Genomic DNA, 112,490 nt, shown 5'->3' with positions numbered 1-112,490 from the left:
TAGCGAGAGACGGTTGAGTGAGAGTGATGGAGGTGGAATTTATGTCCATGTGGGAGTAGGTGGAATGGATCTCAATGCTTTAATTGATACGATGACAGATAAAACATTTATCTCTTCTGAAGTAGCTAACCGTCTTGGAGTAGAGGGGGAGCCCATATTACCGGTTATCGTTTGTGGGAAAAATTATAATTGGAAGGTAACTATCACATCTAATATAAACTCGCGAATGGTTTTAGGATTGAAAAATCTCCGTGATATGAGAGCTGTAATAGAGTTACAGCCTCATGGTATTCGCTTAAGGAGTAGGGATGATGAGGAAAATTATCAGTTGTCTCCGGGATGGAGAAGGTAGATAAAACCCCTGTAAGAAAACTTGAAAAGTTTTCACCTATCTCTGAAGAAGCTCCTGTAAGCGGGAAAAAAGTAAAACTCCATAAAAGAGTTGAATCTATTAAACTTTATACCTGTCCTAGAATATAGAGAAACAGGGGAATGCTTTAAATATTAAGAGTAGCAGGATAAAGTTGTGGTACGGGATGTACTGTCACGGTTTCCTCATATGGAGGGGGGCGAGTTGAATAGAGTTAACTCAGGTTGTAGTGTAGCTCATTCAATTGAAAATCGCCGTAGCGGTAGCGAATTTAGTGGGAAAGGAGAATTGAAAACCCGATCCGAGATGAGGAGATCAGGGGTGGATGATTTTGATAACAATTCATTGTATTCCAGCTGTCAACAGTACAGGAGCCGATGTAGAAGAGCGAAAGAAATAGGTAGGATTGCTCATGTGTGGAGCGGGTTGCCGAATGTGCGTTTCAAGGTACACGAGTGTAGAAACAGTACTGTATTGATTAGGTAGATCTGTAATGTGTTCCATATGAGGGGTGAATGGTTCTCTTTTCTTCTTTTATCTTTTTCTCCTTTTTCTTTTCATTCTTCACAGGTGCTGCGCCGTTTTACTTTTCCTTTTCTTTCAGATTATTATACTGTTGCTGTCGGCTAGGGGCTGTCGTTATCGTGTTATCGGGAGATAACGAGCGACGAAGTCTATTGCTAATTGCTGTTATAATAGTTGGAGCAACAGGTTATTTCTTTTTCAGCGCTGGGTCATGCTTATCATGTGGATTCGAGAAGCCTGACCTACTGCACTAATTATTCTTTTTCTTTTCAGCTTGACACTCTTCTTTCATCACTCTCTTTATTCGTCCTGTTATCTTCTCTCTTTCACTTCCTTCTTGTTTTCTTGAGTGCTGTACTTCAGGTGTGTGATCATGGGTTCAACACGGAGTCAATCGGTACCTCGGATGCTGTATTTTCTTCTCATCGCCAACCCCCCCCCCTCCTTAGTAGGCGTGGGGTGTCACAAAGTGAATTTTTGTGACGGACGTAGAGCCGTCGACTAATGTATAATTGGGGGCGCGACAGTCCAGACCGACGACATTCGAGACCTACGACCGTAGAGGACTGTTTTACAGTACTCTACGGTCGTAGGCCTCGACTGTCGGGAGTGTACGAAAATTAGAGTGGCCTCAACTGTCGCCTAACGCAGGCGACATTTGAGGCTTCTTTTTCAGGAGTCCTCTATCGTCGCAGGTCTCGACTGTCGGGGCTGTACAAAAATTAGAGACTCGTACTCCATCGCAGCTGTCGCTATCACTCGTTCCTCAAAACATCGACCACAATAATTTAGCGAATTTATTCTATTTTAGAATTAGAATAGGGTCGACTGCCGGATATATTTTGTTAGATTTGCGGTTGTGTACATGCACATCATCACCATCGTCGCCAATCCCTATGAATCAGCAGCAGCCGTATCATCAAAACGATAAGCGGCTACCGAGTCGGGTTGGTATCGTCCTTCATGAAATTTCTGGAATAGAAATATTGTTTACCGGCCTGATTTAGTGTAGCAATTAGTATCATTGTCATCATTTGCTGCACCCTTAGCATCAGGAGCAGCTGAGTCAAACCCCGTCACATGACCAGTGGCGTGATCGTCTTTTCAGACTCTCATTGGTCAGGAAGCTCTTTTCCCCCGGCCTCCTAATTTTCAGCGACCCGGTGCAGCTTCAAGAAGACCTGGGAGAGAGCAGTTGTTCGGTGAACGGGTTTGTGTACGACCGCGTTCCGTGCGGCGCTCCTAATAGTGGTGTACTATAGGGTTAATATTCTATTCTGTATTTTAGTGAATGGAATATTGTATGTCGAATTGCCGACTGTATTTGAAGATAGAACTTCCTGGGGGATTTTCTTTCTTGTCGGTTATTTTTCCTAAATTCGTATCACTGGGGGTGAACGAGTTATCCTTGGTTTTGAAACCTGTAAGGGATCTCAAGTTTGTGCTACAAATAGTTGAGTGGGGAATTTAGCTAGACTCTTATAGCAGGTTATTTTTGAGGGCTTAATTCTTAAGTCTCGACTCTGTCGCTTCACGACGTTTCTAATTATAATACAGGAAGTGGGAATCGGTTCGCTATTCTCCGTATCAGTATCCACGTCATTTCAGGTAATTGTATGTCAGGACTGGTAGTCCGTATATTTTTCCTTCTCTGTAGTAAGGTGGCCTTTAGTTTAAAGAGTAATTTTTCTCCATTGAGTTTTTATTCTTGTAGGGAAATCCCTGTCCTTTTTAAGAATAGTTTTTCTCAATTAATTTTTATTCTTGTGGGAAAATCCCTGTTCCTTTTGAGAAGAGTTTTCTCGATTCATTTTCATCCTTGTAGAGAGATTATTATCATTTATGGTAAATTTTCCTTGCTTAGTTTTCATACTATAGAGTGGCCCTGTATTTTAAATTCGCTTAGCAGTTTCTGACTTGCTGTAATTCCAAGTAGGAAAAGTCCAATCCTTTTCCTAGAGAACTCAGGTGCAGCTTGAGTTCGTCCTTGTCGAAGTTGGTAGACTGCGACGTCCTTTCTCTTTCTTTCTCTTCACTTTCCCTATTCTAAAATCCTTCTAGCTCTCAGGTACAGCTTGAGGACTTCCTCGCCGAAGTTTTTAGACTGCGGCATCCTTTCTCTTTCTTTCTCTTAATTCTTCCCGTGTTAAAATCCTTCCTGATCTCAGTTTCAGATTCGAGATCATCCTAGTCGCGGGTTTTCAGAACCGCGAATCCTTTCTAAAATTCTTAGTAACCTGTCTTCTTTAATAGCAAATATTATTTGCTGGCTTTACCTGTGGAAAATTCACGAATTTTTCCGTGATCTCAGTTGCAAATTAGAGATCGATCTTGTGGTAGTCCTTAGACTGGCAATTACTTGGAAAAGTCTATTGAAATCTTTTCCTGCATTAGGAGTCTCTGACTCGATATTTTCCTTGTGGAAAATCCTGGAAAAATCCTTTCCTACCCTGACAACGACAGACTGTTGTCTTCCCGATATTATTCTACAGACTGTGTCTGTGAAAAATCTTTTCTATCCTCTCATAATAGTCGACACACTGACTATTAATTTAAAAGCGTTTCGGACGATTGAGAGTGATTCCCATACCCTTAAGGGCAGTCACAGACTGGCCCTTAATAACCGGCGCGCAGTCATCAGATTAGCGCGGAAATCCTGTTTAGCAGTTTCAGAATTGCTGAAAATCCTTTCGCTGCTGCAGGCTCGCGACTCAGAAATCCCACACCTCAAACCTTATTCTCTAAATTTTAATTACCACATAATTGAAATTGATATACTGTATTTAGCTAGCAGGTCCAGCTTGCTGAGAGCTGGAGCGCAATTCTCAGATTGCGGATTATTGAGCAGATATTTATTTGCTGTAGAGAATAATAATCTTATTATTGATTCTCTGTTCCCTATACCCTATACCGTATACCTCATACCCCTGCACCCTATTCTCTATAGCTTACACCCTATACCGTGCCCTATTTAATTATACCTTGAATACTACTAATAACTCCATAGTTCCGTCATACCTTTACCCCATAGCTCTCACCTTAAACCTCATAGAAAAACTACATCCCGGGCTTGCAGGTACAGCTTGCTCGCCGTCAATTCGCAGTTGGTTCAGATTGCGTACTACCTTTATAAATAGAATTATTGGTAGGGGGTCTGATAGTCAGATCCGTCTCCTTGTATAGGGTTATCTTAATCTCCCTTAACACCCACCCTGTATTTCAAAGGCCGAGGGCCGAATCGGCCAGCAACGGCACGGGCAAACACTCTTCCCCTGAAAGTAAAAATCTCGCGAAAGAAGCAGAGGGTAAAGAATCAGGATAGAGGGAGAAGTGTAGGTCCGGTAACTCCACCTGTCAGTACGGCTACTGACCCCGACCCATATCCGACTGTAGCTAGTCCGCGTTGTAGCAATACTTCGCAATTATTAGGAAACCTAGAGGGTGGAATAGGTCATACTAATAATTTCTATCTCTCACTCTTTTTTAGATTTTCTCGTTGGTACCAATGAGAGGAATATACTTGGAAATCTTTCTCCATGAGTGCTGAGTGGATGTTCACATTTCACATCAACTGTTTAAACTTCACTACATTATTGAAAGAATAAGACTTTGATATTGTAAATACCACTTTTATTTATTCGAAAATTAATTCATAATTCAGTACCAGGTTTCATGGTAAAACCTATCACATCTCTAGCTGAACTGTTCACCTGAAGATGTGGTAGGTTTTACATTGAAACCTGGTACTGAATTATGAATTAATTTTCGAATAAATGAAAGTGGTATTGACAATATGAAAGTCTTATTCTTTCAATTATTATGGAAAAATACCACAACATCTCATACAATCAAATTATTTCACTACAATACATTGTGATACATTATTGTAAATAAATAAATAAATAAATAAATGTTCATTTCCCACAAAAAACTAGAACTACTACATCAATAATTGATGTAGTAGTAAACTATCCAATATTTTAATTTTTACTAGCTTACCCGGCGAACTTCGTACGCCAAAAAGTCTATGTATCTCATGTCACACTTGACTTTATTTGGTGAATCATGAAATTTATCTGACAATTAATATTTTTATTTACATCTCAATACGGACTTCCTATGTGCTTAAAACTACCGTTTTAATACCAGTAAACAATTCTATCACAGAGTGACGTGTTTATTACAGCTGGTAAGTTCATATGCTTAATCATACTAGTAGTTCTGTGAACAGTAGACCTCCACGCAGTATTCTCATCCACAAGTACCTGATTGAAACTATAGACCTTATGGAAATACAGCAATAGACTGGCTTCTTCACACATTTGTGTAATCACTTGTCAGCTGATTTATGATGAATATTTCTATAGTCTGATTTGTACTCTTATATTGGCGTATGAAGGAGGCTCCTTTTTCCTTTTATATTATCTTTGAAATGCAAAATTTCCAAAACCTTGTATATACGTTGACGTGCAATTGAAAAAGGAACATACCTGTCAAATTTCTTGAAAATCTATTACCGCGTTTCGCCGTAAATGCGCAACATATAAACATTTAGATATTTAAACATTAAGAGAAATGCCAAACCGTCGACTTGAATCTTAGACCTCACTTCGCTGGGTGAATTAGGCGAGCAATTTCTGTATTTTTGTTCATATTTGTATATCTGGTTACATGGTTATTTATGTTCAACGGATCTCTAAAACAGGTCTAACGATTTTCACGAAATTTGGAATATAGTAAGTTTATGATATGAAAATTCGATTGCACTAGGTCTCATCCCTGGGGAAACTTGCTGAAGGACATGAAAAAGATAATTCATCCTTGGAGAACAGATGATGATTTTGTCGGCTTTCGATAACAGAAGATGTGTGGGATATCAGCTGTGTAATCAATCAGCTTACCGTATCTCGCGAGAAATCTAGAAATTTTAATTGACTCGATAAAATACAGTAATCTTATTTGTTGACATGAGATGGTATATATCATAATATTAGTTGATCATTATTTTACAGTTGTAAGCTATTAGTGAGTGTTATTTTGTTATTCAATTTGGTATGTAACAATTAGTCCAGGCAATGCATGCTCAAAAAAGGGTAGCCTATAGAGGGAAAAGTTTGGAAGACAATTTTTGACCCCGCGGTTCTGACAATGGTAGTGAGGAGGTAAACATATCAAAAGTCCCCACCTCTACCCCCTGTGCTAAGGGGGTGGGGGTGGTTCAAAGGTACCATTTTTTGGTTTCTCGCATATAACTCGAAAACATTCATTTTGCAGACATGACTATACTATAAGAAATAAAAGCTTACACAATTTCTTATAATATTGATCTAACAACTTTTTCTATATCTCCTTCACTTTTCGAGATATCCACTCTAAAAGATGTGACATTTTTGAAAAAACACATTTTCCCTCAATTTTTTGCTATTGTTGCTCTTATAACTTTTTGAATATCGATGAAATGATATGAATGAAATGATGAGAGAAATCCATGAGGTCAGAGGCACGAGTAAGAAAAACTTCAAAATTGTACACATTGTCCTCATTTAGCTGGTGATAACAGCTTTTTCGCCTTAAGCTTCGGGTGACCTCAACTTCTCTAGCTAATAAATCAAACTCCTGTTTTATTGGCTTCGGGTAAAGCAAGGAAGGTTCAAGGGAGAAGCGGGTTTGTGGGATGACAAGGGGAGAAGGAAGAAAAATAATGGGGAAAGAACATCTTACATCGTTTGTACGAGTTGAAAGCGTCTTGGGAAAGTGCTGGACATTAAGGGAGAATACTCTTGTAATTGCGCGCTTGTGGCTTCCATAAAGAAAGAGTAGAACAAGTGTGTCACGACACACTAAGTAGGTAGAGAAAAGTAGGGCCATGCCGTTTTGTGGCGATGGAAGGCCTACGTGCATTCTCCTACGATTAATTTAGCTTTAAATTCGTGTAGCGTCCACTCTACATCGTATCAGACTGCAGCTAGCTGTATAACTTTATTCATTCATTAATTCATTGTACAACTAAAATGTCCTTTCTAGCTGTACTAAACTTGTATCTACAGATAGGAATAAATTAGAAATTGCATTTGTTCAAATGCTTATCGAACGAGCTTTAGCGAGTTCTCACTTTTGACTTGACTCGTCAGAACTGGCTTTTCAACTTACTCCTGTAAACTTGAGTTGATTTGTTCACTATATTATAGTCCAGTCACTATATACATTGGTGCATGCAATTTATATTGTAGTTCTGATTTTCTAATATATTATTTGGGTACATAAGAGAAGTCCAAAACCAATTTCTTTATGCAGAATTTCCTTGTGCTAGATACAGAGTGGCTCAAAAACCTCTCATTTTCGGCTCATTTTCCAGTTTTCACCTATTTCTGCCAAATCTCGTAATCGGACAGAAAAATTTGCTCTCGCATTTTTTTTTTTTTTTTTTTTTGGACTATAATATTCTGAATAGAATGAGATCATCCGTAATTCTCTATCTTTAATGAGTACTGAGTTATGATTTTTCAAAAATGAGTTAAATTTGAAGAAAAAATCAATTTTGATGAATTTTAGTTTTTGATTAACAATATCTTCCGATTGTTACCATTCAGATGTATAATTCAGAATCCCTCTGGGCGTATTTTTGTGCTCTTCAATCTGAGATCAGGTAGAGCGCTCTATCTCTCATATAGATTTCCAGGTAGGCCTTCACCTGACAACAATGCTCCTTGTATTGTGAAAAACACCTAATTTTCAGCTTCAACCATCATCACCAACTACATTGTCCTCTAATTAATATATCGCACAATGTCATAAGTTCATGAGATTATGTTCTATGAGAATCACCCGTTGGGTGCACTTCATTTCAGTATTTCCTAGTGGAGAGGCGCGCATAAGGACACCTCAAGGATCAAAATTTCAAACACTTATAACTTTTGACACGATGCACACATTTCATCATACTGCATTCTTCTCGGCTCGTCAAGGCGGTTCAAAATCATGCATCATAAGGCAGAAATAGCTGAAAACTGGAAAATGAGCCGAAAATGCGAGGTCTTTGGGCCACTCTGGATCTAGCACAAGGAAATTTTGCATACAATATAAATTGCAAGCAAACCCCCTTTCATTATTTCTATTTGAGTTATGTGTCGAATGAGCATTTATTGTATGGGTTAGTTTGTTGTCCATATAATATATGAGTCAATTATGATTTCAACAATATTGTGTCCATAATTCTATTATTGTTGAGTGATTTTCAAATACTGCGTGAGTGAATTTCATTCTGTTTTTTTCTATAGTAGAATAGTTTCTACTGAAAAAATTTTCTTCAAAAGTATAGGGTAAATCAGCCCACGTTGGGACACCAAAATTCAAACAGTTATAACTTGAACAAAAATAGAAAGATCTTCATTTTTGTATTTCATATTTATTGTATTTGCTTACACTTTCATCCTTGAGGATGGTAACTGCATCGATTGTCAATTGATTTTTTTATTGCAAAAACAATTTTTCTGGGGAGTGTCCCAACCTGGGCTTAAGATCGGCCCACGATGAACATCCAATCCCTTGCCCAGGTTGGAACATTGAATTAAAAATAAGCAATACATTATTTTTGTCAATTTATTGAAAAAATATTTGATTTTACATTCTATTTCAACTTTACTAGTATAAATACAATAAATATAAAGAAAATAAAAATCTCAGTACCCTTTTTTTGAAATATTTTATCACAACATGTTTCGGACATTTATGCCAGTAAATAAATAAATACTACTGGAAGATTCTTATTTTGATCATATGTTTTTATGAACTAGGACTGTAAATTTTAGGTTTAAATTCGCATGATTCTATCAAAAATGGGGTTATTGGTGTCTAATTGGATTAAGTTTATTATTTCATCTCTGTTTAATTTTGCTGCTCTATAAATATGGAATTCTTTGACATTAAGTTTTTGACTTTTATTACCATAATTAAGTATTTTCATATTGGAATTTATATCTGTAAAATTATGGCCTGAATCTATCAAGTATTCAGCAAATGCCAACTTTTGTGTATAATTTTTAGATTTCAGTGCTTGGATATGTTCTCGAAACCTGATATGGAAATTTCTACCCGTTCGTCCAATATAGAATTTGTCGCAATCACTACATTCAAGTTCATAGATTCCAGATTTTTTAAACTTATCTTGCTGTACATTTAAATTCGATTTCTTTTTTAAGTTTGAATGCATTATTTGTTGTCCTATAACTTTATCAAATATTGTGTTATATGAAACACAAATATATTCTTTATTTCCTACATTTATTTGATTATTTTGAGTTCTATTCTGTATAATTTTCCTTTTTGTTTGTAAATCATTCTATCAATAGTTTTGGTATCATATCCATTTGTTATTGCCATATATTTTATTATTTTCTTTTCTTTCCTGTAATTATCTTTTGACATAGGAATATTTATTAGCCTGTATATCATTGAATTGAAAGTTGAAATTTTTTGTTGCCAAGGATGATTTGAATCTCTAGGAATTATACAATCTGTATGTGTGGGTTTTCTATAAATGCTAAAATCATGTTTGTTATCTTTCATACTAATTATTAAATCAAGAAAATTTATTCCATGTTTTTGAGCTCCAATCGTAAATTTTATAGAAGGTGATATTGCATTTAAATATAATTCAAAATCTTCATATGTTTTATCTTCATTATTATACAGACATATTATTATCATCAACATATATCTGTGCCAATGAATAATATTTTTCTTTAGAGGATTATTATCATTCATTATTTTAAATTTTTTCAAATTGTTCATGTATTATGTTAGCCAGATAGCCTTATAAAGGAGAGCCCATTGCCAAACCTTCCTTTTGTTTGTAATTTTTCTCATTGAATTTGAAATAATTTTGATCTACACATACTGTTGTCAATGCTATTAGATCTTCTATTTCATCATTATTTATATTATTATCTATCAAATTTTGTTTCAGAATTCTAATTGTTTCATCTGTTGGAATACTAGTGTACATGTTGGTTACATCAAATGATAGGAAAATAGCATCAGTTGGAATTGTTATATCTTTAATTTTTTGAATTAAATGATATGTGTTTTTTATGCTATGGTTTTCTCTCATTATTGTCTTTTGAGGTAGAATTTCATTCAAATATTTGCAAACTTTATATGCAGGAGCATTACGATAATTTACTACTGGCCTTATTGGTATTCAACCTTATGTACTTTTTTTTGGTTGGCCTCTAAACATTGGAGATAAAGGATTTATCATCTTCATTTTGAATTGTTCTGCTCTGGAGATTGATTCACATTTAGATATGATATTATTTATATTTTTACTATATTCAAGAGTTGGATATTTTGTTAAATTTTCAAATTTTTTATCTCTAATGAATTTCTCTACTTTATCATTATAATATATATTTGTTTTATGATAACTGTAGTAATTCCTTTGTCTGCCTTTGTGATAATGGCATCCTCATTCTTCAATTTGTTAAAAATGGATTCCACCAGTTCCATATCTTCTTTGGATCTTTCAAAAATTCTACTTTTACTCATATTATTATATGATAATCCAAAGAAGATATGGAACTGGTGGAATCCATTTTAAACAAATTATCAAAATTATTATCAAAATACTATTATTAAATTATTATTAAAATCTTTATTATATTATCATATAATAAGATCAGTAAAAAGAAAGTGAATTGCTCATGTTCGCGGCGCGTATATCTGTACCCACCTTAACGTTTAATGCGAACCCACACAATTTACGCCCAACAGTGAACAACTTATATAATAGATCATTTTTCAGATTGACAGTCAATAAACATCAGCTTCAGTGTTTTACGTAATTCTTTGCAAATAGAATTCTAAACCATTTCATTACCAGTCCTTTTTCAAAAAAACTAAAAAATAAAATTGATAAATATGGGTGAAAGCAAACATATATTTCAATATTACTTGATTCCTGTTTTGTTGTCAATGTTCTTTCTATTCTTTTATTATTTTTATTTTATTCATGTTAATTTTGTTCAATAGCAACTCAACTTTTTCAACTTGTACTCTTTTGTTCTTGTACATTTACATAATATTTTATAATTAATTTTTAATTGAACTCACTTCTGGCGCTCAAGTGTTACTTTTGCCAGTAAAGCCAAAATTTTATTATTATTATTTATATTTTTAATTATATTGAACCCACAATTAAATTTCATACAGCAGCTGAACTTCTAACTTTTATACACTCTTATAGGCCTAATATATTTCTTATTTTTTTATAAAATAATACGAATATTATTTAATATATGCTATGATATCATATATAGGGTTGCCACCCGTACTATATAATAAAGTATTGTACTTTATTTGGAGGTCTTGTACTTTATACTTTGTAAGCAAGATACAGTAATCAAAAATACTTCATTTTGCTCAATAAAGTTCTGTATTGAAGTACTAGGAAATCAAAACATTTTAGGTTAGTAGAGTGGCGGAGACTGTCAGATTTTAACCAAATATTGTCTACATTTTTTCAGTGCATGTGATGCTGATGAGTTCAAGAATTTGTATAAAATGGTTTCATATTTACTCTCTATCCCTGCCACTTCAGCATTTTTTAAAATGAGTTTTTCGGTGATGAATAATTAGTGGATGAAAGGAGCAAAGCATCTCTGAATCTCATAAGAAATAATGAATTAATGATTTATTTCAATTTGAATGTTGATTGCAAAGATGTTTTGCAACTCTTCACCAGTAACATTCATTTATTGATGAAGGCCAAAAGCAATTAGAAATTTATTTTCAAGAATAACACTAATTGTTTTTTATTAAATTTAAAATTCATTTTTAAACTCATTTTGTATTCCATTATATTCATATATTGTATTTTGAATATTCATTCAAAATTACTCTACTTGCATGGGCTACTTATAAAAGTTATTAAGAACATGAAGAACCCTTTATTTATTTTTTCCAGGAGCACATACAAGCTCTAAAATCCAAAAAAAAAAATAATAATCAATAATCAGCCTTGTGGAGCACTTGATAAAATAAAACCATAAATATATTGATATGAATGCTAATATGAAGATTTTAAACGTTGGAAGCAAAAGCAGTATATTAAATTAATGTAAAAGAAGATTTCATATCTACACTACAGCAAAATTAAATAGTAATAAACTAATAAATATCATTTAATTCGATTTATATAATCCCATTTTTGATAAAATTATGCAAACCAAGAGATAGAACATAATATGGAAGATAGTCTTATATATACACTAGCCGTCAGGCTCGCTTCGCTCGCCATATCCGTCTAGCCAGGGGGCTCCGCCCCCTGGACCCCCGGCTGGGTCGTCCAAGAATGAGATCAGCAGGCTCGCTTCGCTCGCCTGCATTTTTCATTTGGGCATTTTTATCATATGTTAGGACAATCCAGTCGGGGGTCCAGACTAAACGGCTGGCTAAACGGATATGGCGAGCGAAGCGAGCCTGACTGCTTGTAATATAATATCCCCAGGATTGAAGTAGCAGTGCCCAATCAATTTCTCCGCGATAAATGCATTTAAATCTTCAACTTGGTGCCAACCTAACAAAGTCAACTCAACTTAATGCCAACTTGACAAAATTATTAATTTAGTTGCCAGTTAACAACTGTTTCGAAGAGGTACTCTATCTAGATTATAGTTCTATAGTAACATATGATACTATAAATTCCAATTATAATTAAGAGATTGGGAGAAGAAGAATATACATGCTAAAAGACGAACTTTAAACCCTTAAAAACAACCCTTAGAGTTAAAATATTGCCAAAAGATTTCTTAGTGCGCCTCTAAAGGGCCAACTGAACATACCTACCAAATTTGAACGTTTTTGGTCCGGTAGATTTTTAGTTATGCGAGTGAGTGAGTGAGTGAGTGAGTGAGTGAGTGAGTGAGTGAGTCAGTCAGTGAGTGAGTGCCATTTCGCTTTTATATATATATAGATAAATTAGTCAATACTTTTTTATTTATTTATTAATTTTTCTTTCGAACTTGAAATTGCTAAAATAAGCTGAAACCGGTCGTTCTTTTAAATATTTCATATAAATAAAGGGTGCTTTATGTTTTTAATCAATCATTTAAAATTGTATTTTGAGAAGTACACATATCTCTGGCCAGAGTGCAATTTTTTGCATTAAATTTCTTAATCTTGTGTACCTCAAATTATTTTGCAATACAGATGAAATTAAATAGAGAATGCATTTATTCAAATGCTAATTAATATATGATTATTATTTAACGAAAATCCCAAATAAATGCTGTAAATCACCCCGGAGACTTCTGCTACTGCAGACATTGACAACAGAGTTAACAGCTAGATGGAAATTCGATGAGAACTACTATCCAAAAATAGTAGTCCATCTAGCTGTTAACTCTGTTGTCAATGTCTGCAGTAGCAGAAGTCTTCGGGGTGATTTACAGCATTTATTTGGGATTTTCGTTGAATGATAATTATATTTTGCAATAGCCTAGAGTTGATTAAATTGTTGAAGAGTAACAATATTATGCATTTTTTTCAAGGAGTATAACTTACATTTTGAATTTAGAAGACCAACTCTAAAACTTTTTGGATTAAATAAAATAAATTATGTTTTTTTCATGATACTATATTGAAAAATTCTTCTGTATGAGCGTGTGCTTTGTAACAAATGAAATTGATTCATCTTTTTAATGATTTATGATTATTTTCGTCATACCAGTATGTAATCAATAACTTTACAAGCTATTATGTTCTTATTTGGATAAATCGAATTATTCTATCAATAATTATAATGGATTGTAATAGTAATCAGTGATATTCATGTCAATAGTGTGTATTCTTGTGAGTATATCAGAATGCCACACACAGAATGCTGACTTTTTGAATATACAGGTAAAAATGACATGTACTTTTTTAAACCTAATGTACTATATTTTTTAGGCCTGTGATTACCAATGTACTTTATTTTTCTTAAAAAAAGGTGGCAACCCTAATCATATATGATAATTGATTTTATGAAAATTATAATTTTATTTACATTTTTTCCATTTCTCAAGATGAAGTATAATGTAAAGCTTGACTCCTCCAGTCAAACCTTAGAACGTTAGAGAGGCGTACTTATAGAACGTTTTGGAGAAGCAAATTCGTCTGGTGTTAACCTTTATCACTGAAATAGAGGATTGATAATTTGCTATTTATTTCGAAATGATTTGGTTCATTCTTATCATTATTCATGTTCTATTTTTGTGCTATATAAACTCCCTTTTTTTGGGGGTACCAGGACGAAGGAAAAAGGAAAGGAGAGGATTATTATTATTAATAGTTCCCTGATTTTTATGTATGTATTTTAGTCAAGTTCAGTGACATATATTTATTTTTCAAGCGTTCTTGTATTTTGTTTTTCTGGCAAATAAATAAATTCATTCATACATTCATTATTTCCATTTATAATAAGGATATTTATTTACATGCGTATTTGTCTTTATTAATATTGTATTATCAATGACATGTCATTCCTGAAACGTCTCAAATGTTATGTAATTATGTATATATCTATGATGTTAGATGGAATTATGTTAGGCTGATTCGCCATCAAATTGTCTTTTTCTTCAGTGCTACTCTTGAATATAACTTAAATAAAAATAGAAATCTAAGAATCCTTGATTTTGTTCACAACATGTCCCGTCTATATGATGAACTAGCTTACCCGGCGAACTTCGTATCACCAAAAAGTCAATTCACCTATCTCATGTCACACTTGACATTTTTATTCTCATTACTTTATTGACATTTTAACGCACGACGTCTGTAGCATCCTGCAAACTTTAATAACTATTACTAATAAGCCAAGATAATCAGCAAGAAGTAAAAAATCAAATATAACAACACAACATACATGAGTAGATTTCTGTACAGCACAATGATATACAAACATACAATAATAAATAATAAAAAAAACACAAACTGAAAAAAAACTGGTAATATTTTACCTGCATCATTATCAGAATCAAATTTTTTTTATCTATTATTCATTATATTACAAAGGCGACTTTCTAGAAGTATTTTAAGCCTAGGTTAAGGATGTTGGGATGAATGATAATACAAAGAAGGTAGAGTTATGAATGAATAGAAATTATAGGTTATGCTATCCACTTGAATTGATTTGAGTCCACTTTTCAGTCCAGAAAGAAATAAACTAGAAATTTCGAATTTTGATTTAATTAAAAACCGAATATAATAATAGGATGATCACATTCAATAAACTCTGAGAACTTGAAAATATTGACTTTTCAAGAAAAATTTTGAACCGGAAATAAAACACCAACTAATTCACATAATTAAGCTGGGTTTACACCAAAGTTATTAACAGAATGTTAATAAATTAATCCTTATAGATTGAACATATCATACACATGATGAACATATGTGTTTGTCAAGTTCCATTCAATCTTATAGAATCTATAAGGATTAAGCTATTAACATTTTGTTAATAGCTTTGGTGTAAACCCAGCTTAAAAATGAGTCCATGCTTCTGAAAAAAACAATAACATCCGGTCTTCTTCTACAGCAATTCAGGTAGGTAGAATGAATCAAAGTGACAGTTTATACAAGGAATATTTTGGTGTTTGATTATTTAGTTATTCTACGAAAAATACATATCAATTAATAATTATATTGATTATTTTCATCGATATGATTTAGGGAATGAGATATGTATGTTGTACCATTTACTTCGATTAATTTAGCTGGAAACCTTAATCTATATATTGTTCCAAAAACTTCCAATGATTTACCCAATAATTGTGCTGGGTTTATTAATATGCGCCTACTGGGAAGAAATTTTAAAATTTAGTTGGATAATTACACTTTAGATGTAGCATAATAAGATAAGATATCAATTTATTCAACACATTTAATCATACATGTAATACAATAAACAGTTGAGCATCGTCATAGAGATTGATTTGAAATAAGCTACAGAAAGAAACCATACAACAATGAAATATGAAAATTGGAGAAAACTACACTGATACAATCAATACAATGCGCTTATACTTGTATATATACAATAATTTGTAAGTGCTAATAATATACAACTTGTAAGTGCCAATATCTACTAGCTATTACATAAATCTATAACTCTGTATAGTAGGCCTTCGCAGCAAGAAAGCTGTATAAACTACTTTTGAAAATGCTTATTGACTTAGATTTCAGCTCTGCAGGCGATTTCTTGTATAATTTAGAAACAATATATAAGAAGGTTCTTTCTCATACATCAGTTTCAACCTATGCTGTCTTAAAGCTATAACATTGTTTCTACTTCTGGTGTTATGATCGTGTACTTCTGCATTCGTGACCAGTTTCGAGATATGTTTATGGGTGAAAATTAATAATATGAGAAGAATAGTGAGTAGAAGGTAAGGTGAGAACATTCAAAGAGACAAATGCCTCTCTACAAGACTCATTATACTTAAGACCAACCATGTATCGTACAGCTCTTTTTGCAGTTTGAAAATCCTTTGGAAATGAAAATCAGCAGTGCCTCCCCACAACTCTATACCACAAAGCAACATGATAGTAGAAAAGAGCATAATATACCATTTTTGACACCGATAATGGCACACGTTTCACGATATTTCTCATAACAAATAGATCCCTACTCATCCTAGTAACTGGTGCATCCACATTTTAATGAAAATCATCACTAATTTACTGTATTGTTGTAAGCCATTTCGTTATATTTTTTGTATGTATAGGTAAGTTCAGGTTGACTACACATCATAACACTTTTTAGATGTTTGAGAGATTAGCCAGCAATTGATATCATGATAATATCAAATGGTGAGTAAATTCTTGTAAAAATAACGTTCACTGATATATTTATATTTATAATTGAATTTACATGTTTTGTATATGGTGTACCTACCTTGTCAAGAAGCCTCTTTAAGGTTCGCTTGATGTAGGTACAGTAGCTTATTTATTCAATAAACTTTCTACTTTCCTTGCCTTATTACCATAGGTAAGGAAAGTATTGCTTTCCAAAAAAAAATTAAGGTACCCCAATTTCTAAATTTCTATACGTTTCAGGGTCCCCCGAGTCCAAAAAAGTGGTTTTTGGGTATTGGTCTGTATGTGTGTGTGTGTGTGTGTGTGTATGAGTGTATGTGCGTCTGTGTACACGATATCTCATCTCCCAATTAACGGAAAGACATGGAATTTGAAACTTAAGGTCCTTACAATATAAGGATCCGACACGAACAATTCCGATCAAATACAATTCAAGATGGCGGCTGAAATGGAAAAAATGTTGTCAAAAACAAGGTTTTACGTGATTTTCTCTAACGATTTTGATCAAATTTATACCTATAGAATAGTTATTCAACTGCCATATAATTATGTAAAAATTTCAGGAGCTCCGCCCCATCTATGCAAAGTTTGATTTTAGTTTCCAAATTATATATCAGGCTTCAGATTTAATTTAAACAAAAAACTTCAAGTGAAAAAGACTGAGCATAAAAGTCTGTACAATTAATTTTCAGTAACATTTTCACCTAGAATTGAAAATAAGCTTAAAATTCGAGAAAATGTGATTATTCAATTGCAATCTGTTGATTCTATTAAATGATTCACTATGAAGAGATAGCAGACATCGTGTGTCTCCAGCGTTATTGTCCTATCACCATCTGGCTCAGATCTTTGAATAGTAGACTTGGGATGTGCATGAACACTAGCGTCAGGTGATCAGTTTTCATAACGACAAGGAAAGTTGTGTGAGTGCGCCACATCAGATTTTTTCTATTCTATTCTATTCCTGTAGGAAAACAGTTGTCAACATCATCTATACTTCCAAAAAACAGCACTTCAGCACCCGCATACATGAATAATACGATTATAATACAGCGCAATGAAAAGAGTCGTGATAGCAAACAAAAGATGTTGAATTCCAACATGCAACATTCACACTAAATTCCCACAATCGAATTCATGAGATTTCAGACAATATATTAAAAGATATGATACATGTCTACTCCTTACATTTCCAAAACAAATTAGACACCCCAGAAAGCTAAAAAAGAAACAACATGAAACGTGTAGGCCTACTTTAATTTCAGCGTAATCTTGATTTATAGCTCATGAATTTCGGGGATGCGATATTTCGATTTTCCACAGAATCACTCACTCACTTTTTACCATCCACACACGACGAAAGTCTCAGCTGTTTCAGCCAAGAATGAATTATTCTTTAAATGTCGTTCAGCGAGTTTTCCCAGGGATGAGACCTAGGGAGTGCAATCAAATTTTTATATCATGAACCTACTATGTTCCAAATTTCGAGAAAATCGTCGGAGCCGTTTTCGAGATCCGTTGAACAGAAATATATACCCATATAACCATATAACCACATAACCAGATAACCAGCTAGCCACATAACCATATAAATATATAAATATTTACAGGAATTGCTCGCTTAATATAATAGGATTTAGTAATTACAATTGAATACATTATACTAACAATGACCACACAACTTGTCAAAGTGGTCATATAATTTCCAAAACTTGGAATGAATGTCAAATGTAATTTATGATGGAAAAAAGTTATTTATTTATTTAATTGAAATTAAAATTTCCTTAGACAAAGCATTACAGTGGAAAACAAATATTGAAGATAGATGTCATCCTGTCATGCTGGTGCTGATTTCACTATAGAGCTTCTGATATTATTATAGTATTTAATTCAAATCAAGCGGGCATAGATTGCTCTGAAACCACATCAAGTGGTGCTGGGTGCCGATTCTGGATTGATCGAGTGTAAAGTCTCCAATTATTTTTGTTTGGATTCGTATTTCGAAATTAATATTAATCTGATGAATTCAAAATGATTGTAGTACATAAATTTTTTGGACTCAAAATAGTGTGTGAATTAATAGTTATCATTTACATAGCCCCTAAACTGTGTATTCCAAATTAAGGTTTTAAGCAGTTTTGGGCGAATGCCTGTTGTTTTTACCTGCATTGTATTTATTGTCTATTATGAATAAATGAAATAAAATGAAATGAAATGATTGTTTTAGAATTCTTTGTATTATTGATAGCATAGTATCCAAATAGAAAATGTACTTGATAGTCTTGGTGAATTCTTAGAGTGTACTTAGGCTGCAAATTGTTTTATAATGTGTGATATTAGTATAAATATTAACAATTCAGATGACATCAAAACTTTGGAATATCTGTCAATGATGTATAGCGATGGGTATGCGTGTCTTATAGACATGATTACTCGCATGCTGAATGATGTTTCATATTTTTTGGACCATATATTTTTTTAGTCAGTCTTAAATAAGAGAGCGGTTTCATCAGGTGCAGTAATAGAATCTCAGATACTGATCACCGAGCTGTGGCTGTTTCATGAAACTTCATGAATCGGCGGTTTTTCAACAAATAATTGTCGATTCTCTAAGAAGGAGATAAAATAATATCCTTCCCATAGACACACGACCGGGTAGGAGAGAGGAGGGAGTAATTCCAAGTCAACAAACTATATAATATTATAGGAAAATCACGATAAATTGAAGAACTTGCTTATACATTATGACTGGAGCTCAGTTTAAAGTTAGTGAATGAATAATTTTATTTTCCAAAAAACAAAATACAAAAAATAAATTAGAATATGCTATTGCACTCAACTGAAACACATACATAAAAATTAAGGGAATGTTGATTTATTTAATTGGGAATAATAATGAAATGATATCCTCCTTAATTATATTATAAATAATACCGTAATTATCAAAAGCGAAGATTAAATTTATGCTCACATGCATAAGTTCAGTAGGTGAGGCAGAATCACCGGCAGAAGGAAGATTCCTTGTGCGCCAGTGTGAGTCCTAAAACAGCCTAATCAGAGTGATATATAAATTTTAATTCAGCGTATTTAGTGTTCAAACATGTTATTTATAATACGGAATCGATTATTATATAAAAGTCAACGATTGGAAATAATTCAAGCTCAGCCATGCCTCTATGGCTCTCTCTCTCTGTGTTTATTACTTTGTAAATTAAATGTGGAAATTCAGTTTCTAGTATATATTTATGAATTTATTGCTATAATGAAGTAGAGTTGCCCTCCAGGAAGAGTGGAGTTGGTATTATATATTTCATATATCTTTATTGTATTAGGTCTAGGATTATAATTTATGTCATCGGTTGGAGGGAAATTATGCTCGTATTTAAAACTGTAATTTGTTATGCAACTAAGATATAACTGTCGTATAGTTTTAACATCAAATTCACTGAACAAAATCTTATTATCATACGTTCCAGGTTTCTTCAAAATTGTCTTTATGATAAATTTTTGTATTAGAGAAAGGTCCCACCCCAAACTACTAAACCATATTGCTTTAGGGACTCCACTAGTGTCGTATATACCTGTTTGCATTTTGAGAAAGATAGCACATTTTTCAATTTATAAAATTCATATGATAGGTATTTCAGTCTCTTACATAGGAAGTTTACATGGGTTTCTCATTTGAGACACTTATCGACCATAAACCAAGATATTTGAGATTTGATTTCTTATTAATAACAGGACAGGAGCATCTATCAATAATGTTTGGTTGGTTGATTAAAGAACAATTTGAATGGATTTTTAACTTATATTGGTTTTCAGGTTTACCCACTCTATTTGCTGAAAAATCTATGTACGGTAATTGGTTTTTTCTACATTTAAAATCAAAGCATTAGAGTCCATCCAATTCTTTACAATATTCAAGCTCTGCAACAATGGAAATACCATTCCAATTATTTTCTGAAAATATAAAAACTGAATCATCAAAAAAAGATGAAATTCTCCCATATTTTAGCTTGATATTTAACAAATCATTTACATCAAGTATGTAAAAAATATTGGTGAAAGTGAACTGTACTTTGCCTGCCTGGGACAGGCTGTAAAATGACAGTTTCTCCATACTTTTATTATTGTTATTTATTTTAAAAATTTGGGATCTACCTTCGAAGTAACTTCTTATGAATTTTGATGAATAACCTCTAAAACCATATAGGAACTTTATCTTTTTTCTGTATAGGGCTACTTGTAATATAAATATAAAGAGAAATAAAAATCTCAGTACCGTTTTTGAATTATTTCATAACAACATGTTTCAACATTGATGCCATTTTCAAATAAATTTGAAATTTTTTAAAAATGAATTTAATTTTCATTCAGTTTTGTGTAAAATTATTGTAAAGTTAGGGATGAGAATTTACTTCACATTATATTGTGGTTATTCAAGAGTTTTATAAGATTTACGGGTTTTTAATGTAAAAATGGAGAATTGAAAAGGCTATCTATTCAGAATTATAGAGGTAATCCTTCTCCATCTTTTCATAATAAAATATTGTAAAAATTTATTCAAAAAAACGTTATTTTCATGTGAATTTATGGAAATCTTCATGATAAAGAAATGACAAAATGTGGGACAAGAAATGTAGAAAAAAACGTTTTATTCATGTTATAATTTTTCAAAATTCAAATTTATTTGAAAATGGCATCAGGGTTGAAACATCTTATAAAATAATTCAAAAGGGTACACTGAGATTTTTATTTCTCTTTATATTTATAATCATATACTTCTCAAGTTTGTTGCAAATTTTATCATGTGATATGTTATCGAATGCCTTGGATGAATCCATGCAGGCTGCAAGTAATTTTTTCTTGGAATTCAGCATATCTGTTACATTGTTCACAAAATATACTATAGCGCATCCTCAGTATATTTGTTAGGTTGGAAACCATATTGATTTCTATTAATAATGTAATTATTTTGTATAAACTTCATTACTCGTTTCTCAAATATTTTTTCCAATATTTTGACAAGGTTGCTAATTAAGCTTATTGGTCTACAGGCCTAGTTATCTGGATTATTTTTATCACCTTTATCAAGAATCGGCTCAATTTTTGCTATTTTAGTTTAATCAGGGAATACAGTGGTCTCAAAACATTTATTTACAATGTAAGAGAGGGGTTCATCTATTAGATGTGCTATCTGCTTTAGAGTTCTATTATTAAAATTATCGGGACCCGGACAAGGGTTATTTTTCAGCGCTTTTATAGCTTCTATCACCTCCGTTGGATGACGGTGATAGACTAAAGCTGCGTTTACATCAAAGTTAATAACTTGATCCTTATAGATTCTATCAGATTGAACATATCTTATAATACACATGATGAACATATGTGTTTGTCAAGTTTCGATCAATCTAATAGAATCTATAAGGATCAAGTTATCAACATTTTGTTTATAACTTAGGTGTAAACCCAGCTTAAGTGTTCTTTCACTCTCATATTATGCTGTAGCTCAAACTCATATAAGACATGAAAGCTCAGGTATTATTTGACAACTTACTCTAAAGCTGCGTTTACACCAACGTTATTAACATAATGCCAATAACTTAATCCTCATAGATTCTATTAGATTGAACATAACTTATCATACACATGATGAACATATGTTTTTGACAAGTTCTTGTCAAAAACTTGTTTTTGTTCAGTTCCATTCAATCCAATAGTATCTATAAGGATTAAGTTATTAACAATTTTGTTAATAGCTTTGGTTTAAACGCAGCTTTATAATATTATAAGAGGCACTGAATGCAGGTCATGGAGATGATAATATAGATTTATCAATTCTCATTTGTCACATTTAAAAAAATGATGATGAACATAATATGTTTTTGTCAAGTTCCATTCAATCTAATAGAATCTATAAGGATTAAGTTATTTACAATTTTGTTAATAGCTTTGGTTTAAACGCAGCTTTATAATCTTATGAGAGGCACTGAATGCAGGTCATGGAGATGATAATATAGAATTATCAATTCTCATTTGTCACATTTTTAAAAAATGATGAAACTCCCAACATACGGTACTAAAAAAATTCAGTTTAGTAAAAAATAAATATTGATATCCATGTTTTTTTATCTGTTGATCCCATAAAGGTGAGCAATGTTGTCACTTCTCATTTTCCACCATCTTCTAAAATAGATTGTTTAATTGTGATTCAAATCTGGTTATATATGAGTGAAGTATTATGCAAGTATGATATTGATTTTTGATTCTTGTCGATGATCAGTTCCATATAGGATTTATTATAACCAGGGATTAATATGTAGGATATTATTCTTTAAATCAATAACCTGATACGAATCAATAAAACTTTTATTAATTCCATACATCCACATTTTACATTTTCTTAATATATTCGTTGAGCTTTTCTCCTTAAACTAACTTGTTTATTTATTTAATCCTTTGACTACCAAGCGGGGTAATTGGACTACCCCAACCCACATTTTGTCCATTTTTTTGTAGATAATGTTGATGTATTTCATTGAGACGTTGAGTACTTGTTAAAAACATATCACTCTAGTTATTTCATCTCATAAAATCATTTCATCCCTTTTATTTTTAAAATTATTAGCAGATTTATCATGGGGGTAACTCTATACCCCACTCGGTATTCCATGTCATGAAAATTTTTGGTATATTTCATGCATCATCGGAATACATCAGATATCAATTTAATGTTCATTTTTTTTTTTGCCAAACCTGATTCATTGTCCAGATGATTACTTGGAATCTAAATTAAAAAAATTTGCTTCTCTATAATCATAATTTAATTATTTGACAATATTTCCCCTACAACAATATGATAGAATGCTCTATTTTCTTGTCCTGTCAGTTTTTGATTGAAAACATATTTTTCAACAAAAGAAATTATTTTTAATTATATTAATAGATTTGGTAATGCATTTGATCGATGAATTAACAGAAAAAAAATAATCATATAAAATAATTGAAATCTTGTTGAGGTAACCCAGCTACCCCAATTGGTATTTCGTGTATGCGAAAAACGTTGGTAGTAGAAGGGTTAATTTACTATGTTGCTTTTTGAATTAATCACATGACTACTTTTATAATTATGATGATATTATATCTTACGTCAAAACAGAATTACCATCGCTGGAATCTCATATCCTACAAATATATATATATGAGGAAAATATATATTTTTATTATTTGATATTACATTTTCATAGCTGAGAATGAATATTCTGGTGTATCTTTGCCAACACTATGAAGCCTTTCGAACGAGAAATTTTCAGACACTACAGTTTGATACACGTTATGAAGGCAGTGGAATTTATAGAAGCACATTGTTGCCACTTCTCCTTTTCAACCACATTTTGTAGTAGCCTACATAGCTACTACTCACTAGGTTCTAAGTATATCATCTACTCATAGGCTATGTAGGCTACATGATCCAGTATGTATTATTATTCATCCTTGTCAATATAATGTTCAAATATTGGGGCACCGAGCTCCGCTCTTTATTTATTCATTGATAACAGAATACAATTCTTTAAAATGATTGGTGAAGGACAAACAGGCACAGCCCAAAACTATTTCTTTTTCGAATTTTGATTTATACACTATAAATGGTCCAAAAAGTAGGTTATGTTTCATACACTTGAATTCAGGTCAAATTTTCAGTCAAAATATTCATAAACAGAAAAGTTCTAATTTAGATTGTTTACAAACCAAATTGAATAACAAAATAATACTCACTAATCACTTAAAACTGTGAAATAATGATTAACTTTGAATATTATGATATAGGTACTCTAATTTAGAGTGATAAACCATGTCATGTCAACAAATCAGATCATTTTGATGAAATTTCTAAATAATTCATTTCTCGTGAGATCGGTAAGCTGATTGAATGATTACACAGCTTATATCTCCCACACAGGCGCACGCATCTTCTGTTATCGAGAGACGACGAAATTATCATCTGTTTTCCAAGGATGAATTATCCTTTCAATGTCGTTCAGCAAGTTTTCCAAAGAATGAGATCTAGTGCGATCGAATCTTCATATCATAAACCTACTTACTATAGCCTATTCCAAATTTTGTGAAAATCGTTAGAGCCGTTTTCGAGATCCGTAAAACATAAATAACACCAGATATATAAATACAGAAATTGCTTGCTTAATATAATAGGATATATAAAAAGGATTCATCTTGATTTAACAGATTAATAAAATACATTTGAGAGATATAAATTTATTGACAAATCTTAAAATATATACAGCAATGACTTAGAACTAACCTAAATTTGTTTAAATGTAAAATATGTGTTTTATTTGGTTCAGTTAACAAAGTGAAACAAATTGAGTTTGATATCCGTTTTCCTTCTCTCTCTAGTCTTGTCTCTTGAAATATGCTGGGTAAGAATGTCATTTGATGAATTTAATTCAAAGTTTAATTTCTGTCCACTTCATGGAACTTGTATTAATTTTTAGTAAATGCAAACTCAGTGAAAGCAAAGTACGCTATGAGTTCTTGTTTCTGTTGGTAATTTTTCTGTAATTCGTAATTTATTGTATTAATGCCTCTCAGCATGGACTCCAGAGCACATTTTAAGATTTTTCATTCATTAAAAAATTTCAAGTCTGGATTTTTGGTATATACCAATGGTATACACCATATGGTGTTTCTTTATTATTATTATTATTGTTGAATTTTATGGAAAATACCGTTGGCTTGTCATGTTCGAACTATGTATAAGATACATGGAACGTTGCCTATTACATAGTTCACTCCATCAAATTCTTTCAATTCGTTATAAAATTATCCCCTCTTTTATATTAGAATTAACTACATTATGATAAATTGGTATACCCATCGTTTATGTAAAAGGAAACCGATGTCTTATCCAATGCAAGTTTTGGCTCGACTGTTCCCGTACAGTTTAACCATCGAAACACCCCAGTGTCAAGTAATTAATCAGGCAAATAACATATACATGGAGGCTATGTCGTATTATATGGCCTAATATTGATTTTACAATGTTTGTCAATATACACTGTGTGCAAACACTGCATCGTTTGCTAGTATCTTTCAGGGTCTACCCAGATTTGGTATAAAGAATAGTTGATACATTCATTTGTTAATAGATATCAAAAATTCAATTATTTAAAACTCAACTATAATATCCTTTGCTGATTATACAGCAGCTATTTTCTCAGGAAGAACGTGAACTGAGGTTCATGAAATTGCAAAGCAAAACTGCTTGAGAATAAAAAACTGGCTAGATAAAAATACTTTGAGCTTAAATATACAAAAAACCAGCTATATTATCTTTTCTTTCAATAAATTAGGACAGCCAGACATATAATTAAACTTGAAACACCATTCAAATTGCTACCTTGACCCCAACTCCTGCACTTGTCCTATCATTAGTAAAGTTCCTAACATATATCTTTGACCAAATAATAGATATTTTCAAGCATTATAAAAGTTATGCAATGTATTTCTTATGATTTTTTGAAACACGACATTCATAAAGTTAAAGGTTTCCATGACAGCAATATTTCTAACAAGCAAAAGTGAATGCTAAGGGTCCACCCTTGAAAAATTGTAAATATCTAGGTATATATGTAGATGAGAACCTGAAATGGGATATCCATATTAAATCAATTTGCAGAAGGATGAGATACTTCTCTTACAAATTTTATGCAGCTAGAAAAATTCTGTATCCAATTCATCTTAAAATGCTTTATTTTGCTATAGTACAGTCGATACTGCAATAAGGAATAGCAGTATGGGGACAGTGTTATAATTCCCATTCAGAAGAACTGTTCATGATGCAGAAATTAATAATTAAATCTATTTCAAAAAACCCAGATTTTCCCCCGACTGACCTTATATCCAAGGAATTCAAGGTTTTGACAGTTAGACAGTTATATGTTGAAAATGTAATTAAATATTTAATAAAAAATAGAACCAATTATCCATGCACCAACAACTCATTAAATAGACATCAACTCTTGAGACCTACTTCAAATAAGTATTTGATATATAATACTAATATTGAAACAATTAGACGGCAACTCATTTATCTAAGTACTATAAATTCAATAAATCTAATCAATAAAATTCCGGATCATCATCTCAACAATGCTAAAATTACAAAGAAAATGAAGCAAGAGATCATTAATTGGATAAAACGGATTTTTTTCTCAATCTTTAAATTATTGTAACCGTTTCCTGGATCGTTAATTCACATCCTATCTTCCCTTCCCTCAGCCATGCCTATCTACCTATACCTTCTTCCACTTCCCTATCACACACCCTTCCCTTTCAGTTATACCTTACCTGTAGGGTTGCCACCTTTTTATGAAGAATAAAGTACATTGATAATCACAGGCCTAAAAAATAAAGTACAATAGGTTTAAATAAAGTACATGTTATTTTTACCTGTATATTCAAAAAGGCCGCATAATTCAATGTGGCATTCTTATTCACTCACAAGAATACACATTATTGACTTGAATATCACTTAGGCCTGCGGTTGCACAACAGCCGGTTAAATTTTAACCGTGATTAATTCCACGAGAACCAATTAGAGAAGGCATTTTTGGAAAGACGGCTTCTCTGATTGGCTCTCGTGGAATTAATCACGATTGAAATTTAACCGGCTATAGTGCAACCGGCACTGACTACTATTAAAATCTATTATAATGTATTATTATAGTATGTAAATATCTATTATTATTCGATTTATCCAAATAAGAACATGATAGCTTGGAAAGTTATTGATTACATACTGGTATAACGAAAATGATAATAAATCATTAAATACGTAGATAAATTATTTTTTTTTGCTACAAAGCACACGCTCATACATAAGAATTGAATAGTATAGGCTAGTATTATAAAACAACATATAATTTATTTTATTCAATCCAAAAAAGTTTTAGAGTTGGTCTTCTAAATTCAAAATGTAAGTTATACGGCTTGAAAAACATGCATAATATTGTTACTCTTCAAAAATTTGATCAATTCTAGGCTATTGCAAAATAATTCGAGTACACGAGATTATGAAAATTAATACAAAAAAATTGCACCCCTTTGCCCAAAGCCTGATAATTATACTTCTCAAAATACAATTTTGAATAATTTATAAAAACATAAAGCACCCTTTATTTAGAATATTTTAAAAGAACGATCGACCGACTGGTTTCAGCTTATTTTAGCCATTTTCAAGTTGTAATAAATAATGAAATATAACAAAAGTATTGACTAATTTATATACATATTAATCCTCCATATATGCTCTATTTCTTGGTTGTATAATTTTATCAAAAATGGGATTGTCTGAATCGAATTCAATGATATTTATCAGTTTTTTACTATTCAATTTATTTGCTGTAGTTTAGATATTAAAATCTTCTTTCACATTTAATTTACTGCTTTTGCTTCCAACGTTTAAAATCTTCATATTAGCATTCATTTCAATATATTTTATTTTATGGTTTTCTTCTATCAAGTGCTCCACATGCCTGATTATTGAGTACCGTAGTATTTTTTTGATTTTGGAGCTTGAATGTGCTCCTGGATAAAATAAATAAAGCGCACTCTATGTTTTTATAATGTGTTTTTAATATCTTTCATAAGTAGCCCATGCAAATAAAGTAATTTTGTATGAATATTAAAAATACAATACATGAATAATGATAAATATGCGCCTGATTTCTATCAAAATAACTTTTCTGGTAGCAAAATCAATAGAGGACCAGGTAGGCTGAGTCCTGAATACAACTCGTCCTACCAAAACAATAGGTAATGCGAATAATTGCAAAATCAAGTAGTGAATAATTGTTATTTTTATTGTTGAATTAATTGTGATGTAAGTTTCAAAATACATAAGTTGAATGTGATGCCAATTGTAAAGACTTTCAAATTGTAAGAAACAAATTGTAAAGAAACAAGATTCAAAAAATAAAATGATTTTGTATTCAAAATTTTGAATATTATTCAATGTCCTGAAATGACAAAGTCTTTGATTGCCTTTGTAGGCACAGCTCATAAGTAAGATAAATCTATATAAGTAAATGAACAATAGCAGTATGAATGATAATGAATGAATGAAAATAGATAAATGAATGAATAAGAATGGATGATATTACAAATTTATGATGAATATACAATTACTCAACCTGAGTATCTTGAGGATGTCGAAAGCTGTCGAAGATTGTAGGCATTTGTAAGAAATGCTCCGGCAATGGAAATCATCATCACCATACCGGCCAGAGAGTGGGAGGGTATACGTAACCCCAAAGTGGAATGCTAAATTGCACAGTCGACCAAGTGAGTGGGAGGGTATATGGAACCCCAAAGTGGATGCAATTTCGACTGTCAATAGAGACTGCAGACCTTTATCGGTAGATTCGATCGTAGGCAGAATTGTAGAACAGATTCGGTAGCAGATTGATTCGAGAGATGTAGAGAGATTGATTGAGTTTCCCAAAATCCGAGCTGTGGACAAAGGAAAAGAAAATACCCTACGGTAAGAAAATATGTTGACTGTAGCAACAGCGCTCTGAACTACACAGAGTTCAGAGTACAAAGAGTTTGAAAACAAGAATATGAAATAAAGATTTGTAGAAACATCAAGCAATCTTGATGATCTTGGATTTTTGGAGAAATGCAATGGAATCAAAATGCTAAATTGACATTCTTTGAAAAAGATTGAAATAGATGAACAATGTAAAATTGGAAAGAGCTTTAAACTAAATTCTAAAAATTGAGTTCAGAAAAGCGTGTTCAAATGGAAAGTGAGGTTACACCTACCAGAAGTTTGAGATTCAAACACAATCCGTGAAGACATACAAGTTGTTTGAATGAATTAGGCCAATATTTATCGCAAATATGCCAATGAAACATGAAAGTACTGAATATTCAGCTGGAATAAATTCAAATTCGAAAATTGAAAACAAGAGTTGGCCAATTTTTACATTTTGGAATCGAGTTGAAACAAAGAAGCAGCACACCAGCGCCACGGCAAGCCGAGTGGAGCAAAACCTACCTACAACGATTTCCACAAGTGAGAAATGCAAGAATAAAGATACAAAACACAAATATTATTCAAAGGCAAGTGGAAAAGGACAAATTTGAAATTAATCAAATAGTACTAGACAACAAATTGAAATTATTACAAAGATACAAATATTGAAAACAATGCAGACTAAATCTGCCAAACGTTGGCTATACTGGCAACGCACTAAGTTCAAAAATCAAGGATGATGCAAATTGAGTTTTAACATAGACTGGGCCCCGTTTTGCAATTAGAAGAATTGTAAAACAAAGAAGAAAGAAAAAATATGTTAAAGAGATTTGCATCATTCGCTATCATCTAATGGCAAAGGTGCAACACTAGCAATAGAACGTTTGAAAACACCAGAATCAGTTAGAACCTGGATGACTCTAACCTTGTCATCGGAGCCAGGGAAAACCTCTGTAATACGTCCAAGCTTCCAGAGTGTTGGTGGTGTCCCAGGATCCTTCAATAGCACAAGAGTGCCAACTTGAAGATTGGGTGATGAAGAAGACCATTTATGTCTTTTCTGAAGAGTAACTAGATATTCTTCAGACCATTGTTGCCAAAATTCCTTTGTGACTTCAGCAAGTCTATTCCAACGTGCAAGAAAATTCACATGTTTGAATTTCTGCTTATGAGAAGGCAAAGCATTGAGTGGGCGCGCAATGAGAAAATGCCCAGGTGACAAAAATTGAAGATCAAGAGGGTCCTCAGACAATGGAACAATAGGTGAAGAATTCAAAATAGCTTCAACTTGTGCAGAAAGAGTACACATTTCTTTAAAATTCCAAATATGTTTGAAAGCAATAATTTTATATATACTCTTGAAATTTCTTATTCCTCTCTCCCACAGACCACCATGATGAGGAGCTCTTGGGGGAATGAAATTCCACTGAATTTGCAAAGATGCAGCTGAATCTGAAGTATTTGTTGATTGCTAGGCAAGTTGAGGAAGTCACCTAACTCTTTGAGATCATTATTTGCACCCACAAAAGTGGTAGCATTGTCTGAATATATATTCCTTGGAATACCTCGTCTTGAGATGAAACGGGTGAGAGCAGCCAGAAAGACTGAAGTGGACAGCTCTGATACTACTTCTATATGTACAGCACGAGTTATCATGCAAATGAAAAATGCAAAATAGGCTTTACCAAATGTCTGTGACTTTGGACCACCAATACAGAGACTTAAAGGTCCAGCATAGTCTAGACCAACATTCATGAATGGAAAATTAATATTCACACGCACAGAGGGCAATTGACCCATCAATTGTGCAGCTTGAGTATGAGTGAAACGAAAACACTTGATACACTTTCGCAGAACATTCTTAACAGTATGCCTTGTTGATGGTATCCAGAACAGTTGTCTGATTGCAGCCATGGTTGCTTGCACACCAGCATGACACAATTTGTTGTGATGATAAAAAATCAGTGCCTTGGTGGATTTGTGATTGGCAGGAAGCAATATCTGATGCTTGAAATCAAACCAATATTAGCAGTAGCTAAACGTCCTCCTACTCTTATGAGGCCATCAGAGTGAACGAACAAAGACAAAGAATGAAACTTACTGGAGGCATTCAACTCATCATTTGCACGTAAAATTTCCAACTCCTTGTGGAATGCTTCAGCTTGAATGGCCTTCAATAGATGAATTTCAGCATCTTCAATTTCATCAACTGAAAGGGAGTCAGTATGGCGATCAGCAACTTTCTGACGAATGTTATGTAAAAAACGCAGAACATAAGCAGTGACACGAATAATTTTAAAACTATTGGAAACACGTTCAGAAATAATGGATAAAGGTGAAACAACTGCAGTATTTACAAGAACTGTATTGGGAGCTAGAATAGCTACATGAGAAGAGAATGACCTCCAACTATCAGTTGGATCAGCCAACCATTGGGGAACCATGCCACCAGAGTTTGTTGTTTGCTAATTCACTAGGAATCATGCCACGAGAAATTAAATCAGCTGGATTGTGAGATGATTTCACATAGTTCCAGGCATACTGTGAGGTGGATTCTTGGATTTCACCTACTCTCAATGAAACAAAAATTGACTTTCTGTCAGGAGGAGACTGCAACCACTTGCAGACAATTTGAGAATCTGACCAGAGAAACACACCTGAAATAGTCAAATCAAGAGAATTCAAAGCACTTACAACTTTGTTAATGAGTCGTGATAATACTAAGGCACCACAAAGTTCCAAATTTGGAATGGAGACAGGCTTGAGAGGTGCAACACGTGATTCTCCACAAAGAAGATGAGTTTGAACAACATTATTTTGGATGGTGCGTACATGCACACAACCTCCATAAGCAGTAGCGCTAGAATCAGAAAAACCATGAAGTTCAACAATGGAACATTGATCTTTTGATACTACACAACGTGGTATTGAAATGCTTGAAATTTTGGATAGTTCTTGTATGATCTGCAACCACTTCAGTAGCATGTCATTGGGCAGACTATCATCCCAATCAATTTTTGCAAGCCATAAATTTTGAAATAAGATTTCTGGAAGGATTATGATGGGACTAATGATTCCAAGTGGATCAAAAGTTGAAGCAATAACTGACAGAAACTCACGCTTTGTGAATGAAGTCTTTTCAGAAATTTTATCAATGTTAGAACAGATGGATAGACTATCAGAATTGGAATTCCACAGTAAACCTAGAGCTTTGGTTATTCCATTATAAGGATCTGAAATTGGTTTAACAATGGAAGTTTCTAGCAAATTGGATGGTAGTGAATTCAGTAACTCAGGGGAATTGGACATCCACTTCCTTAATTCAAAACATCCTTCATTCAAAGTAGTGAGCAATTGATGTGACAATTCCATGGCTTGTTCCAATGTAGATGCACCAGAGATTAGGTCATCAACATAAAATTCTTGGTGAATTGAATGATACAATGGAGAATCAGGTGTTGATTCAAGTTCAGCAAGTAAATTCAAGGTTCTAGTGCTAAGATAAGATGCACAAGCTGTCCCATAAGTAACTGTGGCCAATTGGTATTCTTGAAGAGGTTTTGAAGTATCATCTCTCCAAAAAATACGATGCAAATTACGATCAGAAGGATCTAAAAGAATTTGGCGGTACATTTTAGTTATGTCCGCGATGAAAGCAAATGGTCGCATACGAAATCGTAGGACAATGTCAAAACGGTCTGACTAAACAACAGGACCCTTGAAGATAACATTATTGAGAGAAATTCCGGTTGATGTTTTGGCGCTAGCATCAAACACAACTCTTGTTTTGGTTGTAGTGGAGTCCGGCTTGAAGACAGCGTGATGTGGAATATAATAGACTTGTTCCTCAGGGGCTGGTGGCGGTACAGGGTGCATGTGACCTAAATCTTCATATTCCTGCATAAATTCAACATATTGAGGTTTGAGCTCAGGTTCTTTAAGAAATATTTTTTCCAATGAATGGCTTCAATGAATGGTTTCATAGCTTGAGTCCTTGAATGACCAAGGGTGGCAAATGAATCCTTGCGAGGTAAGGACACTTGGAAACGACCATCTTCATGCCTCATGGTATTTTCTTTGTAGTGTGCCTCAACCCCAGCACACTCAGGAGAGACAGGAATAACTGAAGAGACCTCTTCCAGCTTCCAGAAGGTTTCCAACTGATTGGAGACTTCAGCTGTGGAGACAAAATTGGTAACAAATTGATTAGATGATTTTTTGAGTGACACTGATTTAGGTAATTGACAAGAGCCAAAAACAATCCAGCCAAGTTTTGTATTTTGTAGGATTGGAACATCAGGTGACACAATAATTTGATTGCCAGTCATGATTGCGGCATAAACGTCAATACCCAATAGGATATCAATTTTCTTAGATTTATGAAAATTTGGATCTGCAAGTCAAATATTGCTTGGAATCTTGTAATAGTTAAGATCAATTGTGACACGAGGAATACATGAGGCAAATTTCTCAACAACAATACATTCTTGTTGCGTTGACCAAGTATGATCAGATGATTTTATTAATACTGAGTGAACAACTGTAGATTTGGCTTGCATACTGGACACTCCATTAATCAGATTAGTTACATGACGAGAAGGAAGAGCTAATCTATCAGCCAACTCTTGAGTGATGAGTGAACAATCACTTCCTGTGTCCATTAAAGCATTACATGCAATTAATTCACCATTTGAACTAACGACCAGAACCTCTGCGGTAGGTAATACTTGAACTGATGACTTATTATTAGAAATGATGGATGAAGCAGCATGTGAAACAACTGTTGTTTCTGAATTATCAGATTGTGAACTAACTGAATTTGATGCTGAAGATGAATGGGCACTAGAAACGGTGCACTCATTCTGAGACTGAATCACATTAGAAACAACATTCTTACCTCTTGAATTGCTAGTAAAGGAATCATGTAGAACAGTGTGATGTCGCTTATCACATTTTTGGCATCTCTTTGAAGAGCAGTTGTGATTGTCAGTGTAAGGATCAAGGCAATTGAAACACAACCCTTTCCTTTTGATTGCATCATAACATTGATTGATGGGAATCTTTGAAAAATTGACACATTTGAAAATCCCATGAGATCGATCATTGCAAAATTGACAGGATACTGATGGCTGAAAATTATTCAGAGTATTATTTTGAGCAAAAGGACGAGTATTTTGCCTAACATTGGGTGCATTTGAAGTAGCTTGAGTAAAAACCTTTTGATTAGTTGGTGGATTTGAGGGGCTATGAGATGAAATAGCATCCATTACCTTACATTGATTTTCAAGAAATTCCCACAGTTTATCCATAGTAGGGATTTCATTTATTTCAATGCGTTTTTCCCATTCGCGCAAGATATTAGAGTCAAGTTGAGAAGTGATTTTTTGCATGTAAAGTAAATCTTTAATTTGAACATCCAATTTGAGCGCTTCTAAAGCATTAATGTGACATTTACAGTGATCAATGAAAGCTCTAAGAGATTTGGAACAATTTTTCTTGAGTGCTGGGGTGATTCAATACCTTGAATGTGGGTACTTGCAATTAATCTGGGGTTATTGTACCTCTGTGTAAGCAGATTCCATGCAAGCTCAAAGTTTCCATTCCCTGGAGGAATATTCTGAATGCGTGCAAGGGCTTCACCACTGAGAGCTTTGCGCAAATAATACAGCTTTGTAGCTGAAGCCAAAGTTTGGTTTTCAATAACCATATTGGAAAAGGTATCAAGGAACTCAAGCCATGAATCAAAGGAACCTGAAAATTCTGGTAACGGTACCATTGGTAATTGTAGACCTTGATAAATAGGCATAGTGGGTTGCAAAGGCAGAGAATTGACATTATTAGCAGTCACTGAAGCAGATGGCGATTGATTTGTGTTGATTACACTATTATGATCTACAGACCCCGGTGATTTGGGAACTGGAGAGGAGTTTGGTGACTGATGTTCCATTGCCGGTGCTTGAAATGTAGCAACTTGCTGCTGTGAATCATAATTTTTCAAAATTGTATTTACATTAGCAATTAACATTAAAAATTTTTCTGTGACAATTTGATGTTCATTGTCATCAATGTCATCTGAATCAAATTCCAGGCTTATCTCTTCATAACGCTGCTCAAAGTTGAGCAATTTAGTTTTGACTGCTAGTAGTTTTTGAAAATCATTTTCATCATTGATTTTAAAATTGAAATATTCAGTATAAAGCCAAGATAGATTTTTAATGATGCCACTTCTCACAGTGAGAAGGCTGTTTCGTTTGCCTTTAGGAGGCATATTGAAAATTGGAACGATACCTCAATTGAAAATGTTCGACCTCCTCTTACACTGGATGGCTACTGGTGTTGTATCCAATTGTTGGGAACAATGACATAAGTGCTTGGTTGAATGTATCAGTATGAGCAACTCCATACAAATATTACCCTTGAACATACAGAAATAAACACTATGAATAAAAGTATAAGACAAAAGACAATAATCATTACACAATTGATGTAAAATAATGAATAAGAATAAATGTATTTTCTAAGCATATGTCAATATGAAGTATCCGGACCGGAGACGGCCGAACTTATAATGATAAATATGTACCTGATATCTATCAAAATAACTTTTCTGGTAGCAAAATTAATAGAGGACCAGGTAGGCTGAGTCCTGAATACAACTCGTCCTACCAAAACAATAGGTAATGCGAATAATTGCAAAATCAAGTAGTGAATAATTGTTATTTTTATTGTTGAATTAATTGTGATGTAAGTTTCAAAATACATAAGTTGAATGTGATGCCAATTGTAAAGACTTTCAAATTGTAAGAAACAAATTGTAAAGAAACAAGATTCAAAAAATAAAATGATTTTGTATTCAAAATTTTGAATATTATTCAATGTCCTGAAATGACAAACTCTTTGATTGCCTTTGTAGGCACAGCTCATAAGTAAGATAAATCTATATAAGTAAATGAACAATAGCAGTATGAATGATAATGAATGAATGAAAATAGATAAATGAATGAATAAGAATGGATGATATTACAAATTTATGATGAATATACAATTACTCAACCTGAGTATCTTGAGGATGTCGAAAGCTGTCGAAGATTGTAGGCATTTGTAAGAAATGCTCCGGCAATGGAAATCATCATCACCATACTGGCCAGAGAGTGGGAGGGTATACGTAACCCCAAAGTGGAATGCTAAATTGCACAGTCGACCAAGTGAGTGGGAGGGTATATGGAACCCCAAAGTGGATGCAATTTCGACTGTCAATAGAGACTGCAGACCTTTATCGGTAGATTCGATCGTAGGCAGAATTGTAGAACAGATTCGGTAGCAGATTGATTCGAGAGATGTAGAGAGATTGATTGAGTTTCCCAAAATCCGAACTGTGGACAGAGGAAAAGAAAATACCCTACGGTAAGAAAATATGTTGACTGTAGCAACAGCGCTCTGAACTACACAGAGTTCAGAGTACAAAGAGTTTGAAAACAAGAATATGAAATAAAGATTTGTAGAAACATCAAGCAATCTTGATGATCTTGGATTTTTGCAGAAATGCAATGGAATCAAAATGCTAAATTGACATTTTTTAAAAAAGATTGAAATAGATGAACAATGTAAAATTGGAAAGGGCTTTAAACTAAATTCTAAAAATTGAGTTCAGAAAAGCGTGTTCAAATGGAAAGTGAGGTTACACCTACCAGAAGTTTGAGATTCAAACACAATCCGTGAAGACATACAAGTTGTTTGAATGAATTAGGCCAATATTTATTGCAAATATGCCAATGAAACATGAAAGTACTGAATATTCAGCTGGAATAAATTCAAATTCGAAAATTGAAAACAAGAGTTGGCCAATTTTTACATTTTGGAATCGAGTTGAAACAAAGAAGCAGCACACCAGCGCCACGGCAAGCCGAGTGGAGCAAAACCTACCTACAACGATTTCCGCAAGTGAGAAATGCAAGAATAAAGATACAAAACACAAATATTATTCAAAGGCAAGTGGAAAAGGACAAATTTGAAATTAATCAAATAGTACTTGACAACAAATTGAAATTATTACAAAGATACAAATATTGAAAACAATGCAGACTAAATCTGCCAAACGTTGGCTATACTGGCAACGCACTAAGTTCAAAAATCAAGGATGATGCAAATTGAGTTTTAACAAATATAATGAAATACAAAATTAGTTTAATAATGTAATGAATCAATAATGAATACTTAATTTTCAATGAAAAATCAATTAATTATTCTTGAAAACATATTTCTTATTGCTTTTGGCCATCATCAATAAATCATTGTTACTGGTGAAGAGTTGCAAAGCATCTTTGCAATCAACATTCAAATTGAAATAATCATTAGGTAGTTCATTTCATATGAGATTGCTCCTCTCATCTCTCCACTCATCACCGAAAAATCCCTTTCCACAAATGCTGAAGTGGCAGGAATAGAGAGTAAATATGAAACCACTTTATACAAATTCTTGAACTCATCAGCAGTTCCGTTCCATTTGTCACCTGCTACCTGTTACTTTCTATCAGTAAAAATGTATATTTATTTGAAATCTGACAGTCTCCGCCACTCTAATAACCTAAAATGTTTTCATTTCCTCGTACTTTATTATATAGTACTTTATTGAGCATAATAAAGTATTTTTGCGTACTTTATCTTGCTTACAAAGTATAAAGTACAAGACCTCCAAATAAAGTACAATACTTTATTATATGATACGGGTGGCAACCCTACTTACCTGCCTATCACATGGGAAACCATAGTTGACTAGGTATTTTCCCCCTCTTTCTTCCAGCACACATCATTTTAGCAATATTGTCTTCCAATGTATTAATATCATTGTGACTCATTGTTATTGTTTTGTTGTATATTGCTCTTACTCATTGTATTTTTGTGTGTTGTGAATAAATTGAAATTGAGATTAAATTCAAAATTTCTTTATAGGAAACAAGATGCCTTCTCCGCTAGATATTATCATCAGTGTTATTAAGGCTGTGTAAAGGCTAAAAATAAACTTACTACTCGTGATATTTTCCAAAGGTTTCCGATTTCTATATCATTAAGCTAACATTATCAAGAAAACATTTTTTTCCCGTTCATTACTTTTTGAGATATAAGCGCCTAAAGTTAACATTTTTGGGACAGAACACTCCAAGTTCGAGGTTTAGATTTAGAGGATAGATTTTTCATGGTATTGTTCATCCAGTAAAACAAAAATTTTCCAAAAAAAAACAACTTTTAAAATAGTTATCCAATTTACAAAAAATAACCAAAAATAACTTTTAGTTGAGTAATTTTTGATAAATTGAATAACTTTTTCAAAAATTGATATTTTTAGGAAATTTTTATTTTACTAGAACAGCAATACCATGAATCCATCCTGTAAATCTCATGGATCTATATCTCACCGAATTTGAAATATTCTGTCCCGAAAATTGATATTTTCAGAAAAATTTTATTTTATTGGATCAGCAATAAGTACCTACCATGAAGAATCTATCCTCCAAATCTCATGGATTTATATCTCACCGAATTCGAAATGTTCTGTCCCAAAAATTGATACTTCAGACGCTCATATCTCAAAAAGTAATTATTGAAAAAAAAAGGTTTATCTGAGAAAACTTTTTCATTTTGATAGCTTGATGATTCAGTTTATACAAACTGAAAAACTTTGAGAAATATCACGAGTAGAAAGTTTATTTTTAGCCTTTGCACAGCCTTAATAGAAAGAAGAGGACATCCATCTGCAGGTATCTTGGACTGGGACAACAACTGACAACAATATTATTCACAAATTGAACTGATAGAAAAGTACAGCTTGATTCCTTTCAAGAAACTCACTCAATAATATGAAGACAATTTGCGAATGAGCAATTAATTGGGAGACATGAACCGAATAATTAATGAAGTTAACTTGGGAGCAACTTATAATGGCAGTAACATTGGTGTTGCTATCCTTGTCCATCATTCGACAAAGAAGATAACGCTATCCTCTGCCTGCAACGTTGCCAAAACGTGTTTTAACAATGTGGAGATATAATCAACAGAAAATTCAATTCCAATTATGTTTATTTATCATTTAATCATTGAAAAATATATTTTCTTATCGAATAAAAAATAATTAATCATTTCTCAATAAGAATAAACATACAAATATTACATCAGATATACCGGTATCCTATTATATTGAGTGAGCGATTTCTGTATATCTGTTTATATTTGGTTATTTGGTTATAATATTATAATTATTTATGTTCAACGGATCTCGAAAACGGCTTTAACGATTTTCAAGAAATTTGTAATATAGTAGGTTTATGATATAAAAATTCGATTGCACTAGGTCTCATCCCTGGGAAAACTCGCTGAAGGACATGAAAAGGATAGTTCATCCTTGGAAAAACAAATGATAATTTCCGTCGTCTCTCGATAACAGAAGATGCGTGTGCCTGTGTGGGAGGGAGACAGAATTATTTCCAGCTGTGTAATCATAATCAATCAGCGAGAAATTTTATCTAGCTTGACAATTTAATCGATTTGATCAACATAATCTGATTTGTTGACATGACACGATAATCCTCCTAAACTAGAGTATATCATAATATTTTCAAAGTTGATCATTATTTGGCAATTTTAAGTGATTAGTGAGTGTTATTTTGTTATTCAATTAGGTTTGTAAATAATCTAAATTAGAACTTTTTTGTTTTCAAATGTTTGAACAGAAAATTGAACCTGAATTCAAGTGTATGGAACATAACCTACTTTCTGGGCTATTTATTTATAGTGTATAAATCAAAATTCGGGAAGAAACAATTTTGGGCTGTGCCTGTTAGTACTTCCCCAATCATTTCAAAGAATTGTGTTCAGTTTATCAAAAGTCGATGAATAAATAACGAGCGAAGCTCTGTGCCCCGATATCCAGCTATAAACGAGGCAATGATAAGGCAGAGAATCGGCAACGCTCTCCTCCTATCTTTCTCCACTGCCATTATAATGTGAACCTCACTATAGATGGGAAGCTTCTAGACCTCAATACGTGTCTATAGTGAGATTTACAGAACGCAGGCGAGCGAAGCGAGTATGCTGTTCTCATCTCTTGATAATCCAGCCGGCATTTCAAAAGAAGAAGAAAAAGAAAACGAGTAAGAGGAGGACAATGAAGAGGTGGAGGAGGAGGAGGAGGAGGAGGAGGAGGAGGAGGAGGAGGAGGTGGTGGTGATGGTGGAGGAGGAGGAGGAGGACCAGGAGGTGGAGGATGAGGAGGAGGAGGAGGAAGAGGAAGAGGAAGAGGAGGTGGAGGAGGAAGAAGAAGAAGTAGAAGTAGAAGGAGGGAAAAGAGTTTTTGACTCTGTGATTTTGGTGGCATATCTGAATAGAAATTTTGAATAAATTATCCAATTAAAATAAATGTCGTATGCTCCCCACCTGGAAAGCACATCAAAATCAACGTTAGTAGACAAAAGGTCTTATAAATTTGCATCAAAATAATGTTATAGAATCGAAAATTAATTCAATGTTGTCACTGGTAACGTTAGTCTGACTACTAACTTTGGTCACTGGTTCGTGATATCCATGTTTATGATGGTTATGTATTCTAGAAACATTTATTCATTCATCATTTTTCTAGAGATGACTGACCGGGAGAGAAAAACTTAGGATATTTCTATGTTAGACATTGGCTATGTTTTTGTTTTTGATAGCACACATAATCGATGTGCCTGCTGGGGCTTTACAATAAAAAATTATATATTGAATTTTTTCAAAATAATTCAAGATTTAATCTCAGAGGCCCGGTTGCACAAAAACCGGTTAAACTTTAACCGTGATCAATTCGACGAGAACCAATTGTAGGAGGATTTTTTGAAAAGACGGCTTTTCTGATTGGTTCTCGAACCAACTAATCACGATTGAGATTTAATTGGCTTTTTTGTAACCGGCACTCAAAGTTGGAAACATATGAAAGTCATGAATTTGTTAACTTAAACTGAAACTCGTTCATGAATTCTAGCCTATCTTGAACACAAAATTAACTTCAACTTACAACAGTAGTTGATAATGATGAGGAATTTATTACAGAACTATATTAATTCATATTTATATTATTTATTTACCCACCAGAAATATTCACAATACAATATATTGGAGAACTATATTCATATTTATATTATTTATTTATTCACCAGATTTACAATACAATGTATATACAAAATTAAGTTTGGGATACACCCAAAACAGCTTACAATAAAATGCATATTTATTAATGAAATTTAGTTCATGGATCATTTTCGATCATTTATTAATAGAAATTTAGTTCAATGCACGGATTAATGAAAATTAGTTCAAGCTTTATTGTATGAAAATCAAATTACATTAACACAATTTTAGGATACTTTTCTTTTTAAATTCCGTTGAAGTATCTTTATTCATGTCACAATTTGCAAACATTTGTTCGTTAAATAGTTGAAGCATGATAAAAAATGATGAATTTTGAAAGCAAGTGGTATTGGGTTTTATAATATCGAATGTTCTATTAAATCTGAATGCTGTACACATTGATACCACAAGGAATATCTTATCAAGCAAATCCCGTAAATCCAATAGATTATTTGGCAACTCATGCAGAAAATACATAAATACTACGCAAGTATTTATAAATATCTTATCAAGCAAATCCGTTAAATCCAATAGATTATTTCCCAATTTAATAGAAAATATATTAGAATTCAAACACCAGAAATACTTACAATACAATATATTCGAGGACTTTATTCATATTTATATCATTCATTTATTCACCAGATTTACAATACAATGTATATTTGCAAATTTGATAGAAAATACATAAATACTACAAGTATTTATAAATAATAGATATAACGCATGATTAAACCCGTGAGTTCTTTTTCACTAAGCAAAGCAACCTTTCTTTTTAGCTTTAAACTAACAAATCTGCAAATTTCTCTCCATAACATTGTTGGATAATCTCTAGCACAACTCACACCATTTACTTTATAATAAACATATCTTAAAAAATAGCTTTGAATAGTTTAACATGAATAATATTGGCCTTCCCCTTCCCCCCCGTAGAATCTCAAAAATTCAGGAACCAAAATAAACCATCTCTATATATAAAAATGAATGTCTGTTTGTGTGTTTGTTAGTTTGTTTGTTCCCTATAGACTCGAAAACTACTTGACAGAACGGCATAAAACTTTGGGAATATGTTGTGTGAATATTGGGGATGATTTCTGACCAGAAATTTTGATAGGGGGACTAATAATAATTATTCATTGATCCATTTTACTCTTTTCAATTTCCATAAAATGCAATTCAAGATGGCAGCTGAAATCACCAACAGACGACGAAATAATTATTATCAGCTGTTTTTCCAAGGATGAATCATAATTATCTTTTTAATGTCCTTCAGCTAGTTTTCCGAGGGATAAGACCTAGTGCAATCGAATCTTCATATTATAAATCTACTATGTACTGAATTTCGTGAGAATCGTCAGAGCCGTTTTTGACATCCGGTGAAATACAAACATATAAACATCTCAACATCCAAACATCTAAACATAAAATCTGGAGTGGCGCACTCACACAACTTTCCTTGCCGTTATAAAAATTGATCACCTGACGCTAGTGCTCCCGCGCATCTCAAGTCTACTATTCCAAGATCTGAGCCAGCTGGTGACAGGATCAATAACGCTCGAGACACACGAGGTCTGCCATTTCTCCACAGTGAATGAGTTACTAGAATCAACAGTTGCCAACAGTTTGCAATTGGATAATCACATTATCTGGAATTCCGAGCATATTTTCAATTTTAGGTGAAAATGTTACAAAACATTAATTGTAGAGATTTTTAAGCTCAATCTTTTACACCTGAATTTTTTTGTTTAAATTGTATCTGAAGCCTGATAATTGAGAATCTAAAATCGAACTTTGCATAGATGGGGCGGAGCTCCTGAAATTTTTACAGATATGAGACTTGTGGCGGTTGATAGAGCTTATAAATGACTATATTGGGTATAAATTTGATCCAAATCGTTGGAGCCGTTTTTGAGAAAATCGCGAAAACCCCTGTTTTTGACAACATTTTCTCCCCAGTAACGGAATATTTCTCCTCCATGTAACGGAAATGTGTATACACTTTCACTGCACAAACCGGGGAGAAATGGTGTGTACACTTCCAACCCACAATCCGGGGAAAAAAGTGTGTTTAGTTCAACTTACAAAGCAGGGGAAAAACCGGTTCTTAACACAAGTTATGGCTGCAACACTCATTTTGCGAGGCTTAGATTTAAATTTGCAGGGCCGCTTATAGCGTCTTATTCAAATGATAGTGAATATATTTTTCACAAGTCGACAAATTCAATTGGTTGATTAAGAATAATATTAAATAAGAGCGTATAATTGATTGATTATGAAGTTTTAAATAATTGAATTGAATAAAATTGCAGGAATGATCTTTCTAGACTCCATTTATTTTATTGAGGACTTGAAGAGTCTCCTTCATTTATGCAAGATATGGAAGGACCATCTTGAAATATGAAATACAGAGTGGCGCAAAAATATGAGAACTTTTTGATGTGATGTTGGCAGAATTAAGAGGGTCGAAGAAACGCGATTAGCATGGCAAGTTGTACACTGGAGACACTGGAGTGCACATTGGAAATTCACTATCCATGTAACAGTAGACCGTTCAAGAACGTGTACTGTTTATTGACTCATCATAATATCTCTATAGACTGATTTTTGGAGGTCAAGTTTTTAAAAAACAGGTTTTTGGTAAGGACTTCAATGTCAAAAATATTAAAAAATTATATATACATGATCTTGCAAAATAATAATCATGATAATATTATGTTGATCAAATATGAATAACTGCGAAAATTTGTAGAAAATGTCTCATACTTTTGCAAATAGAATAACACTCGAAACATACAATGCTTAGAACATTCAAAAAATAATATGTTGGGCTGTTGTTGAGCCTAGAATGCCAATCTCATGCCAATTCATTGATGAAAACAATCAATGGATTATCGAATGAATGTATCCATTCATCAGAAGACTAGAAGTGAGGAAAATAGTATGAAATAGAGTGAAGAGTTTAAAATATGATATAAAAATTATTATTCATTACAATAACTAAGTTATTATGATGTAAAACTTTTGTGGGTAGCCTGCTGTAAGGATATGTTGAGATATTTTCTAGCCTCGAATCCTCGAATGCCAAGCTCAAGATTTTATTACCTCAGATTAAATCAAACACTCAATGGAATTATCGAATGTACATCCATTCATCAAGAGATTGAAAGTGAGTAAAACGACTAAGTAGATAGAAAATACCAAAGGATAACACAATAAAAGAGGATCATGACTAATTACAATTAAATATAGTGATGCAGAACTGTTGTAAATATTATTCACATGAAAATTAAAAAAAATCAAGCCTATTCAGAAGAATGGATGTATGCAAGAAATACATGGAATGGTATTATACATAGGCCTACTGATTAATTTCATGTTGATCAAGTATAAATATTTATTAAAACATCATTCATTTTAATCTTATTCATCTATTTTTGTATTGGAAATTTCTATTGATACTCGCTGTCAGCACTCAAACTCCGGTTTTGTAGGCAGCGCCTATGTGTTATTTAGATTATCGAAGTTACTTTTCGTGTGTAATTGCAACGTCACGTCTGAAACTGAGCTGTCACCTGTGAGCTGAGAAAACCGTAAATTATGATGAAAATGTACTAACTGCTGCATCATCAGTTCACTGAGGGTTCAAGGTCAGAGCAATAGCAGTTACTTCGAGCAGTGGAGGCAAAATAATCACACATTAAACACATTATTAAACACATTATTAAACACATTATTATAACACATTAAACATTAATATTAAAACGGCTCGGGCGGAATGGCTTCTTGAGTGCAGCAGAGGAACTTTGCGCACGTATTCCACATTAAATTTTTCCTACAGTTAATATTGAATATGAAAAGTGAATAATTATGGATAAAATGATGGCTGAAATCCATCAAATGTTTGTGTGTGTGATGCTGTTATTAATAACCTTAATTCATTTAAAAATTGATAATCCAATTGAAGTTGAAAATTCTCAGCCAAAGTTCTCATTTTTATTCATTCAAGGATCAGAAAAAATACAGATAGAACAAAAAATTTGCATTCAAAATACACGCCTAGCGTTTACCTTGCGGGAAGAATCGTACCTAAGTTTGTTTCATCCAGCTAAAAACTACTGAAACAGGATTCAGAAATTTAGACTTTTGCTCAAATTACCGAGAAAATGCTCAAAGTAAACTGAAAAATATTAATAAAATAACATAGACAACAGAGAATATTTATTGTAGTATTCTTATGTTCTTCATTATTTTTATTTGAATGGATATCGAACGGTAATAATTTAACCTCAAAATTCGAATTTTATAATGTTTATTTGCTACTTTTCTCATTGCTTGCAGTTGAAATAATAATTATCAATGGAAAAGAACTATTATTTATTATTAAATGATGGGAATTCGTAAATGATGATTATTTAATTATGATTTAGATGAACATTATTCTTGTTTTGGATTTCTAGATTGGGATTTTATCATAGATGTAGGGTAGCCATTGAAATGATTCTTATCTAAATCTAATCACAGTCATTGTTACCAACTATTTTTGTTTTCGTGCACTAATCCTCCATATAACCCACCAACTATTTTGTGTTGCCATGTTGCAAATCTGGAGTACGCAAAGTGATACTTTGTGCACTAGAGCGGAGAAGTGATTCTTTGCGTTCTGTAATCAGTGCAGAAATGGCCACTTTTCAAGGTATCTGTAGGAAAATATATTTTTTTGAACTTGATCAATTCATAGTTCCATGATTACCTTGCTAATGAGAGGCTAACACCAATGACCATGATACTATTTTTTATTATTAAGATTTATTGAAAATCAAGGAGAGGATTCTTCTATAGAATTAAGGACTAGATAAGTTCTACTTTCAATAACCAAAAAACAAAGCATGCGGAAACACTTGAAGATAAAATATTAGAATGAGTTATTATACTTTTTGAAAGATCATAATTGGGCAGTTGTTGAATCTAAGTGTTTGGTAAGGCATCTAATTCTCGAGAAATTCATTAATCAATCACAAAAAAATATACTTCTTTTTATATACTTCTTTTTGTTTATATACTTCTTTGTTTTTATACTTCGTTTATATACTTCTTTTTGGGCGCTCTGTATTTCACTGTACTCAGAAACCGTTTTAAACCTATATCACATTAGACTCATCAAGGATGCCTCAATTGAATTAAGATCATTTCCAGCCCTCTCCCAATTTTTTATTCATGAAGATCGCCTCGCGACAGCAAAGACCACAAACCGCTACTCTAACCACAACCATAGTCGAGGGAATCGACTGAAAAATGCATATTTAAAATATGAGCTGTGACCTAGATAACAACAATGAAGTTGTTCAGATTGTTAGCACTGAAAGTCTCTTAAGGCCCCCATTCACGACTGAGCCAACGGAGCCAAATCCACAGAACATATCCTCAATTGGCTGATTCTCACCAACAGCTGATTCTCAGTCAATTTGGAGGATATGTTCTGTGGATTTGGCTCTGTTGGCTCTATCGTGAATGTGGATCTTTAGAGAAGTTTTATTTTGTTATAACTTTTCATCAAGGTCACAAATCTCAATAGGCTTTTTCCTCAATATATATAATATATTTGAATAGAGAACTTGGGTGGCTCGTTGGAGTAAGTGATTACGCACGGGTCTGACAATCAAGAGAACCAGAGCTCGAATCTCGACCGGGGCAAAAGTCTTCGACCACAGCACAATCTTTCGGAGGAGACAATAATTCGTCGGTCCCGACTACCAAAAAAGTAGCCTAGTCGTCATCTCTCATCATCATCCCTTTCATCATTACCCACGCACAAGCCTAAGAGCTTATGTGGGCATCACCCTCGATATTATTATTATTATTACATAGACTATTTCAAATTTCGAGATTGTACGTCCTTCCTTTCGCTACATATCTTCCGTACACAATTAGAGATAATACTGTTCAGTTGAGTACTAAATAATATTAAATAATACTTCTTTCTTGAAAAGATAGAAATGTGACAGTGATTATCAAGGAGGCCCATCAATTGATGACTTTGAGATGTAAAACTTCGCATTGTAGAATCATATATACCTATAAATATAAAACGATCAAAAATTGGTTCTTTTATTAGCCTACTTTTGTCCGTGGTTGATTTTTCAACATTTTAGACTTGACATCTCATTCAAACATCTATAGAACAAAATAGGTTGAGAACTCACAAAAAAGCTATGCATACAAGAATCTCACATTTATTTCAGTTTTATGTAAACAAAAAAATTGAAGTACAAAATAGCAAAACCGATTAATTAAGTAATCTCAATCACACATTAAGGTGAATCAAAATTCAAAATAATTTTATTGTTGAACATTGGCAAAATATTACAACAACGTCAGTTCACATATCGATATCAACAATATAATAACACATAATCAAATCAAATAGATCTTTATTCACATGATGCACAAATGAAACAATTATAATAAGAAAATGAGAAGAAAATTCCTTGATAATTAGTTTTCAATAGTATAATTATGAAATTATCACAATAATAAACGACTCATTTGAATAATTGTCCATTCATAATTATAATTAATATAATAATCCATTCAAAATGCTCCTCAAGAAGTGGAATCCTCTATAGAGTAGCTAAGGATTCAGTCATCCCAGAAAAACCATCATCATGCCCTGAACTAAGTCAACACAAAACTGACTGATCTCATCTGCAGTTGCAAAACTCTGGTCCAAATCACCTGATTTGCGTCCACGGGAATCGATGAAACTCCAAGCAGCCCTACATGGATTTGCAGCCTCTGTTATAATATGAATAGCGCATTTGCATTTTTCTTAATAATTATCTCAATCTGTGTCGTCGGTATTCTCTTTTCAGCCTATTCGCAAGTTGCACTAGATTATACCTGGTTCCAGACAAATAATGCATTATCAATGATTCTCAAATGAGATATTTGGAAATGATAGTTTATCATATCCAATATCCAATCTCTCATTGGTTAAGCTCCGAACTAATCCTTTACTTGTGAACAGACTCTATTCTGGCCAAGATCGATTGAATTGAGGTTTTGAAATGCCAGAGTAATAAACCAGAACTGCCTGACAGGTGCTTGTTTTCTAATTCAATGTATGATACAACCCCACTTACAGTTTTCGGACCAATTCTACAACTGACCATTTCTACAGTATTTGAATAAAGCCGGGATACATGCACCAACTTATTTTATTCATCTTGACAAGGACAGGATTCATAGCATTTTATTTTCCTTGATTTCTATTCAAGATTAATATTGAAGCTGGGATAAATAAACTGGGAATCTATAACGCTCTCCTGATTGATAAATAAGTTCTTTTTCTGAATAAAAAATGAGTAGTAAATATCTATTTGGTGTGTATAAATTTCTTTTGTGAATTTAACATGCGATTGATGAAATCGCTATCCTTCCCCACGTTTATAAACTATTTCTATTCTAATTCATTGTCGGTTATGATTGTGACTAGTATAGGTGAAACAATCCACAAACTGAAAATCCTAAATGAATAATTTGGCTTATTATAATTACACATTCATAACATTTGAATAAACATTCCACGTATCGATATAAGCTACTCAGTAGACTACTGGGATTCAAGAAATTGCACGATTCACAGTGCATCCCAACTCTAAATTCCGGGGTGGTCCTCGACATTGCTGGTAGGTGAGGGAGTACATAGAAACATTTTTTTGGGAACCCCTGGTCTACATTGCTATATTGCGTTTTGGCTATTTGTGCTTATTAAAAAAAAAATAGAGATTCCGGAACTGCTATACAATGAGCTTCCTGATAGTGATAGAGTACCGTACTTCATTTTATGTTTCATTGTTGAGAAACTTTCAGCTACCCAAATCAGATTATTTAATAATATGAACTAGAAGGACTCACTGCTCACACAACCCTGATTCCTCATTCTTTATTTTCTCCAAGAGGATTTCTGGAATGCCTTGACTCTTTGAGTAATAGCCTGCGCGGTCACCCTCCCTATATGAGAACTAGTGACTACGATTCTTTTTGAGCGGGGTATGATTACTAAATTTTTTCTCCGGAACAAGGTCTTTTCACACGAAGTGATCATGCCATACACGAGTAAAATATTCAAACTAAGGTTCACAAGACAGTTTTTGCAAGGATATTGACAGACACAGAAGGAAATGGCAATATGGAGAGAAACAAAGAGACAAATTTCATTTTTTCTTAGCCTATCCTGATCTTTAGATACAATGTTAGGTTACCAACTTTTTAGTTTTCTGTAAATCAGATAGTGAATTCTCAGAGAAGCCTGTTCGAGAATATCAATTTACTGACGTGCTATTCTTGAATCTTAACAAACCTCTCATTCCCATCATTCTAGCAATAGACCAACTTCAAAGCGGGAAATTCTCGGGAAATTGTGTTTTCAAGAGTCCATGTCTCAGTCACCATTCATTGTGATGAACCTTATTCGGCGTTGAATTCTAGAGAATTTTGTGCTCTTGGAAACGTTTCTGGATTTTTTCACTGTGAATGGTTTTTGAGTTATATGGAAAAATAACAGTTATTTTTCAAGACTGTGAGGTTAGCGAAAAGTATTTTTCCGTGAGGAATCATTTACAGACTACTTGTACCAAATAAGTAAAAAATCAGTACTACAATACATTCTGCAAGCATGTATCCTCGCTCCCTTCTCATGTCTCAAGTGGATGAACAGAAAAATGAACTATGAATTCGCTAAGCTGTGAATCGATGAGACTGAACTAAACAGGAACTAAGCTTCTGATTCATAAATTAACGGCAAATGCCATAGCAAAACAAGTTACTTCGAACAGTTGAGGAGACGATGGGGATTTGCAGGGATATGCAAGTAGCCCGCATTGTATGCTCAATCCGTAAATGAGTTTTGTGTGAGTGTGTATTAGCGATCGTAGCACAACGTGGTGGCAATTTTGGGAACTGGAGTGTATCCCAATTAGGTAGATTACTAACAAAATGGGGAGATTTTTTTTATTACGTTTTTACATGGTTTTAAGCATGTAGAAGTGATTTTTACTAAAATTAAGCAGTGACAATACGGGGTCTCCCCTTAGTGTACACACCTCCCCTTAATGTGCTGTGTATACTTGATTGTCTCCCCGTAATATACCTTGTTCCAACACACACACACACACACACACACACACACACACACACACACACACACACACACACACACACACACACACACACACACACACACACACACACACACACCACACACACCACACACACACACACACACACACACATACAGACCAATACCCAAAAACCACTTTTTTGGACTCACGGGACCTTGAAACGTATAGAAATTTGGGAATTGGGGTACCTTAATTTTTTTCGGAAAGCAATACTTTCCTTACCTATGGTAATAGGGCAAGGAAAGTAATAAACAGAAGTTGCTCGTTCAATAATATAGGATTTGAAATATGTTAATATTTTCCGACGAGAATCCCTATCTTGAGGTCCCTATTTCATGATGGCAGTATTTGATGAACATGTTGATATCCTTGCTTACCATTCGACAAGAATGAATGGGATGGCCATTCAGATGGCGCCATCCTTCTTAGCTCTGCACAAGGTCTATAAATACAGGTCATGACACTCGTGTTCCTTATGGAGCGGCCATTTTATGGGGTTTTTATGGCGGTACATTCGAAAATTCCATACCAAAAGCATGCATTATGCTTTTTAAAAACAATATTCTGGTTCAGATAATATTTAAATTCAGGTATTCGATTCTTTAATAATTAGATTTCAATAATAAATGGTTCAATAATTCATTTTTTTATTATTAGAAATCGTTCTTATTCTTGTAACTTGTTATGATTCATGAGGCATTGGGACAAAACTTCAAAAACAGTTTGAAGTTCCCAATCAATTGAATCTAAAAATCAACAATTCAGTTATTCAGTTAGTAGTTGGAATCTAAATATTATTATTCTGTCGGAAGAATTTATTCTACAATTCAAAGACAAGCAATACTCCTTGAACAATATAACAAAATAGCACATCATGTTGTTTTATAACAGCTGATAAATTTGAAAATTGATGAACTAGAACCCCATAAAATGGCAATTTTGCAATGCATCACGGGACTGTGTCATGACCTGTATTTATAGACCTTGGCTCTGCAACGTTGTCAAATCGTTTTTAAAAATGTAGAAATTTGATTAATATCATAGAGAAACAATAGCATAAGTAGATATCCCATGGTATAGGGCGTTTATGTCACAACTTTTACTGTAATCTCAAGCCGATAGTTCATGTAATTCTTTCCCGTGAAGCTGTGTGACACTGGTAGTTTCTCATATTGTGCCGCTCAAACACTCTCACCCCAACAAAACAGTAAAATCTACAATATTCAACAGTAATTGGCTTGGGATAACAGTAAAAGTTGCGACATAAACGCCCTATACCATGGGATATCTACTTATGCTATTGTTTCTCTATGTTAATATACAGTATATTATGAATTATTATGAAATTGTATTATCAAATCATTGGGAAATATATTTTTGTGGCAATAACATGTAATTTATTATCATTTCCAAGAGGACGGAACAGTAAATATTGTAACGAATATACCGGCGTCAGTTGTCCTCTACAGCAAGGCGGAGTCGGCAACTTGGTTCTCCTATATTTCTTCACTGCCATTATAACGTGGACCACACAGTTGACAGCGGATAATTAGATTGTTCAGACCAGTAACTCACCTGCTTTCGACTAAGCATTAAGCACTCTCGTGAACAAGTTAACAAAAAATAATTGGAAACGATAAGCAGGTACAACACTACAACGTTTTTTCTCCTTTTCCTTCTTCTTCTTCTTCTTCTTCTTCTTCATCATCTTCTTCATCTTCTTCTCCTCCTCTTTCTTCTTCTTCTTCTCCTTCTTCTTCTTTTTCTTTTTCGTCTCCTTCTTCGTCTCCTTTTTCTCCTCCTCCTCCTCGTTCTTCCTCATTTTCTTCTTCTCTATCTCCTCCTTCTCCTTTTCCATTTCTTCTCACTTACTCCCCCTCCTCCTCCTTCTTCAACTTCTCCACAAAGTTAAAAACTCTTTTTCCTCTTTCTACTTCTCCTTCATCATCATCTTCTTCTCCTCCTCCGTCTTCTTCTTCCTATACCTGCTTATTCTACTATTAACCCAATTAATATCCTTATCCTCAATTTCTCATCAATTCCATTGTCTTCTATTACTCCATCTTTTATTCTCCATCTTCTTTTTCTTCTTCTAATTCTTCTTTTTCTCCTTCTTCTCCTCCTCCTACTTCTCCTCCTCATTCTTTTCCTTCCTCTTCTTCTTCCTCTTCTTCTTCTGCATCCTCTTCTTTTCTTCATTTTCTTCTCTTCCTCCTCCTACTTATTCTTCTCCTCTTTCTTCTTCCACTTCCTATTCTCCTCTTTCTTCTTCCACTTCCTATTCTTCTTTTTCTTCTTCTTCATCTTCTTCATCTTCTTCTTCTTCTTCTTCTTCTTCTTCCTCTTCTTCTTCTTCTTTTCTTCATCTTCTTCATCTTCTTCTCCTCCTCTTTCTTCTTCTTCTTCTCCTTCTTCTTCTTTTTCTTTTTCGTCTCCTTCTTCGTCTCCTTTTTCTCCTCCTCCTCCTCGTTCTTCCTCATTTTCTTCTTCTCTATCTCCTCCTTCTCCTTTTCCATTTCTTCTCACTTACTCCCCCTCCTCCTCCTTCTTCAACTTCTCCACAAAGTTAAAAACTCTTTTTCCTCTTTCTACTTCTCCTTCATCATCATCTTCTTCTCCTCCTCCGTCTTCTTCTTCCTATACCTGCTTATTCTACTATTAACCCAATTAATATCCTTATCCTCAATTTCTCATCAATTCCATTGTCTTCTATTACTCCATCTTTTATTCTCCATCTTCTTTTTCTTCTTCTAATTCTTCTTTTTCTCCTTCTTCTCCTCCTCCTACTTCTCCTCCTCATTCTTTTCCTTCCTCTTCTTCTTCCTCTTCTTCTTCTGCATCCTCTTCTTTTCTTCATTTTCTTCTCTTCCTCCTCCTACTTATTCTTCTCCTCTTTCTTCTTCCACTTCCTATTCTCCTCTTTCTTCTTCCACTTCCTATTCTTCTTTTTCTTCTTCTTCATCTTCTTCATCTTCTTCTTCTTCTTCTTCTTCTTCTTCCTCTTCTTCTTCTTCTTTTCTTCATCTTCTTCATCTTCTTCTCCTCCTCTTTCTTCTTCTTCTTCTCCTTCTTCTTCTTTTTCTTTTTCGTCTCCTTCTTCGTCTCCTTTTTCTCCTCCTCCTCCTCGTTCTTCCTCATTTTCTTCTTCTCTATCTCCTCCTTCTCCTTTTCCATTTCTTCTCACTTACTCCCCCTCCTCCTCCTTCTTCAACTTCTCCACAAAGTTAAAAACTCTTTTTCCTCTTTCTACTTCTCCTTCATCATCATCTTCTTCTCCTCCTCCGTCTTCTTCTTCCTATACCTGCTTATTCTACTATTAACCCAATTAATATCCTTATCCTCAATTTCTCATCAATTCCATTGTCTTCTATTACTCCATCTTTTATTCTCCATCTTCTTTTTCTTCTTCTAATTCTTCTTTTTCTCCTTCTTCTCCTCCTCCTACTTCTCCTCCTCATTCTTTTCCTTCCTCTTCTTCTTCCTCTTCTTCTTCTGCATCCTCTTCTTTTCTTCATTTTCTTCTCTTCCTCCTCCTACTTATTCTTCTCCTCTTTCTTCTTCCACTTCCTATTCTCCTCTTTCTTCTTCCACTTCCTATTCTTCTTTTTCTTCTTCTTCATCTTCTTCATCTTCTTCTTCTTCTTTCTTCTTCTTCTTCCTCTTCTTCTTCTTCTTCTTCTTCTCTTCTTCTTCTTCTTCTTCTTCTTCTTCTACATCTTCTTCCTCATCCTTCTTATTCTCCTCTTTCTTCATCTTCTCCTACTTCATCTTCTTCTAGCTCTTCTTTTTCATTTTTTTCTTTTTTTTTCTTCTTCTTCTTCTTCTTCTTCTTCCACTTATTCTTCTTCTTCCTCTTATTCTTCTTCTTTTTCTTAATTTTCTTCATTTCCTCCTCCTCCCCCTTCTTATTCCTCTTTTTCTCCTCCACCTCCTCATCCTCCTCTTCCTTCCTCTTATTCTTCTACTTCTCGATCTTCTCCTTCTTCTCCTCTTCCTTCTTCTTTTTCTTCATCTTCTTCTTCTTCGCTCACCTCCACCCGTCTCTCTCACACAACTCAAGAAGAACGATAATAGTCGGAAACGATAAGCAATAAGCAGGTCCAACACTACAACGAAACTAAATACTAAAAACACTCCACCAGCGCGGACGGCCAAGAGCCATTTTCGAGTTCTTTTTATAGCAACGCAAATCAGCTGATCCACTCAGTTTTGGTCTCACTCTGTTACGAACGAACGACGCGAGTTCTCCGATAAGAAGAAATAATTCTTTCCCATACCACAAACTGTAGTATTCTACTTCGTCTTCTACAGAACGCTAATATGTGATTGATATTCGGCGATCAGTTATTATTCAGTTTATAAATTCAGTTATACTTCCAAGTTATTCATTCAAGATTATAATCGTGTTATCTAAATGTGTGAAAGTGTTTTCCAATTGTGATTACAAGCTACAAGGTTTGTTTAGGTAATAACAGTAGAGTATTTCATTTATTTATTTATTTATATCTTTTACAGAGAAAAAAATATTTTCCCATTATATCCCATTTGATTGGGAGAGAAAAGTAGAGTATTTCATTTATTTATATTTTTTACAGAGAAGCACTGATTGGGAGAGAAAAGCTAAGGATACTCCTTGTACTATTTCTTTTCCAAATTTAGATAACACTTTAAAAGTCCAAAATAGGGTTATTATGGTTTCACTTTACTGAAATTTAGTCAATTTTCACTCAAAAAGAACGAAAACTAAGATTTTAAATTTTGACGGTTGATAACAGAATAAAAAAACAAAAATATCACACTTAAATCACCATTAATTGGAAAATTTTCGAGTGAAAATATGAATGAGGCTTCTTGATTGTTCAGTTATCTATACTATAATAAAGGAAAGTATTGGCTTACACACGTACGGGATAGGAAACTCACGAATGACGCATCATCACGTCTCAACTACTCAACTGATTAACTTGAAATTTTGCATATAGCTTCTTAATTCACCAAGGATGGTTATAGGCTTATTCTAAATTCTTCCATATCCCAGTTGGTCAAGTTTTTAATTAGACCCTTGTGGAACACGGGCTGGTCTATAGTCTATATCGGGTCACCGAGCTTCGCTAGTTATTTATTCATTGACTTTTGATAAACCGAACACAATTCTTTAAAATGATTGGCGAAGTACTCACTAAACAGGCACAGCCCAAAACTTTTTTTTCCCAAATTTCGATTTACAGTATACACTATAAATAGTCCAGAAAGTAGGCTATGTTCCATACACTTGGATTCAGGTTCAATTTTCTGTTCAAACATTTGAAAACAAAAAATGTAGACAATAATTTAGATTATATACAAACCAAATTGAATAACAAAATAACACTCACTAATCACTTGAAATTGTCAAATAATTATCAACTTTGAGAATTATGATACACTCTAGTTTAGGAGGATTATCATGTCATGTCAACAAATCAGATTATGTTGATCAAATTGTCTAGCTAGATAAAATTTCTCGCTGATTTATTATGATTACACAGCTGGAAATGATTCTGTCTCTCTCCCACACAGGCACACGCATCTTCTGTTATCGACAGACGACGAAATTATCATCTGCTTTCCAAGGATGAGTTATCCTTTTAATGTCGTTCAGCGAGTTTTACAAAGAATGAGACCTAGTGCAATCGAATTTTCATATCATAAACCTACATTGTTCCAAATTTTGTGAGAATTGTTAGAGCCGTTCTCGAGATCCGTAAAACATAAATAACCAGATATAAAAATAACCAGATATATACAGAGATTGCTCGCTCAATATTATAGGATGAAGGGAAGAGTTGGTTGATAAACCTACAGGATAGGATGTTCACAAAATAATGACGCATCATCACGTCTGAACCACTTAACTGATAAACTTAAAATTTTGCATATACAGTAGCTCCTTTATTTACCGAGGATGGTTATAGGCCTATTTTGAATTCTTCCATATCCCAGTTGGTCAAGTTTTCAGTTTGTCAAGTTTTAAATTAGACCCTTGTGTAGCACGGGTTACCTACTAGTCTATAATATAATAAAGGAGAGTATTGGCTTATACCACAGCCACCTCTAATACTTTATTAGAGGTGGCTATGCTTATACACGTACGGGACGGGAGATTCGCGAATGACGCATCATCACGTCTGAACTACTCAACTGATTACCTTGAAACTTTGCATATTATAGATTATTTATCTCTTTTCTGTATAGGGCTACTTGTAATATAAAAAGAAAGAAAAATAAAAAAATGTCAGTATCCTTTTTGAATTATTTAATCAAATAAATAAAAGGATTAGATAATTCAAAAAGGATACTGAGATTTTTTATTTTTCTTTCTATAAATTCTTTATTTACCGAGGATGGTTATGGGCCTATTAAAAAATCTTCGAGAGTTTAGTAGGTCAAGTTTTCAATTAGACCCTTACCTGGGTTAACTGCTAGTATAAAAAAAAAATCAACCTTTCAGTACTTTTGAAATATTTCCTTGGAACTACTGTATACCCATTTAGTTTCGACAAGAGTGTTATTCTCAAGTGTTCTCTAAATATTCATGGATTTTTCTCCATCTCAATCAAATTTTAACCTTCAAGAAAATGTATTTTCTCTTGAATTTCCATAATTGGAATGAAATATTCTTGTAGTTCGTTATGTTTCATAATAGTGAGCGAATTTGGCAACGTTACGAAGGTGGAAAAGGAAAGAGCTATCTGCTTTGTTGAATGACAGACAGAGACAGATGGCAAACTAATGTTAATCAGGTGCTGACTTTGAAACGTGAATATCAACACCAATATTAGCAAGGGTTACAAAAATCGGTTGTAAAGTTGAAGGCTAATTATAAGGAACGAAACCATGAACCAATTAGTTATCAACCAAGAATTTTAATTATTTATGAATCAATGATAACGCTTTATATAAATAAAATGAATGTATATTTCACGTTGTGTTCGAATCCAATGTAATGTAATGTACTGTTTTACTTTCCTTGCCCTATTACCATAGGTAAGGAAAGTATTGCTTTCCGTAAAAAATTAAGGTACCCCAATTTCTAAATTTCTATACGTTTCAAGGTCCCCTGAGTCCAAAAAACTGTTGGCAAGTGTTGATTTTATTAAATCATTCACTATGAAGAGATAGCAGACCTCGTATGTCTCCAGCGTTATTGTCCTGTCACCAGCTGGCTCAGATCTTTGTTTACAAGTAGACCTGAGATGCGCATGAACACTAGCGTCAGGTGATCAATTTTCATAACGGCAAGGAAAGTTGTGTGAGTGCGCAACACCAGATTTATTATTTGAAAAAAGTGGATTTTTGACAACATTTCAAGTCTCTTCAATTAGGCCTATTATGCTGCGTATACACCAAAGTAATTAACAAAATGTTTATTTTTCCGTCCTTATAGATTTTATTGGATTGAACATAACTTATCATACACATGATGTGCATATGTGTTTGTCAAGCTCAGTTTGATCTAATAGAATCTATAAGGACGGAAAAATAAACATTTTGTTAATAACGTTGGTGTCATGCAGCTTAACCATCCTCAGTAAATTAAGAATCCATATGCAAAATTTCAAGTTCAGTCCAGTAGTTCAGACGTGATGATGTTTGAAACATAATTTTCCTATTCCGTTCGTGTATAAGCCAGTTCTTACATTAATTTTAGTATAAATAACTGAAGAAGACATATCACTTGAAAACCTTACAGAAACATATTGAATCATATTGAACCATCCTCGGTAAATTAAGAATCTATATGCAAAATCACAAGTTCAGACGTGATGATGCGTCAATCATAATATTCCTATCCCGTACGTGTATAAGCCAGTTCTTTCTTCTATTATACGTATAGTATAGATAAATCTGAAGGCTTTTGAGGTTTTTTTTTAATTTTATTGAAAAATTCTATCAAAGATTGGAGAAGCTATGTCTTATCTGATTTGGCTACTTTTAATTGATGCAACGTTTTACTCTTCTTCTTCTTCTTCTTCTTCTTCTTCTTCTTCTTCTTCTTCTCCTCTTCTTCTTCTTCTTCTTCTTCTTCTTCTTCTTCTTCTTCTTCTTCTTCTTCTTCTTCTTCTCTTCTTCTTCTTCTTCTTCTTCTTCTTCTTCCTTCTTCTCTTCTTCTTCTTCTTCTTCTCCTCCTGTCTTTTCTTCTTCTTCTTCTTCTTCTTCTTCTTCTTCTTCTCTTCTTATTCTTCTTCTTCCTCCTCTTTTCTCTTCTTCTTCTCTTCTTCCTCCTCTTCTTCTTCTTCTTCTTCTTCCTCACAATCTTCTCCTTCTTCTTTTCCCTCACAATTTTCTTCTCCTTCTTCATATCTCATTTCGGCATCTTCTTCCTCTCCTTCGTCTCCTTATTCTTCTCATTCTTCATTTTCTTCTTCTCCTTCCCCTTCTTCTTCATGAAAAATATGGTTCATTTCAAGTACCAAATAGCCAATTCGATTGAGAGTAGATCAGCACTTTGGAATCAGAGAGTGTTGAATGTAATATATTATACATTATTTACTCTGTTTGGATCACAACACTTTTCACCATCAATATCTCTCTCTCTCTCTCTCTCTCTGTCACTAACCCTCTCTCACTCTCACTATTGGTAGCTCAAACCCTCCATGACTCTTCACTCTGTTTCAGTTTATTTATAGTGTTTCTCTTCTCCAACACCTGCCAAATCAACAATGAAAATAAACAACGTGGAGAAGGCTTCAGAGAAAATAGATTCTATTCTCTCTCTGTTCACTATAAACGGCATGTTCACACTTCCATCCAATTCACATTGTGACTTGCTGACTCTCTCACTCTTACTCACTTTCTTTCATCCACACACACTCTCCCAAAAAATAAGTATCAAACTCTCTCTCTCTCTCTCTCTCTCTCTATCTCTCTCTCACTGATCCTCCCATACTCACTTTCTTCAGGGTTGTGTGGCAGAGAGGACCAAGAGTCCTAACTCCGCCCTAATAAAGGCATATAATCGATCAATCTCTCTCATCCTCTCTCCCTAAAAACTAAGAACTCAACCTCTGGTAATTCTTTCTCATTCGAACTACAAAAGTATCGAGAAAATGGAAAGAAAATAGATGAAAATGGAAAATAAAAGGAAATAGAAATTGCATTTGTTCAAATGCTGATTAATGAATAATAATTATTTAACGCTGTAAATCACCCCGAAGACTTCTGCTACTGAAAATATTGACAACAGGGTAAACAGCTAGAACGAAATTCGATGGGCGCTACTATTCGAAAATTATTTCTCCGGGCTGACGAATAATTTTAAAATAGTAGCTCCTATCTTATTTCCATCTGAGAGTAATTTTTCATTTCAAATAGGAACCCCAATGAGACCTACTGTTAATATTATTCCTAATTGGAAGAGATATTCAACTGTTTCCATAATTTTCGCCTACTCTATGATAAAAAGTTGCGGGTTTCAAAGATTGAAATACAACAGCTCTTGAGCGAATTCTACAACCCAGGGGGTCACTTTTAGTATTATTTTGATTATTTGTAATGATAAAAACCCTTTCTTACTCTCACACTCACACATGGATTACAAAATATAGAATATCTTACACTCAGGAGTCATAAGCTAGTGCAGGGCTCTCCAACCTACGGCCCGAGGGCCAGATCCGGCCCGCGGGTAGATTTTGTCCGGCCCGCCGAGAGTTATTGCTGCAGATTTTTAAAAACATATATCTATACACATTTTTGACAACAACTGTGAGTTAAGTACTCTTCTCTTACTAGCCACTCCATTTCTTAATAAGTGTAAAATTAGCTGTAAACAAGCAGCGATCAACCATTGTGAGATATTAGCAAATGGTCTGCACGGACTGTACATGTCTCTCCCAGTAAAAGACTCTAAAAACATAAAAAACCATGCTCGAGCTATGTTTTCTCTTTTTGGATCTACCTACAAGTAGTGTGAGCAGACATTTTCAAAAATGAAGTTTGTTAAATCCAAAATACAGATCTTCCTTGTCAGATGAACAGTTGAAAACAATTTTAATGATCGGAACCATAAAGTTTGATCCTGAATGGGCGGACATTCTAAGTGGAAAAGAAATGCAATCTTCTCACTAAAAATAAGTATTCTCTTTTAGCTTGGGAACTTTCTGTAAATTCGTGTATTGTCAACTTGTCTTATCACTATTTAAAAAATTTTTATCATTTTTTTTAACTTGATAAATGTATGCATTGTCAAGTTTCCTTATGACCTTTCTACACTCAAAAAATTGGACTTTGCATTGAAATGAAATGAATTGGTTTGTTTTTTTCCTGTGTTTTATTGAACCTACTTGGAACTCCTCATATTATTTAAATGGAAATATAAAAATTCTACACCCCACAAATCCCCCGTCGTGTGTGTCCCCACAAGTCAAAATCCACGTACTTGTTATTGGCCCTCTAAGCCACCCAAGAGTTAACAATGTGGCCCTTGGATGAAGAAGGTTGGAGACCCCTGACCTAGTATATAGCCAAACATAATTCTAATCCTAAGCTTGGGTTTATCATCAAAAATCAAGCAGAAACCTAACTCTCCAACCAGCTCTCTCAACTATAAAATATTACCAAACATAACCTTTCAGGTCATCGTACGTTACAATATTCCCAGATTATCAGGAAAAAGATATTCTGATTTCCCAAGCAAAACGCTTATTGTGCATCATCTGCAAAAATGACTTGATATGTTGATATGTCTCAGTTCAGAGACGTAATATCGGGACACCGAGCTTTGCTCGTTATTTATTTATTGATAAACAGAGCTCGATTCTTCAAAATGATTGGGGAAGGACTAACAGGCACAGCCCAAAACTGTTTCTCCCCTGAATTCTGATTTATACACTATAAATATTCCAAAAGGTAGGTTATGTTCCATACTCTTGAATTCAGGTGAAATTTTCAGTCCAAATATTTGAAAACATAAAAGTTCAAATTTAGATTGTTTACATACCAAATTGAATAACAAAATAACACTCACTAATCACTTAGAAACTGTGAATAATGATTAACTTTGTATATTATGATATATCATCTCATGTTCAACAAGTCAGATTACTGTATTTGATCGAGTCAATTAAAATTTCTAGATTTCTCGCGAGATACGGTAAGCTAATTGATTACACAGCTGATCTCCCACCCAGACACACACATCTTCTGTTATCGACAGACGACGAAATCATCATCTGTTTTCCAAGGATGAATTATTATCCTTTTCACGTCCTTTCGTAGAAATCGTTAGAGTCGTTTTCGAGATCCGTTGACTATAAATAAACAGATAACAAAATAGAAACAGAAATACAGAAATTACTCACTCAATTGACCGAGCGAAGTGAGGTCTAAGATTCAAGTCGACGGTTTGGCATTTCTCTCAATGTTTATATGTTGCGCATTTACGGCGAAACGCGGTAATAGATTTTCATGAAATTTGACAGGTATTTTCCTTTTAAATTGCACGTCGACGTATATACAAGGTTTTTGGAAATTTTGCATTTCAAGGATATCAAGGATAATATAAAGGAAAAAGGAGCCTCCTTCATACGCCAATATTAGAGTATAAATCAGACTATAGAATTATTCATCATAAATCAGCTGACAAGTGATTACACACATGTGTGGAGAAGCCAGTCTATTGTTGTATTTCAATCAGGTACTTTTTGATCAGAGTACTGCGTGAGGTCTACTGTTCACAGAACTACTAGTATAATAGGATATCATTCCCCCCATGTCTCGAATCTACAAAGAAAACTAATAATTGTTATTTTCCATGTGTCTCCAATTATTGTTGTTTTCTCTTCATCTTCACCTTATATTTATTCTATTTTCTTCTCCTCTCATTTCCTTTCTTGTCGTCGTACACTCCTTGCCAAAGGCAACAGAATCTCGTTCTATCACAATGTTTGCACCACAAGCAAGATGAGAACAAAGCTTTCATTTGTCGTCAATGATTCCTCTACTTATCTAGTGGATATGCCTTTGATGATATCTACAGTATCTGACAGTATCAATTTGTTTAAGAGGCCCGGTCCATTTGATGTGTACCGTTTATTATTGAATCAGACATTTTGGCATCTCACTACCCGCAAGTTCAATGGAATCAGTCCATCACCTCATTTTCATTGCCAACTTTTTAAAATAGTCTGACTGATTCTTATTCTTCTTCTTCTTCTTCTTCTTCTTCTTCTTCTTCTTCTTCTTCTTCTTATTCTCAATCTCCTTCTTTTTCTCCTAAATTGAAGAGAATACAATGCTCTCTAACTCTTCCCTTAGTCAAAGTCCATTGTATCACTATTGAGGAAATTCCTTTATCTTTAAAATTATCTTTGAAATAATGCAAAATTTCAAAGAACCTCAGGTATAAGTCGATGCGCAATACAAATTTTATGAGAATCTATTGCCGCGTTCCGCCGTGAATGTGGAACTTACATGAATACTTAAAGAGAAATGGAAAATCGTCGACTTGAATCTTAGACTTCACTTCTCTTAGTCAATTATACCGTTGATCAAGGAAACTATATTTTTTCGAAATGACTATTTCGTTCATCTCTGATAATATTGTGAGTTATGTGAATGACAAATTTTAATTCACGTTTTGCACATACCGTAATGATCAACTTACAGTAGAATGTAGAACAAACTCCATTATAAAAATCAAGGAAAATGTAGAGGAACTGTATCCTGAATACATTGAAACATAGTAAAATAAAGATAAAGAAAGCTTAGTATTAAAATATACTATGAAAACAGTGTTTCAACTTGTGAATACGTCGTATCCTCTGTGGATTGATTACAAACACATCTAGAATTTTTCTTCAAACGATCCGTTTGATACAAAGTGATTACTAATGTGATACGAAGTCTCTTACTCAGTGCAACGTGTATCAAATGTGATACAAAGTCTCCGATCCCTAGCAACGCGTATCAAAAATGTGATATGAAGTCTCTCATCTGTGCAACGCGTATCAAATGTGATACGAAGTCTCTGATCCGGTGCAACGCGTTTCAAATTTAATACGTGGTCTCTTATCCGGTGCAACGCGTATCAAATTTGATACGAAGTCTCTGATCCGGTGCAACGCTTATCAAATGTGATAAGAACACACGAACAAACGGATAAGTGATACGAAGTCTCTTATCTGGTGCATCGCGTATCAAATGCCGAGTAATGTCAAGACTAATCATGATGAGTGTGAACGTCTGGGAATGAAACCATGTTGATAATTCCATCAATATCCATCACTCTGATTTTGGCATCCATACTAGCCTCATCTACAGCTTTATCAGCGGGTGAGTAATTTATTCATTAATTTATCTTGAAATATATAACTTAGATAGAATGATGCAGGATGCTATTGCTCTGGTTCAGGCACAATAGAATACAGCTTAATCTGACAAAAACAAAATATATATTGTTCACTTTTTGTGTAGTTGAGAAGTTGATATTGTGGTAATTACCGTATTCATATTGAATGAAAAAGGCTATCTCTGATAAACGCAGAGATTGACAATGGTGTAATAACCGAAACCGGTCTTTCTAATTATCAATAAATCAGTGGTTTTTTGACAATTTCTTAGCCTTTTTCATTCAATATATTGTTCACATTAACAACACCATGGACACTGCCTTCTGCACTGAAGTTTCATGGTGCCTGTGATCGGAATGACTGTGACTGTGAGGTCGTTGGTCAGACCGATGCAATAAAATATTTAGGTGTGATTGTTGATGAGAAGCTTAACTGGTCTCAGCATATCATAAAAATCTGGTGTGGTACACTCACACAACTTTCCTTGCTCATATTTGAAACTACGATCAGACTTCTGTATAATATGTGTGCATATAATAATTGTTTTCAGAGTACTTTTTCCTTTGTGTAAATTGTGAAATTCGATGATTTTTTTCAGTCGTCATTTTTTTAAAGTCGTTCAAGATGAATAATATCTTGACTATGTGTTCTTTTTATAAACTGCTCTACCTACCTACCTCATGCACGAGAAGGAGTTTACAAAGTCCATTTCTCAAGGATGGGGTGGACCCCATTAGTTTCCAAGGGAAAAGATTCATGTCAGTTGATAGAGCTGATAAATAACTATACAGGGTATGAATTTGAAATAGATCAGTCGAGTCATTTTTAAGAAAATCGTGAAGAACATGATTTTTTAGTAACTATCCGCCATTTTTCTCAAGAATATTACGGAACTCCTGCAGTTTTCCCAAGAATGAGACTCATGTCAGTTTATAGGGCTTATAAATAGCTATCCTTGTTATAAATTTGAAGAAAATCATTAGAGCCGTTTTCGAGGAAACCGTGAAAAACATGGTTTTTTAGTAATTATCCGCCATCTTGGATTGAATTCCATTGAATTTCTTATTGTCGGCTTCTCATGGTATAAGGACCTTAAGTTTGAAATTTCAAGTCAATCGGTTAATTAGGAATGGAGTTATCGTGTTCACAGACAAACACACATACACACACACACACACACACACACACACACACACACACACACACACACACACACACACACACACACACACACACACACATACACACACACAGACCAACACCCAAAAATCATGTTTTTGGACTCAGGGGACCTTGAAACGTAAAGAAAACTTAAAATTGGGGTACCTTAATTTTTTTTGGAAAGCAATACTTTCCTTTCCAATGGTAGTAGGGCAAGGGAAGTAAAAAACTATCTGTTACTTGTCCTGCGGAAATTCTACTTCTTGAAAGAATTTATTCCTCTAAATGTTCTTAGGCAGTTATATTTTGCATTTGTTGATCCAAAAATAAGTTATGGTATTAACTGTTGGGGCTCCACTTATTTTTGTCACTTGAAGCCATTGATAACGGTGCAGAAATCGATAGTGCGTGCTATAAAAAGAAAGGATAGATTTGAACAGTCTTGTTCTCTATTTCAGTATCTTGGATGTTTGCCTCTTAGATATATGTATGTATTTAAGGTCATGTATATGTTCTATGTGATGTGTGGAAACGGTGGCATGCGTTGCTTAGGGATATCCCCAGCTATCAAACTAGGAAGGAGAGTGACAGCTGATTTACTGAGACTTCCCAAATCGTATACCACTTGTTTCCAGAAATCGTTTGTATTTCTTGACCTCAAGTTTTTTGATAACATCCCAATTGAAATCAAGAGGATTCACAATCAACTTGTTTTCAAAAAAAAAGAATTTTTAGATGACTCAGATGTCTTATGCCTGACTATTTACAGAACCCTTATTCAATGTTATTTCTTAGTTTGAATGTAATTTTGGTGGCTTGCAATAAGCATTAGTAAGATGAGCTGTTATTGGAAAGTGTGCAAGGTGAGTGAATGTGAGAGTGAATGATTGCTAGTCATTTCTTTCTCTCTTCTTTTTCTTTCTCCATTTATTCATAAATTTAAAATTTATTAGAGTGATATTCATTCCTACTTGCAAACGTGAAGTATTGTATACTGCCGGCGAATAGTATTTTTTATTCCAATACACGAATTTCTTTCTAATAAAACATACCAGTATTTATTAATTATTTTCCCTCTCTTCTTTTTCTTTCTCCATTTATTCATAAATTTTAAATTTATTAGAGTGATATTCATTCCCACTTGCAAACTTGAAGTATTGTATACTGCCGGCGAATAGTATTTTTTATTCCAATACACGAATTTCTTTCTAATAAAACATACCAGTATTTATTAATTATTTTTCATCTTACTGAGCTGTGTGTTTTTGTTTCTCTTATTGATTCTGATTGTGAATATTGTGTGTTTGAATGAATAAAATTTGAATTATACAGAGTGAGTCATAATTATGTATGGGAACCTTTCAATAAATTGGAGACTGTTGTGAATATAATACTGTAAGTTTCAGGATAAGTTATTGGTCAAACTCTCCCTTTTGACTTACAACTGAATTTTAACCCTCATAGGGGGGTGACTTAGGGGTTGTAACTTGAATATTTTAAATGTAAACACCCATTGTGTGGTACATCAATATAAAGGCCTTTTTGAAACAAGAAAGATGGCATCGACATAAATGTTCTATGATTCTTGTATCCAAAATTACGACTGATTTTTGTTTTAGTTTTTAAAGAAATGGGGGGTTGCAACTCAAATATCTTGATCTTAAAATGATGTATCACACAATGAGTGTTTACGTTCAAGGTATTTGAGTTACAACCCCTCATTTCTTCAAAAACTGAAACTTCAATCTCCATTTTGGATACAAGAATCATAGAACATTTTTGTCAATGCCATCTTTCTTGTTTCAAAAAAGGCCTTTATAATGATGTACCACACAATAGGTGTTTACCCATAAGTCAACCCCTTATGAGGGTCGAAATTCAATTGTACGTCTCATTTTTATCAATGCTATCTTTCTTGTTTCAAAAGGCCTTCAAATGATGTACCAGACAATGGATGTTCACATTTAAAATATTCGAGTTACAACCCCTAAGTCACCCCCTTATGTGGGGTTGAAATTTAGTTGTACGTCGAAAGATAGATTATTTGACTAATAACTTATCCTGAAAGTTACAGTATCATATCTACAACAGTCTTCAACTTATTGAAGGGTTCCCATACATATGACTCACTCTGTATATGAGAGAACAAGGATAACATCTCATACTTATCGCTCCAATGGCCAATCATCAATTTAACATTATACTATCAATAATAACCTGTGCTTCGCAGCTATTTAAAATTTAATGTGGTAGAATGCAATCTCTGCATAACAAGGAAACATATAAAAATAGACTACTTTTTCATTATTTTCACAAAACAGAAAAATACGTTGCTTTTGTTCATCAGAGTTGGAAATTCTTTGTAAGAAAAAAAAAATTGATTGTTCTTGAACCTGCATTCATGACTCACGTGTGCTACCAAAAAATCAAATCTAATCAAAATTTTTATCCACAATTCAAACAATTGAGCGTCCTGCCAAAACCGAAGGTTTTCAGGTGCTACAAAAAAACAAGTAATTTTTTTTAATTAATAAAATAATCAATCTACGAAATTATTTGGAAGGAACTGTTTATTTGGGATTTCATAGTTGCGTAAACTTTGAATCACGAATTGGAAAAAAAATGGGTTCAATTATTTGATTGGAACTAGTTGATTTGACTACATCCACCCTCGGTAGATTGAGAATCAGTCAACTCCATTTGAAATTTGCAAAATAAATCAATTTTACCATCCGGGTCCTGTAGCTTTGCCTATCGGAGGAGGGCCACTAGACTACAATACTAACCATTCAAATAAACGAAAATTTTTGAAAATGTATCTTTCCATCAGCAACATATGGTCTTTTGTATCTTCTAAAAAGCAACGTGTGCATCCAAGAAGATACACAATGAGCTTTAATATATCTTCCCATAAGCAACAAATTCTCTTTTGTATCTTCTCGAAAGCAACGTGTTGCATCCGAAAAGATACACAAGGAGCTTCAATGTATCTATCCTTAAGTAAGAAACTGTCTTCTATCCTCTCAAAAGCAATTTGTTGCATCCGAGAAGTTACACAATGAGCTTTGATGTATCTTTCCATAATCAACAGATTCCAAATACTCTTTTGTATCTTATAAAAAGCAACGTGTTGCATCTGAAAAGATACACAAGGAGCTGTTTGGAGTTACGTCCTGATAGCACAACACAGCTTATCAGCTGACATCCGTTCAACATGCTCTTTCCATGGTACGTGGGCGGTACGAGGGAGGAGCGTGCTCGGTGCGGGTTGGAAGCACGAGTATGTGTACACAGCTTAACATAAACGTCCCTTATGGAAGGTCAGTAGAGGGAAACTGAGATCACTGGGAAGCTTTTTTGCTCGAAATCCCCTCCCCCCTCTCGCCCCTCGTCCATCCCGCCACCCCTTCCCCCCGCCTGTAGGGTGGGGGGTGTTCTAAAAATAGATTTCCCCCTCCCCCTGCCCAGTGGTGGTGAGGGGGTTGAAAAGAGAGAGATATATCCTTCTCTCTCTCTTTCTAAAAATAGATTTCCCCTACCCCTGCCCAGTGGCAGTGAGGGGGATGAGAAGAGAGAGATATATCTTTCTCTCTCTCTCTCTTTCTAAAAATAGATTTCCCCTTCCCCTTGCCCAGTGGAGGTGAGGGGGATGAAAAGAGAGAGATATATCTTTCTCTCTCTCTCTTTCTAAAAATAGATTTCCCCTTCCCCTTGCCCAGTGGTGGTGAGGGGGATGAAAAGAGAGAGATATATCTTTCTCTCTCTCTCTCTCTCTCCCCTTCCCCTTGCCCAGTGGAGGTGAGGGGGTTGAAAAGAGATATCTCTCTCTCTCTCTCTCTCTCCCCTTCCCCTTGCCCAGGTGAGGGAAAAAAAAATTTCCATTTTAGGAGGAAAAATTCCCTCTCTATACTGACAGATTAAAGTGAATCCATATTTCTACATCTATTGCTATACTGACAAATTTAAGTGAATGCTAGATGAGGGAAAAAATCTCTTTGAGAGGGAAAAATTCTCTACTGTCAAATTAAAGTGAATCCATATTTCTAATGCTATACTGACAAATTAAAGTGAATCCATATTTCTAATGCTATACTGACAAATTAAAGTGAATCCATATTACTACATCTATACTGACAGATTAAAGTCGCTTCTCACAAGCAGCAGACGGCTCTAGTCAGATGTAGCATCTGCTTTCTCCTTCTTTTACTCAGTCCATCTCTTACCCTCACCCTTCTAAATTCCTTCTCTATTATGAAAGGTGAGTGAAGGAGACAAGCGTTAACTAACTTGCATTTAGCGCTCCTATACTAGTGAAACGCTTCTCTCTGTCGAGAGTTACGAAAGGCTAGAGAATTCAAACCGTAGGCAAGTGCGCTCGGTCGTCACCCTCTCCCTTGTCTAGACAAATGACACGTGCGCTCTGCAAGGTTCCTCTAGAATAACTCCTGCATCGAAAACCGTTACATTCTGTTACATGAAAAAATGTCTAAATCGATTTATCATCTGTGACATGTGTTTAACAGTTAAAGTTACTTCACTCTCTCTCATAATATCTCATCCTTTTACAAGATTTATGCAAAAACTGATATAGTCAAAAATGTCTAGACTGAAATTTGAAGCTGGAGGTGTTTAAATACTTCACTCTCACTCACCCAAGTGTTTATGCAATCAATCATAGTCAAAAATGTCTAGACTGAAATTTGAAGCAGGAGGTGTTTAAATACTTCACTCTCTCTCACGCAAGTGTTTATGCAATCAATCATAGTCAAAAATGTCTAGGCTGAAATTTGAAGCAGCAGGTGTTTAAATACTTCACTCTCTCTCACGCAAGTGTTTATGCAATCAATCATAGTGAAAAATGTCTAGACTGAAATTTGAAGCAACATGTGTTAAAGTTCACTCTCTCTCACGCAACTGTTTACAAGATTTTATGTTTTCGGCGCCAATATAAAGTCTTTATATTGGGCTAGATCCATTTTTTCTGTAATAATTTGCACTACCTGATCTTCGGAAAGGTTGTGTTCTTTGGCCTCTATCCAGTTCATGTGAAAACTTACCCGGGCGTAGTTGGATACGATGTCCAGGGCCACTCTGTGTATGAATAAATTTAGATAGTCAATTAATGGAGCTGAACATTTCAGTCTCATGACAGTACCCTCTTCCGAATTTTTAATTGTCTCAGCTATTTCATCACGAACGCTTTTCACAGCTACTCCCATCTTGTTTTTCTTAATAAAATCTCCTATATCATTTTTAGTTGCGTACTTTTCTGCAATTTGCTTAATTAGAATAGCAATAGCATCTTTTGTAATGAATTGTTCAATACCCTCCATAATATTAGCTTTTATTGCACTCGCCATTTCAGATAATCGTTTTTCAAACTCTTCCTTTGTTAATGAAGAACTAGTCAATTTCTGCAAAGCAGATTCTAAATATTGCTTATCAATTGATGATGGATGTGTTTCATTTACTTTAGTAAAAATTTCTGTACTAAGCTGTTTTAATTTAGTATTGAGATAGTTTCTGTCCAACACCTCCAAATTCTTAATTTTATCCGATATGGCTTTTAATTTCTCATCTAAATAAGCTTTATCGACTTTATCATTGTTAATACTGAGCAACTGAGATGAAAAGCTGTCTGTTAAAGTTTTCACTTCTCCTAGAGCAGATTCTAAAGTTAGAGTTCTCTCTGCAATAGCTTTATCGATATTAGCACTGAAATTTTGTAATGAACTTAGAATATGTTCTCTTTCAATTATGCTCACTCCAATATTCTTTGTATTTTCCGAAACGAGTTTGGTTATTTGCGAATCTAAATAAAATTTCACAGCTTCACTGATTCCTTGTTGATTTATCGATTCGATTATTTTCTGTGTTATCAAGTCAATATCACACGTAAGATTAGCAACAGTAGGCCCAGAACTACCCGTATCAATTCGACCGAATCGATGTAGAGTCATCGTAACACTAAACAATTAGTTTTGCTTCTTTTAGCTCTTCAATTATAGACGCGTACTCAATATCATGCCCGGTGTTGCCAGTAGCTTTTGAGGAATAGAGTAAATTTAATCTTTCCACTAATTCGTCAAAATTATCAAAGTATTGATAAATTCTATCATGAGAATTATTTTTGCAAATTTCAATAAACCCCACCCCTTCTTTTTACTAATTTTTTTACTGGGAAATAACTTTTGAATCATTTGCGATTTAATTCCCTGATTTCGTTTAACATAGCCTCTTTGATCTAAATGTATGCCTGTAAGTGTTAAGATTTTTTTATACTTATCCAGATCTCTCTGATTATAAAGATTCGAGTTTGGTCTCGCACTGAATAATAACTCAAGTAGACCATGTGTTAAACGAAATCTTTCATTATTAATATCTATATAACCGTTATCGAATATTACTTGCTGATTTCCAATATAATACACGTCATCTTTAGAATTGTATGAAATTCCATAACTGATTGAATTATTCAATTTTTCCGCATGAAACGTTTTTAGATATTGTGACAGCACATCATCGTTTCTGCTAGAACCAAGTAAACTGCTTTCAAATTTAGTCGAGCTTGAAAAATTGTCTGTTGAACTCTCATAACTCTGCTCATCCTCCTCCTCATTATCATCAATTCTATCATGAGAATTATTTTTTGCAAATTTCAATAAACCCCACCCCTTCTTTTTACTAATTTTTTTACTGGGAAATAACTTTTGAATCATTTGCGATTTAATTCCCTGATTTCGTTTAACATAGCCTCTTTGATCTAAATGTATGCCTGTAAGTGTTAAGATTTTTTTATACTCATCCAGATCTCTCTGATTATAAAGATTCGAGTTTGGTCTCGCACTGAATAATAACTCAAGTAGACCATGTGTTAAACGAAATCTTTCATTATTAATATCTATATAACCGTTATCGAATATTACTTGCTGATTCCCAATATAATACACGTCATCTTTAGAATTGTATGAAATTCCATAACTGATTGAATTATTCAATTTTTCCGCATGAAACGTTTTTAGATATTGTGACAGCACATCATCGTTTCTGCTAGAACCAAGTAAACTGTTTTCAAATTTAGTCGAGCTTAAAAAATTGTCTGTTGAACTCTCATAACTCTGCTCATCCTCCTCCTCATTATCATCAATTTCCATACTCTGTTCCTCTTTTACTTCTTCCTTTTTTGGTTTAACACTAGAGTGTGAGAATTTGTTTTCTCCCAATTCAATTATAGGTTCTATCAATGGTGATAGAGTTTTCCTCTTGTATTCCTCCGATCGCCTTTCAAAATTGACTAAGCTTTTATGCTTGTCTCTAATTACTTTTCTCAATTTCTTAATCTTTTCGAATAAACCAACGTTCTTTCTATTCAGTTTTCTGCTGCTGTATGACAACATGACTGCACAAAGAATAAATCTCTACTGAACGGTAAGAAACGTATCGAGCGAATCTCGGTACTTACTGCTATTAATTCCGCACTCGCTCATAATAGTTACAAAATTATGAGGTTTACGATTCCAAACTGTATGACAAAGTTTAACAAAATCTTTATAAGAAATATCTCCTCCAACATGATCTCTGTGAATTAATTTCAGACTCAATAAATCTATCTTGAAGATTATAATCATATTTGCATTGTCCCTAGTGAAATGTTTCTGTGTAGCTCCATAACTCTGAATTAAATATGCAGTGTCAATATTTCGATGTCGTCCCATAGTAAAATATTCTCTTATCTGTGGGACATTGCTCAGTTGCAAGTCATCAAAAATTACTAAGCTATATTCAGGGATACGATTTGGATGGGGAATTTGGCTCACATCCTCTTTCATGTGAAATCCGATATTTTTCAAACCTCCAAATACCTTCCTGAGAAAAACATATTTTGGTTGATATAAGCTCTTGCTAAATAAGTAAATGTGCTTAAATCTTAAGCCATTTTCAGCAAATACTAGATTAAATAAGAGATTTGTTTTTCCTCCAGCACTGGGAGAAATAATTAACATTCTTGCATTATGAGGAAGTAAGTCTCCATTTTTACAAAATGCAGGCTTTTCTTTATCTGTAATTAATTTATCAAAGTTAACAATTGGTATTTGACTCATGATTACAAACGTACAGAGCGTGATCTGATAAGGAACTGATAAGTTATCAGGGAGGAGGGTGAGCAACCACATGGCTAGACGCTCGCTCGCTCCCTCCCACTGATAGAAGTTTCTCACTTCAACTGACCCTCTCTTTCCCACACCCTCTTCACGAGAATGCATCTGTTGCTTGAGCCTTAGCAAATTACGAAACTTCAGATTGAAATGAAAAGCAATGTTTGATAATAATACTTCTATTATATTTTCAACGAATGTACATCATGATATTTACACTGAATGGAATGTATTCACAATAGATTATTTACAATAACTGTACATGATATTTACAATAGATTACAAAAGATTATTTTTCATCTAATAGTTGATCTTTACTAATATAACTAGGCGTTGAAAACCCAATCCATTTCACTAGCAATCTTTTTATCACGTTTTAATATTTTTTCAATCAAATACACTTGTCTCTCCGATTCGTTTAATTGTGTTTTTTCAATTTCTTCTGCATAAAACCTACCACTAATTACTTCTCCGTTTAGATCTCTCAGTGAGTAGGTTATAGGTTTAGAAGGAAATATAGAATGAATTACAAAATACTCTGCGCTCCAGTTTATGTTATAAGACTTATCGAAAAGAACCCTTTTCTTTGAGATTCGTACAACATCTCCTAGCTTAAATTTCGGTTTTGAATTTTTCAATATATATCGTCTATTGAATGCAGAATTCAAAGACATTAAAACATGATTACAATTTTTTTTCCCCACATCTTCAGGTTTCATTCTAATGGATGAATGCGTTGTTGCATTATAATCACGAACTAAACTGTCTAGTTGCGATATCCAGTTTTTGCTTCCATGTTCAGTTAAATATCTATAAATTTTTGCTTTAAGTGTTCTATTAAACCTTTCAACTATGGAGGCTTTCTTATCGGTAAAAACATGATAATGTTTAATACTATATCTATCTAATAACACTTTAACTTTTGAATTAAAGAATTTTGTTCCCTGATCTGTTTGGAACAGCTTAACTCCCTTATTTTTGGAAATAATTGGCTCGAGAGCGTTAAATACAGATTGGCTTGCCTTGTCTTTTAATGGTACACAATATGCAAATTTTGAAAAACAATTAATAACAGCTAAGATATATTTATAACCCTTATTAAAACGCGATAAACTCGTCATCTCAATGAGATCGGCTTGAAGCAGTCTTTTTCACTTTTCAACTCATATTTGCGAGTGGGATAGTTCACACGCGGCACGCTATGAAGCTCTAAGCTAGCTTAGATCTAATAATATTCATGATATAACACACCAGTCATATCAGTGGTGTTGGATGATTGTCACGGAACATACTGAGCAATCAGTTCACAGTTGGCACTCTATAATGTCCAAATGGGAGAGTGTCAACACCATTCTCAGCAATGTACCTCTTATCATCATAAGGGCTCAAACAGATTTTTGCACATTCAACCTGATACATGGTGTGGTGGAACAAGAACTAATAACCAATTCATCAAAGTCGACAATAGCTAATCCATTTTTATTTATTTTTTATTTTTTTATTTTTTGAAATATCTTTCTCTTCTACCATAATATTCTATGTTGTTAGTATGAAGACTTCCTTACTACTGTTCAATCAATTTTATATGTGTACATACTTAATCAGACTAAACCGGCTTCATATATTATTCTAACTTACACATAGCTTTACAACTAGAGTAGCTTGGTTTAATTCAATAAATCAACATAGAATGAGAAACATTATACAGCATTTATTTTTGATAATTCTTTACATAATTCAAGTATATAGTTTACATTCATTAAATATGGTATGCCAATAATCAAAAATTTGTACAATATCGTCTTTATTTTTCAAACGTTTGTCAATAGTTATAATAATTTTGCATTTATTTATTCGTAACTTACAACTAATACATTTATTCCTTAAACCTCTACAAGTATTACAATTAATTTTCACATTCAAAGCTTTTAGTATTTAATAGTTTTATTCTCTCCTCAATTAACGAGTTCATCATAATTTCTGTAAAGAAGTTAAAGTTATAGTTTGTACAACATTGCTGATTCGCCACACATTTTCATAATTTCAAATGTAAATCTTACACTATCAATGTTTTTATCTGTTAACCTATCATCAATGAAATAATACATTTGAATATTCAACCAACCTAATGAATAACAATAGCAAAATTCAGGAATTTCCTTTAATTCACATCTTCCATGTCTATCAACTATATTCTTATTTATAATATAACATACACTTATATGTTCTGACTTCTGTTCTTCACTTCTACCAGGTTTTATAAATGTTAAATATTCCTCAAACGTTAGTCCTTCTTTTCCGAAATTATTCAATTCTAATATTGTTTAGTCAATAAGTTCGAAATAACAACATCTATATTTTTCATCGATTTTATTCGAAAAATAGTTCTTATCAAATGAAATTGAATCCATCTCCAATCTGAAATTAAACATAATATGCTATCAATCTTGTTCTAGTCCACTCTCATCTGAACAAATAAATAAAAAATTCCAGATAAGTTCATTTAATTGTTCTTTTGTTAAATGTTTATTTTTTTCTGTTATACATTTTTTAATTTTATCGATAGACTCTTTAAGATGTGCACACTCACATCTCCATGAATCGGGGCAATCTTTTTCCCTGTAAGCATCATATGATGTACTGTATAAATCACAAACTGAAATATGATTATAGTTATCACTATGCCAAACTCCTAATTTTTCATAGTCTCTCACAAATGTTAGATATTTCATATTCGTCCATCCTTTTTCTGCTAACTGGTCCAATAATTGCTGATGCGTCTCCAATAGTTCAGTTAGTTCACAACGATAACTTTGTATTCTCGCCATTTTTCTAAAGAAACAGAATCATATTTATGTAATTCATTAAAATGCCTATTTATAATATATACTGAGCTTATATATTCATCAAATGATTTCCGTTCGAGAGCTCATATCTGAAAACATATTAAACTATAAGTTGGGATGATCAGCGTATATAATCAATTGTAAAATATTTACTTAGTTAGTAATTGACTCTTATCTATCCAAGACAGTTCACTAAAACCGAGACACTTTACGAGATAACGCTTTCCAACTTTCTTTAATATTCTCTCTACAAGATAAACTTGCATTTCATCTAAAGTTAACTCTAATTTCTTTAATTCTTGTTCATAAAATTTACACAGAACCTTTTTGTGACAATATAATGCTTGTGAAAATCTGTGCTTTGGATGATTGTGAGCCAATGGATAAGAGACGCTTCGTTCTAATATATATGGATATATTTGGAGCATTCAACTTATATTTAAGAGGCTAATTCTCTAATATGGTGAGGCCTAAACATGGAGTCAAAGCAAAGCTGCCTTACCTATTGCACAGTGGAAGTGATATGTCTCAAAAGATTCTACAAGTGCTTGGTTTCCAAGGAGAATATAAAGAAGACTATAATGTTATAGTAGATAACAATAAAACTGTTGGCATCAATTGCTTGGCTTGGCTTAATAATAATGTGAGAGTAAAAATTTATAATAAGTTTGTATGTCAAATCACAAGCCCTGCTGTAAATAACCAGTTAGCTAACCATATTGTAGACTTTATTCCCTGTGCAGATGCAAGATTACAGGAAACCTTTACCTCTGATGCAGCTAAAATGCATGGTATTACACGTTTGGAAGCTACAATCTATAACTATAGTTTAACAAATAGAGACAATAGCAAAATCTTTCACCCTATTCAAGATAGCTTGTCACTCTTGAATGATAGTAGAAATTATTTCCAAAATGTGCCAATTTATTCTCTGTCCTCGGCTAAAATGTGGAGAAAACTGACAGATAATTTAAAAAATAGTTGTTGTTTGGTCTATAATGATCTTCTACAGTATGTTTACTGGGGAAATAGCAATACCAAGAAATTGACTGGAGTACAACATAGAAATAGAATAATTTCTGCATTCAGTTTCAATTTACTAGCTATAAATTATGTAGAGATTTTGAGGATCCATCAAACAAAAATAATATCAGTTTCTCACAAAAGTGCTATATTAAGAGTGGTGAGACATATTTCTTCATGTCAACCACAGTTTTCTCTAGCATATCCAAAGTTGTTGACCTAGATGAGTTGGGGCTTGTAGCAACAGCTAACTTGATACCACAAGTCTTAAGAAAACGAGCAAACATAACTTGTAAGCTTCTCCCATACCCTGTTAAAGCGATACAGCCCTTGTCTCCTATCAGCCAAGAAGCACAAGCTGGAACCGGATGAAATTGATCTAAAATGGAGGAAAATTGAGTTTTTTGAAGCCACACAGTCATTTAGGGAACAGCATAAGCAGCTAGAAGAATTTGAGGAAGAAATAGAAAATTTGAGAGAGGAACTTGAGCCATATTTCCATTCACATTGGCGAAATTTTGATCTAAGTTGAGTGTACAATGTGACTGCATTTACTGTAAATAATAAAGGAAAATTTGTACATGTAGGTTTTTTAGGAGAAAAGGAAGGTTCGAAAAATGTTTACTTTGTAAAGGGGTGCCATAAAAATGTTTCTATTAATGCATACAATGCAAGAGAAGAGCTTAAGAAAAAGGGTTATTTTGTAATCCCTTACACTGACAAAAAAGAAATTATTTGTCTACCAAGGGGAGAGAAAATTTGTGTAATTACAGTCAATGCTATGACAAGCTATAATGGTCATACATTTCCTAGAATAGAATCACTTAAGTTTCTGTCGGATGTATGGAAAAACTTGGAAGACACTCCCTTCGCACAAAAAGAAGTGGAGCAGTATAATAACATCACAATGCTGGAATTTAAAGGGAAAGTAAAAGTAGGACGGTGTAAAAGATTAGGAGAGTTACCAGAAGGTATAGAGTTAGTCATTACTGCTAAACGAGTGGAGGACAGAGGAGGAGAACAAAGGACAATTTTTGTCCTCGGAGAAGAGGAAAATTGTCCTCGGAGGACAGTTTTTGTCCTCGGAGGGGAGGATTTTTGTCCTCAAAGGATAAAATTAAAGTAAAAATGAACTTACATGTGTTGATTTCACGAAATGACAGCTATCTCCTCGGCTATGCTTCTCTCAGTTCAGCTAGCTCCTCGACTGTGCTTGTCTCAGCTCAGGTATCGTCTCAGCTTAGCTATCTCCTCGGGTATGCTTGTCTCAGGTATGTTTCCCTCACGAGAGCTCAAGTGGATATGAGGTTCGGAACTTGAGTTGAGAGGTGAGAAAATGCTGTGAAAACAATGAAATATTTAATAACTGAACTGAAATCATTCGAGAATGCTATTCCTCTATCTTGAAATGGTGTGAAATATTTAATAATATTGGAAATCAATCAAGAATGCTATTCCTCTATGTTGAAATGCTGTGAAATATTTAATAATATTAGAAATCATTCGAGAATGTTTAAGTGAGTTGGCATGGGGGATTTCAGCTTCTAGCAGGTGTTTTCACCCTCTCATGCTGAGTTCTAGACGAGATTTTTTTTTTCGTCTTCTAACACATGGATGCCATTTGAAAAATGATCAAGTGTCAGTTTTTGTAATAGGAGAGAGAATATTTACAAACCAATAATGATGTGGGAGCACGTGTTGTTGAGGAGGAATTTGAATTTTTTTCACCTTGTAGCACACTTCGCTCTTGCTCGCACGAGCCTGGAACAGAGAGAGAAACGTATGCTATATAAACAGAAGTGATGAGAGGAAAATTATCATTTAAATCTGAGCCAGCTTCACGATGACTTCTCCATCAACATCTTCTCCATCATACATCCTGCCGGATAGTCCGCCGCAGCGCGTGCTCAACTATTGGCAGCAGCAGAAAGCTCGCAGCTCGGCTGCCACCTCTGCTGCCACGGCTGCCGCCTCCGCTGTCTCCCCAGCCTCCTCCTCCGCCTCACCCCTGAAGAGACAGGGAATCTACGTTCAACGAGAGAGGGGTGAGGAGATCATGATTCCGAACAGTCCTCTGCCACAATCTACACCGGCTACCTGGGCACCGCGGCGTGTGGTGCTGACAATGCTGAGCAACAACATCAAGCAGAAGCAGGGGAAGAGGAGGTTGGTGTTTGACGAGCCTGAGGTTAGCGGGGATGAGGAGGAGCAGTCAATCTGCTCACAAACAAAGGTTAGTTCCAACAAATATTATTAACTTGTGTATGCACAGATTTTTTCTGAGATTGATTGTTAAAAAAATCTGTGCACATACGAGTCTTTGATTATTTGATATGAATATTATTTGATATGAATATTATTTGAACTGATTAGAATGCAAGCAAATATTATTTGAACCACTTAGAAATGGAATTATTGTTTAAAGTAATCAATCATGCAACAATGTTAGCAATATTTCCTTGAACTGATTAGAAATGGTATTATGAGATATTATTGTTTAAAGTAATCGATCATGCATAAATGTTACCAATATTATTTGAACTGCTTGGAATGCAAAGGAAATATTATTTGAACCGAATAGAAATTGATGCTAAGGAAATATTATTTGAAATGATTAGAATGCAAAGGAAATATTATTTGAACTGCTTAGAAATTATTGTTTAAACTAATCGATCATGCAACAATGTTAGCAATATTTCCTTGAACTGATTAGAAATGGTAATATGAGATATTATTGTTTAAAGTAATCGATCATGCATAAATGTTACCAATATTATTTGAACTGCTTGGAATGCAAAGGAAATATTATTTGAACCGAATATAAATTGATGCTAAGGAAATATTATTTGAACTGATTAGAAATTATTGTTCAAACTAATCGATCATGCAACAATGTTAGCAATATTATTTGAACTGCTTAGAAATTATTGTTTAAAGTAATCGATCATGCAACAATGCTATTTCAATAACTGATATTACTCACTTTATGCAGAGAATGTCAATTCGATGATGTCGAGTTGAGATTATGACAATAATCTGATGTAGAGATCAATAATCTATTGATCAAGTTCTCTAGTATGATGATAATCTGAAACAAATAAGACACTAATCAAATATTTTTCAACAGAAACGAGCTGGAATGGACAAGAACTCATCCATGGTGCCGCTGATGAAGGAGGTGCAACGAAGGGAGGAGGAGGAGGAGGAGGAGGAAGTGGAGATAGAGAACGAGATGGAATCAGAGAACTTCCTGAGATTATTAAATAGTCATACCGAGAAGCCATGGACGCCTCTGCGTGAGCTGGAAGAGGGGTTACCTTATCCAATATGCGACGTGAGAGAGGCGTCTAACCAGCACGGGCGGCGAATTGTGCTCAAAATCCGGGTACCCGGGCTAAGAACAACGGATGTGTATCTTCCAGAAAGATTTAGCCGGATTTTGAGCACAAAAGACATTGAAAATTTCAAAATAAAGTGTAAAACATTATCTCTGTTTGTAAAGCATGTTAATGCTTTTATCACCGACATAAAAATTGTTAAATTCTAATGTCGGTAAGCATCTAGCATTAACATGCTTTACATGTTATTATTATGTATGTGTGAATAGATAAATAAAATGTAATATTGTTTCTATAAAAATTGTTTTCAATTCTTACCTGTTGTTGTTGTTGTTGTTGATAAGTTCGTAATGAATAGTAGAAACACCCAGAAGAAGAAATGGTTCACCTGCTCTGTTGTGAATGATATTTAAATAAGGTGACTGAGTCTTTCATAGTTTGTTGTGAGCATGCTCAGTAGTCTTTACCGCTACACACACACACACACACACACACACACACACACACACACACACAGCCATACAGCCAAGAGGCAGCGGCTTCTCACTCGCTCCCTCCTACATCTGTTTTGGCACATGTTCCTGCAGATGTGGGTGGGCGCACAATGCCAGCATCATTTCCCCCCCTTTTCAAATCGCATTCACCTTTCAGATTATTTGCTATTTGAAATAATATTCTTATCATTCAAGCAATGTTATAAGCACATAGTGTATGAATTCATTTCCAACTCAATTGAAAATTAAACCAATTCAATTCAATTCAAGTTGGTGTATTGATTAATTAACCTCAGTTAATGTTCAACCATTGAGTTGAAAGGTAATGAAAAATGGTATGTAGGAGAAAAAAGCAGAGTTCGAGGAAACGGGGTAAAGGAATCTTGAGTTCAGCGGCAAGAGTTTTTAAAGGTGTGTCAGGTTTGGCAGGTAATGTGACATCAACTATTTTAAATAAGGTAATTGATAACCTAGGGGAGGAATATCAAATTCCGGGATACGAGTATTGTGGCCCAGGAACAAAGGTTAATAAAAGGTTAAAGAGAGGTGATCAAGGCATAAATTCATTAGATAGAGCTTGCAAGATACATGATATAGCGTATACTCAAAATAGCGATAATAAAACTCGAGCGGTAGCTGACAGAGCTCTAGCAAACGCTGCATGGGACATTTTCAAAAATCCTCAAACACCCCTTGCTGAGAAAGCACTTAGCTATCTTGTTACAAACGTCATGAAAGCTAAAGCGGCGTTTGGTGGGTCTTTGAGAAAAAAGAAGAAGAAGAAGAATGAGAGGAGAAGTTATAGTAACGATATTAGACGCAAAGCTATAGCTCAGTTGAAAAAGCATATTGCAGGAAAAGGGTATTTTTTGAAGCCTTTTCCTAGTATTAGTGGAGGGAGAGTTCCACCCCTACCCCCATCATCATATGGAGTGAGTTTATTCCCTCAAGTTAAGAAATGTAGAACAACAAAGAAGAGTAGGAAGAAGACAAAGAAGAAGAAGGTATGAATATTGAAGGAGAATTGAGTAATTATGATTTGATTGATTGGTCGAAATTATTACAGATTCAGCTAAGAGGCATATATATGCTAGATACATTACCCAAAAAAATTCTAAAAAACGAGAATGCCATTGTGAATTTAGCAAGGAAAAGCGAGGATGGCAAACATTGGGTATCATATAAGAAAGTTGGCTCTAATGTTTGGTATTTTGATCCAATTGGAAATTTATAACCTCCATACGAATTGGACAAATATTGGAAAAAAGAAAATGGAGTAAATATATTTTATAATGTAGAGCATATGCAACCATTAAATAGCGATTTTTGTGGTCATCTTACATTATTGTTTCTTGCAAATCAGTTGTAATTAAGTGTTTGTGCTGAACACACAAGATGGTTGTTATCACATTACAATCTAACACGAGTAACCTCTATGAACATTTACAAGAAATTATAGAATTGGATAAAAATCGCGAATGGGAAATTGGATTGATTAATTTTTCTAGTTACAATAGTATTGCAAACATTAACAAAGGAACAAATTCCAGCTTCAAATATGGCGATAGATTAATTGAGTTGGATACTGGTGCATATGAAGTTGAGGATATTATAAAATCTTTAAAGAATAAATTGAATATTGATGGGAAGAAGAATAAACTTATTATATATGCAAACGCAAATACTATGAAGATTGAAATTCATTCTGATAAACCCATTGATTTAACACGTTCTGATTCAATTGCTAAGATACTTGGTTTTGATAATGTTGTTTTGCAGGCAAATAAATGGCATCATTCCAAACATTTGGTTAACATAACAAGTGTTGACAGTATTGTAGTTGAGTGTAATTTAGCATGTGGCAGTTACTCTGACGGAAAACAAAAACATATAATCTACGAATTTTTACCAAAGGTTCCTAGCGGTTATTTAATAAACGAAGTACCATCACCGATTATTTATGTACCTTTGAATATGCATCAAATTCAAACTATTAATGTAAAGGTAACGGACCAGAACGGATCGTTTATTGATTTCCGTGGAGATACAATTACAATTAGGTTGCACATACGTGAAAAGTAATGGGTTATCTTATTTTCAACCCACGTTCGAATACGTGCATGCACAATCAAGTCATTAGAGAAAGGAATGCGATAGCGTCAACACCTAAAAACAAACGTTCTTTGTCGGCAAAAAGCGCGTGAATATTAGAAAAGTTGGGTTTTATAGTTAATTGACGAAATGTCAGGAGGTCCCGCAGCAATTAGTGAAATTCTGGATGTGGAGACAGACCTTCAGTTTTATAATGATATTACTAAATTCCAATTTCACACTCATACAGTTTATTTGGGTCAGGAAATAAAAAACTCTGACGAGGCACGTATTGGCAAAAATTCTTTAGATGTCTATTCTTTACCTTGTAAATCATTCATATTGATTGAGGGAACAGTTAACTGTACAAAACCGGGAACAGACCCAGCCGATGCACCAGTTGCAGCAGACTATGAATTAAGCAGTAACGTAATCGGCAACCTTTTTGACGAGATACGATATGAATTAGCAGGTCAGCAAATTTCTAAATCAAGATTGATTGGATTAACATCCACAATTAAAGCTATTCTAGTGAAGAATACTCTCGATAAAAACACATATCACTTGGCTGGTTTTGACAGAGCAGGATATGAGCTAACGGATAATAAATTCACTTTCTGTGTACCGCTGAAATTAATCCTCCCGTTTTTTAAAGATTTTCAAAGAATAATTTTAAATTTGAAACAGGAACTCGTCTTATTGAGGTCACCGACAGATCTAAATTGTGTTGAGTCTACAAGTGGAACAAGCATTGGTGTGAAAATTACAAAACTACAATGGAGAATGCCCTACATAACTTTAGAAGATCATGTAAGACTGAAATTTTTGAGACTGCTCGATGCTGACACTCCACTGAAATTAGGTTTCTGGCATTGGGAAATTTGTGAATTACCAAATTTGCAAAATTCACTTAACCATTCTTGGGCAGTTTGCACCACATCGAGTTTTGATAGTCCAAAATACATTATAATTGCATTTCAAACTGATCGTAAGAATAAAATTAAAAAATCAATATCTAATTTCGATAGCTGTGGTATTTACAATGTTAAAGTATATTTGAACAGCGAGTATTATCCATATGAAAATCTGCTAGGTAAGAGGGAGGTATTATACCGCATGTTCCTGGATTTCGCGCCCTCGTATTATAGTCATTCAATCAATAGCGAACTTGGAACAGAAATTGACTTTAAAACGTTTTGTGAATCAACACCGCTGATTGTTGTAGATTGTTCACACCAACCAAGTCATTTGAAATCATCGACAGATGTTTGTATTGAAATGGAATTTAATAGTGCAGTACCTGCAAATACTTCCGGGTATTGCGTTTTAATTAGCGATCGTGTGATGGAGTACACACCTCTCACGAGCATGGTGAAAGAAGTTCAGTAATTTTTTTGATAGAGCGCACCGCCTATATAAGGTGTGCATTCTGCTCAATTTAGTTCATTATCAGTTTCACCTTTGAACAGACAACATGTCCTATTCTTTGTGTTCTGATATTTTGGACAAGCCACAAACTTGCTCTATTGGTATTCAGTGCGATCTTGATAGTTTCTATTATGAACCAAGCTGCTATACACCGATCCAGAAGCCGCTGCAGGTGGAGGAGGAGAGGGAGAAAGACGAAGGATTCGAGGAGCCCGCCGCCGCCGAAGATAAAGAAGTGGACAAGCAGACGCCTACGAAAATTGCTACGGTTGATCTTCACTGGTTTAAACAAGATTGTGATCAAATTATTGTGAAAGAACTTGCCATAATTGATCAGTTTAATAATTATATTGTGTTCCATTTCAAATCACCATTTGCAAAGACAGAATTGAGTGCAAAATTGTATAACAATGTAACATGGTTAGAACGTCACTATCATAAAATAAAATGGGAAGATGGAGATTTAGAATACAGTGACTCATTAATACGTGATTACCTTGCAGGTTATGAGAAAATTTTCACAAAAGGAACTGAGAAAGCAAAGTTTTTAAGAAGATTGCATAGCAACGTTCAATGTATACCAGAGGATTTTCCAAAACCTGATTTCAGCTTTTTCACTAGTTCATGGTGTTATGCTGCGTGTAACATTCATAAAAATAGACCACATTCTCGCTGTGCTTTATTCTCTGCGCAACATTATAATTCTTTGCTGTTCTAAAATATGTATCAAACAAACAATTTCTTGTGCGAAAACAATCGAATGCAAAGTATGAAAATGGCTCCGATGTACACGAATTAACAGAAAAGAAACTTTGCTCATTATGTCTTCTTCTCTAACGGAAAGGATCTACAATGTGTTTATTGCCTGCATGCATTGAGACTGCATAAAGCATGTACATGTTGTCTCTCGTCAATTATTGAAGAAAGACCACTTAATTACTCTATAATAGTTCCTGCCTACACTTAGTTTTCTTCATTCGCTCAACAACATGGATCCGAGAGAGTGGTTGGCTGCCGACAACGAATTGGAAGTGAGGTTAAAAAACTGTATTGATTGGTACGATGAGTGTGAAAGTGCAATTAGGAAATCAACTCCTGAAAATTATAGTTTGGCGAAACAATTGAAAGACATTTTTCTAAGCACGGTTAATTTAAATGACATAAGAGACTATCTATGTTATTATCGTCCTCATAATTTGTGTATAGATAAGCTAATTAAAATTGAAGATGAAATTATGAATAGTTGTGCTGCTGAAAGGTGTAAATAAACGTTTTCTGCCTTCAAATGATTTTTCATTCCAATATCCCATTCACGATTTTTAGTTTAGTTGCTGCTTAGAGCTAGACCTGACAACACGTGTGGGGTGATCTTTTTTATACAGACACGAGCCTCTATAACACGTGCATCTCATCAATTTAGAAAGAGAGATATATCTGTCTCTTACCCCCTTCATCTGACACATGTCAAACATTAGGGACATGCAGTGTTATGGTTTTTCAAAATTCAAAAAATTAACTCGTCTCTTGATGTCAATTTCATTTAACAAATTTGATTCAATTGCGAAGAATATTAAATTTTCAACAGGATGTCAAGATGTTGATTTACTGTTAACAAAAACAGAAAATGTACACTTTTCGATTTTATCTGAGATTTTCGAACTGCTCAATATTCTAGACAGCGGTCATCTACATTATGATTGTACAAATGATTCAGCATTATCTGTTGTTAAAAATTCCGATGAACTTTGGAAATGCTTGTACGAAATTGCAGATAAAAAATGTAAAAGAACTTAGATCATTGTAGAGATTCACTAGTATAGCATTGGATGTGAGAGAGAGAGAGAGAGAATTTCTCAATTCAATTAGATGTAGAGAGAGTCATTGACCTTACTCTGGATTCACTAGTATAGCATTAGATGTAGAAATATGGATTCACTTTAATTTGACAGTAGAGAATTTTCCCCCCTCAAAGAGATTTTTTCCCTCATCTAGCATTCACTTTAATTTGTCAGTATAGCATTAGTTGTAGAAATATGGATTCACTTTAATCTGTCACCAAGGGAATTTTTCCCTCTCAAAGAGATTTTTTTCCCTCATCTAGCATTCACTTTAATTTGTCAGTATAGCATTAGATGCAGAAATATGGATTCACTTTAATCTGTCACCAAGGGAATTTTTCCCTCTCAAAGAGATTTTTTTCCCTCATCCGGCATTCACTTCAATTTGTCAGTATAGCATTAGATGTAGAAATATGGATTCACTTTAATCAGTCACCAAGGGAATTTTTCCCTCTCAAAGAGATTTTTTTCCCTTATCCGGCATTCACCTCAATTTGTCAGTATAGCATTAGATGTAGAAATATGGATTCACTTTAATCTGTCAGTATAGAGAGGGAATTTTTCCTCCTAAAAGGGAAATTTTTTTTTCCCTCACCTGGGCAAGGGGAAGGGGTGAGAGAGAGAGATCTCTCTTTTCATCCCCCTCACCACCACTGGGCAAGGGGAAGGGGAGAGAAAGAGAGAGAGAGAGAAAGATATATCTCTCTCTTTTCATCCCCCTCACCACCACTGGGCAAGGGGAAGGGGAAATCTATTTTTAGAAAGAGAGAGAGAGAGAAAGATATATCTCTCTCTTTTCATCCCCTTCACCTCCACTGGGCAAGGGGAAGGGGAGAGAAAGAGAGAGAGAGAGAGAAAGATATATCTCTCTCTTTTCAACCCCCTCACCACCACTGGGCAAGGGGAGGGGGAAATCTATTTTTAGAATACCCCCAACCCTACAGGCGGGGGGAAGGGGAGGCGGGATGGACGAGGGGTGAGAGGGGGGAGGGGACTTCGAGCAAAAAAGCTTCCCAGTGATCTCAGTTTCCCTCTACTCTGGTCAAAGGCTGAAAATAAACTTTCTACTCGTGATATTTTTCCAAGTTTTTCGATTTGTATATCATCAAGCTATAAAAATGAAAAAAGTTTTCTCGGGAAAACATTTTTTTTCTGATCATAACTTTTTGAGATATGAGTGCCTAAAGTTTGAATTTTTGGGACAGAACATTTCAAATTCGGTAGGATATAAATCCATGAGATTTAGAGGATAGATTCTTCATGGTATTGTTGATCTAGAAAAACAAAAATTCAAAACGAAAATATCAATTTTCAAGATAGTTATTCAATTTACTAGAAATAACTTTTAGTTGAGTTATTTTTGGTAAATTGAATAACTTTTCCAAAAATTGATATTATCAGAGCATTTTTGTTCTACTAGATCAACAATGCCATGAAGAATCCATCCTCTAAATTTCATAGATATATATCTCACTGAATTTGAAATGTTCTGTCCCAAAAATTCAAACTTCAGGCGCTCATATCTCAAAAAGTAATGATCGGAAAAAAATGTTTTCCTGAGGAAACTTTTTCATTACGATAGCTTGATGATATACAAATCGAAAAACTCGGAAAAATATCACGAGTAGAAAGTTTATTTTAGCCTTTGCACACCCTTAAGGAATAGCCCCTTTAAATTGAATTGCTTGAATACATCACTCTTTCCAATAATCGTATTGTTTTTGTTCACATATTATATATCACTTTTTCAATAATTTGATTAAATGTGTTTGTTGATTTACAGCAGCATTGAACTCAAACAATGGCTTGCGTTGGGGCTGGAATCATCAGCAGCCAATCAGAGGAAAGGAGACTGACCCCCCCTGGGAGCAGCCCCCACCCCCTGAACTTCCCTCCACACCGGGCCCCATGTTCCAGGTGACGTCAGCAAGTATTGTTGCTCGTCCAGGGGATGACGTCATACTGCCATGTCGTGTTATCAATCTCGGAGATAAAGTAGTGAGTTGACAAAAAAATAATATTATTAATAATAATAATAGCCAGTGGCGGCGTGTCCATGAGAGCACAAGAGCACGTGAACCCCCTATAAAATTGCTACAATAAATTAAAGTTCAAATCAATAGAAAATTGATTGAAGTAATAGTAATACTCAAATTTCTTGTAATATTAAAACAATAAGGAGCGCACCAAGCAAGGTACATGCATTGAAATAACCTTTTGAATTACGCGCTACAGCAAGCAGGATCACTGCTCCAAGCGTTAGTATGGGTTCAAATGGTAGCTGGGCGAGTTCAATTCCCTCCCCGTGGGGGGTGGGAGACTATTTACATTAGCTTTACGGTGAGCTGCCTTCCAAGCAGCTCATAGCTGTGATAGTGTGACTTTGCATTGGCGCCATTGCCTTCTAGAGCCGTTTCCACTTATGAACTGTTCTAGCTGGCACTGGCTACTACTTGTTTACTGTTTGCAGTTTCGCGTTCGCGCTACATGTGTTGTCGATTTTGAGGTTAATTCTTGTTTCTTCTTTCTTGTGTTTTGAAAAGTGAGAATGGAGGGTTCAAGAAAGGTTTCAGTTAGCTATTTAAAAGAAATAGTGTTCTCTAATTTATCAATCGAGGAAAAAATATATCGATTAAGGAAAGTGGTAGGCCTACACCGACAATTGATATACATCAGACTTCTACATCGAAATCCAGGACATACAAGAGAGATTTCAAAGACCAACAATATGAAAAGACATCTTGGCTGTGTGGTTGTGAAGAAACTAACAAACTTTATTGTTTTCTGTGCTTGTTGTTTGCTCGCGAAAAAGGCGATCCAGCATGGATTAAGAACGGTGTGTGTGATTTAGCTCATTTGACTAAAAAAATTAAAAAGCATGGTGATCGATGTTTTTGCAGCAAGGAAGGAGAGGAGGATGGATTTTATTTTCAAAAAATGCTCTGTAAATGCCAACTAGAAGGAGGGTGAGTGTTAACAAAGTCTCTAAAAGCATGTTAATCCTTATTTCTTTGATTGGAAATTATCTTACATCGAGGAAAAATTATTGCTGTTTTCTGTATAATTTATGATTTGTACATGAATTATTCAATGGGAGTATGGGAGTACATCTTCTAGGTTGAGAATCCTGAGTATATCTAAATACTTATTATTATTAAACGAAAATCCAATTATTATATAGGTACTTAATATAATACAACCCATTAGAATATTTTGTTACCTACGTAATAATATGATAGGCCTAGTACTCTTCTAGGAATAAGAAATTACATTCTACTACGTGAAACGAACAAAATTCACTTGAAACATGGGGTTTAACAAATTATTAAAGATCTAGATCTTGTTGCTCATGTTAAATGTGAACCCCCCATTAGTATTTGCACGAGCCGCCACTGATAATAGCTTTATTGACAATATTGGGGCACCGAGCTTCGCTCGTTATCCTATACTATTGAACGAGCAGCTTCTGTTTTTATGTTTATATGTTTGGATGTTTGTATTTCACCGGATCTCGAAAATGGCTCTAACAATTCTCCCGAAATTCAGAACATAGTAGGTCTATAATATGAAGATTCGATTGGACTACATCTCATCCCTTGGAAAACTCGCTGAAGGACATTAAATGGGTAATTTTTTCGTCGTCTGTTGGTGATGGAAGTGAGTGAGTGAGTTCATGTGTGGTGGACTGTGTCAAAATTATGACTCAGCTGTTGAACTTTTGTAATCATTCAATCAGGTACTTGGTGCCGGTTGCAAAAAAGCCGGGTTATTTTCAATCCTGATTAATTCCAGTAGATCCATCTTTTTGAAATGGTCTTCTCTGATTTGGTTCACGTGAAGTTAAACAGGATTAAAATTTAACCGGCTTTTGTGCAACTGGGCCTTTGTGAGGGAAATTTTGCCTTCCCTTTGGGAATTAATCTCAATTTACTGTGATTAGATAGAACATTTCTGTATGAATTTTATTATAATTTCTTCTTTTGTAATACATTTTTTATGTTTTTGTACTCCAGAGCGAAGCTCAGTCCCCGATATTGAACAAAAAAGTGCAAGAAATTAATAAAATGGAGTACAAAATTCTTAAAAGAATTATAGTGAGATTCCCGTGATAGCCTCAGTGGAAATGATTGGACAAGAGGCTACCGATTTTCTTTCAGCACCGCCTTCTATAGAAAAGATAGCTGTGATTCAAGTTATTACACGTAATAGTGAGGGGAAATTTTTGCCTTCTCTTTGGGAATTAATCTCAATTCAATGTGATTAGATAGAACATTTCTGTATGAATGTTATTATAATTTCTTCTTTCGTCATACATTTTTTTATACTTTTGTACTCCAGAGCGAAGCTCGGTCCCCGATATTTTTTTTTTCAATTGATAAACAAAACACAATTCTCTAAAATGATCGTGTTCATATTTCACAGCTGGCTATATGTCATCTTATGAATTTCGGGGATGCGATATTTTGATTTTTCACATACTCACTCGCTCACTCACTTTTTTACTATCCGCAGCTTTTTCTGCCAAGGATGAATTGAAAGATACATATCAGTAAAAGGATACATAAATCCTTTCAATGTCGTACAGCGAGTTTTCCCTAGGATGAGACCTAGTGCCATCGATTTTTTATATCATAAACCCACTATGTTCCAAATTTCGTGAGAACCGTTAGAGCCGTTTTCGAGATCCGTTGAACATAAATAACCAGATATAAATATATAAAAATACAGAAATTGATCGCTTAATATAATATAGGATTATATTATAGAATATAATAATATATAATAGGATTCTGGAGTATTTGAGTTGGCAACAGTTTATATACAGTTTATCTTAAGTTCCTTTCATTATTTTGACACTAATCTGCTCCACATTTTTCTGTCTCTCGCCGTAGTGGTCCATGCATAGCCGACTCTCTGATTCTTCATCTCTGTTCTTCTCCTAAGTAGTCTCAACAAAGCTGCTAAGTCAAAAACTGTGTTCAAAACATTCCCTTCAAGTTTCTTTGTCAATTGGTCTATTGTTGCAAAACTGGAGTTTTCACACTCAACATTAAAGCTGCTGCAACAGTTATAGGGAAATGCGTAAAAGTATGAAATTATACATCAAATTGGAGAGAACTTGATGTCCTATAAGCTCATGATCAGCATGGATTTCTCCCATCGATTTTCAAAAATTTATAAGCGCAAAAATATGAGGCAAAAAGGTTTTTTTTTCAAAAATGTCACATCTTTAAGAGCGGATATCTCGAAAACTAGAATAGATATAGAAAAAGTTGTGAGATTAATATTTTAGAAAATTATGTGAGCTTCAATTTTGTATGTAACAGTTATGTCCGTCAGATACATAGTTTTCGTGTTATATGCGAGAAACAAGAAAATGGTACCTTTGAACCACCCCCACCCCATTAGCACAAGGGGTAGGGGTGGGAACTTTTGATATGTTTACCTCCCAACTACCCTTAACAAAACTGCAAAATCATAAACTGTCTTCCAAACTTTTTTCTCTATAATCTTCCCTTGACTGGATTAAATGCTCATCGAGGGTTTGTAGAGCATAAGATTCCCATGAATTTGATGTATTATTTCATTATTAAAAGTTTTCCTTACATAGATAGAAGCTTTAATGGAGGGACGGACATTTTGAATCTTGCAAAAAGTGTCAATCCAGATATTTGACTAGAATATCCTATACGAGCAACTTCTGTTTGGATGTTTGTATGTTTGTATCTCACCGGATCTTGAAAACGGCTCTAACGATTCTCACAAAATTCAGATCATAGTAGGTTCATAATATAAAGATTCGATTGCACTAAGTCTCATCCCTTGGAGAACTCACTGGAGGACATTAGAAGGATAAATACGTCCTTAGAACAACCGCTGGAAATTTTGTCGTCTGTCGATACCGTAATGGAAGAGAGTGAACGAGTGCATGTGTGTGGGATCATCCAGCTGATTTCACGAGAAGAAAAATTTAGCAAGAGAAACTTATTTTCGTTTATTTCTCTTTTTTTAGAAAAAGTGTTCACTTCAGAAAGTCCAAAATAGTAACTAGATGCTGTTAGTGTAGAATAGTACATAGTATATTAACAAACATTGTAGCAAAACATAGTAAATCGAATTAAATAGTAACTAGATGCTGTTAGTGTAGAATAGTACATAGTATATCAACAAATAATATTGTAGCAAATATAGTAAATCGATTTCATAGTATAATCTATTTGTAATTGATGATGTGTTTGTTTTTTGAAGTGTGAATAAATTGTTATTTTGATGAGTGATAGTAGCTTAACCTAGACTTGGACTGTAGTATAAATTTGAAAAGGGACAGTTTTGGGCATAAGCCTGTTGTGCGTCCTCATATAACTGTAATAGTATATTTCGCACCTAGGGTCGAAAATGTACGTTCTCCGGCTCGAGATCTCGGTTTTCAAGTTCGAGACGAAGTCGAGAGCTTGAAGCATTCGAGAGCCGGGAAAACATTTTTGCCCGTGTTGCTAATGCTATTTTTCGCCACACCAGAAAAAAAAACTTCCCAATATATAAGAAATTGAAAAATAAATAAAATTCAAACAGCCTATTTTGATAGTTTGAATCTTGGTTCTAACAACTTTTACTGTCAATTAATTACAATATTACTTATTAATACTTTACAATAGTGACAATATTTTTATACTATTAATATTTCGAATAATTGTTTGAATTTTTATAGCTCTTGCAATATCTCATGGATAGATGGATGGATAGAATTTTCATTACTATTTTGAAATAATGTGGTGAAAAAATTAATATAATTGCATATTTCACAGTTTTGTCTCAAAATATATATAAAAAATTGATTGAAATTTAAATTATGGTAACTAATATAAAAAATAGCTAATGAAAGTCGAAATTCATCGACAAAAAAAAGTCATTCACCGAGATTCGAACCTAGATCGTGTTGTTATACACCGAACTTTGAGTACTGATGTATTACGCCTTTATGCTCTCGGCCATTGTGTATTGTTAAACGTAGGAGCCTGACTGATAACACTTAGCATACACGTAATACTGTACTGTGAACTAGACTTCTAAAAAAGTTTACTTCACTCCTAAAAAGCGTACAACAGACTTTGGCTCATGACTTATATTATTAAAATTAATATTATTATCTGTCTCACAATAAAATTTTTACTCTGAATTAAGTCAGGTAATGTATGTAGGCTACTATAATATAGTGTATAGCGGCAAATTTGAAGCCGGTTTGCTGGCATTTTCACAACAAAATATTGCTCTGAAAATAGTTAAATCATAGAGAAAACATTCGAAGATTCAATCTTGAGTGGGCCTAATGTTTTCTCTAAATTATATGGTTTGATATTGAAGAAGAATTATCTAAAAGTTTTAATAATGAATTACGGAAAAATTACTAGGCATTTTTCAGTCAAGGCTGAGTTTCACCAGTAGGCTTACCTTAAACTTCAGATCTCTGCTGTATTTTCTTATTATTATTGTTGATTGTATTGCATTAAGAAGTGGAATTCGATAATAAAAAAGAAACAATTATTACTCTACCTCACTTTTGAATATTGATACAATTATTGTACTTTGATTTCAAATTTGATTCTTCACTTTTAAATACTTGCGATACGTATCTTTCTGACAATGGACAATGCAGCCAACATTATATTGTTGAGGCTATGGAGATATCATCGTATTCTATTGTTTGATATCAAAAACACAATAATAAATATTAAATTATGAAACAGTAATTCATAAAATATATTATAGACATGATACCGCGATTCACGATACATAATTATATAGATTATTACAGTCGTTATGAGATTATCTCTATGATTTTTGTGAGATCGGACACGATCAGCTGTTATTCAAGGTCATTTTACAGCCCTAGGGCCGTAAAGTTTTACCGGCCTGGTCGGAAAACAATCACTTTCGGCCTCCATAAGACGCACGTAAACCAGCTCATTACATCCAAGTGTGGCAAAAAAATAATTGTACGACTGAGAAAATTAATAAATGAATATAAACTATAAATTCAATCTTTCGTTACAAATTTTCTATGCTTTTACACTCCAGAGCAAAGCTCGGTCCCACGATATTATAGTTTAACTGGGACCATGCACAAAGTATAATATTACTTCTACTCTCCTACTTCTCTCTTACTCTCTTACTTCTTCTCTGTGGACCGTGTTTTTTTTTTTGTTTTTTTATTTATTTATAATTTTTTACAAAGTAGCACTGATTGAGAGAGAAAAACTAAGGATACTCCTTGTACTATTTCTCTCCCAAATTTAGATAATATTTTAAAAGGGGTTATGGTTTCACTTTTCTAAAATTTAGTACATTTTCACTAAAAAAAAAACAACGGAAACTGAGAATTTTTAATTTTGACGGTTAAAAACAGAATAAAAAACAAAAATATCACACTCAAATCACCATTAATTTGAATATTTTTGCGTAATTTTTTCATGTATAATGTGAACATCACAACATTACAATGAATCCCATAAGAGCTTCCTTTTTGGATCGACAGGTGTCGTGGATGAGAAGCAAAGATCTGCACATCCTGACGTCGCACGTGTTCGTGTTCACGAGTGACGGCAGGTTCGCCGTGTCCCACCCGGAGGGGGACTCCGCCTCGTGGGGCCTGCGTCTGCGAGGGGCACGCCCCGCCGATCAGGGGCTCTACGAGTGCCAGGTGAACACCGAGCCCAAGATGAAGCAGGCAGTGATGCTCACTGTCAACGGTATGTCAGCCACAAATCTTGCCATCTTATTCTTAGTCTTCTTATTCTTCTTATCTACTCCTCCTCAACCTTCTTCTTCTTCTACTCCTCCTCATTGTTTTCCTCCTCTTCCTCCTTCTTGTCCTAATTCTTCTTCTCCATCTTTTCCTTCCTCTTCTACTTCTTTTTGTTGTTCCTCTTTTTCTTCTTATTCTTCTTGTTCTTTTTCTTCTTCTCCTCCTTCTTCATTTTTTTTTCTCCTTCTCAACCTCCTTCTTCTACTTCTTCTCATTGTTTTCCTTCTCTTCCTGTTTCTCTTCTTCACTCTTCTTCTTCTCATTCTACTTCTACTTCTTTTTGTTGTTCCTCTTTTTCTTCTCTTCCACCTTTTTCTTCTTCTTCTACTTCCTTTCTTCTGCCTCTTCTTCTTATTCTTCTTCTTCTTTCTTCTTCTTCTTCTTCTTCTCTCTTCTTCTTCTTCTTCTTTCTTCTTCTTTCTTCTTCTTCTTTTCTTCTTCTTCTCCTCCTTCTTCTTCTTCTTCTTCTTCTTCTCTTCTTCTTCTTCTTCTCTTCTTCTTCTTTCTTCTTCTTCTTCTTTCTTCTTCTTCTTTCTTCTTCTTCTTCTCTTCTTCTTCCTTCTTCTTCTTCTTCTTCTTCTTCTTCTTCTTCTTTTCTTCTTCTCTTCTTCTTCTCTTCTTCTTCTTCTTCTTCTTCTTCTCTCTTTCTTCTCTTCTTCTTTCTTCTTCTTTCTTCTTCTTCTTCTTCTCTCTTCTTCTTCTTCTCCTCCTTCTTCTTCTTCTTTTCTTCTTCTTCTTCTTTCTTCTTCTTCTTCTTCTTCTTCTTCTTCTTTTCTTCTTCTTCTTCTTCTTCTTCTCTTCTTCTTCTTCTTCTTCTTCTTCTTCTTCCTTCTTCTTCTTCTTCTTCCTTCTTCTTCTTCTTCACAACCTCCTTCTTCTTCTTCTTCTCTTCTTCTTCTCTTCTTCTTCTTCTTCTTCTTCTTCTTCTTCTTCTTCTTCTTCTTCTCTTCTTCTTCTTCTTCTTCTTCTTCCTTCTTCTTCTTCTTCTCTCTTCTTCTTCTTCTTCTTCTTCTTCTTTTCTTCTTCTTCTTCTTCTCTTCTTCTTCTTCTTCCTTCTTCTTCTTCTTCTTTTCTTCTTCTTCTTCTTCTTCTTCTTCTTCTCTTCTTCTTCTTCTTCTTCTTCTTCTTCACAACCTCCTTCTTCTTCTCCACCTTCCTCTTCTTCATCTCCACCTTCTTATTCCTCTTCTTCATCATTCTTGTTTTTGGAGTAGGCCACCGCCATGACACTTCGGTGTGAGTTGTGCATTAGTCTCTTCCTTGTTGATCAATTCTGCAAAAAATACTCTCATTTCTCAACATAATTACAAAAAGTATTGGAAACATGAATTCCCTTCTATTTAAAACATTTCAAACAACTAGTCTCGGTCTACTTCAGCCATGAAGTAAATAGCCTTCAAGTAAGAAGGTACTCCATGTTTTTAATAATTTCAATAAAGTTGCTCATACAAGTCAAGTGATTTTACAAAAAGTAATTTTATTCACCAATATCAATCAAAATATACATAGGCCTACATTCGAAATTGTAATCTTGAACATATCAGCATGAAACATCTAAATTTAATGGAAGTTGAAATTGAAATTGGAATTAAATTTTCCAAAAAATACATTACAATATGTAACTGAAAATAGTGTAAAAATATTGTTTCAAACAACCCCTGAGTTAATACAGTGTGGGGTCATTCATGTTCCATATGCATTCTTTAATCTCTTGATTAGTATGGTTACAATGTTACCAAATTATTATAAGAATAAACAAAAATAAAACAGCTGACCTCTGCATGATAGAAACTTAAATATAAAATATAAATATAATCATAGAGAAACGATAGCATAAGTAGATATCCCATGGTATAGGGCCTTTATGTCGCAACTTTTACTGTTATCTCAAGTGGATAGTAGTTCACGTAGTTCTTTCCTATGCAGCTGTGTGACGCTGGTAGTCTCTCAAATTGTGCGTTCATACACTATCACCCCAAACAAAACAGTAAAAATTGACAATAATCGACAGTAATCAGCTTGAGATAACAGTAAAAGTTTCGACATAAATTCCCTATACCATGGGATATCTACTTACGCTATTGTTTCTCTATGATATAATGCCTTCGAAATGAATAGTGAATATGATCAGATCCAGTACTAGAAACTATCAAGTTAAAATTCGAACAATAATGAGAGAGAATGCCAAATAAAACTGTAATTAGAAGAAGCTATAAAATATAAAAAATAAATTTAGCCTAATTAAACTCTTGAAGCTTGAATAATGCCATCTGGTAATTTGAGTGTGTTGAAATGCCATACATGCATAATAAAATTAATAAATTAAGGTCATTCCACACAGCACGTGGCGTGCGTGGCTGGACGCACGCTAGCTACTTTTCAAAACATCGCTTCCCAGCTAATCAAATGAAGCAATTCACATAGCAGCCACGGCCACGCGGCAACGCTTGCTATACTAGCCACGCGTGGCTACCGTTCGCTCTCTGAGCGATCTTTTCAAACGTGTCCGGCCACGTTTTGGTCCGAGCATGCGCAGAACGTATACTAGACGTATACTATCGTATAGAACGTATACTATCATTGTCAGCCTCAAGGTCGCGCATTAAATGATGGAATTCGCCATAGGTCTTCCTTTTTTTATTGATTGGATGTACCCACTGGTCCCGTGCTGTCACCGAATACAATAAAACCAGCTCATTATCATTACTACTGCTGGAGTCATCAAACCAAGGTAAGCCACAAGAAAATCCAGATTCACACCACGGGACCGTCGGAGTTGACATCTTCCTGCATACTGACGGGAAACGTGGCCGGTATAGCATCGCAACAGTCGTGGCGGTGTGAATTGGCATGTGGCTAGCGTGGCCGGCGTGGCGTGCGTCCAGCCACGCACGCCACGTGCTGTGTAGAATGGCCTTTAATCTACTGAAAAAAATTTCTTGAAACAATGTATACACTCCATTCAAGAAATTCCCATAATAATATATATAATTTTTATTATATCCATTTAAGTAAACGTATCCTTATTATGACAGATGTTTTTCTAGTTCTTCATCCACTAATTTGATAGTTGATTAATTTGCTTCTTTGTTTGTTCTCAGAAATGGAGTTGAGTGATTCACCGCACCATCTCTCTGCCGCTGAGCAGCTCTTCAACAAAAGTAAGTACAGTAAAAGAATAATTATATAGGCTAGTTACGTCTCAAACTCAAACCTAATACTATCCTTTAGTACAGTACACGTCCCGTAGCTTTGCCTGAGTGACTTTGAAACGGCATATCGGCAAGGTATGGTTCGCGGGGTAATATTCACGGCTTTATAAAAACATCAGGCTTAAGAGACCCCAGATCACAACTAGATGGAGGAAGCTCCCTACACACAGAGATTCTCCATGAATTAGAGAGTTGCAACGTATCACCAACAATGGAAAGAGCATGTTGAATGAATGTCAGCTGTAAGGCTGTGTTGTGCTGAAAGGATTTCACTCCAAAGATTGAATGAAAAGACTGGGAAATTGTCAAAAATCGCAGATTTCATTGAGAGTTAGAAAAATACCGGTTTCGGTTCTTACACCATTGTCAATCTCTGATAAACTCAGAGATTATCTGAGTTTATCAGAGATTTACAATGGTGTAACAACCGAAAACGGTCTTTCTAACTCTCAATAGGATCAGTGGTTTTTGACAATTCCTTAAGTTTTTCATTTGAAATGGATAATTACTACATTATCAACTTCTCAACTACACAGAAGGTAATTCCAAAGAGCTCCTTGTGTATCTTTTTGGATGCAACGCGTTGCTTTTGATAAGATACAAAAGAGCATCTGTTCTTTTCCAGAGCTAAAACAAAGATTCATTATTCAAAAATGTTCCATGTTTTTGAACAGGTAGTATTGTATTTCAATGGACCTCCACCAATAGGCAAAGCTACATGACCTGATAATTCTTTTAGATATGATTCGACTTAAAACATAAAATTGACAATTATATTAATTTCTCCATTGAAACATCAGAAAAACAAACAATTCACAGGGTAAATTGTATAGAGTAGACAAACATTACAATACAAATGTCAGAAATACAAAACAATACAGTTTGTAGGTCAACTTAATTCCTGAAATAATGAATAAATGTTCATTTTGAATGAAAAAGACTAAGAAATTGTCAAAAACCACAGATATAATGATACTTAGAAAGACCCAATGCATGGACAATTGAATGAAAAAGACTAAGAAATCGTCAAAAACCACAGATCTATTGATACTTAGAAAGGCCGGTTCCGGTTATCACACCATTGTCAATCTCTGATAAACTCTGATTTTATGGTGTAATAAACTCTGAGTTTAAGAGATTGACAATGGTGTAATAACCGATACCGGTCTTTCTAAGTATCAATAAATCTGTGGTTTTTGACAATTTCTCAGTCTTTTTCATTCAATATGAATAATTACCACAATATCAACTTCTCAACTACAAAAAAAAATGCATGGACAATGTGATGAGGAGACTACAGGAATGTTTGCATAGAAAAATACACCTGCAAGATGTCATCTTCAAAAAATAGATGTTACGGTATTATTAATTCTAGAATGGCATTATTTTTACTATTGAATGATATGAAAAACTTAATTTAAAGATTTGTTTCACTTGAAATTATTCAACTTTCAAAATTTCCCGTTTCTCTGAAACACTCTGTATAACGTTATTTTCAAATTTCGGTAACGTTGATTTGTCCTTGGATAATGTTTGATGTTTTTGAATGACGTTCCTTCCTAGATTTCAGTAAAGTTCGGAGTTCCTATATTGAGGTCCACGTTATAATGGCAGTTTCTGATTAACATTGGTGCTGCCATCTTTGTCTATCACTCGACAAAATAGACAGCTCTATCATTTTCTACCTCTGCAACGTTCACAGATAATTTTTTAACAATGTGAAAAAATGATATAGCTTATCTCAATTTTGATTTTTTTTCATCATTTCAGAATATACGGTAAGTCTTCACTAATAGAATATAATCAATAATTTTCAACAAGAATGAACTGTTAATATATCACATCAGATATTACATAGCAGTACAAGCTATTTTCCATAGAATGCAGTGACAAGGCAAAGAATCGGCAAAAATGTTATGTGATATTTTAGACTTTAAACATAAAATTGGCTTTCCGGAACGGGGCGTAGTCATAGTCCACGTTTAAATTAGATTTCGAAAAACTATAAAATGGAACACAAAATAAAATTAAAAGGAAATAGTGTAAAGTTTCAGCTATTTTGTATTATTTAGTAATGTTAATTATTTAATTTCGTCAAGGATAAACGTTTCCAATGACAGAAATGAGAAAATGAAGATTATCATGAAATTACGATTATGCCCCATTTTGGAAAGGCAATTTTATGACTCCAGCTCTTTAAAAACTAGAGCTTAGCTAAATCCCGAGCTCGGAAACCGGCCCAAAGCACTACCTCCGTAAACAAAGTCATAGTGTATTCTGGTGACGTCAGCACAGATGGGGCTCCTACCTAAAAAATTTGTTGATTTCAGCTGATCTATATCAGCTAATGTTTTTATTGGTGTAGGAGCAATACCTACTATCACTTTATACCTAAGTAATAGTAGGTATTGGAGCCATAGTAGGAGCCATACCTGTGCTGACGTTACTATCAATCACCGGTCTTGCACTATGGCTTTGTTTACGCCTAATACAATAAACAATATACAGGTTGGATGAAAAGTCCGAGAACGGCTTGATATCTCATACACAAAGGTTATTTGACGGTGGTTGTGATTGGGGATCCTACAAAAATTGAAAATACTACTTTACTATGACTTCAAAAATCTGGTCCGCCATCTTGGATCCGCCATATTGAATGCAACTTTATTTTTTCAAATAGGAAGGTGGTCATGTAATAAATGATTTCGATACGAAATTTTAAGAAAAAAAAAGAATGGCTTAAACTGCATATCGATATCTCAAACCGTTTAGAAGATATTCACATCATAGAAAGATGATACTATTCAAAGCAGAAAGGAGAGAAAAAAGTCTGAGAACGGCATCATACACTAAGGTAATTTGATGGTGGGTGTGATCGGGGATCCTACTGAAATTGAAAATAGTACTTTACTATGACATCACATGATTTCGATACTAAATTACTAGAAAAAATGAATGGCAAAACCCGCATATCGATATCTCAAACCGTTCAGAAGATATTCACATTATTAATCAATATCATGCATATCAGAAATGAAATACATAATAAGTGGTATTGATTAATAATGAGAATATTTTCTGAACGGTTTGAGATATGGATATGCGGTTCTCAACATTCATTTTTCTTGTAATTTCGTATCGAAATCATGTATCGCATTTACCTTTCTATTTGAAAAAGTAAAGTTGCATTCAATATGGCGGATCCAAGATGGCGGACCAGATTTTTGAAGTCATAGTAAAGTAGTATTTTCAATTCGAGTAGGATCCCTAATCACACCCACCGTTAAATAACCTTTGTGTTATTTTTATCGGACTTTTCACCCACTCTGTATTTTATCACAGTGATCTTTGGACTCAGACAGAATACTCTTTCTCACAGAATACAAAGATGATATTTGATGTTCCAGATCATATTTATTAATTAATGACCTGAGAAGAATTTATTCTGATGGCAGGCAAGCCGAGGAGGCATCAGTGTGGATACAGAGAGGAATGGACTGCAGGTGTGGAGTCGGCTGACTTTAGCTGACGTCAGCATAGATGACACAGGCCGCTACACTTGTAAACCGCTGCATGCCCCACCAGCTGTTGTCACCCTTGTCGTTGTCGAGGGTAAGAGTATGCAACATTTCACAATTTCTCAGAAAATTTCCTTTTTTAGTGATAATAATGTGAAATATTTCTGATAATATCAGATTATGTTAGATTTAATAACAATATGTTAGATTTTTAAGCTTCTAAATTTGAAAATCTACTTTGTGAGAGTAGAAATGTTCAAAAAAGATTGACTGATAATTTACTGGAGTGAACAACTACTGTAGTTGATGTATTTTGATATGTTCTCCTCCTAACTAGTTCTAAGGCTGAAAATAAACTTTCTACTCGTGATATTTTTCTAAGTTTTTCGATTCGTATATCATCAAGCTATCAAAATGAAAAAGTTTTCTCAGGAAAACATTTTTTTCCGATTATTACTTTTTGAGATATGAGCGCCTGAAGTTTGAACTTTTGGGACAGAACATTTCAAATTCTGTAAGAGATAAAACAATGAGATTGAGAGGATAGATTCTTTATGGTATTATTGATCTATTAAAACAAAAATTTTCTGAAAATATCAATTTTCAAGATAGTTAATAACTTTACTAAAAATAACTTTTAGTTGAGTTATTTTTGGTAAATTGGATAACTTTTAGTTGAGTTATTTTTGGTAAATTGGATAACTTTTTCAAAAATTGATATTTTCAGAAAATTTTTGTTTCTCTAGATCAACAATACCATGAAGAATCCATCCTTCAAATCACATGGATTCATATCTTACCGAATTTGAAATGCTCTATCCCAAAAATTCAAACTTCAGGCGCTCATATCTCAAAAAGTAATGATCGGGAAAAACATGTTTTCCTGAGAAAACTTTTTCATTTTGATAGCTTGATGATATACAAATCGAAGAACTTTGAAAAATATCACGACTAGGAAGTTTATTTTTAGCCTTTGCACAGCCTCAACAGAGTTGCGAAGTAAAAAATTGTGTACCAAACATTACCTCCAAATTCCTTTGTCAATTGGTCTATTGTTGAAAAACTGAAGATTTCACTCTCAACACTAAAGTTGCTGCAACAGTTGTAGGGAAATGCGCAAAAGTGTGGAATTATACATCAAATTGAAGAGACTTTTATGCTTTATAAACTCATGATCAGCATGAATTTTTCCCATCAATTTTTGAAAAGTTATAGGAGCCTAAATGGATAAAAATTAAAGGCAATTGTGTTTTTTTTCAAAAATGTCACACCTTCAAGAACGGATATCTCGAAAATTAGAACAGATATAGAAAAAGTTGTGAGATAAATTATTGTAGGATATTATATAAGCTTTAATTCTGTATAGAACAGTTATGCCCGTAAGATACATGGTTTTTGAGTTATCTGCGAGAAACCAGAAAGTGGTACCCTTGAACCACCCCCACCCGTCTAGCACAAGGGATAGGGGTTGAGACGGGTACGCGCCACCTTAGTCCTCCGACACACCCAGAACCTGACAGGAGTGGACAGCGACTATCTCATCCATCGACACCGTACGCCAGCGACAGGGAAAGACTGTTTTCAAAGAGTCTCGAATTGGCGTGTGCGTTAGGCGCCAAAACCGGACACTTTTACATCCGTACAGAAACGACAAAGTCAGACACATCGAATCTCAGACACTTCAAAAACAAGACGGTCAGGTTATACTTCTTGGACGGACTGTACTACGCAGAGCTGTCTGGTTTTCAAACAATGGTATTGTTCTGATGAATCCCCACATGTAGGCTATTCTTAACAAGACTATTGACAATTTACTTCTGAAACCTATCACTCTTTTCTATCCCTTTACGTAGTAATATCAGACGATGACTTATCTTGTGACTGTATAATTCCTATTTATCAGTCCTATATATCTATTTATAAGTCCTATATATCATTCCTATTTTGTGCAGTTGTCTCTCTTTTCTGCAGTTATTTGGAGCTTAAATAATAGAACTATTAGTAAATTTCTTGACTCAAAACGAAAATAACTTCACTTGATAGGTCAATTGTCAAGATTAGTGAGTACACTGAAACTTCTCTATAATTCGTAGTTTTGCCATCAAAAACACTGTAATTGGTATTCCCATAAAGATAAATACACTAATATGCAATAGTAACTGATAACTCCAGTAATGAGTTCATCGAAAATTATGCTATAGTTACTAATAACTCCAGTGATGAGGAGACCAAAAATCACATCAACTGATGAAGTGAATTGGAAAAAGGGTGTTGTGATTTATCATTAGTAAGCTGGAATATTAATTGCATGCAATTACCACAATTTACCCATTTCCCACTATTAAAATTTACAATTTGCCCATAAGAGCTATTGCTATTTAAGAATGATCACATATACTGTCCTTAATGCCCCGAATTCAGCTGATTAATATATACATTTTACATCAACTCGCTTTCGTTAATGTCTGTCTGCCTGTCTAGGTATTGTTTGTTTCCAACATCGCCTATATGTATTAGATAATACAACTTGTGATAGCAATACCTTTAACGTTAAAGTAATTGGTATTATTAGTTTAGGGATTTTGAATTCTGATTGTGAATTATTTACCCATACGGAGTGAACTTCAAAGTTCTATGGATTCACATAATATAATAATATAACTAGAGACAGCCTTGGTTGAAGAACTCGCTCATGAACAGTTGTATTGATCTCTGAAATCTTTTACAAGTATGTCAAATTAATATTTAACAATATTTTCTAATATTCATTCATAGAGGCTATATTATGAATTAATTATGGGCAATGATGGGATCAGTATCAATGATATAATTTTCTCGTATTTTGTTTAATCAGCCTCTATATTGCAGAGCTTGATATATAATTCGTCACCCTCCAAAATTCGTATTAAATACTTGGTCCCGTAAGCTACAAATTATATATAGGTTCTACTGTGTTGAATGTAGTCTAGGCCTACTGGAGGGTTAATTACTCGAACATTGAGAATTTTCAATATAATAAAATTATTCAGTATTGTTTTTCATTTTGAATGTCATTTTCAATACTGGAAGATATACAGTTATCATTTCCCAAAATAGCGGGAAAATGTTATTTTTTCATGATTTGATGATTCACATATTTTCATGATTGATTTTTCTACGTTTCAACGACGGGATTTGCTTTTGTCTGTATATGTATGTTGGCATGTTTGTAAATTAGCTTTTGATGATTACAGCTTGGCAATGCTCTCGGTTTTATTTATAACAGGTAATATTGTCATCGTCAATAAACGCCAATCAGTCATTGGCCGTTTCAACACTTACGATCTCTCGTCACGGTACCGGTTTCTTTTTTCCGATGTCCGAAGGGTTAATTGGGGTGACATATTGACAATGAGATCTGTTTATAAATGCTGTACGAGGTCTACTGTTCACAGAACTACTAGCTACAAGTATTCAACTGCAGAAGTCGGAAATAGACATTTCATTTTACTCATGGAAGACACCCACCCTTATCTATCTACTTCACGTCTATGAAGATAACAATATCAAAGAAACAGAGTTGAAAGTACAAAGACATAGAGATGGAAATTTAGAGATGGAAAGTGAATGAATTGTTATAATTCAATTACTCAGGTATATTAAAACTGACTACTTCAGTATTTACCTTATTAATATTACCGCAATCATTATGTTTCAAATTCAAATTTGCGTTGCGTTGCTGTCACTCGGCTGCTCTCTGCACCTATTTTCTCGAATCATGCAATAACTTCAAAAAAATGACGTCAACAAACTTGGTGACTCAACACATCTGTCTCATTTTCAACTGACAATTGCAAACTCTCTTGATCAGCTGTTTTCAACTGACGATGAAAAACTCTCTTGATCAACTGTTTTCAACTGACGACGGAAAACTCTCTCAGTCAGCTGCTACTCGGTTGATGAATAATATTACCGTACCTAATCATTTTTAAGTTCCCTCATTGAGTTATCCTAAACATAAGTCCTAATCCAAATGATGATTTTCGTATCACAAACTCTATATTTCAAACTATATACTATATTTCAAACTTAATCAAAATCGTTAGAGCCGTTTTCGATTTCCATCAGACATACAAACAAACTAACAAACAGAAATTGAATACGATGATAAATACGTCTATAGTAACATCCATATGGGAACATCTGTTATAGTAGACTGCACAAAACTAATCCGATGTTAGTTGGAAGAGCTGAGTACCTCCTCACCCCTTACCATAAACTTTGCCAATTCTTCAGGTGTACTGTATTATGAAAATAGCAATATTAATTCTTAAAGGGTTGTTGAGAATTATGGGAACAGCTTGATGTATCTTTAGCTTTCTAACTGAAAGTTATTTTCCAATTAGAATATGATCCCCAATGAAATTGTCATTGTAAAAGAAAAATTTATCTTTTTCCATGATTTTTAAGAAATCTGTTTCAGTGTATTCCTACTCTAGGGCCTCTCTGTAGACCCATATTTCTAATAAATATTCCATGATTGAATTTAATAACTAATAATGTATATGTTTGTATTGATACTTCAACCACATTTGTATAAAATTGGAAAAAATGAAGCATATAATAACATCTTCTAATGTAACATTTATGGGGAAAAACCCAGGTCCCTCTATCCTTTGGGGGTATGATGAACATTAAATGAAATGTTTGTATTCTTCTAAATGTCTATACTTGAGCATTCTGTTAATTTCGAACAGAGATCACTTTTACGGAGTTTTCTCAGATGATGCAGCAATCACTGAGGAATATCCAACACATAACTCAATAATCCAGGAGAGAGTCATCTAAAATTAAAACTATTAGTGCAATATTGCTAAATTATTAGTGTGTTTCAATAAATTATTAATCCCATACATGTCTCTTAATTAAATGATAAGTTATGGAGTTCCAAATATTATAATATTTTTCGCATTCCCATTTTTCTTTTTTTTTTATATTTGAATCGCTTCATTTGGGTCACTCGTTGTTTAGTCGAATATAGTATTTAATAGTATTATTCAGGTATATCTATCACATAAATCTCTCTCAGCAGCTACTATATAAACGCTTGAAATAGGTTGCTAGGGAACGATAATGATAAGAATATGTGATGAATAATCTATCCTGTTCTAGGCGAGCAATATTTCTGTATCACAGATATACAAAAACTTCAACACTAAAATGTGAATATCTTTGAAACGGTTTGATATATTTATGAGCGATTTCCACCATTCATTGTCTCTTGAAATTCTTTATTATTTGAATCTTGTATTAAAACCTTCCCATAGAAAATTTCTGATTCAATGTGGCGGAACGAAGATCGCAGACAAAAATTATTTTGAAGCTACCTACAGAATTTTTTTTCAATTTGAATAAGAATCCCAGAGGAGCCCACTGTTATATTATCTTTGGAAAAGGAACATTAAGCTGTTTTCCTATTAATATTACGCTGTAGGCCTACGTGAATCCATAGGACCTCATAGGTTCCTCCGTATGGGTAAATGATTCAGAATCAGAATTCAAATTTTGTTAAATCAATAATACCAACGACATAGCAACTGCCATCACAATTTGTATCATTAATATTACGCGTATGCTACTGAAGGATAATAGTCAGGCAGACACACAGGAGCAAGTTATTTTGTCTCATGCAGTACTTTCAATGTTACTTTTATATCCTGAAAAAGGATGAAGAAGTGAGTAAAATATTTTGTTGTTCAACGAACTTTACCTGTAAAAAGGTTCGAAGAGTGCGTGTTCAAAATTTGAAGCTGATCGATCAACTCTTTCTAAAGTTATTGTAGTGCATTCAAACAAACAAGCAAACCCACAGACTGGCAACAACTTTGAACTTGAGTAAAAAGTAAGAACTTGCTAACGCTCGTTCAACAAATATTATTGAGAGAACAACGGGCGGTATTATCAAGTTGGGAGCACATAACTTGAAGGAGTCAAATTATTTCAGTGTAGGGGATTGTGTATTTCACAAGAGAGTGTGGTTCTGAGGGATATAGGCCTATAGTGAGAAAGTGAAGAAGTGAGGATTTAATTGAATTGCAGTTTAAGTTTTTTTTGCACGGCCGGCCCTCTCTCAAATTCAACCATCAACCCTCCAGTACGATGCTACATCAACTATATTATACAATCCTACTCGGTGGAATGGGGGAATTCACAATATTACAAGCAAGAGTTGATAGAAATGAATATTATTGACACAAAGAGATTTACAAATCTAGGCATGGGAAAGTCAAATTCAAGATAGGTTGTAGATAATTATTTCTGAAGCATTGTATAAAATAATAACAAAACCCTAAGGGGTTTTGAAGAAAGGAGAGCATTAGCACACAACCGGGTAAGAGAGAGAGTTAGAGAGAGAGAAAGAAAGAGAGAGAGAGAGAGTGTTAGACAGAGAGAGAGAGAGTGTGTGTGTGTGAGTGTTAGACAGAGAGAGAGTGAGAGAGAAAGGCGCAGGAGTGATAGAGAGAGGGTGATCGAGGGTGAGAGAGAGTGGGTGGGAGAGAGAGAATGAGAGAGGAAGCAATAGAACTAAATAAGGTTGAGATGAGAGACAATGTCACGCAGGAGTATTGTCCAATGGTGGTCACACACACACTTCTAGTCACACTAAGTTCTAAAAAGAATATTTCAAAGAAAGTACAGTCTGTTCCAAAATTGAAACCAGTTTACTTCCAAGCTATTCTGCCAGCTTATCTGACAGAAGCGTCAAAAGCTGATAGCGACAACCATAGACTGTTTTCCAGGTAGAGAAATTAGTCACGGACTCGCCCCGTCAAAACAAGACACTTCTTTTTCAGCACAAGAACGACAAAAGTGGCCACCGCCAAAACAAGACTGATTTTCAGTGCTAGGATGGATGTGTCTGACTTTGACGGTGGTGTATCCTGACATCGCCCCGGTTGAGACTCTTGATATGTTTACCTCCTTATAACCCTAAACAGAACTGTGGGATCAAAAAGTGCCTTCCAAACTTTTCCCTCTATAACTTTTCCTTGACTGGACTATCAACATTGATAGTAAAATGTTTTCTTGTCCTTTGTCTTGTTTTTTTACTGTAGGGTGTGTCTATTTTCCTCGACCTTTAAATTTGTTGAACAAGTTCCAGTTTCTCCTGATTGGGTGGGTAATGGATGCTATTTTATCTATCTAATAAGCACAGAATCAGCTGATGAAAAGCGAAATGCGTTTGTTTGTGGCGCATAAGTCTGTACGCACCTTAATATATATATTATTACAACAGATACAGATTCCAGCTTATTGTGAAGAAAGCATTCATCGCTTAACAAGATTACCAATCTTTTCTCAAATTTGAGAGTGTCTCCTTGTCTGGAGTAGAGTTTACATGTCACTTTATTGACATAAATCTCCAGTTCCTCTGCGACAGAAAATGGATGTACTTAGGAACCTGTGTCAATGTTCATTGTCCACTTCGTGTTATCAGTTTGAAATATCTAATTGATGTTGTTTGACTCATATTCATCGAGATTTCTTTGTACTTAGCGTATTTTTTGAAATTATTGAAATTGAAATTTATTCACAACTTTCACATGTTTTACAATACTATTTACGTTGTTGGTTATCCATCTTCTTTTCACTATTATTATTACAATCGTATTTTAGTATAACTTTAAAGTAAAAAAATTCACATTCTTTGATGTGGCGACGTCCTTTTCGTGCTGGTATTGCACATTTTCAAGCCAAACAGAAACTGGAGTATTTAAGGTTATGAGGGTGAAATTTGGTCAGAGTGACTGTGGAGGGGAGTTTTGGTGGATGAAGGAGGAGGATTTAAATGAGTTTGTCAAACAGGGTGTGGGAGGAAAAGTTGATTTGATCATTTAGAATATTGTTTGGCTGTTGTTTGGTGTGCTTGTATGTTTCAAACTGTCCCAGTACATAAATTTCCTGTTTTTGTGGGAATAGTGGAGTATTTCAAGGTTTCTGTTTATGTCAGGGTGTATGTAGTCAGTGGAGATAATGTGTTCTGCAAAGGTGAAATGTGAGGAAGGATTGATAATGGCCCTTGTTTGCTCTTTGAATCTTATATTGAAATTTCTGGCTGTTTTACCTACGTATGTAGAATTTGCTGCTATCTTCACAATTGAGCTTATAAATTCCCAGTCTATTGTATTGATGTTGAGCGGTGTTGTGTGGGGACAAGAGCTTCTTCAGTGAGTTTTTTGTTCTGTATGCAACCTTGTATTTCATTTTCTTGAATGATGCTGCTATTTTGTAAGTTTTATTGTTGAGAGTGACGAATGCTGTATGATTGTCGGTATTGATATAAACTAAATTGTATAGATTGCAGCAAATTCTACATAGATAAAACAGCCAGAAATTTCAATAAAAGATTCAAAGAACACAAAAGAGCCATTACCCATCCTTCCCCCCATTCCACCTTTGCAGAACACATTATTTCCACTGACCACACACATCCTGACATAGACAACAACCTCGAAATACTCCACTATTCTCACAAAAACAGAAAATTAAATGTACTAGAACAGTTTGAAATATACAAGCACACCAAACAATATTCAAAATGACCAAATCAACATTTCCCCCCTCACCCTGTTTAACAAACTCATTTAAATCCTCCTCCATAAACCACCAAAACTCCCCTCCACCTCACTCTAACCAAATCACACCCTCATAACCTCAAATATTTCAGATTCTGTCGGGCTTGAGAATGTGCAACACCAGCACAAAACGGTCGCCGCACCATAGAATGTGAGTGTTTTTTTCACTCTAAAATTATACTAAAATACTTTCGTAATATTATTTACAATATTTTATTTAAAATCCATGAGAGAGCAATTTCAGTAAAACCTCTTCCTTCATATTTTTTTTTCTATTTTATTTTCACAGGCGAAACAATGGGAGCAATGCATGAGAACAGAGACAACCATATTTCACAAGCATCCTATGCAGAATCAACTATGTCACTACTTGGGTTAACGATCCTCTTGATATTCAGTGTGACCTGGATTTGAACGATCTTCAATCATTTGAGACATATCTTGAAATTTGATAATTTTCCCTCTCTATATCATTTTGATGTTGAAACGTTCGTTCAATGATAATAATGAGGAAGAGAAGAAGAAGGAGTGGAAGAAAAAGAAGGAGAAGATAATCAATAAATACTTTTCAAAACGATTTCATCTTATTTTGATACCTTTACCACAAGCTCCTCCACCTCTTTTTCAATCAGAGAATAAATTGTTCAAACAAAAAAAAACTAGCGATGACGGAATTCATTCAGGGAAAAGCCATTCATTCAGTGAAAATTCATTCAGGGAAATTCATTCAGGTTAAGGACAGAGGTTAAGCCACAGCTAGTCAAGATGGTTCAACAATGAATAAATAAATAGATAAATGAATAAATAAATAGATTAATAAATGAGTAAATGAATAAATAAATAAATATATAGATGAATAAATATATATAAATAAATAAATGAATAAAATCTTATAAATAGATTTTATAAGATAAATAAATAACCATTACAGATTACAGATACGGTTAATAATTGAATGTCATTACGTTCATTCCGGGTCCTGTAGCTTTGCCTATTGGCAGAGTGCCACTAGACTACAATACTACCCGTTCAAAAACATACAGCAATTTTATTATGTATCTTTCAATAAGCAACATATGCTCTTTTGTATCTTCTCAAAAGCATCGTGTTGCATCTGAAAAGATATACAAGAAGCTTAATGTATCTTTCCATAGGCAACAAATGCTCTTTTGTATCTTCTCGAAAGTAACGTGTTGCATCCGAAAAGATACACAAAGAGCTTCAATGTATCTTTCCATGAGCAACAGATGCTCTTTTGTATCTTCTCAAAAGCAACACGTTGCATCCGAGAAGATACACAAGGATCTTCAATGTATTTTCCATAGGCAACAGATGCTCTTTTGTATCCTCTCAGAAGCAACGCGTTGCATTCGAATACATACACAAGGAGCTTTTTGGAGTTACATCTTTTTAGCACAACACAGCCTATCAGCTGACATTCCTTCAATATTATGCTCCTTCCGTTGTTGGTAACTATCTCATTCATGAAGAATCTCTGTGTGTAGAGAGCTTCCTTCATCTGGGGTCTCTGAGGCCTGATGTTTTCACAAAGCCGTGAATATTACCCCGCAAACCATACCTTTCCTACATGCGATTTCAAAGTCATGGTGGCGAAGCTACTGTACGCATACTGTACTGCAAACATCAGTTCACTAGAAATTATATCAATTGACAATGGATAAAAGCCTAATCTATCTTTGGGATTTTTTGTTGAACTTAGAATTTACTTTTAATTGTCATGTGGACTTCATAATTATATGCAGTAGGGCTAATCAGCAGATGGGTTTCATCTTAAGGACATGCTCACCATTTAGTGATGTTGCTCCTCTCTTATTCTTATACAAGTCACTAGTTAGAAATCTCCTGGAATATGCCTCTGAGATCTGGAATCCATATTGCAGTGGCCAAATTCTCATTCTGGAGCGTTTGCAGAACAAATTTCTGAGATATATGTATTACAAGAAGTTTACTGTCTACTGTCCATTCGATATCCCA

The 112,490-nt window shown here is 34.1% G+C and overlaps 1 protein-coding gene and 1 long non-coding RNA gene across 6 annotated transcripts; both read left to right on the top strand.

Annotated features, from left to right (window-relative positions):
* Window positions 1–54,829: 54,829 nt before the first annotated feature.
* Window positions 54,830–98,347, top strand: LOC111061576. Of its 5 annotated transcripts, none has more exons than XM_039435794.1 (5): window positions 54,830–55,109; window positions 63,290–63,955; window positions 88,134–88,345; window positions 94,881–95,094; window positions 98,252–98,347. In XM_039435794.1, the coding sequence occupies exons 2-5, from the start codon at window positions 63,880–63,882 to the stop codon at window positions 98,338–98,340; spliced, it is 591 nt and encodes a 196-aa protein (XP_039291728.1). In that variant the 5' UTR covers window positions 54,830–55,109; window positions 63,290–63,879; the 3' UTR covers window positions 98,341–98,347. The 5 variants fall into 5 exon arrangements, with proteins under 5 accessions (XP_039291728.1, XP_039291727.1, XP_039291726.1 ...); XM_039435793.1 differs by having other exon boundaries at window positions 54,833–55,099; window positions 63,293–63,955; window positions 88,131–88,345; XM_039435792.1 differs by having other exon boundaries at window positions 54,833–55,099; window positions 88,131–88,345.
* Window positions 98,348–101,798: 3,451 nt separating this feature from the next.
* Window positions 101,799–111,072, top strand: LOC120348888. The gene is made up of 2 exons (XR_005572191.1): window positions 101,799–101,974; window positions 110,785–111,072. It is a non-coding gene; the product is annotated as an uncharacterized LOC120348888 (long non-coding RNA).
* Window positions 111,073–112,490: the final 1,418 nt, after the last annotated feature.

The sequence above is a fragment of the Nilaparvata lugens genome, chromosome 9 (assembly GCF_014356525.2).
Source record: "Nilaparvata lugens isolate BPH chromosome 9, ASM1435652v1, whole genome shotgun sequence".
Taxonomy (NCBI): Eukaryota; Metazoa; Arthropoda; class Insecta; order Hemiptera; family Delphacidae; genus Nilaparvata; species Nilaparvata lugens.
This window is presented reverse-complemented; position numbering and strand designations above follow the sequence as displayed.

Coding starts and splice junctions, on each gene's coding strand:
- LOC111061576 (XM_039435793.1), top strand. CDS start 63,880: ATGTTGATAATTCCATCAATATCCATCACTCTGATTTTGGCATCCATA. Junction 63,956..88,130: donor ATCTACAGCTTTATCAGCGG/GTGAGTAATTTA, acceptor GTTGATTTACAG/CAGCATTGAACTCAAACAAT. Junction 95,095..98,251: donor AGTGATGCTCACTGTCAACG/GTATGTCAGCCA, acceptor GTTTGTTCTCAG/AAATGGAGTTGAGTGATTCA.